Source organism: Mustela lutreola, chromosome 14, assembly GCF_030435805.1.
Source record: "Mustela lutreola isolate mMusLut2 chromosome 14, mMusLut2.pri, whole genome shotgun sequence".
In the NCBI taxonomy this organism is placed as follows: domain Eukaryota; kingdom Metazoa; phylum Chordata; class Mammalia; order Carnivora; family Mustelidae; genus Mustela; species Mustela lutreola.
In genome coordinates, this window is record NC_081303.1 from 5,149,323 (window position 1) to 5,271,218 (window position 121,896).

The 121,896-nt window shown below is 49.3% G+C and overlaps 1 protein-coding gene across 2 annotated transcripts; it reads left to right on the forward strand.

Annotated features, from left to right (window-relative positions):
• Positions 1–45,472: 45,472 nt before the first annotated feature.
• Positions 45,473–113,231, forward strand: CD247 (CD247 molecule). Of its 2 annotated transcripts, none has more exons than XM_059145970.1 (8): positions 45,473–45,697; positions 106,292–106,395; positions 107,543–107,605; positions 108,083–108,163; positions 109,539–109,571; positions 110,532–110,588; positions 111,563–111,604; positions 112,715–113,231. In XM_059145970.1, exons 1-8 carry the CDS (start codon positions 45,589–45,591, stop codon positions 112,778–112,780), a joined length of 555 nt encoding a protein of 184 aa, XP_059001953.1. In that variant the 5' UTR covers positions 45,473–45,588; the 3' UTR covers positions 112,781–113,231. The 2 variants fall into 2 exon arrangements, with proteins under 2 accessions (XP_059001953.1, XP_059001952.1); XM_059145969.1 differs by having other exon boundaries at positions 45,475–45,697; positions 109,536–109,571.
• The last annotated feature ends 8,665 nt before the right edge of the window (positions 113,232–121,896 follow it).

The following is a 121,896-nucleotide window of genomic DNA, read 5'->3' on the forward strand; positions in this document are numbered from 1 at the left end:
GCTAACCAAGCCACTCAGGCATCCCAGTTATAGTTCAAATTTTTTAAAAGATTTTATTTATTTATTTATTTATTTATTTATTTATTTGACAGATCACAAGTAGGCAGAGAGGCAGGCAGAGAGAGAGAGGGGAGGAAGCAGGCTCCCTGCTGAGCAGAGAGCCCAATGGGGGACTCGATCTCAGGACACTGGGATCATGACCTGAGTGGAAGGCAGAGGCTTTAAGCCACTAAGCCACCCAGGTGCCCCTATAGTTCAATTTTTTTAAGTGCCAGCCTTCTTAGGTCATATATCTATCCCTGGATCAGTCACTGTGGCCAAGGAATTACAATGATTGGCGTGGACCTGGGTCAAGTGTTTCCTTTCTAGAGCATAAATGGACAGAGAAGGGTCCCTGAAAAGGGAATGAGGAAGTATTTCTGGAAGAGGAGGCAGACGACGGATTTCCCACAGTCAGGAAGGAACCGGCCCTCACCATGAATCAGGAAACCTAGTCCTCAGGAAGACAGAGAGAAAGAAAGACTACAGAGAGACACTGGCAGAGCAACCCCGCTCCTGGCTTTCCAGTTTCTGGTTCTTGGTCCTATGAGCGGAGCTACACTCTCTATTTGGGGGCTCTGTAAGAATCCTTATCCGTGGAGCAGCTTTTCATGCCTGTTGGCCATCTGGCATTTTGAATCTCTCTGTTTTGTTTGGGAGAGCTCCCCCACCTTGTGGATCTCGATGGGAGCACTGTCAGTGCTGCAAATGCCAAATGCTCGGTTTTCCAGCCTTCCTCGCAGCTAGAATGTAGCAGATGGGTAATGTAGGCTCTGCCAAAGGATAGCCCTGCTCCTGAACTATGGGGTACTGGGACCACAGGCACATTCATTCTGCGAGATGGCCCACCATCTTGCTCGTTCAGTCCAGTCCTGGAGGTGTCAGAGCGTCAGGCAGCAGCGGCCAGTGTCCTGTGGTGTGGCTCTGTGGTCCTCGCACACCCTTCTACACAGGTGTCTACCGAGACCCCACACTGCACCTCCTGTCTTCCTGACTGGATTCAGTATCCTTTTCATAGCTCCTTTTCAGTCTCAGTCAACCAGACTTAGTTTATGCTCCTTGCCACGGGGTGGCTTAAACAAGAGAAATTTGTTTTCTCACAATTCTGGAAGCAAGAAGTCCAAGATCAAGGTGCTGTGAACTTCAGTTTCTGGTGAGCCTCTCTTCCTGGCTTCCAGCCCGGTCCTACCTGCTGTGTTTTTATGGCCTTCCCTCTGTGGAGTCTCTTCCTCTTCTTAGAAGGACACCAGTCCTATCAGATTACAGCTCCGCCCTTAGGAGCTCATTCAACCTTACTTGCCTCCTTAGAGGCCCAATCTCCGAAAGAGTCACATCGGGGGTCACGTCTCCAATATATGAATGGGGGGGGGGGCACAATTCAGTCAATAACAGGTATTTCCCCTATAGTAGAAGAGGTTAATACCGTTGCGCAAGGTCTAAGTAAAACCTTTGTGCTCTCCAGTCTCGATAAGGAGAGAAAGTATGAAATCCTAGAAATGCAAGCTTGCAAAGCACTGGAAAAAACTACGCGGACATAGTCAGACGTAAACAAAAATGGGGAGAACATGTGTGACTGTCCAAAGGTCAGCCCCAAAGCCAGGGGCTGGAGGAGCCAGATCCACCCACTAGAGCTTGGCCAAGCTCTGGCTGAGTCCATGACTGACATACTCTCCCGGACTCTCATCATTCTGAGTCCTCTGTGTAGGTCTTAACTCTTCAGCTGCTTCTGGACTGCGGACAAGAACGCCCTCGTTGAACAAACGTTAGTCAAGCTCTGACCCCTCTTCTCCAGCCAGCCTCCCTTGCCAGCTGAGCCCAGCTTTAGTGTGCAGAGCCTTGGCCCCCAGGGCAGGGATGGGGGGTTTCTCTGTACCTAGTATCCATCATCTCCATTGTCATTCCAGCCAAAACATGGCTTCATTTCTTCAATGACATTACAAATGTTCTTTTTAAGACATGCACATCGCTGGTGGGAGGTAAGTACCCTCAGTGCCCATTTTGTGAAATATCTTTTAATCATCCAGGCACGGAGATTGTGCTACTTTTTTAAAAGGTTTTATTTATTTATTTGACAGAGAGAGAGAGAGAGAGAGAGAGATCACAAATAGGCAGAGCAGCAAGCACAGAAAGAGGGGGAAGCAGGCTCCCGCTGAGCAGAGAGCCCGATGCGGGGCTGAATCCCAGGACCCTGAGGTCATGTCTGGAGCTGAAGGCTGAAGCCCAACCCATGAGCCCCCCAGGTGCTCCAACCCTGTGTTATTATCTCTGCTTTACTGGTGGGGCAAAGTGTTTACCTGGGGCACCATTTCCCACATTGTGATCCACAGAATGGTAATAATAACGCTAAGAGAGAAGGATCATGTAATTAAAAATACTTCTGTGGCCGGATATGCTCGAGGAAGAAGGCAAGGGAGGAACATGTCCATAAGCATAGACTCGGGAATCACACAGACCTGGGTTTGAGGCCAGGCTCTGCCAACACTTAGCCATGCAGTTTGAGCAAGGAATAGCCTTACTTGCTTCACCCATAAAATGGGAGTGATGACACCTGTTTCAGAAGTTTGTTGTGAGCATTAATGTTATGAAGGAATAAAGCTCTCAGCGCAGAAAGTCCTCAGTAAATTCGAGCTCTTACTGACATTGTAGCAGGTTAAGTATTGACATCGAAACCATCTCTTCATTCTTTTTAGGGAGAGATCCATTTCACATAGAAATACACTCAGAGGGGCACTTGGGTGGCTCGGTCGTTAAGCATCTGCTCAGGTCATGATCCCCGGGTCTTGGGATCAAGTCCCTCATCAGACTCCCTGCTTGGTGGGAAGCCTGTTTTTCTCTCTCCCACTCCCCCTGCTTGTGTTCCCTCTCTCGCTGTGTCTCTCTCTGTCAAATAAATAAATAAAATCTTGAAAAAAAACAAATACACCCTGATATACCATTTGGAGAGTGCACAGAGACGAGACTCTGAAGTTATAGGACAGGAGGAGCCAGGACCCAAACCTGGAAAATCAAGTCACAAAAACCAGAGTCTCAGAGCGGGTGGTCCCCAGTAAGTGGCTGGCTGACTTCTCACCCAGGCTGGTTGTGGCCACAGAAACAAGGCCTTCCCTAGAGTTTCTGCCTCTCTCTTTAGGGCATGACTGCACCTTCTTACACATGCACACCTGCACACACTCGCACACACACAACTTTTCAGGGAGAAAGCCACAGCACTGAGTAGAAGTCCTACTTACTAAAGTTTTCTTTTTTCTTCTTCTTCATTCCCTAAATCTTTTCTAAAGGAATATATTTCTATGAAGTTTAAATATTCCCAATAGGATTCATTACCTTTGTAACTAGATTTTTTTTTAAAGATTTTGTTTATTTATTTATTTGACAGACAGAGATCACAAGTAGGCAGAGAGGCAGGCAGAGAGAGAGAGGGGGAAACAGGCTCCCTGCTGAGCAGAAGCCTGATGCAGGGCTCAATCCCAGGACTCTGGGATCATGACCTGAGCCGAAAGCAGAAGCTTAACCCACTGAGCCACCCAGGCGCCCCGATTTTCTTATTTTTAAGAGAAAAAAAAAAAAGACTTTAAAAAAAATGTTCAAGGGCACCTGGGTGGCTCAGTGGGTTAAGCCGCTGCCTTTGGCTCAGGTCATGATCTCAGGGTTCTGGGATCGAGTCCCGCATCGGGCTCTCTGCTCAGCGGGGAGCCGGCTTCCCTCTCTCTCTCTCTGCCTGCCTCTCTGTCTACTTGTGATTTCTCTCTGTCAAATAAATAAATAAATAAATCTTTTAAAAAAAAAAAAATGTTCAAGACAGTCCAGTCATGATAAACCCCAGGAAGCCTCCCCTAAGTTAGGCGCCCCTCAGATGAAGCTCCCAGAATGCCCCTTGTCTACCCATGTTATGGATTGAACTTATCAGGGCATTTGGGTCTCGTGCCTTAGCCAGGCACCAAGCTCCGGGTGTCCAGGGGCCCCGAATTCCTCCCACTCCTATTCCCAGCACCTCCGTGCTTGGCAGGCAGGTGGCGGGGTCCTGCCATGGAGGGGCCTGTGACTAAATTGGGCATCTCCCTAGGAGGAGTCTGGTGATGGAGGGGAGGGGTCCGAAATGCTCCCCCCCACCTTCCTGCAGGACAAGTGCTCAGACAGTACACCTTCCAAGGCCCAGAGCGATGTTCTTATTACATCCCGGAAATCCCCTGGTCGGGGGCTTTTGGGGTGACATCCAGTATGTAAATATGCGGGGTGGGGTCCTGGTGAGCAGCTGTAGCAGTGCCCGATGGGAAAGTTCCACCAGCAGCAGAAGGTGCTTTCATTACTCATTTCAACGGCACACAGCTGTAAGGAATCTGGCGGAGTTCGATTTGGCTGGGGGGAGTACATTTTCCACTCGTGGGCGTCTTGAAAACTTTCACACCCAAAAAAAAGTTTAAAAAAAAAATGGTCATAGTCCAAAACGGAAAGCCAGAAAAAGACAGCAGAGACGCTAGCGCAGTAAATGTAATGGAGAGAGGCCCAGACTTGGCCTCACTCTGGCCCTGCCACTTCCAGGTGTGTGATGGCATGTCAGCCCAAGTGCTTGGGACCCTCCCAGGCAAATGGAGATAGAATGGCTCCTGGAGGCAGAAAAGACTCACTGAGCTGCTGGGTGTGAATACGGGCTGCCAGCCAGGCCATGTGCAAAGGTTAGGCATTATTTGGGGAAAGAGAGGCAGAAGACAGAGGGTGCTTAGGAAAGATAGGAGGGTGAAATCTGGGAAAAGGAACTGATGGAACCAGCCTCCACACCTGCATGCAGAACCTGCAAAAGACCCATGAAGAGAGGAAGAGAGATCAAAAAGAAATAGCTCTTCTAACCATGGTTGGATCGGGGTCAGTAGACCAGGACTAGACTCTACTTGTGTGTGTCCTGGCTATAATAGACTTGAGAATTTTTTTCAGATTAAAAAAAAAAAAAATAGATTTATTGGGGCAGCTGGTTGCTCAGTCGGTTAAGCATCTACCTTCAGCTCAGATTGCGATCCCAAGAGTCCTGGAATCAAGTGCTGTATAGGGCTCCCAACTCAGCTTTCCCTGTCCCTTTGACGCTCCTTGGTGTGTTCTCTCTCTCTCTCTCTCAAATAAATAAATAAAATCTTTTTTTAAAAAAATAGATTTACTATGAATCCTAGAGCAGACTCTCCTGACAAATTTACCCTGGGCTCCTGCCTTCCCTGATTTTAAACTTGGTTTGTTCATGAGTGAGATGAGAAGCCAGAATCTAAACGTGATTCACTTTGTCTACTCTTTGGCAGAATCACTGTGCTTCCTTTCCTGCTGATTTTTTCCTCACATTTATGCACTTTTTTCCTTTCACATTTATGCATTTGAAACATGTATATTGAATGAGCTACACACAACAGGATGCAAGTGAAACCCATGATTTTTTCTTTTTTCTTTGTCCCTTCAATGCCACCATCTGGATTTGCACTTTGCTTGCCCTTTGGGTGAATGCTGAGCAACGCCAAGGATTTTTTAGCCACTTTTAGCCATGAAATAAAGAGGCCCTTTGTCGTGGCCTTTAAAAGACCAGTCCGATGTAATAATCAGTACTCTGCTCCATACAAAGCTTCCTTCTCTGGCTTTTCACTTCAGGCTTGGAAACCCACAGTATAAAGGGGATGGGTATAGACTTCAGCATTTTCACTACGCTGCGGCCCTTGGCAAGCTGCTACTTCTCAACCTCAAGCCTTGGGAAAAGGAGGAGTGGGGGTAGGAGTACTGTTGTTTGTGTCTCTTGCTGTCATAACACATCCTTAGTGCCCTCAGAATCTGGCGAGTTCAAATGCTGACGTTCTTCGAGGGCTGTTCTTGGGAGCGTTGCAGTAAGAAGCCACGGCCACCAGGTGGCACTACATGTCTTTTTCCTTGCCGGAAGAGCCCGCCTGCCCTTTTAACCACCACATAATTTCCATAAGATAAAGCTAAATATACTTGCCCTCTGTTTGAAAACAAAACAAAGGAAAATAAATATCTAAAACCACAAACAGATCAACTTAACTAACATAAACTAAATATAATTTTTAAAAGATACTGACAATGAGTCTTTGCTTGACCAAACTTTAGTCAGGCTCTTAAACCTTCCCCTAGGCCCATCTGTAAATTTCCTTGTAAAACCCAGTTTTAGCAAAAACCCTGCTGAGTCCGTTTAAATGGAGCTTCCCCAAAAGGACTGGGTTTGGAGAACCTCCAGGTCCATGAACACACAGAGGTGCTGAGAAACAGCATGCCTAGAGAGGGCGTTGGAAGCTCGTGCCTTTTCCCCCTGCCTTGTCCTATCTACCTCTTTCACTTGGATGTTTGCCTGTGTTCTTTCTCATTTCCGTTTGTGAATGGTAGGATACCCAACTGGTGTCCAAAGAATTCCTTAAAGGTGTGAAGATTACCCCAATATACATGTTGGAACTGAGTTCAGGAACTCAAAGAATAGTTAAACTTGAATCCAATAAACAATGAATAATGTTTTAGTATAACTATGTCCCATGCAATACTAAAGACATACTTATTGCATGGGACACAAATATTTCATGGAACATATTCATACTAAAAAAATTATTGGATATCTGAAATTCAAATTTAACTAGGCATCCTGTATTTTCACTTGGTAAAACTGGCAACCCAATCCTATTTTTATGGATAAGAAAACTGAACCTTTTAGGAAAATAAGAAACTTGAACAAAGCTAACACCTGGTAAGCAGGGTCACAGAGGAACCCTAGACTCACTGAACCCCATCTCTTCCATTTTATATTGCCCCTTATTGTCCAGGGAGTTATCTTCATCTGCCAGCTGCTTCCATCTCCTGGTAAAATAACCCATCACCATTCCCAGCTTACCAGAAAAGCTTTCCTTCCCCGCAAAGAAGGATTCACTGAAAGGTGAATTCTCATGACTAATGTTCCCAAATCTACCTTCCTTGCTAACATACCTCTTTTGAAAAAAACAGTGAAAACCTCCCTCATGTTTTTCATGTTGTTACTCGCATTTCCATAACTCTTTCAAGGCTACCTCTGTAAACTGAAATTGAAATACAACAATCCATCCATCCATCCATTTCTGGCTTACATTACCTGAAACATAATATAGTCATTTAAACGTAAACACAAAGAGGAAACAAGCTGTAGTGTCATTCACAGGGAGGCATCCTAAGCTTAGCTTTTTGTGGCTCTTGCTCCTACTCATATCTTCCAACATTTCAGTGATAGTACATCCAGCCAGCTTGTCTTACTACAGCATTTACTGCACTGTGATCGGACTATAGCAGGATGGTTACCTCCACAAGGTCAAGGTTAATCTCTGGCACAAAAATTAGATAACAAAGAATGTGTAAAGTAGGTTATCCATGTAAAGTGCCTGAAAGGGTGCCAGGCAAATAGCAAGTGGTCAGTAGATGTGAGCTAATGTCATTCATTTTCAAATGGGGGGGAGGGGTGTATACAACAGTGATGGTCAGAACAGGAAGTGGTCTTGTAATGAATATACCATAAACAATGCAGAAAGATAGAGAAGAAATGATGGTGCCCAAAGGGAAAAAAGTTAGGACTGGGCGAGAATGAAGGAAGTCCACTCACTGGTTTAGTAGCTATGTGCTAAGTGAGCACTATGTGCCAGGCTTGCAGGGCTGGGCTGTCCTGTGAGAGAGGCAGGTCTTCGTAGCGCAGTGTGTTAATTGTGCAATGAGAGAGTGATGCCCAGAAACAAGGGGAACCTGAGACACTCAAGATGGCCAAAAGGGGCCAAGGTGATGTCCTAGTGTGATGCCTCTGCTGCCCCTTCCTGGGGCCATGAGAGCTGGCCAGGCTCAGCTTGGAAAGACTATGCATTCCAGGTAGAAAAGGCAACACTAAATCAAAGCACAGATTTAAAACAGTGAAATGTACACAGGGGAGGTAGAAACAATTCAGTTCTCCTCCTCCTTGGGAAACCGGTGAATTACTGAGCAATCTGTAGTAACTAGGACAGCAGACACTCAACTGTGCTCCCCTGCAGAAGGGAGCCCAAATGGAAGCCATGTGCTAACCACTGAAAATGTTACATGTTGCATCCTGGTTAACTACCCTAAAATCTCTTGTAACCAAAAGAGTTCTAACCAATCTCTGAGGCTTCCCTGTTAATTCTCATAACCATCCAAGCATAGATTTTATTATCCCCATCTTACATAAGAGGAACTTGATCCCTAACGAGATTAAATGGTTTTTCTCAAGGTTACCAGTAACAGGAAGAGTAGGAATTGAACTTTTCAATATCACACATAATTTTATTTCCCCTTCCGTTTCACGTCTTTAAGAAAACACAGCCTTCAAGACCCTGCTTAGATCCCACCTGCCCTGCAAAGCTTTCCCCAACCTCCCAGGACACAGTACAGCCTCTCACAGACCAAGTACTCAGTAACAGTTTGATGACTGGCAATGATAATTAATGATTCTATTGTCTGGCAATTACAGATCTGTGTGGGTAAAAAGCGATGACAGTGGCCTGGACTCAGTAGAGAAGTCATGTAGGAAGAGCTGGCTTTGAGCCAGGTCTTGAACACTGTGGTAGCTATGAACTGGCAAAAGCATGTGGTATACAAAGGAGAGAAGAAACAATTTGTACAAAGGCACAGAATGGAAGTAAAACAAAACTACCTTAGCTATAAATCTCCACACGTCCTGTTGCAGTCAGCCTTTCTCCTACTGAAATAGTTTTTCTAAATAAAATCTTTTCTTTCCACTCTATGTCCAGCTCTGGTTTTTCCTCCAGCAGTGAGAAGTTCAGTCATGTTGAAGGGGATGGTGAACGGTAAATACACACAGAGCATTTTGTGTGTCCATGGAAGCTTCTGTGAACCAGCATCAAGTAGGCCAAGTCTGCGGACTATAACCAAATCATGACTGCTTCTACTTTCTACACACTGTTGTTCTCTTCTCTGTTAGGATCACTCTTTAGATCTATTGATGAATTTTCCACTCCTTTGGATTCTCTGTTATAGGAGAGTGAAAGGCAGAATAACAGCCCCCCAAAAGATGTCCATTCCTAATCTTCAGAACTATGACTATATTAACTTACATGACAAAAAGGACTTTGGATTTTTAAATGGAGGGCTTGTTCTGGATTATTCCAGTGGGTCGTTATCCCAAGGACTCTTATAAAGAGAACACAAGAAAGTAGAGACAGAGAGTGAGGCTGCTGGCTTGGAAGATGGAGGAAGGAGCCTAAGCCAAGGCATGATGGCAGTTTCTAAAAGCTGGAAGATGCAAGGGAGCAGATTCTGTCCTAGAGACTCTAGAAGGAATCCAGCCCTGCTGACACCTTGATTTTAGCCAAATGAAACCCAATTCAGATTTCTGGCCTTCAGAACTATAAGACAGTAGGTATGCATTGTTTTAAACTACTATGTCATAATTTGTCATCAAAGCAATAGGAAATTCATACAACAGGGGTAGTGAGTAGCTAAGGCCATGTACCTCCACAAAGGTCGAATCAAACCTGGGAGATTGGACCTGCCACACCCCTAGTCCCTAAACCTAACCCTAGGTTGCTTTCTGAGGGGTCTGTCTTCAAGAGCTTAGATCTAAAGAGCCAAAGATTGGGGGCACTTGAGGAATACCAGTGATCTCAGCCAGCCCCCCAGAAGGATACCGCTCCATTTGGAACTCTCAAAAACTTTCCGAGTAACAGAAGTCTGCATGCCCACCTCTGCCCTCCCCCCCCCCACATACAGCGGGCCCCTGTACCCAAACCCAGAGCTTGACACTGACCCTGAGCCAGGCCACCCACTCAGCCTCCGGGAAAGATGGAATGAGCGCTGGCAGTCTGGACCTGTCATACCACTAGGTCATAACCTTAACTGTAGGTTCGATTCAGAGGGTTCTGTCCCCAGAGGCCTGGCACACAGCCCTCCAGATTGGGGACACCGGACCCATAGTGGAGGAATCAGACTGCCCCCCAGAAAGAAACAGTGCCATTTGGAACTACAGATAGGATGAACAGAACTCTGCATGCCCAGCTGAACCCACACTAAGTCAACCCCTGGACACCAACCAGAGTCAGACACTCACTCTGACCCATCACCTCAACTCAGCATCTGTAAAACTCTCCAATGTGCCTTTAGATTGTTCCTGCGATGCCTTTAGATTGTTCCTGCGAACGCTTCACTGGGTACCATGAGGTCAATTCCCAGGGGCCATTCTCCAAAGGGCAAGAATTGGGGATACCTGAACAATACCAGAGGACTCAGGCTGCCTCTTAGAAGGAAACTGCCTTTTGGAACACCAGAAAGGATTCAGTGCTGGAGAAATCTTCATGCCCACCTGAGGCTGTCCCCATGATCCGTGGCCCACTGGACACAAACCCAGAGAATGATACTCAACCTTACATTCTCTGTCAACTCAGCCCTCAGTAAGGATCGAAACAGAGTGGCGGTCATGCCTGATACTCCCCTAGACCCTAACCCTACGTCGGGTTTTCAAGGTTCTGTCCCAGAAGCCTGGCACCCACACTCTATAGGTTGGGGACACCTGAGCAATACCAGAGGACTCGCCTGCCACCCAGAAGGAACCCGTGCCCACTGGAACTCTGGAAAGGATTCAGGGTAGGAAAAATCTGCATGTATACCAGGACCTGGACACAAATCTGGACCCTGATACTCCCCTTGACCCATGCTCTCAAACCCACCCCCACCATGAACCTCCCTGATGTACCTTCAGTTTGGTCCTGCCCTGCCCTGCGCCCTAACACTCACAGTCGGTTGGGTTCTGAAAGGTCGGTCCCCGACGGCCTGCCTGTAAAGCCCCAGGGATTTCGGGCACCTGAGCAACACCAGGGGACTCGGGCCGCAACACAGAAGAAAACTGTGCCGTTTCCAACACAGCTTTCAGAGACAAAGCTGGTCCCATCCCAGAAAACCCCCACTTTCATCGATCCCCTGAACACAAACTCTGAGCCTAACCTCCACCTTATCCCTAAACTAACCCTAATCCTAAATCCTAAACCGTAACCTTAACTCCCAGCCTCTAATGCCTAACCCTCACCCCAACCAGAAGCAGCCGCCTGGAGAACGCGGAAAGACGTTTCGGGCCACCGCGCGGGGACACAGCTGAAGCGGGCCTGAGTCTCCCCTGCAAGCTGGAACCCGTGCCGTCTCCGCAGCCCGCTTAGGCTGTGTCCACAGGACGCTGTCCCTGGTCGGGGTCAAACGCACCGAAGCACCGCGTGGGAAGCGGCACACGTGGGAAAGACCCGACGGCCGCGGAGTCCGGGGCGGGGACGGAGCGGATTTGCGCTGCGGCGACAAGGTGACGGCACTCTGGAGTCCCCGCAGAGCAAAGGACTGTCCCAGCCCGTCACAGCCGCAGGAGGACAGGAGACCTCGGGATGGAGGACAGGCCCTCCCAGCTCCCGCTCGCCCACCACGGAGCGGCCACTCGCCCTCGCACGAGGCCTCACGCCAGCAAGAGACGCGCGGGAGGGCTGAACCGGGCCGGGTCTCGCGTGCGGGAAGCGGCGGAGTTGGTTCCCGTGTCCCGCGCCCCCCACAGCCGGGCTCGGACTGCGCCGGCGCGGGCGGGGGCCTCCGCACTGCGGCCGGGGCGCGGGCCGGGGGCGGGGGTGCGGGGAGGGGTCGCCGCCACTCAGCGTCCGTCCGGGGAGCGACCGTCCGTCCCCGACCCGCGTCAGACGCCGCCGCGGGAGAGCCGCCTGCGTCCGGGCCCCGCAGGGGAAGCCGGAGGTTCCCGTCCCACAGGCAGTCGCCGTCCCCGCCGCCGGCGAGGGTCCCCCGTCCCCCGGAGCCCGGCCCGTCGTCCTCCGGGGGACCCGCCTTCCCGGCCGCCGCCTCCTCCGCGAAGTCGCGGTCGCCTCCCGGCTCCCGGCGCGGCCGGCGGGGGGCGTGGCTCGCTCCCCGGACACCGCCCCCCGCCTCCCAGACGCGCCCGCGGCGCCGCGCCCGGAACCGGGGCCGGAGCGTGAGGCGACGAGCGCGCAGCTCACGAAACCCGCGGGTCGCCTCAGTGTCCGCGACGGCCCCGCGTCTCCACGGGCTCGGAGCGACAGTCGCAGAGAACCTCGGAGCGGCCTCGGCCGCAAGAACGAGACACGAGGAGCCCCGAACCCGGGAGGGGACGGAGCTGTCGTCCGACGCCGCGCGACGCTTACGACAGACCCGGAGGGAGACGCGCCGGCGCCGGGAAACACCCGCTGTCCCCACAGCCGTCCCCACAGTCCGCCGTCGCTCCGCACGCCCGGACTCCGGCCCAGCCCTGCGGCGGGTGTGGACGCGGGGGGACCCGCGGGGCCGGGCGGGGGAGCACGAGCCCCGACGCCCGCGGCCGCTCCCGGACCGCAGACCGTCTGAGGAGCCCCAGGAACCGAGTCCGGGGGCGCGGACACAGCCGCGGGGCGGGGGGCGTCCGAGCCCAGAGAGGGGGGACCCCACAGCCCCGCGCCAGCCCCGCGGGAGGCCACGGAAACCCCGGTGTCCGCACCGGCGCGCGCTTCCTCCGTGGGGTCCCGAGACCGCGCACCCCCTCGCCATCCCCGCCCCGGCGGCTTCTCCTCACCTTCTCCTCCCCGGCCGGAGTCCTGTCGGTGTGGACGCGGCCCCACCTCCTCCACAGCGGTCCTGTCGGTGTGGACGTGACCCGACGTCCTCCACAGCGGGTCCTGTCGGTGTGGACGCGGCCCCACCGCCTCCACAGCAGTCCTGTCGGTGTGGACGCGACCCCACGTCCTCCACAGCGGTCCTGTCGGTGTGGATGTGACCCCGTGTCCTCCACAGCGGGTCCTGTTGGTGTGGACGCAGCCCCACATCCCCCGGAAGCCTCAACAGTGGGTCCTGAGGAGACCAGGCTCCTGTTGGTGTGGAAGCGGACCCACAATCCCTCAAAGTCTCCACAGCAGGTCCCGTCAGGGAACATGGGAGAGATCCCATGTCCTCCAGAAGCTTCGACAGCCGGTCCTGAAGAGGCCGGGCTCCTGTCCCAGCTGCGCCTGCGCAGGCCGGGCTCAGGGCGGGACTTGGGGTCCGGTGCCCTCTGCAGGTGGTGGAGGGCAGTGCAGGACTAGGGCAGCTCACCCTTCAGTGGAAGAAGCACCTGCTCCCTCTCGGGGTCCAGCTGAAGTCATTTTATTCTGGAAATTCAAGCTGAATGGAGCCCAATATCCTCCCAGCTCCTCAAAAATAGCTAAGGAACAATGAATTGGAAACAATATGGAATGACAACAGTCCCTGACCCAAAAAGTGGCACCGAACATGACCCTGGGCTCAGACCCACACTCTGATCTCAACTTGGTCTCAAGCCTAGCCCTGACCCCTAATCCTAGCCCCCAGCCCGAACAATGTTCATAAGAACCAAAATGTAGAAACTGCAAATATCCATCAGTTGTGAATGCATAAACAAAGTGTGGTGAAGGGTTTGAATTTGGGTGCAGGTTCAGGTTCCAGTCAGAGTTCTAGATCCTAGATCTAGAACTAGATCTAGATCTAGATCCTAGATCTAGATCTAGATCCTAGATCTAGAACTCTGACTGGATCTGGGTCTAGGATCAGGGTGAAGATTTACAATGAGGGACAAGGGAATGGTTAGGGTTAGGGCATTAGGTTTATGATTTAGGGTTGAAGACTTAGGGCTTAGGGGATAAAGTGCAAGGTCAAATTTGGGGTTTGGGTTCATGCTAGGGTTTGGGTTCATGGTTCAGGGCTTGGATCCAGAGCTCAGGTTCAGAGTCCAGGCTTCGGGTTCCATTTCAGGTTTAAGATTCAGGGTTCCAGTTTGGGCTTTAAAATCAAGTTAGGTTTCAACATTCAAGTTAGGGGTTAAGGTTAGGTTTAGGGATGACACATTTTCTTCAGCTGTTACTATGGACACAAAATTTCTATTTGAAGTTTCTAAATCTGAAATGTATTTTGTCTGGGTGTCAGGAGCTGGTTTGGAATTTAGGGACCCAGTAACCCCCTACTGATAGCATTCGGATCTTAGAGTCTTCCAATCACCCAGAATTTATGTTCTTCTTGCCCCAAACATACCCTTGGCAGAGAAGGGCAGGCTGGTGCCAAAGTTGGTATGATTTCCCAGTGGTAGAGCTGGGAAACCAAATATTGTGGAAATGTTCATGGAAAATGAAATAGGAGACAAATAATTGATTGACTCCTGATTCTTCCACAATAACTGAGTCCAAGTTTCTAACAGAACCTGATAATATGCCCTGGGAAGGCCTATCACACTCATTACCAGTACCAAAATAAGCCTCCCTCCCCTGGTTTAAACTAAGAATCACAGCAGGATAGTTCCTATTTTGTGTCAAAAATAAAATTTTATTATTTGGCTGTTCCAGTTTACAATTTGTGGAAGCACTGACAACATTTTCCATTCTCAAATCCTCATCAACACATGAGTAAAATGCAGGCACTGTTGCAATGCACTGCTCCTTAGAATACCAAGTACAAGAAGGACTTTTAGAAGTAACAACAAATATTGAATATGAAACTCAGAACAAGCACCCTTGATGGGCACTTAATGAAGATCCCTAACCATAAGATCTAACATCTCATCCTACGGAATTCTCCCATAAAAATCATCAATAACAATAGCCTGCTGACCACTGTAACCACCTCACCATTGACCTCTAGGCTTGTAATACACACTCCAGCCACTAGAGACACTTCTCCGCAGCAGAATGGGACTTGCCCACTCCCAGTAGACCAACTCTTAAAGTGAAGCCAAAAAAATCCCACCCCTTGGAAATCCCAGCCATTAGGAGAAAGTCACAGAAGCACACCCAGAACTCAATATAGGACAGACATCTCATGAAGCGGATGTTGCAGATCACCCCCACTCCCACGAAGTAACTCTACAGTGGACTCCAGGTCTGTCCCCTTCCCGGGATCACATGGGACACCGCATTCTTCCAATACTCCATCCTCAGAACAAAACCATAAACTGTTCTTGTCAGTCCTATATGAAGGCTCACAGTGAGCTCTGCAAAAGCCAGACACCTTCTTGAGAGCACTCAGCCTCTCATGCCTCTCCTAGCAGTCAGAGGGCATTGCTTTCCCTGACTTCCACACCAGCTAGAGAACACTTGGAACCGGTCTTGCCAGACTCCGTGCGAAGGCATGTTCTTCATCTGCAAAATGATGAACGGTGAAACACCATAGACTCCCCACACCTTCTTGAACCTAGGTAAATTGGAGGTACAGCTTGGCCAGAGCTATTATCCCCAAGCCCCTAAGCACACACACCCTTCCCTTGTGCACTCCAGACCCGTTTCCATCCACTTTGCTCATTCTCAGCCATTGTCTCTACAGAGCAGTACAGTAGTTCTGAGGTGCTGAGACTGATGTGCTAGGTGCTAAGCCAGCACCTTGGACCCACTTACTATCAGAAATTAATATTCGTTTTAACAGATGTATCCCAGAAGATCTTGCCACCATGGCTATTAGAAAAGTCATTACAACAGAGGTCCTAACAACCTGTGCCAATCTCCATGGCTCCACTCCCTGGCTCCAGGGATTGGCTCATCCGTGGGAATATGACCTGGTCCCAGCCAATGAGGTGGGAGGAAACTTGGGTCTCAGCCTGCAGAGCCAAGCATGGGATGGACTACCCAGACCAGGGGCTTTTCCATCACAACTGCAGAAGTGGCCTAGGCCAGGCCTGTGCCAGTGCCACAGAGGACCCAGGAAGCCAGGTGCTCCATAACATTGCTGAGGGCTGGATTGGACTCGTCCTGAAGCCCATGCATGCTAGATCCTCCACTAACTCAGGAGAACCCTAACGGTGCTCATGGTCTTGGCCTGAACAAGATGACCATCTGTGTGCTATATAACCCACAAGATATACCCACCAGGTAATGTGGACACACTCACCCAAACAATACCCACATGGAATTCAGCCACAGACAAACATCTTGTGGCAAGCTCAAGGCCTACAGAGAAAGGTGAGAGAATTCCTGAGGCCTTAATTGTTGGCCAATCTCACTACCATCTTATTTTCAAATGGAGGGACTGGGGTCAGGCAAGGTAGATCCCGGTGTATTCCCACTATGCCACTGGAAAAGAAGAGCCTTCTCCCCCATCATCCACCATGTTGCACCTCTGGAGTGTGGGGAAACTACCACCCATGGGCCCAATGAGACCTTCACCTGTATTCTCTCAATCCAGCGTGTCTGGCACATGAGTTATGGATGGTCGGTGGCTGCTCTCAGGGCACAATGCCAGAGAGGAGTCGTTGTCAGAGACACCACATGGACTGCAGCACTTGACAGAAAATCTTTACAGAAGACTTCCTAGAAAAGTCTGGGCCAATCTCTGGTCTCAAAGATCCTAGGACCACGTCCCTTCTTTTAGTAGAACGGAGTGCCTTCTGGGTAAAATCTAATTTCTTCACCCCCAGAGGCAAGGACTTCCATCCTTTCAGCCAGAACGCCATCTGCATCCTCTTCTATGTACACCTGGAATGGCACGGCTATGGGTTTGCAGACCAATGGGAATTCAGTGTGGTTTCCATTGTAATGATGCTTAGAAATGGAGGTGTAAGGGTGAACTCGTGAGTGTGAGTGTGTGTTTCCTCTTTGTTAGCCACAGTGTGCAAGGAGAATACAATACAGTAGCATGCCTTCTGTCCCCCAGGAATGGCCACGCAATGTGGTCCCATAATGATCTCAGAAGGAAGCCACCTTCATAGAACAAATTTCATCTGGGAGGACTCTCAAATCCTTTGGCCTGGCCACTATGTTCCACTGAGACTGGGGGCGCACAGAGGGACAGACTCCTCCTGCCCATCAGGGTTCTAAAGGATGCCTGCTGTTCCAGGACAAAAGATCCCAAAACCATTCATCTACCTGTCACCCAGCCAGGCATCTGGGAGAGAGATCTACTCCAAGCAGAAAGGACAGATGTAGAGACAACAAATGACAGCCTTGTGTGACAAGTGCCATGACAGGGGACACTCAGGAGGACTGGGGGTATGCAGGGTCGGCCAGACCGGGAGGCAGGGGGACCAGGAGTGCTCCAGGAGGATGTCATAGGTGTGCCCTTCTGTGGCTGCACGTGTCAGTGTGAGCGGGCATTGGCCCAATGGGAAATGATAGGGCGGGCGAGGGGCTGTGTCCCTAAACTGTCTTCTACAAAGCAAAATCCCATAACGAGATTTCTTTCAGTACAACTTCATTTCACATGCATCTATGAGTCCCTAAAGCTGATTGTGTAGAACATGAAGGACACAGTTTGCCATTTCTTTCAAACCTGAGGTGCCGGGGGCAGAGCGCACTGGATAGTTCATACTCTGCTTTCAGAGGATGATGACTTTTCCCACCTCATCTCCAACCCAAGGACAGAGAGCTAAGACAACAGAGATCTACACTATGAAATGTCGACAGAAATCTGAAAACCCAGGTTCTCCCAGGAGCTAAAGATTCAGCACCAGGGTGACAGAAAGGGGAGGCAGATAGCAAGGAACCAAAAGAATGCATCACGAACATGTGAGCTGGCCCACTTCTCTCCCTGTCAAAAGCAAGCCACGCCTGACCGGAGGGAGTCTCAGCTGCACCTGGTCCCGGTCTGTCTGTTTGCTGCCCTTGAGCAGAGCAGACGATGTGCTGAGCTGGGTGTGGGTGTCAGGGGGAGATGGCCAGCTGGCCACAGATGCTACCTGCTGAGTACCAGTAGGACCAGCTCCTGGTCCTCAGCTAAGATGAAACAGTAACTGTGTTTAGTGACCAATTTCCTAGGACAGAGAATGTGCTCAGTGCTTTGGTGACTATATCCTCTCCCATTTTATTTTTTGAAAACACTATAGGCAGGTAAGATTGGCTTATAAAAAGCTGTCCGTAGTTAATGTCTGCAACTTGACCCTGACCCTAGCCCTAATCTCTAGTTAATATATATTTGATTTAGAATATCGCTCATAAATTAAAGGATGATTTTTAGGAGCTAAGGAATTCAGCAACCAGCCCTCTTCTGTCTTTACCTTGAATCTGGTTAAGTTGCAACTCATTGGGCCACGTGCTATCTGGAGAGTGGCCACACGGGGGCAATGGTGAGTAAGCATTGCCGCAAACCCCAGTACAAAGCCAGTTCTTCCTTCATCCTGCCAAACCTTGTTCATTCAATGTTTACAGATCATTTTATAGATTATGAAAAGTGTGACTTTGTTGATTTAAGAACTAAAGAAATTCTTTCAATCTATTAAAAATAGAATATGTTTTCAAAAATCTCGGAGTTGGCAACAGATGAAGGCTCAGGGGCCTGGGAAAAGGCTATTACTCTTCAATCTATTCAGGTCTACTTAGGAAACAAGGATGACTTCTATCCCACTTCTTTTCAGGAAGAATTTCAGCCAACTAACAGCACGGAATCCACACAAATTAGTGCAGCTCAGAGGAAAACAAAAGGAGAATCAACAGCCTCCAGAAGCAGAGAAACAACCACACCCAGGAAACAAGAAGACAGACCACAGAAGCTCTGCTCAGGCCAATTTGCAGCCTGTAGATCCTCTGGAGCTAGAATGTCCCCAGTGCCCCTGGGAGTTGTGGGTCAGCCAGAGCACACACCCTGATGCTGCACTATTAGAACCCGTGACAAGTCTCCTGGTCCCTGCCTCCACCAGACACCTTTTACCCCTGGCAACTCCAGCCTGCTTCTTGGAACACCCATTCCCCTTTCTGACCCCATCGTTCACTTTTCCCTTCTCTGCCGTAATACGGAGTACATTTAACTACTTCCTATTCTGTCATTTAAACGTTTTTTGTCATGTTTGCTGTGAAACTATACTTTGTATCATCTACTCTGATGTAGAATCACTGGTTGTGTTGCATGACTTAACTGGGGACTCCGAGTGCCCACACATTGTCACGGGGCTAGTGTCCTGGGCAAGGTCCTCACTAAGCTGGCTCAGCTGTTGCCGTGAAAGCCTGATCCAGGCACTGCTGTTTTTGTGCAAGTAAGACCACACAGCCAAAACCTTGGTTTGGGCTCGGATTTGCTCACGGCCCTCAGCCACATCAGATGGCGTGGGGGCAAACACCCATTGATCTTTCCTGGACTCCCAGACTCTCATGGGACTCTTCACAGGGCATACTGTGCAAACAAGGGTCATGTCAGTGCCACAGAAACATCTGACACTGGCTATAGCGAGATTCTGTGACGTCCATAGAGTTGCCAAGCCATAGGCCATCTCAGAGTTTGTCTGCAAAGATATGGTTGGTGGGAAATCCACAGGCTGACAGAGGGTAGAGGAAGATGGAAAAGCTAAGGAAAGAGGGAGTTCTCGTGTCACATCTGGCCCCAGGTGACACAGTGGTGGTCAGCACGACAAGCCCCCCCAAACACCCCCCAGTGCCTTCACAGAACTCACCTTAAGGTTTAAACTGAGCCTCATACATGGGTCATGAGTGCTCTGGTTGGATCAGGGAAGCATGACACAGGACGCAATAAAGACACAGTCTTGACATGTATATTCATGGAGCAAGAGATTTCTCCAAATATATTCTGAAATGGTAAAAAATTCACTGATAAAACATGGATATTTTTGATGAAAAAGAAAGTCATACTTGTTCAATTAATAAATATTTATGGAGTATCTACGTAGTGCAAATGTATAGCCTTAGTCCTACCTGGGAGCTTGCGAAGAGGTGGGATAAAATCACTGGATCAAAGATAGGAAGGAAAGCAGGCTTAGGGCTAAGAGAGCCGTCCTATTCAGAGAGGCCCATTAAGGAAGCCCACTGAGAAATTGCTTTTTAGCCAAGACCAGAAAGACAGAGCCAACAAATCCATCTGTGAGAAGAGTGACAGAGCAACTCTATTTTTAAGTATTTTGACCATAAAACATAAATGTCAAGAAATGTTGTCTTGGGTGTTGCTTTGGAATATTTCGTTCTTCTCCGTAACTGTTTGGGTTACATGCTAACCTTTGATCAATGTAAAACACTCTAAGGAAAGGTCTTATTTAAGCATGGACATTTTATATTAAAAGGCAAATAAATTAACCCTAGCAAACCACTACACCTAACCACTAACCCTAACCCATGACCCTAAACCCTGACCCTAAGCCTCACCCCAACCTTGACCCTAAGTTGGGCTCAGAGGCATCTGTCCCTAGAGATCTGGTGACAAAACCCCAAGGACTGGGGACTGCCAAGCATTCCAGAGGACTCCACCTGCCACTCAGAAGGGAAACATGCCATTTGGAAATCCAGAAAGGCTTCAGAGCAGAAGAAATCTGCATGCCCACCTGAGGCCACCCCCACATTCAGTCCTCAGTCCTTGGGGCTCAGCTCAGCTCTCTGGGAATCTTGCCACACAGCTGACAGATTGAACCTGCCATGATCCTAGGCCCTAACCCTAACCCTAATCCTAGGTTGGCTTTTTAAAAGGACAATTCCCAGAAGCCTGGCTCCAAATCCCTAGGGAATATGACATCTGAGTGGAGCAGAGGGCTCATCCTACAACAAAGTCAGAAATCATGCCTTTTGGAACTGTAGAAAGGATTTAGAGCAGGAGAAATCTGAATGACATCTTGAACCAATCCCTGCTTATTTATACTTTCATACCAGACTGAATGCAAAGCCTGAGCCAATACTCTCCTTAACTCTAGCCCTCAATTCAGATGTCTGTGAAGGTCTCCACACCCAAGCACATCACACCTTCCATGCCCCTGGTACCACCCCATCCTAGATTAAGACATAGGTGTAAACATGAACACACCTTTCTACCAAGAGGACATACAAGCAAGCAAGAGACACACAAAAAAGTGCTCCAGAACAATAGCCATTAGGGAAATACAAATCAAAACCACAATGAGATACCACCTTACCACAGCTGGCATGGCTAAAATTATCAAGGCAGGGAACAACAAATGTTGGCAAGGACATGGTGACGGGGGACACTCTTACACTGCTGGTGGGAGTGTACGCTCATACAGCCACTTTGCCACCTGTTATCAAGTTTCCTCAAGAACTTAAAAAATAGACCTACCCTGGGGCACCTGGGTGGCTCAGTAGGTTAAAGCCTCTGTCTTCAGCTCAGGTCATGATCCCAGGATCCTGGGATAGAGCCCCGCATCGGGCTCTCTGCTCAGCGGGGAGCCTGCTTCCTCCTCTCTCTTTGCCTGCCTCTCTGCTCACTTGTGATCTCTGCCTGTCAAATAAATAAATATAATCTTTAAGAAAAAAAAAAAAAAGACCTACCCTATGACCCAGCAATCACACTACTAGGTATTTACTGCAAAGATACAGATTGAGTGAAAGTTAGTGGCACCTGCCCCCCAATGTTCATTGCAGCATCATCTGCTGTACCCAAACTACGGAAAGAGCCCAGATGTCCACAGACAGATGAATAGATAAAGAAGACGTGCTTCATATCTACAACAGAATATCATTCAGCCATCAGAGAGGATGAAGACTTACCATCCCACCCACCTGGATGGAACTGCAGGGTATTACACGGAGCAAAATAAGTCTATCAGAGAAAGACAATTGGCAATGGGTTCACTCATATGTGAAATAGAAGAAACACCACAGAGGATCAGAGTGGAAAGGAGGGAAAACTGAATGGGAAGTCATCACAGAGGGAGAAAAACCACGAAAGACTCTTCATTACAGAAACAAACTTAGGGTTGCTGGAGGGGAGGTGGATGGGAGATGGGGTAACCGGGTGATGGGCATTAAGGAGGGCACGTAACGCAATGAGCGCTGGATGTTATACACACCTGATCTGTTAGCGAACACTGCACCTGAAACTAATGAGGTACTCTAAATTGGTTTATTGAATTTAAGTTAAACAAAAAGAACTTTAAAAAACACTCCTAAAAACTTGCCTGGAACCACTAAAGATACTGAACATCCAAAGCAATGTTGAGAAGAAAAAGCTGGAGGAGTCACAATTCCAGATTTCAAATTGTAGTACAAAGCTGTCGTCATCCTAACACTATGGTACTGGCACAAAAATATACAAGATAGATGCTCAGATATAAACCCACAATCATGTGGCCAATTAATCTTCCACAAAGCAGGCAGGAATATCAAAAAGGAAAAGGAGTCTCTACAACAAATGGTGTTGGAAAATCTGGACAGCTTCACACAAAAGAATGAAATTACTCTGCTTCCTTACATCATACAGACAAATAAACTCAAAACAGTTTCAAGACCTCAGTGGAAGACTTGAAACCATAAAAATCCTACAAGAGGGCGCAGACAGTAACTTCTTGACATGGACCAAAGCAACATTTTTCTAGACTGTCTCCTGAGGCAAAGGAAATAAAACCAGAAATAAACTACTGGGACTATATCAAAATAAAAAGTCTCCACGCAGCCACAGAATTATGAAGAAGTAATAATAATACTGAAAGGGAGAAGATATTTGCAAATATCCTATGCAATAAAGGGATAGTGTCCAAAATATATAGAATGGATACAACTCAACACCGCCCCCCCAAAAAATAATAATAATCCAGCTAAAAAAATCATCAGGACACATGAACAGACATTTCTCCAAAGAAATACAGATGACCAGTGATCCCATGAAAAGATGTTCACCATCACCCAACCTCAGGAAAACTGAAATCAAAAGCATAGTGAGATAATACCACATACTGTCAGAATGGCTGCCGTCAACAACACAAGGAATAACAGGTGTTGGGAGAATGTGGAAAAAGGGCATTGTTGGTGGAAAAGCAACCTGGTGCAGCCACTCTGGAAAACAGTATGGAGGTTCCTCAAGATGTTAAAAATAGAGCTACCCTAGGATCCAGCAACCACACTACTGGGTATTTACCCAAAGCTTATGAAAACAATAACTCAAAAGGATACACGCACCCCTATGTTTCTTGCAGCATTATTTACAAGATCACAGTATGGAAGCAATCCAAGTATCTGTTGGTAAGGTGATAAATGAATGATAGATTTGTACACATACACACACACACCCACACACCCACAGTGGAATGTTACTCAGCCATAAAAAGAATGAAAACTTGCCATTTGCAGTCACATGAATGGATCTAGAGAGTATCGTCCTAAGTGAAAACTTCAGTCAGAGAAAGACAGTACCATGTGATGTCACCCTTACGTAGAATTGAAGAAACACAAACATACATAAATAAAGGAGAACAAAGAGACAAAACAACACACAGATTCTTAACAATAGAGAACAAACTGTTGGTTACCAAAGGGGAGGTGGATGGAGGGATGAGTGAAATAGATGAAGGGGACTAAGAGTACACTTTTCTTGAGCACGAAGTATAATGTATAGAATTACTGACTCACACTATTGCGCACCCGAAACTCATACAACGCTGCATGTTAACTCGACTGGAATTAAAATAAACAACAAATAAGATTTTTCTTTCAGTAACCTACTTGAAAAAGCTTTGGTACACAATGTTCATGTGCCCTACTTGGGAGTATTTCCTTGACAATAATTATCCACTCTATGCCTCAAATTAAAATTTCACTGAATTCTTCTATTTTACCTGTTAATCCTAGCCTACAGTTACCTGTAATCCTACCCTCTCCGTTCAGGATGCATTCAAGAGAGTGTAAGTAGAGATAGAGGTCACTTAATAATCCAGAAAGTTATTACAGTTTCTGTTTAATATGAGATGGCCAGAGTTTGGGACATGTTTCAGAGCAGCTTTGTTCTCTATCCTGGGTCGCTAATTCAGTGATTACCCCCTGGATTCATTTGGCTAACAGGTTTTCTGCGGACAAGCTTGCTTCCAAGCACATCCATGGAAGACACAAAGGTGGGTGGGCTCCGTGTGGGATAGGAAGAGGATCAAGTACAGACCAGGGTACGATCCCGCCCCGATCCAGGAACTGTCATGGGTGTGGGTATGAAAGGCAGAAGTAACGGGAAACCACCAAGCTCACCAGCTAAAAGCAGGTGGCACAGGTCAAGAGAGCTCGAGGTGTAGGGCATGGAGGCTGCTCTGAGCTGCCTCTGGGAGGGAGTGGGGAGGAATGAGGAAGAGAAACTGCCTGCACCTGGCCCATGCCAGCTGCCCACCGTTCCTGACACACATCAGTCTACACAGCTGACATAGCCTCAGCTCAAGATGGGCTGGCTTGCGTCCCTCAACACTCAGTGAGACAGCTGGCTCCGGGTCAGGGACATGCTGAGGGAGGTGGCAGGGAACGCTGCCCTCTGAGGTCATCGCCTCTTTGAGCAGGCAGCCCTGCAGGATGGCTGAAAACCCACTGAGAGGTTCAAAAGATATGCCATGGATGAACTAAGGCATGGAGAAAGAGAAAACAATATTGGGTTTTTAAGGTCAGAGCTGTCAGCTCAGGAAGGAAGGAGAGCTTCCTTGAGGAGGACTGAGGGGAGGGCAGGCCAGCCTGAAATGGGAGACATGACTTTCCTGATTGCGGACCTGCAGCCCGTTCCAGGGCAAGGCCTCATCCTCACCTCTCAGGCGACTGATGGAAGTGTTCCATCGGGGGACTGACAGAGCGGCCTCTCAAGAAGGCTGTCCTGGCACTGGGTTGCACAAGGCAGAGGATGAGGGCCAGACGGAGGGAGGCAATACCCTGGGGGGCCACGGAGCAAGAGCAGAGGCTCATGGCCATGAAGATGATGGAAAGTAGGAGGCAGCAGCATGGGAGCTGGCTGGCACAAAAGTGCCATGGGCATAGTGCCCACAGCTACAGTGACTGGGTGCCTTCTCTGCCAGGCATGGTTCACTTCAGTGGGCTCCAAACAAGCCCTAACCACAACCCTAGGAAATGTGCACCACCACTGCCCTCCTCTCCCCGTGCTATTGCTAGGAATCATAGCCACCAGATCCTGATCAGTTTTCATGGAAACCGAGCAATGCCTCCCACCACACACTGCCCCTCTCTTGGCAGCCTACTGTGACCCTAGTGCCGGTCCAGAGACTGTTGTCTACCTATCTGCACACAACTCAACAGACAGGAGGGTTTCCCTGAATTCCATGGGTTCTGATGAAACAGATCCACAGGCCTCCCTACCCCACCCACCACCAACCCCCAGTGGGTCACTTGGGACTTCGGCTATTGTCATGAAATTCACCATGCCCCATTTCTGTCACTTCCTACAGAAAGTTGGGATCTGATCCCCCAATTTGCCATACATCCTGGTTGCTGACTTGGGGCCATGCCATGAACGCTCACAGACCCTTTCTGTTAGAGAAGGCCACCCTGAACATCCTACAAAATGTTTCTAAGAAAGTACATGTCCATCAGGACTACAGTGTGAATGGTGGTACACAGGCTGCATGGTGGTGATCAGTAGTTCTAACAAGCGTTGACCACCCCCACGTCCCCGGTCTCATAAAACATTTTTCTGTCTTTCCTTAGAAAATACCCCAGGAAACTAATCTTTAAACTGAATGCTCCCTTCACACTCTGGTTCAAATCTTATCCAACCACAATAGTATGAAAGTAGAAACCAGTCACAAGAAGAAAATGGGACAGTCAAAAATATGTGGAAATTCAACAACATGCTAATAACCAAAAGTCAAAGAAGAAATCAAAAGAAATTTTAAAAGTACCTTGAGACAAATAAAAAAGAGAACTTATGAAAAGCTATGGGATGCAGAAAAAGTAGCTCTATGGGGGAAGTTCATAGAAATTCAGGTCCTCGTCAATCCACCTGAAAGCTCTCCAATAACCAACCAAGCATGGGAAAGAAGTGGAAAAATAAAAATGGGCACCAAATCAGCTGATGTAAGGAAATAACAAAATGGAATGGGGAAATAAATCCAATGGAGACAAAAAAAAAGGCAAAAGATCAATGAAAATACAAACTGTCTTTTTTGGAAAGATAAATAAATAAAACTGATGAACTTTCAGCTAGACTCACCAAAAAAAGAGAGAGGACGCAAATACATGGGGAAAGAAAGATAATTGATTCCTGTCTCACATCAAGATCCTAGAGGAGAACACAGGCAGCAACCTCTTCAACCTTGGACACTGCGACTTCTTGCAAGAGATGTCTCTAAAGGCCAGGGAAACAAAAGCAAAAGTGAACTATTGGGACTTCAACAAGATATAAAGCTTCTGCACAGCAAAGGAAACAATTAACAAAACTAAAAGGCAACCCACAGAATAGGAGAAAATATTTGCAAATTGCATTACAGATAAAGGTCTGGTATCCAAGATCTACAAAGAATTTCTCAAACTCAACAACCAAGAAACAAAGAATCCACTCAAGAAATGGGCAGAAGACAAGAAAAGACACTTCTCCAAAGAAGACATTCAAACAGCCAACAGACCATGAAAAAATGTTGCACATGACTTATCATCAGGGATTTCAAAACAACAATGTGATAACACCTTCCAGCAGTTAGAATGGCTAAAATTAACAAGACAGGAAACAAGTGTTGGTGAGGATGTGGAGAAAGGAGAACACTCTTACACTGTTAGTGGGAATGCAAGCTGGTGCAGTCACTCTGGAAAACAGCATGGAGGTTCCTCAAAGACTTAAAAATAGAGCTGTCCTACGACCATCAATTGCACTCCTGGGTATTTACCACAAAGATACACATGCATGAAAAGAAGGGGAACATGCTCCCCATTGTTCATAGCAGCAATGTCTACAAGAATCAAATTGTGGAAGGAGCTGAGATGTTCTTCAATAAAGGAATGGATAAAGAAGATGTGGTACGTACATACAATAGAATATTCCTCAGCCATCAGAAGGGTTGAATATCCACCATTTGCATTGACATGGATGGAACTGGAGGAGGTGATGTTAAATGAAGTAAGTCAAACAAAGTATGACAATAATCATATGGTTTCACTCATGTGTGGAACATGAGGAAGAGTGTGGAGGACCACAGGGGAAGGGAGGAAAAACTGAATGGGAAGAAATCAGAGAGGGAGACAAACCATGAAAGACTCTTAATCATAGGAAACAAACTGGTAGGCTGGGGGGCAGGGTAATTGGGTGATGGGTATTAAGGAAGGGACATGTGGTGATGATCCCTGGGTGTTATATACAAGTAATGAATCATTGACCATTACATCAAAAACTATACCTTGGCTAACTGAATTTAATTTTTATAAAAATGTGAAAAACTTGAAAAAAGAAAGAAAGATGAGCTATTACAATTAATACCACAAAATACAAAGGATCATTAGAGAGTACTATGAGTATGTAAAGCCAGCACCTTGGACAACTTAAAAGAAATGGATAAGTTCCTAACAACAACCTAGAATGACTGAACCATGAAGGGAAAAAAAATTTTTTTTTTGAACAGATTGATCACTAGTAAAAAGATTGATTCCATAATCAAATCCTCCCAACAAACAAATGCCCAAGACCAGACAGTTTCACTGAGGAGTTCAACCAGAGGGTAGAAGAAGAATTAATACCAACCCTTCTCAAACCATTTTTTTTAAAAAAGGAGAGAAGGGCATACATACATCCAAACTCATTTTATGAAGGCAGTATTACCCTGCTACCAAAACAAGTACGCTACAAGAAAAGGAAAAGCCAATATCCCTCATGAACAGAGATGCAAAATCCTCGACAATTTTCAGCAACTTTAATTCAACAATCCATCAGGAGGATCACACAACACTATCCAGTGGGTCCAGGGATGAAGGATGACTCCACATCTGCACATCCACCAATGGGATACACCACAAACAGAAAAGTGACCACTTTCTACAAGGTAGAAGGTGCAGAGAAGTGAATCCCAGGCTATGTATGAGGAGATAGACTGAGCGGGGAGGTACCCTCTCTCAGCCAGCTACCAGCAAGTACTAGGGGCAGCGGAGCACAAAATCAGAACTTTTAGAAGTCTGCTCTGGTGAGGTATGTCGCTCTGGTGGCCAAGCAGGGTGTGGAACCCTTGATGTGGTCTCAGGATCCTTAGGGTTCCAGAAAGACCAGGGGTGCCTGAGGGCAGCAGAGCTCCCAGGTATTAGAGTGGGGAAGCCGGCTGCAAAGAGTGAGCCCAGGAGTGGGCTCTAAGCTGGAGGTTGCCATAAACTATGATCCATGGCGCAGTCTAGCCACTGCTCTTTGAGAAGGACCCAAGAAGCACAGAACCAAGGAGAGCCCTTTCCTCCCCAGGAGGAACTGTGCAGGAGCACACTCAGGAGTCTGCTGGGTTTGGAGACTCCAAACAGGGTCATGTGCCACAAGTAGAAATGCTCAGTCACAGGCTCAGTGAGCATGGAGTATGGGCAGAGACCAGGGAGACACGAATGATTGGCCGTTTTTCTCTGAGGATGCACTGAGGAGTGGGGCCCCACGCTCTCAGTTCCAGGGACAGAGATTGGGCAGCTGCCATGTTCATGTTCTTCCTCTAACGCTTTGCAGAAAGCCTTCCAGGAACAAAAGCTACAGAGAGCAAACCTGAGCAAAATACTTAGCCTGGCCCTGGCAAGGACGGTGCAATTCTGACTTGGGCAAAGACATTTGAGAATCAACACAATAGGCCCTTCCCCCAGAAGACCAGCAAGAACATCCAGACAAGACCAAATGTACCAATCAATGAGAACTGCAAAATGCCAGCACTAAGGGAATATAGAATTCATTTAGCATATAGCATAAGCATATAGAATTCATGGCTTTTTTTCCCCCCAATGATTCTTTAACCATTCAACTTTAATTTTTAAAATCTTCTTTTTCAATCAACTTTTAAGTGCCTTTCTTCAATCCTTTTTAATTTTCATTTTTACTGTCATAGTCTATCCCTTCATTGTATTTAACGTTATTTTTGTGTATATAGTTAAGTTTTTCTTTCTTTAAAATTTTGGGATGCTATTTCTTCTAACATACCAAAATGTACCCCAAATCTAGGGTATGGCTCTGTTCCAATCACTCACCTGACCGTATACTCATTTCCACCACCATCCCCCTCAGTTTGGGGTCTCTTCTGTTTAGTGTGTATTTCTCTGGGTTCATTGTTGCTTTTTGAGTATTTTTGTTCTCTTATTCATCTGTTCTTCTCTAGACAGAATGACATGATGGAAAAACTCACCTCAAGAAAGAGAACAAGAGGCAGTATTTACTGCCAGGGACTGAATCAATACAGATATTCGTAAGATGTCAGAACAAGAGTTCAGGAAAAAGATTATAAAGATACTACCTGGGTTTGAAAAAAGCATAGAAGACACCAGAAAATCCCTTTCTGGAGAAATAAAAGAACTTAACTCTAACCAAGTTGAAATAAAAAATGGCTACTAATGAGATGCAATCCAAAATGGAGTCTCTAGGGGTGCCTGGGTGGCTCAGTCAGTTAACCATCTGCCTTTGGCTCCAATCATAATCCCAGGGGTCCTGGGATTGAGCCCCACATTGGGTTCCCTGGTCAGCAGGGAGCATGCTTCTTCCTCTTCTGCTCCCTCTGCTGTACTATCTCTTTCTGTCAAATAAATAAATATATGTTTTTAAAAAGTAGGAAGCTCTAACTGCTAAGATAGATGAGGCAGAAGAGAGAACTAGTGATCTAGAAAACCAAATGATGGAGAATAAAGAAGCTGAGAGAAAGAGAGATAAACAACTACTGGATCACAAAAGACTAATTCAAGAAAGAAGTGATGTCATAAGGTGAAACAATATTAGAGTAATTGGGATCTCAGAAGAAGATGAAAGAGAAAGAAAGGCAGAAGGTATATCAGAGCAAATGACAGCAGAGAACTTACCTACTTTGAGGATGGAAACAGGCATCAAAATCCAGAAGGCACAGATAATTCCCTCAAAATCAGTAAAAATGGGTCAACACCCCAACATCTAATAGGAACATCTTTAAAAACTCAGAGACAAAGAGAAAATCCTCAAATCAGCTTGGGACAAGAGGTTGGTAACCTACAAGAGAAAAACATTAGGTTGGCAGACACCTAGCCACAGAGACCTGGCTGGCCAGGTCTATTCAGGGAACCCAACGAGAAAAATAGGCAGCCAAGAATACTTTATGCAGAATATAAGATGCAAGATGGAGGAGGAGTAGCAGACTGAAATGACATCAGGTCCAAGGAGATCAGCTAGATAGTTATTAAACCGTTACAAATACCTACAAACTCAACAGAAGATAGAAGAGAAGAAGAGCAGCAATTCTAGGAACAGAAAATTGACCACTTTCTGGAAGGTAGGACCTACAGAGAAGTGAATCCGAAATGAAGGGAAGATAAACCGTGGGGGGAGGGGCTGGCCCCCAGCAAGTGGTGGAGCAGCTGAGAACAAAATCAGAACTTTTAGAAGTCTGTTCCACTGAGGGACATGGCTTTTAGAAGTCTGTTCCACTGAGGGACATGGCTCCAGAGGCTAAGTGTGGGTGGAGCCCTTGCAGGGACAGTGTGGTCTCAGATCCTGTTGGGTCACAGAAAGACCGGGGGTATCTGAGTGTGGCAGAGCTCCCGGGTATCAGAGCAGGGAAACTAGCTACAGAGACAGAGCCAAGGAGGAGGCTCTCAGCTTGGGGTTGCCATTAACTGTGATCTGAGGCACAGTTGGGCTGCTGCTGTTCCAGCAGGAACCCCACAATTGGCAGAACTTGGGAGACTCACCTTCCTCCTCTGGGAGGAGTGGTGCAGGGGTACATGGCAGGAAACTGCTGGGTTTGCAGACTCAAAATGGGGCCATGCGCCAGAGATAGAAACGCTCAGTCACAGGCTGGGTGAGCTTGGAGTACAGCCAGAGACCAGGGAGATGGAGGGATTGACTTCTTTTTCTAAGGGCACACTGAGAAGTGGGGCTCCAAGCTCTTGGCTCCTATGGGGCTGGAGATTGGGCAGCCACCATTTTCATTCTCATCCTCCACAGCAGTATGGAAAGTGCTCAGGGAACAAAAGTTTTAAGGGCAGACACTAGCAGATTACTTAACCTGGCCCCTGGCAAGGGCAGCGCAATTCCACCTCCAGCAAAGACATTTGACAATTATGGCAACAGGACCCTCCCACAGAAGATCAGCAAGAACATCCAGCCAAGACCAAGTTCACCGATCAATGAGAACTGTGAAACTCCAGAGCTAGGGGAAAGCAACACATAAAATTCATGGCTTTTTCCCCGTGATCCTTTAGTCTTGCAAAGTTAAATTTTTTAATTTTATTTTTTTCTTATTCTATTATTTTAACTTTTCCTCTTTCCTCTTTTAAAGTTTTTTAACTAGTTTATTTTAACATGACCTTTCTTTTAAAAATCTTTTAAAATCATCATTGTTATAGTCAGATTTTAGCCCTTCATGGTATTTAACCTTATTTTTTGTATACATATGTTTTTTTTTTTTAAATGTTGGGATACAATTTCTTCTAATAGACCAAATATACCCTAAATCTAGCACATGGCTTTGTTCTAGTCTCCAGCCTGATCACATTCTCTCCTCTTTATTTTTAGTTTTTCCAACCAACTTATCTTACCAATTCCTTCTTTAGAAATTTTTTAAAATTTTCATCCTTACAGTCATATTCCATCCCTTCATCATGTTTACCCTTCTTGTGTGTGTGTGTGTGTGTGTGTGTGTGTGCGCATTTCTCTTTCTTTCAAAATTTGGAAGGTAGTTTCTTTTGAGAGACCAGAATACACCCAAAATCAAATGGGTGGCTCTGTTCTATTCACCAGATAAATATATATACATACATATGCATATATATATTTTTTTACTTTTTCCCTCCTTTCTTCTCCCCCACCCAAGTTTTGGTTCTCTTCTGATTTGGTTAGCATACATTTTTCTGGGGTCTTTGCCACCCTTTCAGTATTTTATTCTCTCATGCATATATTCTTACCTGAATAAAATGACAAGGTGGAAAAGCTCACCACAAAAGAAGAAGAAGAAGAAGAAGAAGAAGAAGAAGAAGAAGAAGAAGAAGAAGCATTACCAATGGCTAAGGACCTAATCAATACAGACATTGGTCATATATCAGAACTAGAGCTCAGAATGACAATGATCAAGGTGCTAGCTGGGCTTGAAAAAGGTATGGCAGATACTAGAGAAACCTTTTTTGGAGAAATAAAATCCCTTTCTGGAAAAATAAAAGAACAAAAATCTAATGAGGTTGAATTCAAAAAAGCTATTAATGAGGTACAATAAAAAATGGAGGCTCTTACTGCTAGGATAAATGAGGCAGAAGAGAGAATTAGTGATATAGAAGACCAAATGACAGAGACTAAAGAAGCTGAGCAAAAGAGAGACAAACAACTACTAGACAATGAGGGTTGGGGGAGCCAGATGGTGGATATTATGGAGGGCACACATTGCACGGAGCACTGGGTGTGGTAAAAAACAAAGAATTCTGTTACACTGAAAAGAAATTTTAAAAAAATGAAACAATATTAGAATAATTAGGATCCCAGAAGAAGAAAGAGAGAGGGGGCATAAGGTATATTGGAGTGAATTACAGTAGAGAATGTCCCTAAGATGGCAAACGGAACAAGTATCAAAATCCAGGAGACACAGAGAATCCCCCTCAAAATCAATTAAAAATAGGTCCAAATCCCATCATCTAACAGTAAAACTTACAAGTCTTAGTGACAAAGAGAAATTCCTGAAAGAAGATTGGGATAAGAAGTCTGTAACATAGAATAATAGAAATATTAGACTGGCAGCAGACTTATCCACAGAGACCTATCAGGCCAGAAAGAACTGGCATGATATATTCGGAGCACGAAATAAGAAAAATATGCAGCCAAGAATATTATATCCAGCTAGGTTATCATTGAAAATAGAAGGAGAGGTAAAAAGCTTCCAGGACAAAGAAAAACTAAAAGAATTTGCAAACACCAAACCAGCCCTACAGGAAATATTGAAAGGGGGGCCTCTCAGCTAAGAGAGAGTCTTAAAGTAACAGACCAGAAAAGAACAGAGACAATATACAGTAAAAGTCATCTTACAGGCAATACAATGGCCTAAATTCATGTCTTTCAATAGTTACCCTGAATGTAAATGGGCTACACAGCCCAAACAAAAGACACAGGGCATCAGAATGGATTTAAAAACATGACCCAGGACACCTGGGTGGCTCAGTGGGTTGAAGCCTCTGCCTCCAGCTTGGGTGATGATCCCAGGGTCCTGGGATCAAGCCCTGCATATGGGCTCTCTGCTCAGTGGGGAGCCTGCTTCCCTTCCTCTCTCTCTGCCTGCTTCTCTGCCTACTTGTAATCTCTGTAAATGAAAAATATAAATGAAAAAAATATTTTAAAAAAATTAAAAAATTAAAAATAAAAAAAATGACCCATCAATAGGCTGTCTGCAAGAAACTTATTGTAGAATGAAAGACACCTCCAGATTTAAAGTGAGGGGGTAGAAAACCATTTACGCTAATGGACATCAAAAGAAAGCTGGGGTGACAATTCTTATGTTAGATAAATTAGATTTTAAGCCAAAGTCTATAATAAGAGATGAGGAACGATACTCTATCATATTTAAATGGTCTGCCCAGCAAGAAGATCTAACAATTTTAGATATTTATCCCCCTAAAATGGGAGCAACCAGTTATATAAACTAATTAATAACAAAATCAAAGAAATATGTCAACAACAATACAATAACAGTAGGGGACTTTAACACCACTCCCACTGAATTGGACAGATCATCTAAGCAAAAGATCAACAAGGAAACAAAGGCTTTAAATGACACACTGGACCAGAAGGACATCACAGATGTATTCAGAACATTCCACCTCAAAGCAACAATATACACATTCTTCTCTAGCACAAATGGAGCATTCTCCAGAATAGATCACACCCTGGGTCACAAATCAAGTCTCAGTTGCTACCAAAAGATTGGGATCATTCCCTACATATTTTCAGACCATAATGCTCTGAAGCTAGAACTCAGTCACAAGAGGAAAGTAGGAAAGAACTCAAATATGTGGAGGCTAAAGAACATCCTACTAAAGAGAATGAATGGGTCAACTTGGAAATTAAAGAATTGAAAAAATTCATGGAAACAAATGAAAATGAAAATATAACTGTTCAAAATATGTGGGACAGAGCAAAGGCAGTCCTGTGAGGAAAGTATATACAATACAAGTCTTTCCCAAGAAATAAGAAGGCTGGGGCGCCTGGGTGGCTCAGTGGGTTAAAGCCTCTGCCTTCGGCTCAGGTCATGATCTCAGGGTCCTGGGATCGAGCCCCACATCGGGCTCTCTGCTCTGCAGGAAGCCTGCTTCCTCCTCTCTCTCTCTCTCTCTCTCTGCCTGCCTGTCTGCCTACTTGTAATCCCTGTCTGTCAAATAAATAAATAAATAAAGTCTTTAAAAAAAAAAAAAAAGAAAAGAAAAGGAAAGAAATAAGAATGGTCTCAAGTACACAACCTAACCCTACACCTAAAGGAGCTGGAGAAAGAACATCAAAGAAAGCCTAAACCCAGCAGGAGAAGAGAAATCATAAAGATGAGAGCAGAAATTAATGAATAGAAACCAAAGAAACAGTAGAACAAATCATCAAAGATAGGAGCTGGTTCTTTGAAAGAATTAATAAGATTGGTAAACCCCTCACCAGACTTACCAAAAAGAAAAGAGAAAGGACCCAAATTAATAAAATCATGAATGAAAGAAGCAAGGTCACAACCAACACCAAAGAAATACAGTTATAAGAAAATACTATGAGTAATTATACACAGCAAATTTGACAATCTGGAAGAAATGGGTATATTCCTGGAGATATATAAACTACCAAAACTGAACCAGGAAGAAATAGAAAACATGAACAGACCCATGCCCAGTAAGGAGATTGAAGCAGTCATCAAAAATCTCGCAAGAAACAAGAGCCCAGTGTCAGACGGCTTCCCAGGGGAATGCTACCAAACATTTAAAATAGAATTAATACCTAGTCTCCTGAAACTGTTCCAAAAAATAAAGATGGAAGGAAAACTTCCAAACTCATTTTATGAGGCTAGCATTACCTTGATCCCAAAACCAGACAAAGACCCCATCAAAAAGGAGAATTACAAACCAATATCCTTGATGAACACAGATGCGAAAATTCTCACCAAAAAACTAGCTAATAGAATCTAACGGTCCATTAAAAGGATGATTCACCACAACCAAGTGGGATTTATTCCTGGGCTTCAATGTTGGTTCAACATCTGCAAATCAATCAATGTGATACAATACATTAATAAAAGAAAGAATAAGAAACATATAATATCCTCAATAAATGCTGAAAAGGAACTTGACAAAGTTTCATGATCAAAACTCTTCACATTGTAGGCATAGAGGATACATACCTCAATATCATCAAGCCTATCTATGAAAAACCCACAGCAAATACCATTCTCAATGGGGAAAAACTGAGAGCTTTTCCCCTAAGGTCAGAAACACAGCAGGGCTGTCCACTATCACCACTGCTATTCAACATAGTACTAGAAGTCCTAGCCTCAGCAATCAGACAACAAAGAGAAATAAAAGGCACCCGAGTCAGCAAAGAAGAAATCAAACTCTCACTCTATGCAGATGATATGATACCTTATATGGAAAACCCAAAAGACTCCACTCCAAAAGCTAGAACTCATACAGGAATTCAGTAGAGTGTCAGGATATAAAATTAACACACAGAAATAAGTTGCATTTCTATACACCAACAACAAGACAGAAAAAAGAGAAATTAAGGAGTCAGTCCCATTTACAATTGCACCCAAAACCATAAGATACCTAGGAATAAACCTAACCAAAGAGGCAAAGAATCTGTACTCAGAAAACTACAAAGTACTCATGAAAGAAATTGAGGGAGACACAGAGAAATGGAAAAACGTTCCATGCTCATGGATTGGAAGAACAAATATTGTGAAAATGTCTATGCTCCCTAGGGCAATTTACACGTTTAATGCAATCCCTATCAAAACACTATCCATTTTTTTCAAAGAAATGGAACAAATAATCCTAAAATTTATATGGAACCAGAAAAGACCCCAAATAGCCAGAGGAATGTTGAAAAAGAAAACAAAAGTTGGTGGCATCAGAATTGCAGACTTCAAGCTCTATTACAAAGCTGTCATCATCAAGACAGTATGGTACTGGCACAAAAACAGACACATAGATCAATGGAATAGAATAGAGAGCCCAGAAATGGACCCTCGACTCTATGGTCAACTGATCTTTGACAAAGTAGGGAAGAATGTCCAGTGGAAAAAAGACAGTCTCTTCAATAAATGGTGTTGGGAAAATTGGACAGCCACCTGCAGAAAATTGAAACTGGACTATTTTCTTATACCACACACAAAAATAGACTCCAAATGGATGAAAGACCTCAATGTGAGACAGGAATCCATCAACATCCTTGAGGAGAACACGGGAAGCAACCTCTTCAACCTCAGCCATAACAACTTCTTCGTAGAAACACCACCAAAGGCAAGAGAAACAAGGGCAAAAATGAACTATTGGGACTTCATCAAGATCAAAAGCTTTTGCACAGCAAAGGAAACAATCAGCAAAACCAAAAGACAAGTGACAGAATGGGAGAAAATATTCACAAATGGCATATCAGATTAGGGGGTAGTATCCAAAATCTGTAAAGAACTCAACAACCAAAGAACAAATAATCCAATACAGAAATGGACAGAGGACATGAACAGACATTTCTTCAAAGAAGACATCACTCAGTATCAGGGAAATACAAATTGAAACCATAATGAGATACTACCTCACACCAATCAGAATGTCTAAAATCAACCAGGAAATCTGTCAGGAAACGAAAGATTTGGCAAGGACGTGGAGAAAGGGGAACCCTCCTACACTGTTGGTGGGAATGTAAGCTGGTGCAGCCACTCTGGAAAACAGTATGGAGGTTCCTCAAAAAGATGAAAATAGAGCTACCCTATGACCCAGCAATCACATTACTTGGTATTTACTGTGAAGATACAAATGTAGTGATCCGAAGGGGCACATGAACCCAACTGTTTATAGCAGCAATGCTCACAATAGCCAAACTATGGAAAGAAACTAGATGTCCATCAACAAATGAATGGATAAAAGAGATGTGGTATATATATACAATGAAATACTACGCAGCCATCAAAGAAATGAAATCTTACCATTTGCAACAATGTGGTTGGAAGTAGAGGGTATTATGCTGAGTGAAATAAATCAATCAGAGAAAGACAGTTATTATCATATGTTTTCTCTGATATAAGGAATTTGAGAGTCAGGGTGGAGGGTTTGAGGGGTAGGGAAGAAAAAAGTGAAACAAGATGGGATCAAGAGGGAGATAAACCATAAGAGACTCTTAATCTCAAAAAACAAATTGAGGGTTGCTGGGGGGATGTGGGAGGAGGGAGAGGGTGGTTGGGTTATGGACATTGGGGAGGGTCCATTGGGGAGGGTATGTGATAGGGTGAGTGCTGTGAAATGTGTAAGCCTGACGATTCACAGACCTGTACTCTTGAGGCAAATAATGCATTATATGTTAATAAAAATAATTAATAACAAAAGAGAATACTCTATGCAGTTAGGCTGTCCTTGAAAATAGAAGGAGTGATCAAAAGCTTCCAGGACAAACAGAACTCAAACAATTTGTGGTCACCAAATCAGTCTTCCAGGAAATATTGAAAGGACTCCTCTAAGCAAAGAGAGAGCCCAAAAGGAACATAGACCAGAAAGGAACAGAGACCATATACAGTAACAATCACCTTACAGGCAATACAATGGCACTGAAGTCATACCTTCCCAGAGTTATCCTGAATGTAAATGGGCTAAATGACCCAACCAAAAGACACAGGGTATCAGATTGGATAAAAAAGTGAGACCCATCAGATATGCTGTCTGCAAGATTCTTGTTTGAGACCCAAAGACACCTTAAGATTGAAAGTGAGGGGGTGGAAAACAATTGATCATGCTAACAGACATCTAAAGAAAGTTGGGGTGATAATCCTTCTATCAGACAAATTAGATTTTAAACCAAAGAGTGTAATAAGAGATGGGGAAGGACACTCTATCATACGTAAAGGATCTATCCAACAAGATCTAACACTTGTAAATATTTATGCTCCCACCATGGGAGCAGCCTGTTGTAGAAGCCAGTGAATAACAAAATCAAAGAAACACATGGACAATAATACCATAATAGTAGGAACTTTCACACACCCTTCACTGCAATGGACAGATTATCTAAGCAAAGGATCAACAAGGAAATAAGGGCTTTGAATGACACACTGGACCAGGTGGACTTCACAAATATATGCAGAAAATTCCATCACAAAGCAACAGAATACACATTTTTTTCTAGTGCACATGGAACATTTTCCAGAATAGATCACATACTGGGTCACAAATCAGATCTCAGCCAGTACCAAAGGATGGGGACATTCCCTGCTTATTTTCAGACCACAGTGTTTTGAAAATGGAACTCAATTACAAGAGGAAAGTTGGAAAGAACTCAAATACATGGAGGCTAGAGAGCATCCTACTTAAGAATGAATGAGTCAACCAGTCAATTCAAGATGAATTTTTAAGTCATGGAAACAAATGAGAATGAAAACACAACTGTTCAATATCTTTAGGAGGCAGCAAAGGTGGTCCTAAGAGGGAAGTCTATAGCACTATAAGCCTTTCAAAAGGTGTCAAAAAAACAACCTAACCCTATACCTAAAGGAGCTGGAGAAAGAGCAGCATAGAAAGCCTACACCGAGAAGGAGAAGAGAAATAATAAAGATTAGAGGAGAAATCAATGAAGTAGAAACCAAAAGAACAATAGAACACATCAACAAAACTAGGAGTTGGTTCTTTCAAAGAATTAATAAAATTTATATACCCCTGGCCAGACTTCTCCAGAAGAAAAGAGAAAGGACCCAAATCAATAAAATCATGAAGGAAGAAGGAGAGATCACACCCAACACCAAAGAAATACAAGCAATTATAAGAACATATGATGACAAAATAAATTTTTAAAAAATACGGTTTCCAAAGTGTTATAAATCAAAGCACAATAAAATGAAATATGCCTGTAAAAACAAACAAACAAAAGCCATATAATGACAACTCTATGCCAACAAATCAAGCAGTCTTGAAGAAATGGATGCATTCCCAGAAATGTAGAAACAACCAAAACAGAACCAGAAAGAAAAGGAAACCTGAACAGATGCATAATCATCAAGGAAACTGAAGCAGTCATCAAAAAATCCCCCAGGAAACAAGAGCCCAGAGCCAGATGGCTTCCAAGAGGAATTCTACCAAACAGTTAAAGAAGATTTAATACCTATTCTGAAACTTTTCCAGAAAAGTAGAACTGGAAGGAAAACTTCCTAACCTCTTGATGTTGCCAGCATTACCTTGATCTCAAAGCCAGACAAAGACCCCACCCGAATGGAAAATTATGGACTACTATCCCTGATGAATATGAATGTAAAAATTATCACCAACATACTAGCCAATACAGTACATTAAAAGGATGATTCATCACGACCAAATCGAATTAATTCCTGGGCTGCAAGTGTGGTTCGGCCACTGCAAATCAATCAATGTAGCATACTACCTTAATAGAAGAAAGAACAAGAACCAAAGATGCAGATGCAGAAAAAGCATTTAACAAATTACAGAATTCTTTCTTGATCAAAACTCTTCACCATGGAGGGATAGAAGGTACACTCCTCCACATCATAAACACCATCTATGAGATACCCACAGCGAATATCATCCCCAATGGGAAAAAACTGAGAGCTTTTTCCCTTCAGGTCAGGAACACGACAGGGATGCCCATTCTCATCATTATTGTTCAACATAGTACTAGAATTTGTAGCCTCAGCAATTGCACAACAAAAAGTAATAAAAGGCTTCCAAATCAGCAAAGAACAAGGAAAACTCTCACCCTTTGCATATAATAGGATACATTATGTGGAAAACCCCAAAGATTCCACCCCAAAATTTCTAGAAGTCACCCAAGAATTCAATAAAGTGGCAGGATATAAAATCAATGCACAGAAATCACTTGCATTTTCTACACCAACAAAGTGACAGAAGAAAGAGAAATTAAGAAGTCCATCCCATATATAATTGCACCCCAAACCATAAGATACTTGGGAATCCATCTAACCAAAGAAGGATCTGTACTCAAAAACTATAGAATAGTCATGAAAGAAATTGAGGAAGACACAAAGAAATGGAAAAATATTCCATGCTCATGGATTGGAAGAACAAATATTGTGAAAATTTCTAGGTTACCTGGAACATTCTACACATTCAATGCAAACCCTATCAAAATACCACCCACATTTTTCACAAAACTGGAATAAATAAATCCTAAAATTAGTATAGAACGAGAAGAGACCCTGAATAGCCAAAGGGATGTTGAGGAAAAAAAAAAAAAAAAAAAAAGCTGGTGGCAACCCAATTGCAGACTTCAAGCTCTATTACAAAGCTGTAATCAACAAGACAGTATGGTACTGGCACATAAACAGACACATGGATCGATGGAATCAGAAAGAGACCCTCAACTCTATGGTCAACGAATCTTCCTCAAAGCAGGAATGAATATCCAATGGGAAAAAAAGTCAGTCTCTTCAACAAACAGTGTTCAGTGTTCAGGATATTGGACAGCCCCATGCGGAAGAATGAAAATGCACCATTGCCTTACAGCACACACAAAAATAGACTCCAAGTGGATGAAAGACCTAAATGTGAAACAGGAATCCATCGAAATCCTTGAGGAGAACAGAGGCAGCAGCCTTCTTGACCTCAGCCACAGCAACTTCTTCCTAGACACATCTCAAAAGGCAAGGGAAACAAAAGCAAAAATGAACTGTTGGGACTTCATCAAGATAGAAAAGTATTGTACAGCCAAGGAAACAGTCAACAAACCAAAAGACAACCAACAGAATGAGAGAATATATTTGCAAATGACATATCAGATTAAGGGATAGTATCTAAAATCTAGAAAGAAACTTATCAAACCCAAAACCCAAAGAACAAATAATCCAATTAAGAGCTAGGTAGAAGGGGCGCCTGGGTGGCTCAGTGGGTTAAGGTGCTGCCTTCGGCTCCAGGAAGGAGCCGGTTGGGGTGCACGCTGCCTCTGTAGGGGTTCCCCCCAAAACAGAAGCTGAATGTGATGCCCACTTTTTTTACTTTTCTCATAAGAGGGAAATCCTCTTCATGTTTCTTCCTGCTACCGGAGCTGGATAATAATGTAGGTCTTTCAAAAATGCCAGGTGTCTTACCATGAACTTTGAGAAATTGGGGGAGACTTGTCCTTGAAAGCTGCTGAGGGAGTACCTGTTAACCATCCTCCAGACACAAAAATCAGCAGACCAGAGGTCATAGGCACCTTCCTCAGCACGTGGAATAAGGACTCCTCCTACCCCAGAAACCTCCTCCTTCACCTCACTGAGGACAACCCACAAGAGCTCAAAGGTACCTCAATTCCTCCTTTCTCCCATTCCTGATGTCTAACCCATCAGCAAACCCTGTGACCTCCATCTTCAATTGGTACCTGGGATAGGACTAACCACTCCTTCCCAGCCACCTGTCTGGCCCACGCTGGAGCCCATCTCTAGCCTGTGAGTGTCTGGAAAAGCTTCATCATTGACCTCCCTTGCCCATCCTCAACCTTGTGTCATCTGTTCTCGACACTGTAGCCAGGATGGCCCCGTAAAACAGGGTCCCATGGGGACACGGCCCCGCAATGGCTTTCTATCACCTTACTGTCACCTCCCTGATATCATGTCCTAAGTCTTGTCTTGTGGCCATATTGCCTTTGTGCTGCTTCTGGACATACCTGGTAGGCTTCTGCCCCAGGGCCTTTGTATATGCTTTGCCTTCCATTTCGATTGCTTCTGATGTGATATCACCCACTTTCTTTAGATCTTGACTCAAGCATCACCTTCCTGGCGAAGTCCCACCTGGTCCCCATGTGAATAGCAAGCACTATCGCGCCCCCACCTTCAGCACCCCAGTCCCGTCTGCTGCTTTCTACTTCCAGAGCAGTTATCACAGTCACCATCTCGGCAACGGGGAAACGGAAGCCTGCATGGATGGTTTAACCTTGGACTCCCTCCGATTTCCCAGTCAGAGCCCTGGAGGAAAAGGTGACCAGAGCTCTTGCACAGCCAGGAATCTGGAACAATGGGTGCCCCTGCTGCACCCTGAAGGCCATCAGGAAACTGAGCCATAAGAGGAATCCACTTGCACATGAAACCTGGAACCAGACACCTTCCTTGATTCCAGGGGAGTGCATCCCCGTCCTCCTCTTGCCTGATAAGCTCACCTGAGAAAGCTGAGCAGAGAAGCATGCCAGGGTCCATGTCTCCCCCCGGCCAAGGTCCTGGGAAACAGACAGCCCTCCTCCCTGTGACAGACGTCCCGCGTCCTCCTGGGCTGGGGCAGAATGGTGCACCTGCCCTCTTTCCTGGGACATCATCTCAGACCAGCCTTGCCACACAGTTTTCAGGAAGGAACCTGCAGCAGCGGCAGCCACCCAGGTTCGGTCTCAGTCTCACACGTGAGACCCCATGTGGACCGAGAGCTTCAAAGGGACTGGTGTGCCGTGTGCCCTTGGAACCTGATGGCGGGAGCTGAGATGTCAGTTCCAAATGAACACGGGCCTCGTCCATACAGCACAGAGGAGCGGAGGATTTCTCAGGGGTGTGGCTCTGGAAGAAGAGCTTCTGCCGGCGGAGTGCACAGATGCCAGGAGAGGACACCTGTGGTGTCTCATCCAAGGAAGCAAGGGGCACACTGGGCAAGAATCCAGAATGCTGCCTGGTGCTGCTTCCCACCAAGCCCCCTGCTGAGATGAGGGCCTGAGAACCCAACGGGAAGCAAGTTTCCTATCACATCTGCAGCAGGAGGGCTGGGCCCTGCTCCCTGCCCCTGGAGCAAACTGGCCCGTGTGTCCAGAGCGAAGGCCACCGCCACGGCTCACACCTCCCAGCTCTGATCTGACTCCCCTGCCAGGCCCACACCTGCTGACATGGTGACTCCTAAGACCCGGAGACTGCTTTCCTCCCCAGCGCACTGCTGCTCACAGAGAAGCCATCTCCAGCCTCAGAAACATGTTTGTTGTTAGCTCTGGAATTCCCTGGGCTTATCTAACTGGTCCACCCACGGGTTCCTTCCAGAACATTCCTCCAATGCCCTCGGGTTTCGAGCCACGTCAAGCTGACCTTCAGAAGGCAGGAACAGGTCCAATGAGGCAGACCAGCCAGTGACTCGGTGTGGGTGTGCGGGAGACCCGGACCACACCCTCCCTGAACACCCATGCTTCCAAGTCCAGGCTTCAAACCCTCACTCGCTGGCACGGAGCACCACGTCAGCAGGAGCACGGCTCTCAAATCTCGAGTCTCCCATTCCTTCAAATCAGAAACCAAGCTCCAGGCACCGCTCCATTTTCCCTTCAGAGAGATAAGGGAAAGAGGAGAATGAAGCCCTCCGTGGGCACAGCTCACTTCCATCCAAATAGAACTCTGTGTTCTTCTCATCCGGGCAGCCCTACGCTGCCCATACTAGTGAGAGACGCCGCAATTCAGTCCTCGTAGATATATCTGACCTTGTGTTTTTCCTTTTGGTATTTGGATCTCAAAGTCAATGTCTATATTGCTTAAAATAACCAGAATAATAACGACGTGGTCACGTAAAGATCTGGGTCTCCATAACCAGACAGCACAGCTCTGGTTCAGATAAGGATGAAGACACAACCTCTTCCCAGGAAGCAAAGCCCAGACCCTCAGGGATCCTGACACGCCTCACGGGTGATGGGTTCCTTTGCTCCGTGGAGTCGTCCGAGCCCAAAGGATGCAGGCGCCCTCCAGGGTTCATTCTGTTTTCTTCATAAATTCCCCAGGTCAAGTCACAAGGGACTCACTGGGTCAGGTTTCAGAGCCCAGGATGGGCCACCAGGTGAGCAGCAGCCCCCGCCCCACCCCTGCCAGGGAAGGCTGACACTGGGAGCACAAGCCTCCCTCCCAGCTCCTACGGAACCTACCCTCCTTCTCCATTTCTCCCCCTCGCAAAGGGCACTGCACCCGGTTACAGCTGTGCTTTACTTTAAAAAATAATTTCTAGTTTTTTAAAGATTTTATTTATTTATTTGACAGAGAGAGACACAGTGAGAGGGAACACAAGCAGGGGGGGCGGGAGAGGGAGAAGCAGGCTTCCTGCTGAGCAGGGAGCCTGATGTGAGACTCGATCCCAGGACTCTGGGATCATGACCTGAGCCGAAGGCAGATGCTTAAGGACTGAGCCACCCAGGTGCCTCTAAAAAATAATTTCTGATATTAGAAAGTGGTTCACAGAAGAGGAAAACATGAACCCCCACAAGGGATCCTTTGACGATTTCAGAAGCCTGCTTTCCCATTGTTTAATTAAATCAGGAAATAACACACAGATCACCCCTCCCACTAGCAGGTCGGCTTGACCTCCATGATGGAAAGGAGAGCGGGAAACACAAGAGGAACAGAGGTTCGGATGCCCTGTCCTTTCCACCATCTAACTTCTGAAACTTCACCCACACTCCGAAAAAGAAGCCTGAACCAGCGTCTCCGCCTAGCAACGCGGGGAATTCTGAACCGGAGGGATGGAGAGACAGGGACAGACAGAGAGCTCATGTGTGTTGCTGAGGCTGGTGGCACAGAAGAAGGTGCCCAGCCCGCTGTCCACCCGGGCCTCCCCTGTCCTCAGCCAGGAACCTGCTCACAGCTCTGACCTGTCATAACTGTCACACAGGGGACCCACGGCCACCCCTGGAGCCAGCCCTGCCCACACCCTCCTGCAGAATGCACTCAGCTCTCCTCCGGGAACCCTGAGCTCCTGGAACTGCTCTGTCTGTCGAAAGCTCCAGATCTGCCCCCCCCTCCCCCTTCTAAAATGACGGTGGCCCAAGGCTTTCATGAGAAAGGCAAGGAGGCTGCCTCCTGAATGGTCACCACCTACTTTCCTCTTCTGTCATGTTTCTCTGCACTCACCGCTCTCCCCGGGCAAGCTGTCAGTCAAGTACCAACGGAGCATGAATGGGCTCTGAGATCCGAGTCTTTCTTGCAGTTTTCCGAGGCCTCCTCATGCAGGAAGGGCCCAGCGTACCCTATCACAGTGTGTTTGAACCAAAAAAATAAAAAAATAAATTTTGGAAAACCGTGTGGTTCAAATCCAGGCCAAGTTTTGATCTGCAACGTTAGATCTACCCCCAGCAATTTGCTTCACAGGGAAGGACGCAGAGGCCCAGAGACGCTCAGTGACTTTGTCCAGGCCACACAGCGGGTAGGCAGCAGGGAAGGGCACCAGAGCCCAGGGTTCTGTCTCTGTGTTTATCCTGGCTCAGGATCCGGGGCTCTGCCCTCTCACCAGCCTCCAGAAGATATGGAAGTCTAGGGAAATGGCAAATGTCCTCACACAGGCAATGTGAGCTCCTATTGGCCTTGGGACTGACTTCACCAACCAAGACAGGAATCGGATAAACATTTGACAAAAGTTCGACCAGAAAAGGGGAGTAAAACAATCGTTAAGTGAGAGAAAAGGCAAAATTTCAGACCCACACCCGCCCCAAACCCTCAAACCTCCAGAGCTTCCTGCCTGTGAACCGAAAGGGGGAGTGTGAGCTTCTTGGCCCCGCTGGCAGGTGTGAGCCTCTCAAAGCCCCATAGTCCTCCACTTCCTGAGGAGGCAGCGGCAGAACAAAGCCAGCGGGCTCCCCTGCTCTCGCGTCCCGGCCATGGCGGCCACGGCCTCGGCGTCCGGGCACCATCCTGGGGGGAAGGACAAGATGGCGTGGAAGGTGCTGGTTTCTCTGGTCTTGCTGCAGGCACAGCTCCCGGTTACAGGTAAGGCCGACGTATCGATGGCAAGGAGCGTCTAGAAACTCTGTGCATGGGTGTGTGTGTGTTGGGGGGACGTAGCGGAGGGCGAGTGAGGAGCTGGAGCGTCTTTGGTGTCCTGTTCTCCCCACGTCAAGGGGCGGCCGAGCCGGGAGGATCCGGCGGGACCGGCATCGGCTCAGGGCCAGCGGCTTGAACACACCTGCCCCAGGGACAGGTATTTCTAGTCATAAAAGGAGAGAGGAAAGCCCACGGGGGGGGAGGGGCGGGGAGGAAGGGGAAGGCAGGCGACTGAGGCAGGCCCAGGGTGCAGCAAAGGACAGCGAGGATCTCGGCAGGCCCGGCACCTCCTCGCTGGCTCCGTCCCTCAGCCCCTTTCCTTCCTCCCTTTCCAACAGAAGCTCCTCTCGGTGGTCAGCCGGGGTCAGAGCACTGGAGGGGCAGGGACTGAGCAGCGGGGTCAGCGGAGGACGGAAGGGGTCTTCCTCGGGGCGCGTGTCCCCACGCAGCTCTGTCATGGCTGCCCCCACGTCCGTGGCCAAGGGCGGCCCCGCGACACACCCATGGCGGGCTTCGTGACTCACCCACCGCCCCTCACTGCGAGCCGCTCTCCGTCCGTCCGAGGCCAGAAAGCTAGAGATGCTGACAGAATGCAGGCACGGATGAGAGGATGTGACCTGTTCCGTCGCCACTGTGACTACCAGCCAACCCTCGCCTTGTTTTAGCTCATGGGAGCCTGGCTTTTCTAGAACCCTTTCACTCCCAGCGTGTGCCCTAGGCCAGGTAATGCGCAGAACATGTGAAAAGAATGAACAAAACAGACTGTCTCGAGGGGTTGGGCCACGGCACTTTTAGAAGAAACGGGACCACCTGTATTTGAATCTGGGGAAACGGGAAGGGTTGTCACCACGAACGACCTTCCTCCCCCTCGCGGGAGAGCGTTTAGCCACCACCGTGGGAGGGCTGGAGAGGCCGTTGGCGCTTCTGCTCCTGACAGGGAACGTGGCACAGCCTCAGCTTGGTGCCTCAGGGGTTCTGAGGACTAAGCGATCGTGGGGATTTCTGTACGATCGCAGCTTTCTTCTCAGAAAAGCCTTTGTCGGGTATGAGTCACATGGCGCTGTGGGGTGAGGGCTCTCAGCAAGCCTGAGGCAGCCCATCCTGTGTGCAGGGGACAAGACGACCACGACAGCCTGTGAGCTCAGCGAGTTCCAGGGAAGAGTGGACGGCAACAGCCTCAGACCCTGGGCTTCAGGCCACGGAGATATTTCTGCCAAAAAAGGGTTTCCTCACCGGTCCGTTTGTGTTGGCCTTGGGGCCAAGGGCGCAGCCAAGTAGGGTTAGAGGAGAAAAAGAAAGGCTGCTTGGGTGGTGGTGGCTGCCAAGAGTGGCAAACAAAACCCCACCCAGCAGACTGGATGGGGACTGTGCCCATCTCCACAAATGGCGCCCAGGAGGGGAACGTTAGATCGACTGGACTGTTCATCTTTCCATGCCCCTTGCTTTGCTGGGGCGGAGATGGACATTTCAGCGACTCCTAGAGAAGGCTCCTAGATGAACGTTCTTCCAAGTGTCTCGCCCAGATGTGGTGGGGTGAGGGGAGATTTGGGTCTTTAACCGCGAGGGCTGCAAACGGCACCGTGTTGCCTTTGCGACTTCATTTGGCGGAAAGACTGCTGACAGAATCTGAGTTGAGGTCTTCTCTCTGTTCTTGATCAATTAAGTCACCCATCCCCAAACCACCCTCCTTTTTTAAAATCCACTTTTTACTAAGATTTTTCCACTTGCCCTTTATGGAAATGTCCAGATCATGAGGAGCAAAGCAAATAATGACCTAGTCTGTCTACATGAGGAGGTGTCCCTGGGTGAGAGTCTGCCAGGACGGTCCCCGGGGTCTGCGGCTGGAAGCGACAAAGGTGGTGTGCTTAACGGCACAGGCCTAATTTGCCTGCAGTGCCGCCAGCTACTCAGTTCCTATAACTCCCTACCCCACAGTGGCCCAGAACGCACTCCATGGTCTATGTGGCCATTGTCTTGTGAAGCAAGGGCATGCAGCTGTGACACAAAATCTTAGGGACTGTAGACTCCCATGCTCCACTTCTAGGGAGGCAGCTGGATGTGGTAGCAAAAGTAGGTCAATCACAGATGGAATCCCAGTGCCGCCGCTTTCCTAGCTGTGCAACCTTAAGCAAGTTGCTTGACTTCTCTGGGTCTTAGTTTTTCCCCTCTGAAGTAAGGATGACTGTCCTTGTGAAGTTGTGAAGATGGGAAATGAATGTAATGTGCTTGATCCATAGCAGACAGCCAAAACATGGAAATGGTATTAATTATTACCATTATTACATCATGGTTTGTTTTCTTGTTCTCAATATCTAGCAACAGGAAATGGAAACCCATGGTTAGAATTCTTAAATTGCTCTCAACTGTTTTGTAAACAGCACTGGGCATTCTCTCCATCTGTTGAAATCCAACTCATCCCTCCTTCGAGTTCTGAGCATACCCATCTAGCACAGGAACATTGTGGGGCTCTAGCTGAGCGGTGGGCCCAATCGTGAACAAGCATCCAAGCTTTGACAGGTCACGGGACGAGCATTAGAACCGCCATATTTATTTCCTAAGACAATTTGTTCTATTGGGGGTGTTCCCGCGAAGTAAGAACGTGCTCCAAAATATGCAATATAAATGGGGGGAGGGTGCGAGACAAAATCCTCCAGGTCGTCGCTGGTCACGATGGCCACCCGGGTTTGAGGCTGGAAGCTTAGTGTGCTTGCCCAGGGACGGGATTGTTAAATGCAAACTTCTCGTTGCTAAAGTGCTGGGATCTGGGTATGAGGGGAGCTTCTGAGTGATGCAGGACAAAGTTTGCCTCGGTGGTATTTTCACCAACATCCAATCACCTGGCTCTTCTCATCCAGATGCGCTACTTCCGTTTTCTCCCTGGGCATTCCCCACCCTTGCTGGCTCACAGACCACAGCCACAGCTGTGTGAAAGGGGCCCCCGTCCTGGGAAGCTCGTGCTTCGGAACGACCCCCACTGTATGTGTTGAAAATTCTCTTTCTGTTTGCCTTTGTCTTTAAAAAATTAGACTTAACTTTTACTGGATGTTCGTTTTTACTTTCCGGAGTCCCCAGGCATCATGTCTTGTGTTTTATTTAGAAGGGTTAAGGCACTGACTAGGGAAATGTTTTGCATTAGAGAGGTCCAAACGCGGGCTTCGGGAATCTTTCTTCTCCTGAGCCGTGTGTGTACCGATGCCAGCTAATGGATTAAATAAACAGCAGGGATCATTCGACACAGACTTCTTCTCTGCTTGGGCCAACGTTAGCTCTTATTCACGCTGAGCTGATGGTAGATTTAATCAATTTGAGCAAACATTCAGTCAGTTTGGTTAAAAAAATAATCACACCAGTCACTTGACACTTTAGTTGAAATGAATTGTTTAGTCACTGCTTTATTTAGCCATTCCTCCCGGCCTGAAAAACCAGTGTGTTCCCTGAGGGAAGGGAGTCCTTAGCCTTGCTCAGCGAGGTGTCCAGAGCTTAGCACCCTGCCGGGAGTCGAGTCCACGCACAATGAATATTCGTTGAATGAATTCAAAAGTGAATGAATGAAAGGAATCTAGATGTTTCCATTAAATTAAATTAAATTAAATTAACTTTAATGGTTTATTGGCTGGGGAATATACTGGAGTGGCATTATTTGGACGTTTCTTCTAGAGAACTTAGCATTTAAATCTAAACCGAACAAACAAAAAATTAAGCTCGTGGAGGAGACAGGGCAGTGAACAAAATGATTCAAAATGCGTTGCAAGGATGGTTTAAGATAAAACCTGCTGTTATTAAAATTTTTTTATATAAAATTTCCAATGTTTGTTTTGGACCTACGAACAAGATGATTTCATATGATTCAAATAATATTTTATCTCAAAAAATAAATCGATAAGCAAAGAAAAACATTAATTTTTCTGACTTGGTTTAAACCCTAGGGGAAATGCAGAAAACAAACAAGGCTATCAAATGTTGGGAAATGTTGACCAATAAACTTTAAGAAAACTAATTAAGGAGGGGTACCAGCAGAAAAATAATTTTGTGGATTATGGCAAAAATCACAGTATCCAATTGCCTCAAAATATGGAAAGAAGAAACAAGCAGGTCGCCTAACCAGTGTAGTGTGATTTGGTCTCAGTTACTAACTAAATGTTCCAAGTAGCTATCGCTGTTTCCCCCCCTCTTAATTTGAAGTATTTTAATAAAAATATCATAAACCCATTTGTGGAAGTTACACATTGTTTAAATCCATAATCTTATAAGCTAGCCCAGTAACTTTTTGTTTTTACTTCTTTGTGTGCCGTTCCAATATTTCTTATAAGTGTATACATATCTTTATGTAGTTACCATCATAAAAGCATTTCCGTGCACTGTTTTCTGTTAGTAATCCATCATGAACACTTTTTTTTTGCTTATCCCGCACGATTGTTTTTAATTACTATGTAAATTTCCATAGTAAAATTTCCATTTTATGCATCGTATTTTCCTACTTCTTTATTGTTGGACACTTGGGCTGTTTTTAATTTTTGTTATTGTAGCTAATCCTGCAAGAAAATCTTTACTTTCATAGCTCTTAAAATTTCTTTTGAATTCCGTCCTTGGGCTACTTTCTCCAGGACTGACAAGGAAAAGAACTGGTTAACGTAAAAGAACGTTTCACAGGATTCTCGAGGCTTCTGTTGAAAACAATCATGGAGCAAAGAGAATTTTTTCCCAACTCTGATCATCTGCAGTTCTTCTGTAGGTCTTCTCTATAGCACTAACATGAGGAAGGAAAGAGAGGGCCTGGAGGTAGAAAGATCTGGATTCAAGCGGTGGTTCCTTCTCAGCCTTTCACTGAGGGGAGCTGCCGGCCCTCAGAGCCCGTTCTTCCTCTGCAAGATGGCGGTGGTGATGTCTGCCTCCTGCGGGCATGGGGAGCAGAAATAAAACCTCACACAGAAGGTGCTCGAAAAGCAGTAGCCGATATCCTGGGGGCCTGAGTCTCCCAACTTGCAAAAGAGAAAGAACGCGATTTTCCCAACACAATAGCTGGAAACACAAGTAGTAATACTTTTCTTTTTCTTTGTTGCTAAATTGCTGTGCAAACTTGAGCAGAGAGCGCTGTCTGGGCTTTGGCTTCTCATCTATGAGACAAGAAAGGAGAGAGTTGAACACCTCTTTTACCTACAAAATGAACTGCATGTATTCTTGAAATTACAAAGTTTTTTGGTTGGTTTTTTTTTTTTTTTTTAAGATTTTATTTATTTATTTAACAGAGAGAGAGAGAAAGCGCAAGCAGGAGGAACAGCAGGCAGAGTAGGCAGAGGGAGAAGCAGGCTCCCTGCCAAGCAAGGAGCCTGATGTGGGGCTCAAACCCAGGACCCTAAAATCATGACCTGAGCTGAAGGCAGCCGCTTAACCAACTGAGCCACCCAGGTGCCCTGAAATTACAAAATTCTTAAGAACACTTACTGATCAGCCCCCCATCCTCCTGGTATTGGCTCACGGAATTAAGAAACTAAACTTCATGATTCCCTGCAGCTCCAAATGTTTTTTTTTAAATCTGGGCTTCCACCTTATCACGTATTTTTAACTCTCCAGCGGGAGCCTCTGTTGTGAAAAATCCAAGGACGAAATCCAACATTTTCTGGCATGTCCCTTATGCTTGTGCATTGACTGCAGATTTATCGGGGCCCCCCAAGGACTTTGTTGGTAAGAACGGATTAAAAAAGAAAGCAGATTGCTGTCTAAAGCAGCCAAATTTGCAGAGGGGGAAACCTTAGGAGCGTCCACTGTCCCCTCTTCTTACTTGTTATGATTTGTGCTACTCAGCAACCAATTTTCAGGCTCAAGGGGAAAAAAATAAATAGAAAACATTTGAACAAGGACAGGCAGGATCCTTGCCCGCCCAGGCCAGACTGCCGGTCACTTGATGCAGTCAGACCCTTATATTCACAAAGTGCCTTCCTCACTTGGTTCTCATCAAATTCTACGGCAGGTGGCAGATAAAGGAGTAGGATTCTCTTTTCACAAATAAACAAAATTATGCTTAGAAGTCTGACGACTTGCCTAAGAGCAGAACCAGGCCCCAAACACTGTCTCTCTGATCCCTTGTTCAGGGTATGCATTCTCAAATGTTCTGTGCAGCCCAGGTCCTTGCTCGTCAGTTTGCAATGGCATACGCCCAGGGACCGAGCTCTGAAGCTGACTTCTGAAGGTATTACCTTTAGTCAGTACTCACTCCTATTTCCCTCTCAATTTTTGAAGAAATAGTTATTTTGATGCTGAATATCCTCACGTAATATAAATTTTTCTGCTGAGTATGAAATGTTTGGTTGTTAATATGAAATTATGTTTTTCTCTGGAATGCTACTGTAATTCTGAACTCACATTTCCCACAAATCTGGGAAAAATCCATCTTATCTGTTTTTACTCTTTTTTTTTTTTTTAAGATTTTGTTTATTTATTTGACACAGAGAAAGACAGTGAGAGAGGGAACGCAAGCAGGGGGACTGGGAGAGGGAGAAGCAGAATTCCCACTGAGCAGGGAGCCCAATGCGATGCGCTGCTCAAACCCAGGACCCTGGGATCATGACCTGAGCTGAAGGCAGACCCTTAATGACTGAGCCACTCAGGTGCCCCATATCTGTTTTACTCTTAATAAATACATCTATCTGGGAGCTTGTCTTGGGAGGGATGCCCATCCGTGTGCAATCAAGCCGTTTCCATGTGCGCCCTGTCTCCACCACAGCCCTCCCTGTATGTGAAAATGAAATCATAAAGCAAAATTTAAGTAAATGATATCGAGAGGTTTTGATTCTAAGTCACAGACTGTAATTGATCTGCTTGGTAAGAATGTAAGGCTTTGTATGTGTGAGGTTTTCTAAAGCAACAGTGCACCGTTATACACAGACTGAGCTGAGATTTGTGTTTTGTTGTTGTTGTTGTTGTTTGGGTTTTTTGTTTTTGTTTTTACAAGACCCTCCAGGAGTGGGAGGATGGTCTCTGAATGACAAATGTCTGTAATCAGTTTTCAATTATTTTTGCCAGATCGTCCCCTTGAGTCCACTTGCTTGATCTGAGCTCAGGGAGGGCAAACCCTTTTGCTGTTGACTGGCCCAAAACAAACCAAGATAAGAAATCCAAGGCAGGGCACAAAAGTGCATTAAAGAACCAAATATGTGGCTATCTGTTGCCTTCCCAAAGTTGCCTGGGAGGAGGGCCGGGGAGAGGAGCACTCAGGAGATTCTGCAGAACATATATAGGGCACTGGGCTAAGCGTGCGTTTCCTTGGCAAACCTCAGGGTCGGGGAGCACAGCCCAGAATGTAAGCTGCCACCACCATTTAGGAGACGACAAATTCTTCCTTCTCGCTATTACTGTAAATACTAGAGGCTCAGCTGTGTGCTTCTGTGTTTCCCCAGGTCCCCTCCCTGCAATACTGTACTGGTTCTAAGACATAATGTGAATGACGGCCCTGCATTAGAACTGCCCTTTCCGGGGCGCCTGGGTGGCTCAGTGGTTAAGCCGCTGCCTTCGGCTCAGGTCATGATCTCAGGGTCCTGGGATCGAGTCCCGCATCGGGCTCTCTGCTCGGCAGGGAGCCTGCTTCCTCCTCTCTCTCTCTGCCTGCCTCTCTACCTACTTGTGATTTCTCTCTGTCAAATAAATAAATAAAATCTTTAAAAAAAAAAAAAAAAAAAAAAAAAAAAAGAACTGCCCTTTCCTCCTGTGGGCTGAGCGGGATGATGGGACTTGGAGAGAAGAGGTGTTATAGGGGAAAGAACAGAAAAAACAACCTGGGGGGATGGGTGGGGGTGGTAGCCTGTTGCCACAGGAGGCAGCATGGCCAGAGCAACCTGCCCCAGGGAGAAGGCATCTGAGCCAAGGGAATCCACCATGGGGAAGCCTGTCCCCAAGCCCGGTCCTATAGGTGGTGGCTCAGGGTGGGTGCTGGCAAACATCCGTGCCTGTGTGTGTTTACCCAAGTGCTCTGGTGGGGGTGCGGGGGTCTGTGCCTGAGTGCTGTGCATGTGCTGGTATGAGATGCTGTGCTGTACGTGTGTTCTGGTGTGTTCCAGTGCGTGTGTGTGTGTGTGTGTGCGCCCAGTGTTCCTGCACTGCTCTGCCTAGCGCATGCATATGCTGATGGACAGGTCTCGCGTCTGCAGATACGTGTTTTTGTGCACAACAGTGAGTGGTTTTGTGTGTATGGCCTGTGTCTTTAAGAGGTGATAGGCGGCAGCAGGACAGCTCTGAAGAAGGAAGGACAAACATTGGTTGAACTCACAGCTGGCGATCTGGGGAGGTGAACAGTAGGGCTGAGATGTCACATTCTAGGGACTCTGTGCAGAAGGGAGACAAGAAAACTTCTGTGCAAACTAGAAGGTCTAGGATCCTCGAGAGGTGGGGGTGGTCTCCCTAGAGATGCAGAATCTCTTGGCCCCCAACCTCCCCATCTCCCAAGTAAGCCTGCTGTCTTTCTTTTGTTCCTTCATTCCACCTTTCTTCCAGCTCTCTCTACTGAGAATGCTGACTCTACCTCACGGCCACCTGTAGGAATCCTGTCTTCCTCCATACAGTCAAGCCCAGATATGTGTGGCTCACCTGGGCCCACCGTTGACATTGTCATCTGCATTGAGGTGACAAAAGAAGGTGGAAAAGTTGTTGTTCTTAGAACTCAGAATTAAAAATCCAGCACGACTAGTTCCCTATGGTGAGCCTTTCTCATAGTGGAAGCCCAGCACACAAGTAGTTTCAGGAACACTTACCCATCAGCAGAAAATGTTGCGAGCTCCCCAAATTCTCACCAACTCTTTCCACAGCGGCTGTCTTATGAGTTCTGATGAAAATAGTCAAAATGCATGCGATGCTTGTTTCTGCCCTGAGAATAGAACGGCAAGCAACCCAATAAGGTGGTTTCTGATGACCTACTTTGGCCATCAAGGGTTGGTATTGCCAGACTGATAGTTATTGCTAATATCCACTCTTTCAAACCGTCTGGTCAGCTACTGGCTGTATCGGTGAGTGAATATTAACCGAGCACCTCTCATGCACCCCGAGTCAAAAAGTCCTACAGATGGTTGGCCAAGTGCCCCATTGACCAGGCCAGTATCTTGGAGAAGGATGTTGAGTGATTGGGAGCCTATAAGGAAAAGAAAGCTTCCCTGGTCCCATAGGTCACGTTCTCAGGTTTTATGAAAAAGTCTTAATTTGCCGACAGACTTGCTTCTTTACGGTCTGGCCTAATTTTCATCGTTCTGTGAGCCTGTGCTAATTTCCATGCTGAGTTCAGTAGCAAAGGGAGTGTATATCTGGAGATGCCACCCAGGACTGTTTTGAGTTAGGCCAGAGAGCTTCAGAAATTCCCCCTTGGATTTCCTCCGATTAGAGGGAAATCTTTGTCTTTTCTCTCACGTAACTATCAATGCTTCAAAGCTCAGACCTACATAAAATACACAAATGCTTTCTGGACAAAATGAATCTTGTCCGTTTTCTTTGGATTTTAGTGGGAACAATAAAGATTGAGCTACAAAAGGTTGGCAAAGAGGATTATTCTTTTTCTTTCTATTAAGTGGAGAGGCTTCAAAAGAACAGCTCAGAAAGTCAGATAATTGTATCCGCTGCAGCTCGCCCGTCCATCTCCCTGCTGACCTGGTCTGTGAAATCCCCTTCAAAAACTTGGCCAGCTCTCACCTGCCCATTGCAAATGCTGTATTGTTAAATGTCCCCATACATAATTCCGCAAGGGAAGCTGCCATAAAGCAAATTTCTTCTGCTTCGACAGAGCACCTCGTCAAGGATGGCTCTTTGGGGTGAGGGGAGGAGCGCCTCCAATTTTCAAAGCTTTGCGATCTCATCTTAGAAAGGGAGCTACTTGAAAACGAGAAATGGGTTGTGAATAAAGTTATAATCACAAACTTTTACAATCTAAAGGGGACCAGCAGGGAGGATGTGGAAGGGAAGATTTAGAGAACAGGTTTTTTTTTTTTTTTTTTTTTTTTAATCTTCGTGGCTATTTCTTGATTTCATTGGTTTGGGAAAAACACATCCGTTAGCTTCTAGCTGTGGCTGCAAACACAATGTCTCTGACCTGAAGCTGATCTAATCCCTGGTTTGTTTTCAGACCATAGCTTCCTCAGAAAATTCCTGTCAGCCATTTTGAAGAACACAAAATGGCTCCTTTGTGCCAAAGGATGAAGAGAGGATTTGGCTATTTAGACATTTTTAATTTGGAGGTTGAACATTTTTTGGCAGCATTCAAGCCGGGAGTGATTTCAATTTAAAAAGAAGAAGAAGAAGAAAAAGAAATCTAACTTCCAAATTGGCTAATCATCTCAAAGTCAGTACAGAGTGATCACCCAAGGGAGGACCTAGGTCCTCTCTAGGGCATCTCCTTGGTCTTGGATGCTTCTATGGCAAGGTTCCTTCAAACCCCTGGTCTTTGCCCAATGAGTCTGACCTTGTGCCATCACCTATCTCTCCTACCACCTCCAGTCCCTCTCTTGAAGGTTTAAAAAAATCAGAGGGAATGCACAAGTTACACATAATGGGATTTTGAACTGTGCAAATTCAAAATAATGCAATACAAAAAATTAACGCTTCAATTTATGTGCACTATTAAAAATAATGTGCACTTATTATTTATTAATTACACTTATTCCCATGAGAAATCAATTTTGCAAAGTCGCCAAGAATGCAGCTCTCACTTTGTGGAACTACTGTCTTATCAGAAGGGGTTCGTGGTCACATCATGATTAGGTGGGGGTGGGAGTCGGGCTGCTGCCACTGAATTTTACCTGCAGTGACAGGAAGAGGACGTGGAGCCTCTCTGAGAAGACTGTCTATGATCAAAGTGGGGTGGACTGATGTGGTCGAATCACAGGATATCTGAGCTGGGGAGCATAGATATCTTCAAGTTCCACTTCCAGATTTTACCAGGGAGGAAATGCTTGCCCAAGAAACCAGTAAACCAGCTGAATGTCACATAGCAAGCAAGTGGCAGAGCCAGTCCTTGAACCAAAGACTTCTGGATTCTTGCTCTGGCTCTCATGCCTCTGGGCCAGCAGGTTGCCGGGCAGGTTGCCCAGCTGTAAGTAAATGATGCTTCCTGAGCTGGTCACTTGGGTCTTAGGTGCCTAGGAATAGGCACAGCGTGTTGGAATAACAACCACAGAGAGCTCAGGAGGCTGGATGCTATTAGCTCAGCCTGCCCGTGAAGGCTCCGATGGTGGCAAACAGGTCACCTCCATGAGCTGAAAATATACTTGGGAGAGTGTTGTTGAATTGTTTAGTAACGTGAAGATTTATTTTCTGTTTTTTCATTTGTTTTTATTACTTTTATTTTTTTTAAGATTGTATTTATTTATGTGAGAAACAGAGAGAGCACCAGTGGGGGTGATGGGGAGGGGAGGGGGAAGCAGCCTCCCCGCTGAGCAGGGAGCCCAACAGACGCTTAAGGCAGACGCTTAACCGATGAGGCCACCCAGGCACCTCAGGATTTATTTTCTAATTTAACTATTTTTACTTGTTGAATTTTCACTTATTGAATTTTCATAGAATCCATGCTTAATCTTCTTAAAGAGAGACATGCCCAGATTCTCCTTTTGGTTGTTCACCTCCCTAGCATGCGCAGGACTGAGTCCTAGGACTGAGAAGGATTTCCCTTCCAGGGTTTTCTGTGATGTCTTTTCCCCTGGAATCCCCACCCTCCTGCCTTGTACCCCCTTCAGGAGGGAAAGGTAAATGCCTTCGTCTGGATGGCCACTGGCTTCTTCTCTGCTGACATTGTCCAGGACCGTGGTGACCACAAAGACAGTGACCCACTGATGGAAGATTCCTGCCACCAAACCCACCACTCATAGTCGTGGGACATCTGTTAGGTGCATCTAGTTGGGGAGAGAAGGTTAAAGCAAGCGAAAGAAATTCAAGTCATTTTCCTATTAGTGAAGAGAGTGTATTTTAACAATATATTTCATCGTCAGAAACATCAGTGATAGAAAATTCAGAGCACAGCCCTGCCTCGGTTCATCCTGGATATATTTGGGCCTTGAATGTCTGATCACCGTGAGGGAACTCCTGGCTGCTGCACTTGGAGAAATCGCACACTAACTCTCACATTCCAGGGGCTGCTGGATGGGTCGGACTGGTTTAGTAAAGTGACACAAGCGGCAGGGACAGCTAACCTTCCTGGAGAGGAACTCACTTCGTGTGTCGTTCATATATATTAGGTCATCTGATCTTGTGGCACTTTTACCACCGTCCTCATTTTGCAGGGGGGAACTGAGGCAGTGGCGTGCGGCTAGCACATACCAGAGCTGTGCGACCCAGGCAGCCTGCGACCCGCCACGAACCATGTCGTTTCTGGGTGGGGGTAAAGCCCCACATGTCTCATGAACTTCAGCGGGAGTGGGGGCGGGGGTGCTGGGGTTGGTTTGCCACATGGAGAATGGAGTTGAAAAGGACAGATCTGGTGGAACAGAACATCATGTCCCCACCCAAGTGCTCCCAGTAGCCTCCCACTGCAATCCTGGGACCCTCACTCCGCACCCTCGGGGTGAGTCCTGGGGCAGAGAGACTGGGGGCGTCCCCCAAGTTCTTTCCATGATGGCTCAATTTACTTGTTTTGAACACTGATTGCCATTCACCATGACGGGCTCAGTGGGGGGAGGAGAGTCATGTGAACATCCAAGAAAGGCACAGGGGTCTTTGCCATCCGCATCCTGAAATTAGCAAAGACCCTCCCAGCTTAAGACATAAACATTCATTTCCAAGCAAGGTGGCTCTCACGCCCCTGCTGAAATGGGTGCTACAGATGCAGATTACAGGGCTGCTGAGCCAGCGCTGTCCCCTCCCTACCTCCGGAAAATGGAATAAGTATGTCAGAAGGGAGGGTGCCTCCCATCTCGGGAGCACCGGGGTTGCCCTTTAGAAAAACATCGCCAGCACATTCTGCAATCTTGAAATGAGTCTGAACGGTAATTCGAGCACTGGGGCTTGGTCTGCATTTTAGATAGTCCTACTGGCTCCCCGGCCTCCTGGTCCCTGCCTCAGCTCTGACGTGTCAGCTCTGCCGTCGCCGGGGTCTCAACGAGCAGGGGACTTGGCAGCAGCCGTGGCGGGCCCCTCCCGCCTTCTGCGTGGTCTCCTCGGCTGGGGACGGGAGAACACACAGTTGCGTTTCCAGGTCACAGCTGCTGGGGGGCCTCGGCTGGGAGGCCGGGTGGTCCTACTTCTGTTCTGAGTCAAGAAATGCTTCAAAGCTCTTCTCCCTGGGAAGAATCCCTAGGAATTGGTCATTTCTCTCTGTAGCTTTCTTCAGTCGATGAGCATTTGAGAAACTGGGTGAAGGCCCAGCCTTGACTTACAAGGAGAGGGTACATGAATGTGTTCCAGTTAAGAAAAAGTTTTCTTTTTTTTTTTTTTTAAAGATTTTATTTATCTATTTGACAGACAGAGATCACAAGCAGGCAGACAGGCAGAGAGAGGGAGAGGAGGAAGCAGGCTCCCCGCAGAGCAGAGAGCCCGATGCGGGACTCGATCCCAGGACCCTGAGATCATGACCCGAGCCGAAGGCAGCGGCCCAACCCACTGAGCCACCCAGGCGCCCCAAGAAAAAGTTTTCATTCTAGTGAGACCTGTTTGTTGACAACACAGGTGTATGGGTCGGGACTGGGGATGACCTCGATTTTCTCTGCTCTGTGTGTGTGTGTATGTGTGTGTGTGTGTGTGTGTGCGCGCGTGTGAGAGAAAGAGGGGGTCAGAGGTGAGAATTAGGAAGGTATAAGAAGGTATAAGGTATAAGAAGATGTGGTAAAAGGATATTCATGAGGAAAATAATACACTCTCATGGTTCCTTTTCTCTTTTTGTTAGCAACCATTTCTCATTTCATTACAGTGTGTCGCACGGTCTTCCTCCATGGGGGTGGAGCGGACGGTCTCTCGGACTCTTCTCCCCCACCCCTTGGTGCTGCTTAGACCCACCCTTGCAGCCCACCCCATCCCGCAGTCAAGCCGTCCTTCCTCAGCCTCTGAGGCAACTCACTGTCTGTCCACTCCATGGGAGCCTGGGTTCTGATGCCTCATTGCTGGTTTCAAACTCTGCCTTCAGTACTTTCTAGCAGTATGTCTTGGGGACACATAAAGGCTCTCTGGATTTGGCACCCGTCACCTGTGAGATGTGGGTATACTAATATTTACCTCACAGGGGTTTTGTGAGGAACAAACCCAGTAATGCATGAAAAGGGCTGGGCTTGGCGCCCAGGACTGTAGCGTTGGTATACCAGAAAGCCAGCTCATAAGATCATCGCACTGTGCTATCCTTGATTGCTGACTCATGTCGTCACCTGACTCTTGTATTATTAATTAACTTCTCGTGTAGTTATGCTTTGCTTTGCCAATGGAAAGATTTGAGAAGCAGGAATTCTGATATTTATTTCTCTGTGTTCCCTATATGCATTAAGTATTTGCCATGGGGCTCCCTCAGATGAAACCCAGTGGTTAGGCAGTGGTTAGCAAACTTTTTCTCCAAAGGACCGGGTAGTAAACATTTTAGGCTCTATAGGCCATATGGTCTTTTTCACAACTACTCCACTCCGCTGGTGTAGCACAAAAGGGCCCAGGGACCATCTATAAACCAACAAGCATGGTGATGTTCCAGTAAAACTATTTAAAAACATGCAGCCACTCAGATCTGGCCACGGGCCATGCTTTGCCAACCCCTGGTTAAGAGCAATGATCAGAAGTCAAATGCTTGGGTCCAAGCCTACCTTCACTACTACTTGTGCCCCAGTTTCCACCTCTGGGTTTGAGAAGAGACCCCATCAGGAAGTGTCTGCCCACCTCTGCATGTGCTCCTCCCCTAGCACCAGGGAGACACCAGTGGTGGCCTCCTCAGGCACCCACACAGCTGGAGAGGGGGGCCAACTTCAGGGAGCAGCTAGCACAGGTGCCAAGCTTCAAACAAAAATGGCGCCCGCCCTCAAGGCCAATGCCCACTCACTGATGTGAAAGGGAAAACCCGGAGTGATTCGGCCAGCCCGAGCAATAAAGATGTCTGTTCTTCTTCTCTGATTTGCTCTGTTCATGGAGAGTTTAGTCATAGGAGTTTCTATTCTCAGGAACTCATAGCCCATCACAAATGATAGCTCATTAGTTCTCAAAATAATTCTCCTCTGCATCACAGGACTTTACAGGCAAGAAAAGGGAGCAGTTATGAGAAACCATGTGTGTCAGAATCACTACAAGGGCTTTGAGATCATCAGAGGGAAGTTCATTAGTGACACATGTACAGGACACTTCTCTAATTCACAGCAGAAGCTCAAGTTATACGGAAAGTGTGGCATGGGCTCTTCTAAACTTTTTTATAACCTTTGAAATTGTGTTGATTTTGAAAGTGAAAATCCAGCATCCTGTCAGTTAAGGAAAGACAGAATCAGACAAGAATTAAAGAGCAGTGAGAATTTGGCTCAAAGTAGGGAGAACTGCTATAGGACCAATAAAGCATAGAGGGATGTCAAGACTCCGTCACTTGGAAACCAGAAAGCTGTATCATAAATATTGTCTGCCCGATGGTCCTAGCCTTCTTGTAATGGGAGGTACTGTCTTCTCAGATGCAGTAATGTCCTTTGGGACATGATTAAGATAAGTTGAGTTCAGTGCTTCATTTCATGCTATAGAGAGTATCTCTCCAGTGTGGCATAAGAAATAGGAGAATCACCCAAGAGAAACTAACAGAGCCAGCAATCCCGTGAGAAGATAGGATACAGATTATCCACACGCCCATGAAGAGAAGTCTTCCATGTGTGCGTGATCAACTCATGCAAACAATGAGATCATACTTTGTAGTTTTGCCAAGTGCTTTTATTAAATTACTTTGTGAGGAAGCCACAGCTCGCTGGGATCTGCAGGCAGAGCCCCCTCCTACTGGTGGAGAAGCTAAAGCTTAAAGAAGGTGATCTGTTCAAGATCAGTTGTTGGTAGATTAGGAATGTGAAATCCATTCCTCTGGATCCAAACCCAAGATCTCCTCCTACAAGTTGCACATACCTGTTGCCCAGAGGGGTGGTGTGCAGGGGGCCAAGTAACCTTATAGAGGAGAACTCACACTACTAAAATTTGTACACGATCTTCCATTATTACACATATTTTTCATTTTCTGTTCTTTTTCCTCCCAGAGGTTAAATTTTCCACTCTTGGTTTTAAAAATCAAAGAAACACTAAGTAAATTCCATGGACCACTCTTGAGTAAGACAAACTGGGAAAAACACACAATGCCCACTGACTAGCCGAACAGGATATGGACACCCTTGGCCACAGCGAACACAACAAATGCCCAGAAATAAAATAGCTGCTCTTCCTGATATCGAATTAAGCTCCAGTTGCGTCGTATCCCTTTGAATTAAGCGTCTGCAACAGGGTTTCTCAGCTGCTGTGCCATGACATTTGGAGTCAGATGGATCTTTGCTGTGGGGGGCTGTCCTGTGCGTGGTAGGATATTTAGCAGAATCCCGGACCTCTACACACTAGATCCCCGTAGCACCTCCAAGTTGTGACAACCCAAAATGTCTTCAGACATTGCCAATACCGCAGCAGGCAAAATCTGCTCCTGGTGGAGGCCCAGTGACTGAAGAAATAATTTTTGTTTGTAATCACTCAGTAATGGGTTAGGCTATGAGGGACAATCCAATCTAGCCAAAATTCATTTTGGCCTTTAAGTTGACCAGCACAGGAGGCTAACAATCCATTGCTAATCACTTTCCCATCTTTAGTTGAAATGATGACTTCAGGGATGTCCTATGATCATGGCTTTTGGAAAGGCTCTTCCCAAGGGGGAACAGTCAAAAGGTAGGGAAAGCAGTAGCTTGATGCTGGATGTCCACCGTCGGTAAGTGACTCCTTCCTTTTCCACCTGCATTTCCATCTAGATGGTGGGATTGAGGTCAGTTTCACTAGGAAGTGGAAAGAGGAGAGATTTATGAGGCAATCAGCCCCACACTGAAATTCTGGCTTTGGCACTGCCTAACTATGTGACTTTAGGTGAGTAACTCAACCCCTCAAACTATCTTCTCTTTTATAAAATGAAGATAGCTCTACCTACCTTGAAGAGTCCCTGGGTCATAGGGCCTGGATGGAGCTACACACCTAGTAGTAGTGTAATGAATGTTTTCTGTTACTATAAGTTTAAAAAAGCAAACACACACACACAAAACGAATGCCTGAACAGGAAAGTACAAATCCCAAATGGAGCTCCTGAGGTGCATCTCTGCGAATGCCAGAGACCATGGGTGCCTGCGGCTGACCTCTGTGGGTCTCCCAATTACCCTGAAGTCTGCGCCCTCCCTAGCCCCTCAAGGCCCTCTGACCTGGCCTCAGCCAGGGGGACCTGAGCTTTCTAGAATGAAGGATTGTGAAGACACGGATTCCTGTAGAAAGATGCCAAAGCCTTGTTACTTCAACAGCTAATCTGTCTTGGGGCGCAACCAACCAAAATTAGGAGCCACAGTGAGACTGAAGTGTGAACAGATGGGTGGATGGGAAGGCAGCTCTTTGGCAAGGGCTACAGGACAGGCTAGAGCACAGGAGGAATGGCAGAAAGCTGCACAGACCAGGACACCCAAGGCTAAGCTGCTGGCACCTGTCACCCGTCAGCAATAGGGTCTCCATTAGGCACCAAGCAGAAAAGGCCAGGTCCTCAGTAGAATATTGGCCAGGACAGCCCTGGGTAAAATGGTGAAGAAGGATTTTCTGGTCCCATCTCTCTTCCCTTTCTGCATCATAGAACCTCTGCTTGGTAGATGATCTCCTAGGTCCCAATCTCTATCTTGCTGAGAAAGGAGGTGGCTGTCCTGAAGCCGGGGGCAGAGCCTGCAATATGGTGCATGTGAAGTCAGGTCATGGATGGAGATGGGGCTTCTAAGTCTGTTGTGAGGGTGTGATTCTAGATCTGCAACCCGGACCAGCCTCCAGCCCAGGGCTCTGCTATGCCGGGCTCCCTCGCTCAGCCCCATGTCTTGTTTTAGTTCTATGTTCCAAGGTAACAGGTATTCAGAGAGATCAGGATAGTTTCCAAGACAGATACCAGCCACACTTGCTATCTTCTTGTCATTATTTCACGCTTCTCCTAAAAGTAGCAATTTACCACCAAGAACATTTCCCCTGCCCCAGAAGACTAAAGAAAATTAGAAATAAGCAAAACATGACCTGGAAGTCAGCTGGGTCACTGTTTATTCTTATTTAAAAGTGGTTGGATTTAATTTTCTGCTTTTAGAACCAAAAGCACACACACTTTAAAGGAAAATATTTTTCGCATTTTTAGTGTTCACAAGGTCAAAGTATACTTCCTGTGGAAAGCTCGGAAAATACAGAAAAGAACAAAGCAAAAACAAAAATCGTTTTTTACAAATTTGCCACTGAGACTCATTAGTATGTCCATGACTGTCCTTCGAGGTCTGAATACAGGCATTAAGTTTCGTAACTGTTTTTCACTGAGCAATAAATCATGGCCATCGTTCCCTGCTGTTAAATATTTCTCTCCATCAATTTTAGTGCCTAGAGAGTGTCACATTTTATTCTGCCACCGCCTATTGTCAGGCATTTAGATGGCTTCCCATTTTGACACATTATGAACAGCACCGCTGCGGGCACTGCCATGCATTTATTGGTGTCCCCGCTTGGGGTTATTTCCTTGGACTAATCCCTTGGCAGTGGAAATGCCCCTGCTCTTAGGGGTCCACCTCTTGGGACTTCGTGGGCCCAACTTCATTCCCCATCTTCTTTGGGAAGCTTCCTCGACTCCATGACCGAGGTCTCACGGGAGACACGGTACACGCCACACCCCACCTGGCGGCTCCCAAAGCATGGAGCTGATGACCGTTGGTGGTCATGGTGGTCATGGTGGTCATGGTGGTCAAGACCAAGCATTGTATCGGTCCTCCCAGGCATTTATGACGGTGACCGAGGACCACAGGCATACAGCACTCTGGGGCAAAGGCCACTCTGAGGAAGTGCAGAGAGGTCATTTAGAAACAGTCCCCCACATCTCGACTTTCCAACCAGCTCAGTCCCTGTTTAGACTCTTACCTTGCCTGGTAGTATCCCTGGTTGTGCTTTTTCTTCCTCCCACTCTGGGTCCACCTCTCAGCCCCACTCAGGAAGCCCTGCGTGTCCTCTGGCCTGGTTAATTTCTCTCTTAGCCCAGCACCTCCAGCTGCCACCTCCCAGACCCCTTCTTCCTCCTCCCTGCCTTACTCCACGGAGAAAGACAGACCTTCCCTCCTTTGGGATGCAAAACCCCAAAAGGAGGCAAACCCTTATGAACCTCAGGATTCGGTGGTGAGCTATTGCATTGAGGCAGCTTCTTAGCCAGGTGGACCCCAAGGCTGGGGTGGGAGGGGGTGGGGGAGGCGCACAGGGCTCCTGTGGTCCTGCTTCCGCACATGCAGGCCCAGCTGGGCGCAGCAGTCAGTGAGTGGGAGGTGACTTCAAGGCCATCAAGTCCAAGCTCTCTTCCCAGCATAGCTATCACTCAATGGAGCCTTGGGTGGGTGGAAATCTCGATGGTTAGAAATACTTTGGTAATGACCAACTCACGACCTGTTGACTTTCTGCCTTATTCCATAATTCTTGCCATGTAAGATCCAAGCAAAAGCCACCGTTAATGCCATCTTCCCTTTCAGCATGATCACTCCAGCAGCCGGGCTGGAATTTACTGACGAGAGATGAGGACGGAAGTACTACTTAAATAGTGTCATTTGTTCCACAAGCATTTATTGAGCTCCTCTGTACCAAACATGAAACTAAGTGATGCGGACACGCCAGGGAGCAAACTGTCCTCCCTCCCGTAGGTCTGTATCACGACGGCCCCCACTTCTATCCTGTAATGAGCCCGTAGCCAGTGTTGAGCTCCAGGCCGGACACACCCCATCCAATGGCAACTGCGCCTCTCAAAACCCTGTGAAGTAAAAGCCCCTGGGATCCCCATTTTACAGATGGAGAAACTTGGGCTCAGAGAGCCCATGCAGCCAGCAACTAGCCAACCGGGATCTTAGTGGGGACTATTCCACTCCGAGCCTGCCATCCTAGCCCTTATGGCTGGAAACTTTTTCTCAGGCTGGACTTTGCAAGTGTCTCTAAAACAGCATGAGAAGTCCACCGAGCTCATTCAGGGCCCCTGGGCCCCAGTCCTCCTCTCCCTCCCGCTGTGTCTGAATGGAGGGTCCCGCACACTATGCAGGGACCCAAGAACCGAGCGGGCAAGCTGTTCCCCTTCTCTGAACCCGACTTCTTTGCTCTAGGATAAGGCCCTGGAATGGGTCTCTAATCCTTTTTCTAGCCCCAGAATCCGAAGAGTACAGGATCTGATATGATCATTGCCTTGCCCCTCGCATTTGATTTTTGATGAGACTTTCACACCCAACACCCATTGCGTTAAGAAACATTTCCCTCTGCCTGGAGATACAAAATGCAGGGCAAAGCTCCTGTCCTCTGAGGACCATGTGATTCATGATCTTTTTTTTTTTTTTTTTAAGATTTTTATTTATTTATTTGACAGAGATCACAAGTAGGCAGAGAGGCAGGCAGAAGGAGAGGAGGAAGCAGGCTCCCCGCTGAGCAGAGAGCCCGATGCGGGACTCGATCCCAGGACCCTGGGATCATGACCTGAGCCGAAGGCAGGGGCTTTAACCCACTGAGCCACCCAGGCACCCTGTGATTCATGATCTTATCTGGTCCTTATATAACAATCCAGGGAAGTGGGCAAAACAGAGCCACAGTGCAAGATAGAACTAGGACCACGCCAGAGCCCAGCACACCTGTGAGTGCTGCTTTCCCGCTACGCCTCCCGCCTATTTGCTTCTCCGACCCTCCAGCTTGAGAAGGGGGGAGCGGGATGAGGAAAGGACTTCCGGATCCCGGGGGGTGAACCGCAGCCCCGTGCGCTGTCTGATGTTTCCTTCAGCCAATCCAACAGTCTCTAGCATATTCCAAGTACAGTACCTGGCCATTGCCCACGCAGGAGGAGAACATCTGGCTCTTTCAGAAAAGATAAAATCAATCCCGGGGACGCCTGGGTGGCTCAGTGGGTCAAACTTCTCCCCACTCCCTGCTGGCACCGCTTCCGCCAGACCTACTGCCCTAAGGGGGAAATGGGAATAGGAATCTGTGGAAGGGAATAAGGAAAGGAAGGAAGAGAATTTGCAAAAACAAAAAACAAAAAACAAAAAAAAATACAGTAACTCGATGACAAGTCTGAGCTCTGAAGGCAGACGGGCCCGTTCCAATCTCTGCTCTGCCGCGCTCCAGCTGCGTGACCTTGGACAACTGACCTATCCTCTCTAAACCTTAGCATGTCTGTCTGTGAAATGGGCACAATAACAGCTATCTCACATGACTGCTGTGATGCAACCCACGGTGCCCTTGACCCTGAGAGAGGGCTCAACCAAGTAACAGCTGTTTCTCGTGCTTGAACAGGAGGGTGGAGGGGAGGCAGGCAAGGTTCGAGGGGGACAGTGGAATCATTTCCACCTGCCCAGGAGGGGAATGATGTGTATGGACTCCCAAACATCCCCCCAACTCCTTCCTTCGCGCCGCCGGTAGACCTGGGGCACCCCGGGAATGCAGCCTTCTGTAACTTCGGGGCACTCTTCTCAGTGCTGACACCCTCCCGGGCATCCCTGGACACCCACCCACCGGAGGGGTCCCTTTGACATGGATCTGACAGGTTTCTCACCTCCTACTAGGGGAGCCTGTTAGCTCAAGCAGGAGCGTTGGGAGAACAGGGTGTCCCCCACCCGGGGCTCACCCTGGCTGGGAGGTTGTTTGTGATTTGAAACCGAAGACAACAGCCTACGCTGGAGAGGAAAATTCCCCTCCTTGTTAGGAAGAGGCTTCACAGACCTCACCAACATGTTGTTTTCTCTTTTTTTTTCTCTCTCTCTCTGTGCGCACATAAGCTTCGAAGTTTTGTAAGCTATTGCTTACTTTTTTTCTCTGAAAGCAGTGGAAAATGTGGGACCCACAACAGTAAGTGATGACCAACTGGGGAATAATAAAGTCACAGAGAGAGGCAAGGTCTCCACTTTACCTGGCGCTGCAAGGGTTAAACCTTTCCGTGCACGGCAAGCAGCCCGCCTGGACTCCTAACCTCGCTCACCACCTTCCCTCCCAAATGCACGTCCTGAGCTTGGGGAGTACTCCCAAGACAGCCCTCACGCCTAACACAATTGTAATAGCAAAGAGCAAACTATAATTTTAACGTCCCCCTCCCGTGTTTTTATTGTGGTAAAAAAGCACACGGAAGTTACCACCTTGATCACGTTCAAGTGTGCGCTCCGTGGCACCAAGCACGTGTATAAGGCTGTGCAACCACCATCACCACCCAGCTTCCGAGCTCTTTTCATCTTGCAAAACTGAAGCTCTGTGCTGGCCCCCTCCCCGGCCCCGGGCGACCACCCCTCCACCTTCCGCCTCGATGAATTGGACTCCTCTGGGTACCTCTGCAAGTGCAAATACAAAACACGGGTCCTTGTGCACCTGGCTGATTTCACTTCGCGGAATGTCCTGTCCCTTCGATCATCCACACCATCGCCTGGGTCCCTTTAGGGCTGGGTCATCTGCGCCTGCGCCAGTGGCCCGTGTTGGCTTAGCCATGCATTCGGTGGAAGGGTGGCTTTGGGCCGCCTTTGGGCGAGCGTGACTCTCGCGATCGGGAACACAGGCGTGCAATGACCTGTTCTGGCCTCTGCTCCCAGTGCCCCTGGGTGTGTCCCTGGAGGAAGAATTGCTGGGTCCTGAGAGGGTCTGTGTTTAGAGGGAGCCCCACACTGTGTTCTGGGGTCCCACATGCTCGCCAAGGCCTGGCCTTGTCTGTTGATAATAAACAGACAAAAATCCATTGGGATAGAGGGCGAGAGGGCGAAAAGTCATTCAAAAGGAAGAAAGGGCCATGCAAAGATTTCAGAAGTTATAGGTATAGCACGACATATGCTATTTCAGATGTAACAAAGTAATTTCACAAAGTAATGATTTTTTTTAAAGATTTTATTTATTTATTTGACAGACAGAGATCACAAGTAGGCAGAGAGGCAGAAAGAGAGAGAGGGGGACGCAGGCTCCCTGCCAAGCAGAGCCCAATGCAGGGCTCGATCCCAGGACCCTGGGATCAAGACCTGAGCTGAAGGCAGAGGCTTTAACCCACTGAGCCACCCAGACGCCCCTCACAAAGTAATGATTTTGGCGCGCGCATCAGAATCTCGTAACTGATAATATATCAAGTTCTTTCAGAGATGCGGCAAGGAGAGGGAACAGAATGGGAGGAGAAGCTGTGGGGAAACGCGGGGGACGTGAAGGAAGAGGCTCTGAGGGGGGCATTGGAATCCTGTCCGCCTCCCCCTGCAGGTCCTGTGTGCCTGTATCTGCCTGAGGGACGTTGATGGCTTCCTACAGTGTGTCTCTGGGCCGGGAGGGACACAAGAATGGGCAAGCCGCTTTCTTGACTTGGGCTGGAAGGTCAGGAAGGTCCGGGAAGGGTGGAGACGGGGCCAGTGGCCGCTGACCGGGCTCTGCCTCCCCTCAGGGCCCGGCTGCCCCGTACCTCCTCACAGCAGCAGGTCCAAGGCCTGGAGAGCCTGCGTTCAGTCTCCTGGTTCATGCACTTCAAAAGCGACTGAAGAAACTGGTGCATCCCAGTTCTTTCCTGAGGGGGTGGGGAAAGCGGGGGTGGCGGGCACCCGGGGTTCCCACCGACAAAGCCCTGCTCCCCCACTGCTGGGCTCGGACCCTCTGAAATGCAACAGGCGGGAACCCCAGGGCCTCTCTCCCCGGGCCCAGTCACAACCCAGGCCCCTGTAGCTTGTCTCTCTGGGTTTGCCTTCCTGCGTCTCTGCGGTGCGGTTCTGGGCAAACAGCCTGAGTTTGCGTCTCTCATCCCTGAGTTGGGGGTGGGGGGGGTCACACTTCCGTGGAATTCCACAACCAAACCAGACGCACAGAAGGAAAGTGAACGGAGCCGAGGGTCACCCGCTCACAGGCAGCCAGGAGAGGTTTCAGTAACCCTCTGTGCATACACAAAAGCCCGTGATAACATGTCAGCCCATTTGAATCCACATTTTCAAAGACGAAGTGGAACCTCTTTTCTTTTGGTTACTGGTGAGCTAATTTAGCATCATGGATGTTTGAAACTGGCGTCCAGGAACACAAAATCCGCCCCTATACACACAGAGTCTGGGGGGACAGTCCTTCTAGGAACTTCCTTCAGGTCTTTCATTTGAATTCTGCAGTGACACATCCCTCTTGGGAAAAAGCCTGCCCTGGATTTTTATTAGTCTTTTGTAGGCTGTGGGGTGCAAAACCCTGTGGCGTCCATGCTGTGCTCCTCAGCCCTGCCTTTTGATGTGCCTCTCCCTGAGGTGGCGGAGGGAGCCCCTGCCCTTGGCCCAAGGACCGCTGCTCCTGCAGGGGATGCTCAGACCCATCGTCTTCTCACTTTCCTGAGTCTTTATTAAGAGCCACTCAAACTTCAGGAATGTAGCCTAAAAACATGGATGCACAGGCAGAAAGGGAAATTTTTATTTGCCCCATCAGACAGTGGCTTTCCCCCCTAATTTTAAGATAAGTCTTAATTTTATGTCATCTTTAGCCTTTGCTGGGACACATGGTAACATGGCCGTATTCTGGTTCCCACTTTACAAAGCTTTCTCATCGGCTCCTCTCCTTTGTGCCTAATCATAAACCCTTGGAAAGAATGATTGTCGTTCCCATCTGGCAGGTGGAAAAACTGAGGTTTGGGGAGGCTGAGTGAGTGCCTCAAGGGAATGCAGCTAGAAAGTAATACTGTGGGACCAGGACCTGCATCTTTTAACTCTCAGCCCAGCGCTCCCTCCAGTCAGCCTTGCTGCCTGGTCACAAAAAGCCCCTCAACGCGGTATTATTGGAAGAATGGTGCGTCAGACCCTCACCAGAGAGACCAGTGACCAGTTCGGTCAGTATGGGCAAGGGGGGTGATCAGTCCGAGCTCTGGACAAAAGCACCAGGCTAAGGCTGCCGGTGGGTCCTGGCAGCAGCCCGTGCCCCCTGCGGTGCCGTGCCTGGGCCTGCCCTCCGCAGGGATCCCGGTGTCTACCGCACACGAAGGCAGAGGCCCTGAATCGGTGGTCAGAGTCTTTCCCCGGCTAGGAGGGGGCGATTCTGTGCTGACCCTCTGAGCAGGCAGCCGGTCCCACAAGCCAGAGAGAGAGGATGTGGTAGCAGACACTGGCCTCCTTAGCGTGGGAACAGCTGCGTGCCATCGGCAGCGAGACTGTTGAGCTGCTCGCCCTCCCTCGAGTGGAGTGGAGTTCTGGACGGTGCAGGGGCAGGGCCCGCGGGCATCCGGGCCCTGGTCCCGGTTCTGCCGCTGACCCCAACGCACCCCACTCCTATTTTCCAGTTTACAAGGTATTTTCACAGCAGCAATCTCTTTCGACGCCACCGCCGGCCTCTAGGGTCAGAGCACCCTTGTTCTGCTCTGAGGCTCAGAGAGGGTCAGTGACTTGCCTGTGGGTCCACAGCACTTCTGCCTCCAAGACCAGGGCTCCTGCCCTCTCCCCAAGCTGCCTCTCGCCAGCTGTGGTGTCCTGTGTCCCTTCTGAATTGATTTCTCATATGAAAAATGAGGGGGCTGGTGTAAGAACCAAACCAGTTTCTTGATTTTGCTGTGATGAAAACATGTTTTCTTTCTACCAACTTTTCCATGTTGCTCGTTTCTTTGGCTTGGCAATACTTCTGCCGCTGTCTCCTAGGAGCAGCAGAGGGGGACCATCTGCCCTCGGAGCGTGAGGGTGTGTCCTTGAAGGGCCCGGAGGGGCAGTGTGTATTGGGGGGGAGTTTTCTGGAAGGCGCCAACAACAAATTGTACCCCTCCCCACCCCAGCCCTCAGGTTACTTCCTTTTTGGTTAATGACCTGGTTGTTCAACCTCAGCTTCTTTCCTCACTCCCACCCCCACCCCCACCCCCACCCTACGGCGGGTCTGGTCTCCAGGGTTCAGCCCAAGGGAGGCAGAAAGCAAAATCCATATGATGGGGAATAGTTAAGATGAGCCAAACTCACCAAAAGGGGGTTGGGGACTTGGGACTGAAGGAGTGTTTCCTGAGCTCTGCCCTTCATGTCCCCCGCCCCGGCCCCAGGGTCACCAGGAAACCCTGCCTGGCAGGCCTCTCCTCCTCTGTGCCAGGCAGCCCTGCAGCTGCCAAGAGACGGACAGACAGGGCGCAGGTCCCCAGGGCCTGCGGGGAGGCAGGAGAGGCGACTGTGCTCACAGACCACTTCCTTGAGCCTCCGGAGTGCATGCCTGGCCCGAGATCCAGCTGCCGTCACTACTGCTCTGTCCGCCCTGCTGCTGCTGCTGCTGGCTGCGGGGCTGCCACCCTGCAAGGTCAGGTGTGGGCATCCTCACGGTGCTGGCCAGCCGCAGCTCTGCCCAGGCCAGGGTGTCCTGGCACCAGCCAGCCCCGGGCCTGCCTCATGACCACCCAGCGGCAAAGGTGGGGCCTGCCTGGGGGACCAGCCCTCCGAATGCTCCAGAGCCCCCACCCCCGGGGCCTCCACCCGAGCCAGGAAGGGGGCTGTGGGGAGGCCGGCCAGCTGTCCCTGGGACTGAGGGGGAGCTGTGGGATCCTCTGTGATCCACGGCAGCCCGTGAGGAAGTGGGGAAACCGGCCGCGCACGGTGGGCCGGCAGCATCTGTCTGGCGATTGGAGGTGAAGGAATCCGTCTCCCAAAGGCCAAGCTGCTCCCAGAGAAATAAGGAGAGGACAGAACGGGGCCACTGGCCTCTGTGCCAGAGCACAAGGAATGAGAAGGAGGAGAGCTGTGGCCGCTGAAGCGGGGCCCGTGTCGCCCCACCCCTGACGGCACGTTCTAAACTCTGCCTCGACGGTCAGCTGCCGGCCGGGCCACCGCCCAGCAGAGCTGGCCCCGAAGGCCCCACCTCACACGCAGGGCAGGACAGCGAGCCACTTGCTGGGGGTGCCCTGGAGCGGGGGCTCTGCTCGGAGAGACCTCCTGCTGTCCCGGGAGCCAGCCCGGGGGGCGAACCGTGTCTCCAGACAGGAAAAGGCTGAGGCTGAGGTGACTCTGGGGCTGGAGGGGAGAGGCAACCGCTCTCCTGTTTGGGCTTCACGTCCCCAACTCAGAGCCGAGGAGCCCTGCTATAAAGCGTGTGCCCATGGGACACTCTCCCATGGTCCCTGTCAGTGTCGTCGTCCTCATGGCAGGGCACGTGATGCCCTTCCCACCCCCAGCCGGCCTCCGGAGGCAGCCGCTCTACTGCACGGCACCGAACAGCTCCTTCACCTCCTGACTGGGGCCTGGGGCCGGGGACGCAGCCTCCCTGAGCCCCCGCCTCCCAGCTGCGCCCAGGGCCCGTGTCCCTGAGCAGTCTCGGAGGGTTAAGTGGGACTAACATCTGGAACCAGGGCTGGGAACCCAGCTCCCTCAGGGGGATAAACTAGCCCGAATGTGTCAAGGGCACGAGGATACCCAAGGTTGGTGAAAAGGCAGAGTGGGAGCCGGCGGGCGGCCGTGTGCAGGGTCTAAGCCCCAAATCCCTGAGAGGGGCTCGATTTTCTGCACTGGGCGCTGTGCTTTATAAGCTCAAGGTACCGGAAGGTTAGCTGCTCTGTGGGCCCAGCTGTGGGGTTCCTGGATCACATTAAGCAGTTCAGGAAGGGCCCAAACCAGGAGCTGGAAAAGGGCTCGCTCAGACCTCTCCCTCCCTACACTATAGTTCCTCACATGCCCTTGAAGCAAGCCTGGGCTCTGTCCTAATGGACTGTGGCCGCATGTTCAGGATAACCCCCCCCCACCCCCACCTCCCCTACTCAGGCTGGGGCAGCTCCAGGCTCTCTTCCACAGGAGGAGATACGAGGCCCTGAGGACAGGAGTGAAAGTCATTCCAGGTCCTCCCAAGTGCTCAGAGACCCGAGGCCCAGGCCTCCCTGGGCGGCCGCCTCTGTGGCTGCTGGGTTTCCTCCATTGTCTGATGTCAGCCGCGTGGTGCTCTTCAAGGTCAGCACCTGGCCTGGCCACCAGAGGCTTCGCTTCTGGGGAGGGTGACAGATGGGAGAGCGACGTAGGCGGAGGCAGGAAGGGGCTTGTGCTTGAGAGACACTGGGAGAGGAGGGAGGCTCACGCAACCCCAGCCCCCCGGAGGCAAGGTGAGATTCAAAACAAACTCTCCAGGACCCCAAAGTCTGAGCTCGACTCTACGCGTGGCCTCTTGGCTGTCCGTGGCCGGGTCTCAGCCACCTTCTTTTCTTACCATTAGTATCTGCAGGATCTCAACATTTTGTGAGCACGAAGGAGAATGTACAGGTTCTGAAAGGATCCAAAGGTGAGAAGGACATGTCCTTTTGACCTCTTCATCCCAGAACGGTGGGGGACAGGGCTGTCCCTAGCTGGGCAGGGAGAGGCCCAGAGCTGCTCTGGGACTTTCCACCAGACTGAGGGGTTCCTGCTGTGGGAGTTCAGACGGTGGAGTGTCCTACGAGCAGTTGTCCGGTAGGGGATGAGCCAGTCCCCAGGAAGTCTTGGTTGAGAGGCAGGGAATGGAGGGGGCCGGTTGCTTAAGCAGGGAGCACACCCGGCCACCGGCACCGACAGGCACCTTGGCAGAAGGCCCGAAACCCAGCTCCCCCGAGGCCTGGGGTCCTTCTCAGCCCCAGCCCACCTGCCCTGGTCCCTGGTAACACAAGTTCGAGTAGGAACTCCTGACACCCTCACGGGACTAAACAAAGCGAGGATCCCGCCATCCTCACTGCTTTCCCAGGAGACGCTGGGACGAGGGTCCCGTTTGGAACGTGGCTCCGCCTGGAGTACAGATACCAATCAACCCAGCAAGTTCCTTCTCAAGCTGGGGGTGGGGGAGGGCTCCGCACTAAATTGCGTTGGAACTGAGCGCATCTATCCTCCAGAACTGCACGGGTTTGAAAAGAAAGAAGACATCCGCCCGAGAGGATCAGAGCAGTAATTCTGGATTGTTCCTTCAACCCCCACCCGACAAGGATGGCACTAATGTGTGTGTTCCCCTCGTGCTTACGAAATTCCACTCTTACCCTACTTCCAAATTTCTCCCCCATCAAGAAAGATTTGGGGAAGCAAAGGAGAGAACAGGATTTTAGTATGGGCATAGCTTTGACACAATTAAAAAAAAAAATTTTTTTAAGATTTTATTTACTTGACAGACAGAGATCACAAGTAGGCAGAGAGGCAGGCAGAGAGAGAGGGAGAAGCCGACTCCTTGCTGAGCAGAGAGCCTGATGCAGGGCTCGATCCCAGGGGTCATGACCTGAGCCAAAGGCAGAGGCCCTAACCCACTGAGCCACCCAGGCGCCCTTGTTTTAATTTTTTTAATAGAGCAAGTTGTTTTCAAGTTTTATATTCTATTCTACATAGCAATTTTCTTGCAAGACGTCCTTTCGGTTGTGGTTGAGAACCAGTAATACACAAGACGCCGAGTTCCAGGCAACACTGTAGTGGTCCCGTCTGTCAGCCTGAGTGTTGCCTTCAGAGTCACATAAATCTTACCCGTGAAAACAAGCTAGAAGTTAGAGTCACAAGACAAAAATTCCCAAGAACGCCAAGAAATCATAGCCTATTACAAACCAAATGAATTATTTACAACCAAATGATTTCTAAATCAAACGTATAAAAACATTACATCGTTTTATAGTGAAATAGCTGTATATTTTATGTGGAATGTGCCTTCCCGTTTGATTTAAGGTGGGGTGGCTCAAAGAGGTAAAAGATCTAAAATTTGGTCCTATCCAAGCCATCCTTTAAAATAAATCTTTATTTTCTTTAAAATCACCAGAAAGGGTGTCCGGAGTCACCCCTGTTCACCTGCCTCAGAGCCCACAGTCTGAGGTGCCCTACACGGAGCTCTGGGAGCCGAGAGAGGCCTCATGGTGGCTCCTTGGCTGGTTGAGACAGACAGGCCTGTGGGGGGACGGGGGGGTGACCTCTGGGAGGGGGCACCAGGAGCACTCACAGCTGCCAAGCTCTTCTCTGTGTGGTGAACGCGAGCATCCCCTCTTTTTCCAGCCTGATGAACACTCCTCTGCTGCCTTTGCACTTCCCAAGCTGCTTTCTTCTGTGCGCATCCACTGAGAACTTTCTGGTCCCTCTCCATGGGGCACGTGCTGAGGAGCTCTACCCTGGTCAGAGGAGAGCGGACTCTGGGGCAGGACTATGTCTTAACCGCAGGGCTACCCTGACACATCGCCTTCCATCTGCGGGCCCACTGCCTTCTCAGAGCCGGGTCTGCCCAGATGGGTCCTGGCCTCTGCTGACCCTGCGGACATGGGAGACAAAAGAGACATAGAAAATGTGCCTCCACACTCAAGAAGCTTACCCTACATGGGGAGGCAAGACTTGGGTCAGGAAGCAGCAAAGAACACGGGCGTGAGGGTTTGGTGTAGGAAAGGAGCCGCTCTGTGCACCTGGTAAAGTGACCTTGGCTGATGGGTGGGACCTGCTGGGGCCTCGGGGGCAGTTGAGGCATGGACAGGGCAGGGGTGAGGGAGGCCCCACGGAGGCAGCCCTGGCCAAGTGGACAGGGAACGTAAGCGGAAAGTTGTGTGACCAGAGTGTGAGAGGCTGAAGCTGCACAGTGAGGAGGCTTTGCCACGTGACGCAAAGACAAACCGGAACTCTGAGGTGGTTTGTCTGAAGGTGGGGGCTACGGCCACCGTCAGGCTGCACGGTGCGGCGGACGGAGGAGGATGTCATGTGATGTAATTGCCACCGTCTTGTGGTCACGGAAGCACGGTCATGGTGACTAGAGCCGCAGGCCTCTGGGGGCCTTTGAGCTAAGGCAGACTGGCCTTTTCTTTTGATTTCTTTTTGGTTTTTATTCCAGTTAATGTCCCCTTCCATGTTCAAAGTCATGCACATTTAATTTGGACATTTTTAAAAGAACAGAAAAGAGGAAAGACGCGAACAAGCCGTCCCCCCCATCCCGCTCTGCGGGGCAGCGGCCGCTGTCACCTGTCCCCTTCCAGTCTTTAGGCGTATGCACTGGCGTCTTTGCGGGCTTGGGATTAAGCTAAGTAATCCACCTGACCAGGACCCATATAGACGTGGATATTTTTAGTGAGGGGGCAGTTTAGTGACCAGGATCTCACTACCTTCTTAAGCATATTATTATCCCTTTCCAAAACAGGGCACTAAAAATGGGGCTTTTTCACGTATGAAGAAGGACTGGTTACCTAGAAGGTGTGCAGCATTCAAAAATGTAAGAAATTTAAATCACCCATAACCCTCCTGTCCAGAAATCACCTAATCTTGTGTGGTATTTTCTTCTTCATTTTTTAAAAAAGATTTTATTTATTTGAGAGAGAGAGCGAGCGTGTGTGTGACAGAGACAGAGTGAGGACGTGCACAGGTGAGGGGAGAGGGAGAAGCAGGCTCCCCTCCGAGCAGGGAGCCCGACACGAGGCTCGACCCCAGGATCTTGAGATCATGACTCGAGCCGAAGGCAGATGTCTAACCAAATGAGCCACCTAGATGCCCCTGTGGTATTTTCTTCTAATATTCATCCAAAACAGTGTGTACTTTAAAAACAAAACTGGTGGGATGCCTGGGTGGCTCAGTCAGTTGAGCGTCTGCCTTTGGCTCAGGTCACAATTCCAGGGTCCCAGGATCTAGCCCCACATCGGGCTCCCTGCTCAGTGGGGAGGCTGCTTCTCCCTTTTCTGCTCCCCCTGCTTGTGCTCGATCGCTCTCTCTTTTTCTGTTAAATACATAAATAAAATCTTTTAAAAAATGAAAACAAAGCAAAACAAAAAAAACCTGGAATCACACCACTTACATTTTGTATCATGCTGTCTTCATTTATCCTGTGATAGAAGTTTCCAATTTCTGACTGTTGTGGACATTATACTAACCTAACTCTGGTTACTTAGTAGGAGTTGGGCCATTTGATACATTTCACATACATCAACTCATGTTACAACAACCCTGGGCATGGGGCACTTGGGTGGCTCAGTGGGTTAAGCCTCAGCCTTTAGCTCTGGTTGTGATCTCAGGGTCCTGGGATCGAGCCCCACATTGGGCTCCCTGCTCCGCGGGAAGCCTGCTTCTCCCTCGCCTGCTTCCCCTGCTTGTGTCCCCCCCCCCCCATGTATGTGTCAAATAAATAAATAAGATCTTAAAAAAAAAAAAGATTTTATTTGTTTATCTGACAGGGCAGAGAGAAAGCAAGCACAAGCAGGGAGAGTAGCAGGCACAGGCAGACACCCAACCCGCTAAGCCCACCAGGCACCCTGCACCTGATCTTTGAACCAAGAAGTCATCAGCAGTCACAAGAGCCGGTTTGGAAGAGTCTGAGTGGGTGGGACCAGCCCGTAAGGAAGATCTTCAGGGAAACTGCTGGAACCCCACATAGGGCACATCTACTGGGGCCCTCCCCCCCACCCCCGGGGCCTGTTAAAGAAAGAGGAAGCTAGCTTCATTTGCAGTCACCGGCACTGATCATTCGAGGTAGGGGTCAGGGCAGGCCCCAGGTAAAACCGCCAAGGTCACGGGCTTTCATCCTCAATACCTGGTCTGACGGGTCCTATTTCTCAGGGTCCTGATACAGGAGGGGAGGACTCTAGTCAACAATCCCATATTAAGGCATTCGCGGTGCTCCCTGCGCCACCTCTCATGGTAATTTCTATTTTTTTTTTAAAGATTTTATTTATTTATTTGACAGAGAGAAATCACAAGTAGATGGAGAGGCAGGCAGAGAGAGAGAGAGGGAAGCAGGCTCCCTGCTGAGCAGAGCGCCTGATGCGGGACTCAATCCCAGGACCCTGAGATCATGACCTGAGCCGAAGGCAGAGGCTTAACCCACTGAGCCACCCAGGCGCCCAGGGTAAATTCTATTTTAACAGAGACCTCTTAGACACCCATAGGCCTCAGTCTGAAGCTATTTCCAGAGCAGGGGTTCCCCGTTGTCCCTCCACTTCCAACAGGGTGACAAACGCTCTCGGCGCAGTAAGAGCAAAGACTGCAACCAAAAGGGCACATTTTACGTCTCTTCTTGGCTGTCCCCACTGGGGGAGAGGAGGGCCACGGCCGGGCGCCGCTCCAGGGGTTTGCAAGAATTAACTAAGTGCGCTGCTGCGTCATCCGTCATCCGAAGCCCTTGGAATCCAACCGCCAATCAGCCCTGAGTGCAGGGGAGCCCTCGTTGTCCCTGCGAGTTGTTACTTCTGGCTGGAGAGCCTCACAGGCGTTCTGCCCTTTTATTCTCGTGACGGCCCTGCACGTTCCGTTTATTGCTCCCGTTTCACAGATAAGGAAAGGAATTGAGAGCAAGTGATTGCTGAGCAGGGCCCGTCTCTCCGAGAGGATGGTCCCTCTGGCTCGGCAGGGCAGGGCAGGGCAGAGTGAGCTGCAGGGAAGGGAGCGGCGGGGCAGGGGCGCAGGAGAAGCCCAGACCCTGCCTCCACCCTCCGCAGCTCATTAGAATCTCCGAGAACCTGCGGCTGCTGCAGTGACCCTCGAGGCCTCACTTCTAACCAACTCTTGACTTCTGAAGGAGCAAGAGAGCGACTCCTTCTGTTTTAAATGTGTGTAAAAGCAGGGAAAACCATAAAATCGACACCACGTTTACGTTTCAAGGTGTATCTCTAAAAAATAGGGACCTTTTTAAAAACATAAGCGCAATACCATCATCCTTATACAACGTACACTGATTCCTTAATATCGTCAAACCCTGCTCCGTGTTTACACTTCTCCCACTAGCTCTCTTTTTTTGTAAACGTTTCCATTGGTTTGAATTAGGAGCCAACTGGCTTGGGTGTTGCTTAGTCTCTCTCGTACTGAGAGCTCCTCACCCCTTCCCTTCCTTGAGCCGTATGTGCTGAGGAAGCCAGGTTGCTTGAATCACCCTGGTCACATTCCCTTCCCCCCACCCGTGGTGTCCTGAGCCCTGTGCCTCGGGCTGAGGTCCGGATGCTGGTCTAGAGGTCTGGCTACATTCCAATCTGATGATGGAGGGAGAGCGCTTCAGTGTGTGTTCATTGGGAAGCTCAGGCTGTCCCGGGGTCTTGCTTTGGGTGATGCTAGGACCACGGATGGTCACTGTCCAGAGCAGCTATTTCAGTGGGGGTCAGCTCTTCTTTCATATACTTGAAATATCTGGAATATTGTTATAAAGACATACTATTTGCTGCTCCTGATAAACAGCCAGGGTAAATGCTTGGTTCCTTCCCCTATGTACAGTGACTGGTTATCGTTAGATGACATGACAGATGTAATGCTTGTGCTTTGGGTCCACATAATCCTGGGAAGGAGGAAGATGGGCATGCGGGAGTGCTGTGGGCTGGTCCCCGTTGACTTGAGAGTAACAGGTGCACAGAGTTCATTCCACCATTCTGCTTTAATGTATGTTTGGTATAGTTTATAACAAAAAGGAGGCTTTTGGTTTGGGGGGGGTTGGTTTTGGGGGGTTTTGGTGTTTTTTTGTTTTTGTTGTTGTTGTTGTTGTTTTGTTTTGTTTTTTCAGTAAAAAAGTAAGGAATGGTTGCGTTCCCTGGCATCCTCCAAAGGCGAGCCATAAATGTGTCAGTTTCTTTTAGCGTCAGGACGTCTGTACGCACGTTAGCCTACTTACGTGTCTTGATCTTGTAGTTGTCTCTTACTGACATTTCACAGACTCTGTCACTGCCAATGGGACCCTCATCAAGGTGGCTCCTAGAAGTTTCTTTTGACATCAGTGCGGTAGTCCCTGACGGTGCCCTTGCTTACAATATGACAAGAGTCCGCTTGTCCATGTACGTTTCCTACAAGGACCTGGGACATTTTTCCAAGGTAGAGCTGCTATCTCTCGCTAAGCGTCTTTCTTGTGCCTGGTCGCTGTTACCTAAAAAGATCTCTCTGAGATCTAGTTACATTCTATAGACAGGAGCAGACTTTTCCTCCCCACACACCCAGCAAGGGTGCCTCTGCCACCCTCCACCCCACAGCCACTGCCTCCCACCCCCACCCAAGCAGGTGTCTCAGCACGTTGACTGTGCTGGTAGGTGGGTGGAGGGAAAGGAGATTAAAATCTAACTTTAAAGGCTCAGGCAGTAACTTGCTTGAGGCTGTCTCCCCCTGGGGGGGGGGGGGGAGCTCCGCCCCCAGACTCAGAACCCAGGAGAAGGCAAGGAGGGCAGTGAAGGGTATTCAGTATTCGCTGTCTCCATTGATCTCTATTTAGGCAGACTTATCTTGCAAGCAAAATCAGAGAGAAACATTCAAGGAGAGGTAGCGGGGTACCTTGGGTTCTCATAGCTTAATTTCACTTGCTGGGGTGGGGCTAGAGGGGTTTGCACAGTAGGCAGAGCCCCCCAACCCCCACCAAGACAAGTGTAAGATGAAAAGGGCACAGAAGACCAAAGGCGTATGGGCCAAGAACAGTCTTCAGCTCTGTGAGGCACCAGCAAGAAGGAGAAAGGACGTACTTGTTACCTCCAAGGACGCAGCTAGACTCTGGGGAGGCTGGTAAGAATGAAAACCACCCAGGAACGGAGCAAGGGGCTGCTACACAGAGCAGGGAGTGGCCCTCCACCGCGAGAGTCCGCAAAGTCTGGTCAGTCTCTAGTCAGGAATGTTTGGGTAGTGGGGTGGGGGTGGGGGTTCCACTGTGGCCACTGGGCACGGGCTCACAGAGAGAACGTGAATTTGCACATGGCAGAGGAGAAGAGGCCCAGGGCTGACTGGTGGACACACCAGCTGTGTGAACTCAGTCTGCCTAGTTCCTTCCTTATTATTGTTTTTTTTTACAATGGAGATCATAATCATGCCTCATCCTCAAGGCTGCCGTGGGGGTGAGGGAGTCAGGGAGCTGGGCAGTCCTGTGAGCCGCTGGGTGTGAGTATGGCTAAGTGAGTCTCACATCTCTTCTCTGACCCTGAGAGCCAGGTAAGAAACAACCACACCTGTTTTCAAAAACAGTGTCCAGAAGCCCTATTGGTGAGGCAGATTGAGATAAAGCACAGATGCTCCCAGACGCAGGACAGAGACCAGGCAGAAAGGTTCCCTCTCCAAGACATGAAGTCACTAGGCCACGGAACCACCACGCCAGACAAGCAGGGGGGCTTGATCGGACACGAGATAGGCAGCCGTGCAGTACAGTCAGCATTTCCTACGGAGGTCTCTGTACCTTTGAGTTTTCTTTCTTGCAAGAAACTGGTAAGTTAAATAAGCTGCAGAGGGACCCGAATTTAGTGTTGGCAAAATCCGAACAAAAGTAGTATGACACCATGCCTGACCTGGCTATACGAAAATGACCTCACCTATGTTGTCATTGTCCCCTTGAGAAAACCCACAACTGTGCCTTGTTAATTTTGCTGCATTTAAATAGAAAAAGTCAATTCTGTTGGACTTGCTTTCCCGATGTGCTCACACTGTGTGTGTCAGTGTAGACAAACACATTTAGCAACAGATATAATCCATCAACCTGGGCTGCCGCCAAAGACATTGCTTAATTTTTCATTGTGAATGTTTTTCGGAACATCACTGAAAACAGTACCTTCAAGAACATATAAGTGAATATACATTTGATCTCAAAATGAGGAAATATTTTCTAAGCAGATAAGTAAAAGCAAAATATTTGACTAGGGTTAAATTTCTATTTTTATGTGTCAGAGACACCAGGTGAAAGGTAGATGACAAAGTGGGACAATACTCACAAAACATACGATGCGAAAAGTAATGCGATTTTAGAAATCACTTCTTAAGAAGGCACATCCAAAAAAAAGAGTAATATGCAAAGGTCATTGCCACACAATTCATAAAACAGTAAACAGATATGGTGAAGAAAATACACACAAAAATGCTCAACATCCCTAATAATCTAGGAAATGCAGATTTTTAAACTAGATTTGGTTTTATATATACTGTGTAGGTCATTTCGGGTTTTATTGAATGATAATACACAGCATTGGCAAGCGTAAATGAATTAGAGTCTCTCAAGAATTGCTGAGTGAACGCTAGCCCTGTCTTTCTGGAAAGTAATCCAGCCCTAAGCTGAAAGAGTCTCAAAAATATTTATTCCCTTCAGTTGCACATTTCCGTGTGTCTTCATTTATTTCTTAAGAAATAATCAGATGGATAAAAGTATCTATGTTCAAGGATATTTATTGCAACACTGTAATACTCAAAAATCAATAATAACCCATATTGTCACAATATGGGGGGTGTGCTAAGTAATTATACATAACGATACCTAAAAACAGTCCCAAAATAGGTAGTCCTAAGTAAAAAACAGATAACAAAAGCCCTAAGGATACAGTCCCAATCTTGAAAAAGAAAAATTCGAATAAACATTGGAGGAAAATACAGCAAAATGTTAGCAGAGATTGTGTTTGGGGGGTTGGGGGTAATTTTAACTTTCTCATTCATGCTCTGGTTTGGGGCCAGCATGTTAAATGGACTCAGTCCCACAAAATGCATCAATCTCACTTGCCAAACTTTCTACAAGATTTATTTCAAAACCAGATCAAATTTTTCTGTTTTAGGAACTCCTGTTTTTGATTGCAGCTTGCTTCTTTTCTGTACGTGGGACTGTAGTTCTTCCTCCCACTGCTTGGAAGGAAAGTCAACACTGTATTTCCCTATTCCCTTCATCTACAACCCATCAGCTAGCTGGAGGACTTCTCCCTAGGAGCGACGGGTTCATTGGGAACAGAGGTGTTCCGCCCTGTAGATGGGCTGGTTACAATTTAGCAGAAGGCAGGTCTGGCAATGGCAGTGGAAAGAGAAAAACGAGCTTGCCTAGCCTCAGTTTCCCTTCTTGGAAGGAAGGTGGCCAGGGTGGGAAGACCAGTCCCTCCCCAGGACTAGGCCGGGGGATGTGGGCTCAGAGTGTAAGTCGCTGCGCTGAACCACAGGCAGGCGTCTCCAGCAGTCCTGTCGGGCTACTGGAGGCTGACTTGGAGGAGCCTTCCCATTAAACTGATTGATGTCCTCCCCGTGTCTAGGAGAGGTGTTTTGGCTCCGTGTCAGAGCCCCCATCAGACAGGCCTGTGCTATGAGAGGTTTGAAAAATGGCTTGGATGAAAAAATTGACTCTGTTCAATAATAAATTATAATGATGCTTTGTATTTATAGAGTATCCTTCAACTGAGGGAGCTCCACATTCTTTATGGATATGAACTCACCTTTCTCACAATGGAGAAAAGATAATTTTGTCAATTCAATATTTGTGTATCCTTTTTTTTCCCTTTACTTGGGCGGGGGTGGGGGGAAGGATGCTATTACAGGGGTGTTTTCTTTTATTAATTTGGAAGTGATAAATCTTCCTTTCACTTTTTTTCCCCACTAGAAATCTCTTCTTATTGAATATCACATAAGAAATTAAAAATGAATAGTGATGTCTAAAATGTGTGTATATGCATTTATATGTCTATGTGGATATAGTATCTATATAAATATTTAATTTTTATGGTCCAAGCCTTCTCCCTCTGTTTTCATGAGCTAGAATTTATTAGCTACTGAACAGTGGGGCTGTTATTATTTGCTTTTGCACCTAAATGATTTAAAAGTCAATTACGAATTGGCTAAGGGGATTGGAGGATTGTGGCGTGTAATATGGTTCTGCAACTTCGATTTGTTACCAAATGTCTGAAATGAGCAAGTGTCCACAGTGGGAAATAGCCCACAGACGTACCATAAGGATATTAAACCAACCAGACAGAGGCCCTAGGTCACCGGGATGAGAGCAAGCCTGCTGGTGTTCATCGGAGTGGGTTAGGGGTGGGGGCAGACGGTGTTGGGGGATGGATAGGCAGCCACATAAATCTGAGAATAAAGCAGAGCCCCAGGAATGGCCAGAACAATGAATGAAAACTAAGGAAGTCCAAGGAGAACGAGTCACAACAGCCAGCCCGCAGCACTGAGATCTGTGCTCTACACCCCTAATGACAATCAGAGCATGCACCAGCCTCCTCCAAGGCTGTCCCCGGGAGGGAGCGTAAACCTTTACTGCCTTTCCTATTTATCTGCAAAGTGCTGAGGCAGAGAAGCGGGCGGGATGCCTGTAATAACCCAATACAACAGAATTATTTCTCCAACAGAAAATTCCCCTCTAGAATTCCAGTCTCTGAACATTCCAAATGGGAGATGGGAGGTTTCAGGTGCTTTAAAAAAAAAAAAGTAGAAAATAGCAAGGCACAATTCATGCCCTGGGCCCTCCACTGGGGAGCTTTGTGACTTTGTGACTCTGTTTGTACAAAGGGCCGCTGAAAAATCAGATTATTTTTTACCGAGGAATTAGCCAGGAGCAAATGGTGAATCTTCATTAACAAGCTTGGAGTCCACAATAAATGTTTAAAAGTGAGAGTACAGCACAGTGAGCTTCCATGATAGATCTTTGGATGTCTTTGGGTTCTGGGCTAGAAGCTCAAAAGAATAAAGTACATTTGGGACAAGAGACAGGACTTCCAATGCCTTTTCCCATTAACTGGCTAATCAGGGGCGCTCCAACCGGTGGGGCTCGCGCTACCTGATTGTATCACTCAGCTGGCTTCTCAACAGTCCTCACCCCTGAACGCTGAAATTGCTGCTTGTCATACATTGTATACATTGTCAAGTGCGTATATATACACACGTATGCGTACATTGCATATGTTGTCAAGGGCGTCTATATACACTTGTGCGTACATTGTATATGTTGTCAAGTGTGTATATATATACGTATACATACATTATATACATTGTCAAATGCATACACATACACACCCATGTATGTGTATACCTGTACCTATACATATACATGTATACATATATGTACACATATACATAGAAGCACACTTTTTCCCCTCATAAATGAAATTAAAATTTATTTTCAGCATTCAAGTGACTCTTAAAACTGGGGGGAAAAGTTGGGGTTAAAAGGTCAGGGCAAGGGAAATAATTTTTCTTTAGATTGTCAATTTCCCCAAAAATGTTAGTGTAAATTTCCCCAAAAACATTAGTCCCCAATTATAATATTTTTTAAAACCCCAACCAAAGTAATACAATCTAAAGATAGACTCAGATGTAATACACAAAACCGTCTGGCACCAGTAGTCCAAAGACAAACTGACTTTTTTTTTCCCCTAAAGGGGGTCAGAGGGCAAACAGCCAGACAAGTGTGCAAGGGAGAGGGTTCTTTTCGTGGTTCATTCGTCTGCTATGAGGTGCTCCTAAGCACGGTGATGGGTACCAGTCATGAGGTCTGCACTGAGCCCCAAACTCCAAAGCAGCAACCAAGCCCCCAGGGAAGTTAATTAAGTTTGAGTCTCAGGCTAGTTGATGCCAGGATAAATCTAACGTGTTGTCAGCGGGCTAAGCCAGAGCTCCAGCGAGAAAATTTCTATGTAGTAAATATCACTTAAATTCCTCTCAAAGTTGGAGCTGGTGTCAAAGTCCAAAAAAGCAATATTCCCTGGCAACTGCTGCCGGGAGTGTGTTTGTGCCTGGCCATGTATCATCGGAGCACTCGAATTAGCAAAGAAGAGAGATAGCGAGTTAATATCCCCCAGCTGACTCGGCTCCAAGAACCGCTTTCACTGTAGCCGGAGAAATATGGAGGGGGCTGGCCCGGTCCTCGGTGACCTCCAAATGACTAGACGCTCAGAATTTTCTGGCAGCCGGGGCTAGATAAATAATTCCTGCTGTGAAATAAATAAACTCCCTGAAATATTTCAGGGAAACCACTGCTTTGGCTGTCAGTCTCTCCCGGCTGCAAGGAGCTGAGGAAGCGGCCCAGGTGAGGCGTGAAGACAGGTGGGGAAGCTGCCTGCTGCTTCCCGGTGCACCGCGACCCTGGGGAGGTAGGCCAGGTGAGGCGGCGAGAGCTTCCAGAACTCTGAATGTGAGGCTTGTAAACATGATCCAGGTCTGGGCAGGTCTTTGGAAGGGAAGGAAGCAGGGAAAGAGGGGGAGGGAGGAAGAGGATAGACAGAGCGAGAGTGAGCTGGGAGAAGAGAGAGACAGGAAACTGTGAAATCAATAAAAGAGGAAATCTTGATGGGGAGAGACTGGGAGGAAAAGAGGGACAGGAGGAGAAAGGGAAGGAGTAAAAAGATGAATGAATGCTAGAAGCTCAGAGCAAAGGGCACTTTTTTTTTTTTTTTAATGGAGGACACACTGCAGGTAAACATTACATCAGTAACTGTGTATCTCTTGCTTTTTCTCTTTGCTTTTTGGGCATTCACTTGACAATTTTTGCCTTTAAAGCAGAGACGATCAAAGTTGTGGGTTAGCCCTGTCCCTGTTTCCAGGTGTTTCTGAGGTACAACGGCCACAGGCAGAATTCTCCCCGGTTTCCCACCTTCCTGCTCCGCACCTTTCTGCTTTCAGAAAGTGGGGGGGGGGGGGAGGTGGGGAGAAAGACCTCAAGGTCCTGGGGCGCCTCCCGGCTTCAGAGCTGCTCTCAGCCTAAAGCAGGAGGGAGCCAGTCCTGCCTGGGGGTGGGGTGGGGAATGGGACCCCTGGAGAGGCTCAGAACTGAAACCTCACTCCTCCTCCCCAGAAGAAAATCAGGGATGCTCAGAGGAACCAACACACAACTCACGGCAGGGAGGCAGCCTCTGTCTGTGCAGTTAAGTGCTTTAAAAAAGCCCGTCAGAAATGCGGGCTGGGAGACAAATCAGCCACCTTCAATGCATCACAAATTGGGAAGCGGAAACACTGGGGCTCCGTGCTGGGCTCCACAGCAACCCCGGGGGTGATTTTGTTCCAGAAGAGTGGCATCTGCTTGTGGGGAAAATTTCAGCTTCTTATTTCCATTTGTAATTTAAGCTTATCAAAGGAAGGGAACTTAAAAACAGTTTTATTATTGCCCAATAAAGAGGTGCTTGCTGCTGCCACGATCGGCACATTCTGGAGAAAAACAGTGTGCGGCTGAACCCATGACGCTCAAGTCTCTTTTTGAGGCAGTTATTAAAAGGCGTCCTGCTAGCTGGAGTCAGGATCTCAGGGTGTTTTGTTGTCTCACGGAATGAGGAGGCCCTCTCCCGGGAACTGTGCTTCTGAAGCCAGCAAACAAAACGTTAAAGACAAAGCTTTTTTTCCGCCGCTTCCCTGACCACCCCCCTTTACAGTTGTAGGACACAGTATTTCCAGAAAAAGAAAACTTATTTAGCCAAAATGAATGGATGGTATTGATTCAGGCCATAGGTTGGCATTCTCCTTAATTTAATAATCTGAAGAAATAAGTTGATGTAGATTCCGATCAAATTCCAACAATTCGTTTCCATGAGGTCTATTTTTTTAAGTTGAAAAGTTGGATTTTGTTCAAAAAAAAAAGAAAAGGACCCTTTGAATTCGATGTTCAACCAATACATTAGCACAAATTTAGTTCCCGCTCGCACTAAATTGGAGGCCGGCCTGCAGGATCAAGAGGAAAGAGTGCGAGTTGGAGGTCCCGGATTCGACATAGCCCGGCAGATGCCCTCCATGGAAACGCCTTTCATTTGTGTGTGTGTGTGTGTGAATTAGCGTATGTGGGTTACCCTCCCTTTCGCCCTTCTCCTTTGAAAACAAGAAAATGATGACTTTTTCAGGGCTCGGCTTCCAGACGGGGAGGGCTCCGAGTATTTGAAGTCCGCCAGGAGGCAGGAGCGAGCGCTGCTAATTGGCTACATCCCGGGGCGCTCCTCTGAAGGGCGGCCAGTGTGACCGCGGGTTTCCGAGTTCGCTGTCTGCACCTGGCTTGGCTGGGGGGTGAGAAAGGCTTGCTGGCCCGGGTCATAGGTCACGTCCAGACTGGACTGCCATTCCCTCTGCTGCGTGTGCGGCGTGACCTTGAACCTAAGCTCGGCAGGCCGGCAGCCGAGCGGCGCACAGCCCGGGGACGGGTGACTCGCTGTCTCCAGAAAGCTCCATCCAGCAGAAGCAACAGGCCCCAGGTCCTTAAGGCCCAGGCTTGGGGGCAACATGTCAGTCCAGGCCGTCCGAGGTGACAGGCCTTGATGCCACTTCCGGAAGGGACCGGGTGTGAACGAGGAGGGGTCGGGAGAGGAGAGGATGAGAGAGAAAGAAAAGTCTGGTACGGGAGAGGCAGGGAGGGCTGCGGAGAGAAGACAATAAGAGAAAGCTAGAGGGAGGAAGACAGGACCGCGCCAGAGGGAAGCAGAGGGACGCGAGCAGGGAGGGGAGAGTGTTCCAGCGCTGGGAGACTCCGTCTGCTCCTTCGGCCAGCGGGTCACCTTCCGACCCTGCAGAGAGAACCTTGGTCAGGAAATGCCCCCAGGGCCGCCTTGCTGCGAGTGGGTCTGGAGCTGACCGCCCTCTGCACGGGCCCCTCAGTTCTCGCCCAGCTTGGCCCTGGCCCAAAAGGCTTGCTCACCTACTTTTCTACTGTCCTGAGAGGCAGGACAAGCCTGTAGCCGACCCTCCTCCCCGGGCCCTCCTGTGATCAGACTCACTCACTCACACACGCAGAGACTCCCAGGCCCCAGGTGAGGGTGCCCACAGCACACCAGCTTTGTCCGCATTCCTGCCGGCTGCAAAGGCTCTGTGGGCCTAGCAGCATGGCCAGACCTGGCGCAGGGCACACTCTGGCCTCTTCCTCCATCACGGGGACAGGGCTGTAGTTTGGAGGGGTCCCATGTTGCCAGAGCAAACCCAGACCTCAGCTTGGTCCTTGCACTGGCATGTGAGCAGGGACTGTCAGGTCCTGAGCGGGACGAGGAGATGTGCTCCCATTGGCTTCCTGGGCTCCGCACCGGCTCAGGCCTGCTTGGCCGGCGGAGCCCCGGGGGACTTGGACCGCGCTAAGTGCCCACTCCCTACCTCCTGCTGGTGTTGGAGTGAAGAGCGCCCAGTGATGCAGCGAGTCACTGACCTGAAGTGTGGCCAAGGATGAAGAGGGGTGGTGAAGAGAGGCATCAAAAATGGACTTTTACTATTTTCTCTTATTTCCTAATCTTATATCTTTAATGTATTGTAGGACTTGGACAATAGGGAAAGGCATAAAGAGATCGAAATCAGCCACAATTTCACAAACCAGAGATGACAACGCTGCTGACACTTTGCTGTAGTTCTTCCAGTTGCTTTTCTAGAGGAATATCCGAATCTGTGTCTATACCCGTAATCTCGAAGTTGAGTCGAATAGGAATGACGAGAGGGTCCTGCAGGTGTCACCGTCAGCTCTGTTCCCTGGTGGTCCTGGGGAGATGTCCTAAGGACTGGACTATGAGGAAACGGAGAGAGCAAGAGGGGAGGTGACAGGCCCAAGGCTCACCCCATCCTATCTCCCCTCCCAGAAGGGGGAAGGCCCAGGGCCCTGTTTGAAGGCCCCAGGGTGAACTCCCCCCTGGGAGAGGCTGTCAGCCCACCACCGCCCACATCCCCCAGCACCTCCCCAGCTGCAGGGGCGGCTGGCTTTGTGGGGCCTTTGATCCATGCAAACGAAGTACGTCACAGGCGAGCGCTCGTGGGGCGTGGGCTGCTGGGCACACGGAGGGTTGCCAAACAGACAATCACACTCCAGGAAAGCCTTCCCACTCTTGCAGGGCTTCCGTGCAGCAGCGGCCCTGCCGTCTCACCAGAGACCCACAGAGGAGACTTGGAAAAGCGGGCAGCCCTTCTCCGGGCTCGGGCCCTCAGCATAGACCCAGAGGAGCTCAGAAACAGTTTGTCCCAGGCTGCGAGGCCAGTCAGCCGCCCAGCCGGGGGAGAAAGTGGTCTTGCTCTGGTTTCTGCCTGCATACAGGGCCGGATTCCTCAATATCAAAGACAGAAAGCTGTTAGTCTTAACCTTATTTCTTCTTGTCAGACTTTTGGAGGGATTAGGGAGAAAGAGCTGAACACACAGGGATGAGGGAGGCAGCCCGCTCCGGGCTCAGCCTCAGTGTAGGATTCAAGTAAAATCTACCAGACTTTATCATTTATTCATTCAACAAACCCTTGTAATTATCTCCTTTATGCTGGTGCAAGCCAAGGACTGGAAAGTCAAAGAAGAATGAAATCTATGCCAGATGTTATGGAGTTTAATTTTTAATGGAGACAGACCCGTCGTTGAGTAATTAGTGAAATGTGTCTGAAAAGTCAGAAATATTGCCATTTTAAATAGTACTTATCTTTAAACAGAACATTAACTACATTTTCCAATAATATGCTCAATATGATTTTCTTCAACCCCCTAGACACCTTATCAGAAAGTCCTTCTAAGTCTAAAGCGATGAGTCCCATTGTTAATGTGAAAAAGGACAAGAAATATACTACCGCCTGGAAACATAGAAAAACTTCTGTAATCCCTGTAACTTTTTCTTTCACGAGGTTAACGATTGGATCCCTTTCCTTCATTTAGAAATACTTCTGAAAGCTGAACCGGTGTCTGAAAGTTGAAGGAAAACATATTGAATGTATTATTTGAAAATGTAACTTATATTCTGTTTAATAGTGAATTTCACCCATGACTAATAGGATAGAAGCAGGTACCACTGAAGGGAGATCGGTTCTGCCCGAAGCAAGCAGAGAAGTTTTCCCAGTGGGGGGTAACCCCTGAGGGGGGGCCTTGAATGATGAGTAAAAGTTTGCCAAGCTGGAGACAAGTACACAGGTGTACTGGAAGGTGGGGGAGGTGCTGGCTCTTCCAGAAGGCTGGCAGCCCTTCTCCGGGTGATCCTTGGCTGCCCTGTGTTCAGGTGTCAGCAAAATGCTGCCTGGCGTGGCAGAGTGTCTGCTCACCTGGGGTCCGCCCATGAGAAAACTCCCTGCCCACCTTACTCCCTCCAGGGCTCAGGGCTCAGGAGGTGCAAACTCCCCATCTCTCTCGCTCGCAGAGGGACAGTAGGGAAAGTAGACAGCATGTCTGCGAGGCTGACACTTTGTGATGGCTCCTCATTATGAAATTTTAAGTCATTTTCTTCCTGATGACTAGCTTGAGCACTGATCACAGAGCCACAGAGATTGTTCAATTCATACCTTCATTTCAGAGGCAAGGAAACCAGAGTGAAGTAACTTCCCTAAGGACACACGCACTTTGGGTGATAGCATTAGCCAAGGTGACTAGAAAAATGGGCTCTCAGACGTCTTCCAACTCACAGATTCTTGGACGGGTAAGGGGCAAAATTCATTCATGTTATTGCATTGATGACCACTACTTAGTCAGTCAACCAATCGTCGTCTTAGTTACCCAAGCGATTTCGTAATTACTGAGTCTGGCAATGCCTACCACTGGGCTTCCTACAGCAGCAGAAACAAAAGAACTAGAAGCCATGGTCTTTGGCCTTGAGCAACCTGTGATCTAGTTGAGCAGGAAAGAACCCATTAGAAGCAATGAGGGTAACAAATGAAGTGCTCTTCCCACTAAAAATAACTGGTGCAAGTTGGTGTGGGCTGGAGCTCTGGTGGGAGGAAGCCAGGGGTGAAGGTGACGGCTGAGAAAGGCTTGGAGAGGATGACCTGTGGGCAGGGAAAGGTGGCACCGGGATGGAGGGCCCTGGGCAACGTTTGGGAAAACTCAAGCGCTCGTTTGCAGGTCAGACTGTGCCCATTCCCACACTCAGGCACATCCCACCTTCTGGGCTTGGTGGCTCATTCTGCTCTTTCTCCGCCCAGGATAAATCAGTGCCCAGATGCCAGCTCCATTTTGGCTGCAACATTTCTTGGTTCTTCCTTTCTTTGTTGGTATGTTTGGAAATTGGACTTGTTCTCTGTCACCAACTAACCCTGGGAGAGGGACTCAAGCAGGCAATGGGGGGGCTCACCCCATGAACACAGTCCTCAGGAAAGCTCAGAGTCCCTGAAGGCCCAGAGCAGCTTGTGGCTCCCTTCCCGGAGCACAGAACACCACCCGCAGCAAGCTGAGGCATCATGAGACCCCCAGCCCAGCTCCTGGACCTGCCCAGGCCCGCACCTCACACCACGAGCCGCCCCCAGTCTCCCAAAACCAGGTGGCCATGAGGTCTTTTCGGCGGGGCCCCCAGGAAGCTGGTCCTCAGCAAACACCTGGCTGTGAAGAAGGCAGGGCAGAAGGAGAAAAAGAAATCCCAGGACGGTCCTCGTCGGTGTGTTTTAAACACGGCGAGGCGATGAGATGACACATTGGCGTGAATAAATGTGGGGGCATGAAGCGTGGATCGGGACGTGGAAGTCTGGCTCCCTCGGGGGTCTCTCTGACAAAAGCGAGGGAGCTTGTGCGCGTCGGCCCACATGTGGTCCCTCTGATTGCCCAGAGAGGTCTGGGCCGCCCTCCCTCAGAGAGCAGTCGGGGGGGGGGGGGGGGAGCAGATGCAGGTGCAGAATCTTCCAGATCCAAACAGCCCAGAGAGCAGGGGTCCCCAAAGCACGGCGCGCACGAGAACGTGGGGGAGCAGGTTACAGCCCTGACCCCCACACCCATGCCCAGGGGCTCTTAATTCAGGGGCTTGGGGTGATCCTGACACGGCCCCAGACCCAACTGGGGAGCGCGGGTGAGGACGTGGTAGCAAGCCAAGAGGGGCCGAGAAACCGTCTTTGCCCAGGAACTAGCTCGACTGACTTCGGTCTTCCTAAGTCAAAACTCTGCATCTGTGTTTCCCTAAAGACTTCGTCGTGCGACGGGGCAGCTCGGGTCAGAGGCAGAACACGCCGCCGTCGGGAACCGCGTGGCCCCGGCCTCGCCCGCGCGCCTCCTCTCCTCGCTGCAGCCGGGGCGGGACAGCCACGCCGGACCCGGGCAGCCCCGCGAGCCCCCTCCGAGCTCCGCCGCGGGGCCGACCCGTCGCACCTGCCGCGGGGGGTGCGGGGCGCCAGGAAAGCCCGGAAACTGATGCCGGTGGGGCTCCATGGGAGAGTCGCCGTCGCCGCCCAGAGTGGCAGCTTGACGACATGCGGAGTCCCCGTGGGAGAGCAGAGACCCCCGCGCTTCCTCCCTGCTCCGAGGCATGTTGGGAGGGGGGGAGGTCTCGCGCCTGCAGGTCGGGCACCAGCGCGGACCCGTGTGGGCATTCGCCGGGGTAACCCGGGCCAGGCCTTGCCCCGACGGCCGACCCCACCCCAGGCCGACCCCCGCCTCGCAGGGGAGCCCCCCGGAGCGCTCTCCGACGCCTGGGAACCAGCCCCGCACCCCGCCCCCGCCGCGCCGAGAGCTCCCGCGCAGGGGGCTGGGGCGGTGCGGCCCGGGGGACGGGACCGCAAGTGGGGGCGGGCGCCGCAGTGCGAGCAGCGGAGACGGGAGATCACGGGCGATAACCCCGGCCCTGGATGGCAGCTCGACAGGAAACCTCGAGGAGGAGCCGGGGCGGGCAGGAGGGGCGGGGCCGCTGCTCGCCGTAACCGCACGGCTGGGGGGGGGGGGGGCGGGGAGCCCGGCCGCGTGCGGAGGAAGCGCCCCGCGCCCCTTCCCGCGTCCCGGGCTTTCTCTCCCTCTAGCCCAAGGCTGTTATTTAGGAATTGGGTTGGGGACTTCGGGGCTGGGGTCTAGCGCGCGCCCGGCTTCGGGGGTGGCTGGAGCGCAGAGGCCGAGCGCGCCCGGGGGGCCTCGGCCGCGGGTGGGGACAGCGCGTGCGAGCGCGGCCGCCTCCGAGAAGCCGCCGGAGCCCCTCGTTCTCTTCTTCCGCTTTCCGCGAGGGGCTCCGCCGCCGCGGGACACTGGCCACCCCCGGGAGGGCCAGGCTCGCCTCTGAAATCCCAGGGGGCTGTCAACTCCGTCCCCGGAGGTCTCTGTGTCTCGTTTAGAATCCAAGTCGCATTTCCTCCGACCCCGACCTCCGGGAAGCTTGGCGCAGTGGGAAGCTGCCCCCGGCCGCCTCCTGCGCTTGCGGCCGGCCTGCCGCAGTGTCCCGCAGAGCGGGAGGCGCAGGGTCCCCCACAGAGCGGGACAAGGGGTGGCCCGGGGCTCAGGAAGCCCCCCGGCTGAAGGGGGCCTCAGGCAAGCAGGTTTCTGCTCCGGGTGCAGCGGGAGCCCTGGGGTCGTGCCTTCGGGGGCCTGGGGCCTGCAGAACAGCTCCGGGGGACTGGTGCGGCTGCAGGTACAGGCCGCGCCCCAGCCCCAGGCCGCGACCCCAGCCCCGGGCTCCCTTCCACCTCGCGCCTTACTTCGGTTGCCCAGCCCGCTCGGCCCGCTCTGGTTGTCCAGAAACCCTCTCGGCCTCCTGCATGGCCGCTCCCCGAGGGAGGGCCGGGTGCTCTGGCCGGAGCTGTGTTCGTCTCCCTTGAGGGTCAGACCGGACCGGTGCTCGGGTGGGTGATGGGGCAGGGAGGGCGGGACTTGGCCTCTCATGCCTGCTTCTGCAGGGAATAACAGCACCAGTAATAGTCGGGCTGTCTGCCAGCAGTGATTGTTTTCGTGCTCATACAGCAATGGAACTGTATCCCCCCAACACCATTATAGTGACAATTTCTATATATTGGAGATATTTCCAAACCTCAGTAAGTCATCACCAGAAATGCACTGAGCTACGGCCTAGTTGAGGGTGCTTTGCTGGATAGAAGGGCCCCTGTGCCTCCAGTCTGTCCCACCCTAGAACTGTCCACACACGCTCAGTGTGACTGAAGTGTTCACGTCATTCATGGAAATTAAGTAAACTTCTCCCGACCTCCCGCTTTCCCGGCTCCTCTTGAATTGAGTGGGAGAACATTTTTTGTGTATGTAGCCATCCAGCTGTGGATGTCAGTATCAATAGTGATATAGACCTACATAAATAAACATTTCTATTGTGGTAAAGTATACAAAAATATAATTTTGCCATTATAGTCATTTTTAGGTGTGCAATTCAGTGGCATAAAGTTGTTGTGCAATCATGTTTACCACTCTCCATTTCTAGAATTTTTTCACCATCCCAAACAAAAACTCTAACCAGATAGGGATTTCCATATTATTATACATACACAGCCTATATATCTTTTCCTTTTCATATATAAATATTATGCATACCATTCTAGAGCTGGCTTTTGTCACCTAATTATCTTGGAGAGCTTTCCATAGCTGCAGATACAGAACTGTCTGTTGTATTTTTGGTTTCTTAAGTTGCTACATATCAATACACCAGCATTTACTAATTAGGTGCCCAGCTGGTGGATGTTTATGTTGTTTCCTTTTTTCTTTTTTTGCTTCCGCAGATAATTATGTAATAAACATCTGTGCATGTATGTGTGTGTGTGTGTTTATGCACATGTACCATGAAGATTTAATCTGCAGAATAAATTAAAGTCTCAGAGAAATGGCAAAATTGGGCCGCCTGGGTGGCTCAGTCGGTCAAATGTCTGCCTTCAGCTCAGGTCATGATCCCTCAGTCCTGGGGTTGAGTTCCACATCAGATTCTCTTGCTCAGCAGGGAGTCCACGTCTCCCTCTCCTGCTCCCTCTGCTTATGCTTATGCGCGCTCTCTCTCTCTCTCTGTCAAGTAAATAAAATCTTTAAAAAAAAAATAAAGAAAAAAGAAATGGCAAAATCGTGCGTGGAATTTTGACATGAAGGAGTTTAATAGATTTAAGTAATGCTAATGTTCAAGGGCGTGATGTGGGGGCTGTGTGCTGTGTGGGGAAGAATACAGGCTTGGCAAGACCTGGTCTGTCATCCAGGCTCTGCTACATAAGCACCTCAGGACCTCCCTGACCTTCCGTGTCTTTATCTGTAAAGTGGAACAAAGAAGATTGGCCCAGATCAACCAGTCACGTTGGCTCAGGACCCACCCAAGGTCATCATTTTAACCCAATTACCTCTGTGAAGGCCTCTCTGGAAATACAGTCACATCCTGTGGCACTAAGTGTTAGGACTTCAACATCTGCATTTGGGGGGTGGGGACACAATTCAGCCCTTCACAAAGGGCTCGGTGATGAATATGTGTTCCTGAATGATAAAAGAGCACAAGGATGAAGGGATTTGCATCGTTCAGTAGAAATCAACCACTTACTGTGTGCAAACCAGAGCTCCGCTTGTGGGGCAAGGGCAGGAAGAGATGAAGATTACAATATTCAGGTGAATGCGAACAGACTATAGATGGTCGTTCTAGGGCAGTCCGCATCCTGGTGGCAGAGCCTGGATTTTAGGCCTGTCCTACAAGCCTGCCTGGGTAAAGGCAACCATGAACCAGATTTAGTCCAATTGGCTAATTTTTTCTTTTAAATTTTATTCACATTCTTGAAATTACGAAAACAATGTGCATTTGTTATAAACATGGAAAACCCTGCAGTTGCTCCCCATCTCATTCAGAGTAAAGTCCACTGGCCAAGAGGGTCCTAACTAGTGCCGCAACCTTCTTACCCTCTGACCGCATCTTCTAGCACGCTCCCTCTTTCATGCCACCCTGGCCATGTCTACTTCCTTACTGTTCAGAGACACCAGATCTACCACAGGACCTTTGCACTGTCTCTTCCTCTGCCAAAGGGGGTGCTTCCTTCACATATTCTTACAACTGAGGCCTTCTGATTCTGTGAACAGGGGTCCCTCTCTCTGTCCTTTTGTACTTTCAGGAGTGAGTAACCAGCGGGGAGGCTGAGGGTCTTTTTATATAAGATTTCAACAGTTTTGTTTTTCCTCCTCTAAAGACTGTCTGTTTATATCTTGCTGATTTTTCTCTTGGATGAGTTGTCTTAACTTTCGTTTTTCGAAATTTTGTTGATTGAATTCTAAACCCGTAGAAAGCTTTAGGAATGAAGCTGTTCATCACAGAGTCCTCTACAGTGGTGAAAAAGTGAAAACAAACCACCTCCAATGCAGAAATAGTAAGTAACTACTACTGGAGGAATTGTTGTGCAACCATTAAAAAGGCAATTCAGTAGACCTGTGAAGTAGCAGGAAACATGAAAAATAGATATGTGAAGTAACATGAAAATATAATGTTAAATTATAATACTAACAGGAAAAAATAGGGAAAAAATTTTCAGGGAAAACGTTTTTGCGTAGAATAATTATCATGTATAAATAATGAACACCTTGGAAGGTAATCTGCCATCCGGGGAAGAGTGGTTGTGTTTAAATTAAGGGTGATTCTGATTATCTTGTACTTTCCTGCACTTTCATAATGAGTTGATTTACTTGAAAATGAAAAGTGATTGTAGATAAATTTTAAAAACTATTGCACGAATCATAACAAATGTAATGAAAGTCATAAGTAATACAAACAGGGAAATATTCTTCCAGAATCCCCTTACTTCTAAGAAATCAAACAACTCCCGCCCCCCCCCCCCCCCCCCGTGCCTTGGAATCCCTTGCCTGTGGGGTTATAAAATCTGTAGGTAGTGAGGAGCGGACATTCACTTCACAATGAAATCCAGCGTCTGAGGGGCAGGGGGCTTGCGGGGACTGTGCCAAAGTCAAGCGAGTAGCAAGAAGCTATGTGGTACCAATATGTTACGCAAACTCATTCTGCAGATCAAGGCTGGCTCCGGATTGGTCAGCCTCTAAGGCACCGGCCCACACAGCCGCACATCTAGCAGCCGCCTTCTGCCCCTGTTAACGCTGAAGGCCTCGCGGTGTCCGGCTGCCTCAAAGAAAGAAAGCCAAGTGTGGGGTCAGAAACACGCCTGCTAATGGGGTGGGGTGTGAGTCTCAGAGAAGGTACGAGTCCGTCCACAGCCTTGAAGGGAACCCGTCTCCCTGGCCCTGAGGACCAGGAAGGGCCCAAGGTCAGTACGTGGTCCAAATGGTGGGCGAGATGGTATCTGGACTACAGCTCTAGACAGGCCTGAGCTCAACCCCAGACCTCGACCTTTGGCATGTCGTGAACCCCTCTGAGCCTCGTTGTAAAGTCACCGTTACTGTCAGGACTGAGTGAGAAAGCTCCCAGCTGCTTCAACCAGTGGTGGTTGTCACTGCTCAGGGTGTCTATCTTTCCTACAGCGGTGAAAGTTAGTTGCTCCATGAATGGGAGCAAACCCCTCGCAGGGGAGGTCTGGCTGCCTCTGGGGCTGTGGTCAATGAGCTGGGCACCACCCCCAGCACAGGCACCCCCAGACTGCTGCCACAGCCTTCCTGAACACACATGACTTCCTGTTTTCTAAATTCTCAGCCTGCAATGTCATCTCCAGCCGGGTCGGGCCCTGGGGGTGAGGCTAGGCTGCAGCAGGGCCTGGGGCTCAAGGTTCAGGCTGCAGGAGGCTGGGTCAGGCGGCTCGGAACCCGGCTGATCTTACCTGCACTGTGGTCTTTATGAGGAATATTGGTGCCACAAGTGCCTTTGTACTGAGAGCTTACCCGGTGAGGTAGCTGTGACATGATTCCGTTAGTGACACAGATGCGCCAGAGCCAAGACTTGTGCTCAAGCCCTCTACCTTTGAAGGACTGGTTTTTGCTGTGGTGCCCAAGTGTTTCCTATTGAGGGGGAGACCAGCTGGACACGGGTGAGATTTCAAAGGCTGCCTTATAGGAGCGGGACAGTCTGTGCTCTTTGGGCTTCTGAAAGCAGAGCTAGGACCAAAGCTGTTTTTGAACAACTCTGAAAATGTGAGCTCTCCACCAGTGACTGCTGCGTGGTGAGCGCCCTGTCACCCAGGGTGTTCAAGCAGAGGCTGAGGGTATCAGAGGAGAAATGCCTACAGAAGGTGGGAGGCCTCCTGGAGAACTTGAATTCCAGAAGCGCCAGGATAAAGTGGAAAGACAAGGAAGGGAATTCACGTCAGACGCACGTGGGAACTTTCCTGCTTCATCTTCCTTGTCCGCAGGATAGAGTCGGTAGTAATTCTGCCCATGCGCTAAAGAGCTGTTCTGAGGATTCAATCAGAATCCAATCAGAATTCAATCAGAACATGAGGGTAAGTCTACACTGAGTGCAGGTGAGAGTTACGTTGTTATGCTTTCCCGAGGCCAGGAGAGCTCAGAAACGACCCCCTGTCTTGAGCTTCCGAGCACTTCATAGATCTTTGTTTGATTTTATCCTCATACACTTGAAAGGCGGGTGTCTTCATGGTGAGCAGGGGAGCCGAGCAGGTTCTGTCCCCCGCCGTGGCAGGAGTGAGAGGTAGGGAGGCCTGGTCCACTCCTGCGGCTGCTTGGCCCTACAAGGCCTCTGTGGTAGCGGAGAAGACCCCTGAGACCGTGGCTCAGCGCCCCTTATCTCCGTGCACCTGCATAACTACCCCACAGGTCAGTCTTCCCAGCCCTCTGGCAGGTGCGGGAACTGAAGTTCAGAGAGGTCAGGAAAGCAACCCCCCAACACAGAGCCAGGAGGAGGCCGATTCAGCACTGGAATCTTCGTCTTTCTGGCTCCAAGGCCTATGATCTTTCCTCTTCTCACGTGGCCTCGTGGGGAGGGGAAATAAGCAAGTGAAACCAAAATGTATCACTTGTGCTTTCCAGGGCTTGCTGGGGCGAGGGCACCAGACACGAAACGCCCCTAAGCTGCTGGGACCACCTGCGAAAACCTGGCAAACAGGTGTGTGAGTTCAGGGCTAGGTGAGAAGTCTGGGTCCTGCACGCACAGGTGAGGCCCTCGCCCCGCCCCACCCCCAGGCAGAGAGGCAGGAAAAGTCCCAGGAACCCCACCCAGCTCTGAGGAAGTTACTTTTCTCCTCCGGTCTCGGTTATACCCGAGTGGCGTAGGCCCCATAAGAGAGCCCTGGCGACATTCTGCATCTCACAGAATCGAGCTCCATCAGGCACAGGAAGCAATTTTAAAAGTACAGATTGGCGGCCGCCTGGGTGGCTCAGTTGCTTAGGCCACTGTCTGGGCTCAGGTCATGATCCCTGAGTCCTGGAACCGTGTCCCGCATGGGGCTCCCAGTTCCACAGGGGTCTGCTTCTCCCTCTGACCTTCTCCCCTCTCATGCTCTCTCTCAAATAAATAAAATCTTTTAAAAAATATACAAATTGGGGTTCAAGTGCGAGGGACCCTTACCAGTTGGAAGAGGAGCTGGCAGTCCCTCTGCTCCCAAACGGGGTCGGGGAGGGGGGAGGGAGAGGAAGTTGGCAGGGGGGCGGCCAGCAGGAGTGTGTGCTCTCAGCTTTCTCGTGGCCAAGCCAGGCGGACTGAGACCTGCTTTTCCTGTTCTCAGAAGCTCATGGTCCGACTGGGACACAATACAATTCAAACATACCTCATCCAAAGAAATGAGACTCTGTAAGGGCAAGTGCCTCCTCCAGGCTGCCCTCTGCCCCCCCCACCCCCCCCCCCCGCAATATTCCTGTGAATGGTCAGTGCCAGGAAACTTCCTGAACTGGCAGCTTTTGTAGAGACAACAGGGTGTAGAGAGCCGGCTGGGCTCGCGCTCACTAATGAGACTCATAACGTTTTTAGATGCCGTGGGCTGTGGGTACAGAGACTCTGTGATCCCTCTCCGTTGCCATGGAGTCTCCTCTGGGCGTCTCACGTAGCCTGTTCCAGGTACCGTGGGGCAGGCGGACTCCGGCTTATTGGGCTTCAAGTAAAAAACATTGTGGCACAACGGGTGGGGGTCTTCAGAGCAGGAAGGTGCTCCCTGAGCTTCCATGAAGCAGGGTGGGGTGGGGGGGTCATCGGGGGGTGGGCAGCATCTGGGGCTGGGTGGGGACTGGAGGCCAGAGCCCAGGGTACATCGTGCACTCACTGCACGTGGCCACGGGAAGACTGTGCGTGTCAGGGCAGGAGCCTGAGACAACACCGGGTCATCGAGGCGCTTGTCCGGGACGTGGTTTCCGTCGCACTGGGCGTGAGCAGGAGATGGGACTCTAAGGAAGGCTGTTCATGCAGGATCCTGAGCCTGAGGCCCGCCCCCGCCCCCCACTAGGACCATGTGCTGGGGAGGGAGGCCCTCCCTCTACTGAGACCCCTCACCCTGCCCCCCTTCCCCAAGACTGTGCAGGCTAACGTCCTGGCCATGGGGACCTGGGGTGGCATAAAGGTTTTCCCTCCAGGTGAGATCAGCAGGTTTCATATCCTACCAGCAGGATATGAAGAGCACTGTGAAGAGAAGGAAAACTCTGCAGATGGTGACTGACAACGTCCCACATGCTGGCCGCCCACCACAGTCCTGTGCATGCATCCCAGGGTCAGCTCTGTTGGAGGGGAGGGACGAGCGTCGGGCTTCCCACTTCAGCCGGGCCCTGGCGGTGCTGAGCTACACCATGTTGGTGATGGGGATTGTCGTAAGCATCTGGGCAGTAACCTCCTGGCCGTGAACAAGGTCAGGCTCCGGGCCAGGCTCCCCCTCTCGCCCCCACCTCCCCCAGCGTTCTAATCCTGTGTCCAGTACTGGGACTACGTGAGTGAGCAAGGCGGTCTCTTCCAAGGCTTTGGCTTGTTTTTCTGCCAGGTGTCCTCGTGCTTGTGTTTTACCCAGAATACCTAGAATCCCCTAAAACCTCACTGCCCGCCATCAGCCTGGCCCCCAGGCAGCCTGATCATCTGGGAGCTTGCCTAACTAACACCTAGATGTGCTCCCCACGTCTGCAGCCCACCTGGACTTCAGTTTCCACATTTGCCGTATGTCTGTCCAGGCGCAAGGGTCTGGCGTGCGGGTCCCCCGTTAGGCCTGGAAAATAGGGTCTCCTTATTTTCCAGATTTGCTGAGTGTGTCTTGGGCAGGGGGCCAGAGAATGGCCTGTGGAGGTCCGGGTTCGATGGAAAAAAGGCTCAGGGGGTCAGATCGTACCCCAGCTCTCCTGCTTTGCAAATAGGGCTTGTCGCCTTCCCCCTGGTGGCCATCACGTCTGGGCCTGCGCTGGGAGGCTATTGTTAGGTTGTCAACACAACTCTGATAGGAAGGCAGCATTTGCTAAATGGGAAATCATGTGACTGCTCAGAATACCTCCCCCTCATCAAATGCCCCCCAGTTTAACGGTGAGGGCAGGATCTGGTTAGCCGTGCGGCTTCGAACACCCAGAAGTTAGACACATCAGCGTCTCTCGTCCTACCTAGTTGAAAAGTTCTTTATGAAATTTGACCCTTTCTTGCTAAAAAAAAAAAAAAAAAAAGAAAGAAAGAAAGAAAAAGAAAAACGTGTTGGTGATGATTTGGGGTTGGGGGGACAATTAGGGTGACAACAACAGCTGACCTGGAGCCCTCGTGACGCGTGGGGTTGGGCGCCTGCAGTCCTCCCTACCGCCTAGTGAGGCACAGTGTTAGCTCCATCTTCCAGATGAGGGAACTGAGCTTAAGGAAGTCGAGGAGCGCACAGTTGGGAATTTCACAGAAAACACAGCATATAAGGACTGAGGCCTTCATTTCATTCTCCACGCCGGTCTGTGAGACGTGACTTTCTTGTAGGGTATGTGTGTGCGAGGCTGCACCTATGTGATGCTGCCCCTTCCCAAATCTCAACCCTGGAGACCCCCTGGCCGAGGCTCCAGCCAAGAACTAGTCAATGAGAAGCAGGGGGAGATGGGGGCGGGCAGCCACGACAGAGAGTCTGAGCAAGACCCTCAGTCCGTTTCTGGGCCCTTGCTCAGACCCTGGTTTCTCCTGGGTGCTGTGGGCCTGGGGCAGAGGCCAGGAATCGTGAGAGAAAACAATCGTAGCTGTAGAGAAAAGCAGCCACCATCCCCCAGGTGAAATACTCACCTTCCTTCGCGACCGGATGTCATGAGGATTGGAGAAGGTGTGCGAGGGGCTCAGGGAAGGGGCAAACAGCTCTCTGCCCTGGCGATGAGGGTGCAGGGAAGAAGCTGGAACCAGGGAGCCAGTGTCTCTGCCTCATGCCTTTGAGGGGGCGTCCTAGAAAACTCTCTGCTGTTTGAGGGAAGCCCCTCAACCCAGTGGAAGCTATGGCCTTAGCCCCACGAAGGCAGGGACTCAGAAGACCTTACCCACCTCTTGGATGTCACTGTTCTTCTGGAAGAAATGGACAAAAACATCTACCAATATATTTTTTTATTTTATTTTCACCACACCCTTAAGGTAGATCTGATTACCAACCATTTTACAGATGAAGAGACTGAGGCCCAGAGAGGTGAGGTGACTTGTCCAAGACCACACAGCTACTTGGCGGCAAGGGAGGGGCTAGAATCCAGCTCCAGGGCTCCTTCTCTTCCAGCATTCCCTGGCACTGAGCAGGTGCCCAAGAAGTAGTTAATCAGTTACCGCATTGAATCAGGTCCTGGGTCCCTGTGGAACTTCCGTGTGACCACTGCCTTCCGCAGGCCCATGGCTCCCAGCACAAGCATAGCTGGCTTGGGTGGATGGCGGATCCCTACCCCAGGAAATATGTTGCGGTTAATATCCTCTCCTCCGCCAAACCACACACAGCCGACTTGTCATGGGCCATAAAATCATGTTGCTCTTTAAAGAGAAAGAAAGAAAACCTGTCCCTGTTACTTATCTCTGGGGGAGGTAACCAGTCTCCTCCCGCACCGCACTGGCTCTGCACAACATGAAGAAATATTTCTTCTCATTTGTTCTAAATTTACTGTCCAGTAATTTTTCTGTCCTCATTTTATGTGACAGGCAGCTGAGCGATTTTCTCCCAGCCTTTTTTCTGAATCTCAACCACCCCAATAAATTGCTGCTGACACCTCTTCTCCATTCCTAAAAGAAAAAAAATCACCCCAGCGTCGGTGGCCTTTCTCGGGGCGGGGGTGGGGGGTGGGGTGGTGGTGGCCTGCCTCCCAGGGGGTTTGGACCCTTACCTGTGGTCAGTGGGGGTCCTGTGGCTCTGCCTCAGGGCCCCAGGGCAGGCCAACTTTGCATCTTTGCTGAAAACCCAGGAAATCTAATGAACGGCTCCCAGGCATCCTGTGCTCAAAGCTCAGCCACTGGTCTCCAGCCCTCCAGCCCGGACAGCCTAGGAGGAGGGGAAGCTCGGAATCTGGGAGTTATGCGTGTGAGGTGCTTTGGGAGGGTTGGAATCAGCTATTGAATCTCCAGGGGCGAAGGTGGGGGGATAAGTCTCACCACTGAGGGAAGGGGGCCAGCTAGCAATGGGAGCTGGGAGAGGAGGGAGCTCGAAGTGGGTGGGAAAGTCCTGGGGAGCTCAAAGTGCAGCAGAAGAGGCGGTGTGGGGGAGGCATGGGGCAGCTGGGCCTAGGCTGGTGGCCGGAAGCTTACAAAGAGATCAGCCACCAGGGCCCCAAGAGGTCCTGAATCAGGGTGGGAGTAGAAGGTTTGAGATTGGGATTCAGGGGCATTGGAGGTGGATCCCGGGGGCAGCCTGGGATCACCTGCTCCCATAGGGCAGGTGGGGGGGGGGGGTAGATGCCCAAGGGCTGCTCCTGGAGAAGGGTGGGCAGAGCGGGGCCCAGGGCAGGAAAGTGATGCGAGTCCCTGCCAGAGTCCTGGGCTCAGCCTCTGGCTTGCTGCTGGCTAGGGGGAGTCCTCTGTGTTTCTATGCGGGGCTGTTGGGAGGATCTGGTAAGTTATTCCATTAGAGGGGTGTCTGGCACATAGTAAACACTGAAGAAACGTTAGTTCTCACCCTTTTTAGTGGAAGAGGCCACTGATAGAGGGTGAATACTTTGCCCTGAGTCAACCCACGGACGCGCGGCCTCCACTCCCACAGCCGCGGCGGAGGGCTGCAGGTGGCCACCAGGGGGCACCCTGGCCTTGGGAGACGCCGCCACTGCGGGCCCCCGCCGCGTTCGCGGGCTCGCTCGGCGGAGGCCGGTGCTAGGACGGTTTGCAGGCTGAGCTGCGGCACACATCCCCAGCAGGAAGGACAGTCTAAAGTCCACGCCTTCTCACTCGCAGTGCCCTGAGCTTTCAAACAAACACGCTCCGATTTAACCAGAACATTTACCATACGGCCTTCCCCGCTCCCTTTGCACAGTAATGCCAGCACCCGCTAGATGTGCACTGCCGGTTTGACAAGGGTTAATATGGCTGTGAGGACTCGGGGTTCATCTGCAAACTGGGCTGGAGCAAGCTAGATGGAGTTCTGAGCTACATTTTGTAGGATGCGTCAGACTTTACCAGATGGCAGGGTTGCAGGGACAGAGAGGGAGAGAATATGTAGAGGGAACAGTGCATGCAAAGGCACAGAGGCAGAGTCTGGAAGAGCAAAGTGTGTCCCAGGGATTTTAAGTGCGGGAGGGGAGGGAAGGGGCAGGGACAGATGAAGCTGAGCCCATGGGGCTGAGACCAGTAAGCAGGGAGACTGCCAGGTTCAGGCGGGGAGAGGCTCCCCAAATACACCTTTGTCTATGGCTCAGGAGACCCCTTGGGACCCAGCCCCACACCCTCACCGCCCTGAGCGGGAGACCCTGCTCAGCGCCTGGCACTGAGGAAACTGCAAGTCAAGGGGGGAGAGTTAACCCAAATTCTCACAGTCCTAATTACTGATATTATTCAAACATCAAGTCCTGTTCTCTGCCTGCGAGTGGGCCTTAGGGAGCTACATACCCTAATTCAGGTGGGGTCATTCATCCAGACATGGGCATTTTATCAGGGCATGGTTCATGGGGGAGGTCGCGCACACAGCTGGGCTCCAGTGGGCCCAAGGCACCATCCTGTGTGCACTGGGCAGCTTCACCTTCCACCTAGTTTCTGTTTCTTTCCAGTCTTCCCAGGACCTGAGGCCCCACCAAGCATCACGTCTGGCTGTTAGCGGAGGCTGGGTTTTCCCCAGAGCTGGTCCAAGGGTACGGGAGGAAAGTTGTGGTTAGAAGGGGTAGAGAATGGATCTCGTTGCCCCACTTGCCAGGATTTCCTGGCCTAGTCAGTCCTGGGGCCACCTTGAGATGGTGGGCACGTGTGCTGTCACCCTGGGCCTGGCTGATCAGTCTTATCTCTTGGCACAGGGGCACAGAGCTTCGGCCTGCTGGACCCCAAACTGTGCTACCTGCTGGATGGAATCCTCCTCATCTATGGTGTCATTATCACTGCCCTGTTCCTGAGAGCAAAGGTGGGTACCATGGGCCTTGGGGAGAAGGCGTGGGCTCCCCTGCTTGGTGCATGTTCAGAAGGGCCTTAGTGTTGGCAAGTCTCAAGCACGGTTAGGGCCTGGAGCTTGGTGTCCATGGCAAAGCAGGGAGCAGTCAAGGTTGCAGTTTGGGTGGTGGGGGAAGGGGGCGGGGTGGTGTCTGCCACAGCCCTGCGGTGGCGTGGGGGGCGAGTGGGAAGCTGGGCATCCTCCTGAGGAGCCATACAGATGAGCAAACATCAGAGCATCCCAGGGCAGGGCTACTGCTAGCAGGAAAAGGGCTTATGTCTCAGACAACCGAGAGCCGGAGGTGGGGCACCCACGTGTGTTCCCAGGCTCTGCTGACCCACCGCTGATGGAGGTGGAAGCAACCTGTCCCTCGGGGTCCCTGTGAGTGCATGTGAGGGGGGCCCAGAGCATGGGTTTTCAGCTGGTGCCTACAGAGCCTGGATTTCTTGAAAGGGCTGGACTGGTGTGCCGCGGTGCCCGCAGCGGGTGGGACGTAACTCAGTCCCTGCAACCACTTGGGTCCTCGCGCCTACTGCCCTTTAGGACGGCAGACTTCGGCAAGTCTTCATTTGTAGAAGAGTCTTACCTACTCATTTTCTTTTTAAAATTGTGAGCAGTGGGGGGGGGGGGGGCGCCTAGGGCGCCTGGGTGGCTCAGTGGGTTGAGCCGCTGCCTTCAGCTCAGGTCATGGTCTCAGGGTCCTGGGATCGAGCCCCGCATCGGGCTCTCTGCTCGGCAGGGGGCCTGCTTCCCTCTCTCTCTCTGCCTGCCTCTCTGCCTGCTTGTGATCTCTGTCTGTCAAGTAAATAAATAAAATCTTAAAAAACAAAAATAAAAGTGTGAGCACAGCTGTCCTAGAAGGCCTTTCGGGGGGCTTCCAGGGCTGTGCCCCCGTAGGATCTCGCCGTTTCTCTCCCTCGGGGGGGCGGGAACAGCACCGAGGGCGAGGCTCAAGGACACTAAGCTGGAGCGACGCGGCGATGCACGAGGTCGCAAGAGAGTGGGGGCCCCGTGCAGCCACCGCCCACCTTGGAGTCGCCCGTGGGGGGGGCATGGGGGGCAGCACCGCGCAGCAACCAGGCGGGGAGCGGGGCTCTAACCCGGCCACCCTCTCTCCCAGTTCCAGTTCTGCGGGAGAGCGGCCGCCCCCGAGGCCCCGCAGGGCCCCAACCAGCTCTACAACGTAAGTCCGCCTTGTCCCACCCCCCGGGTTTTCTAGTCCGCGGCACAGGAACCGTCGGGGCCACGCGGGGGCTGCGAGCCTGCGCGTCCTGCAGCCGATGCGCGGCGCCCCGCTCGGAGCCCCCCAACCCTCCTGTCCGTGGCTGGCGGGGCCCCTGCAGGCGGGGAGGGGGTCAGTCGGCCTCCAGGGTAGCGGGGAGCAGATTCCCTCTCCCTGTGCAGTGGACCTGGGTCGGATCCGTTCACACACGCACACGCGCGCACACACACACGCACCACACGCACACGAGCCAGGGTGCTGCATGTTCTCGGAGATGCCCTGTGAGAGGCTGGTCCCCAGCTGGTCCCCAGCTTTCACCCAGACCGCAGTCCCTGCTCCTTTCTGTGAGAGCCGCCACCCAGAGGGGACTCCCCGTCCAGGGGTCCAGTCCTCCTGAGGGTGTCGTTCCTGGGTCTGAGGCTTTCCTGTCTGTTGTAGGAGCTCAATTTAAGAGGAAGAGAGGAGTATGAGGTTTTGGACAAGAGACGAGGCCTGGACCCTGAGACGGGAGGAAAACAGGTAGGGTATTCCTCTGTCTGCCTGTGAGTGTGAGTGAGTGTGAGTGTGCCAGCGGGCGTGCTGAGGACAGACAGGAGAGGCCTCCACTCTATCAGCACAGTCCGTCCTAACACGCTAGGGGCCTGGGGCCCCAGGACAGCCAGAGCCCCAGCTGCTTCCACCCCCTCCTCTTCCTTCCCGGGACTCCATTCGGCATCACGAGGGACCTCCCACACGGGAACATGGCACTTGGCCCTTGCAACCAAGCACCACCCACCTCCCCTTAACCTGCTTGGCCACCCTGAGATGCAGGACCCCAAAAGGACAGATCTGGTGGAGAGGTCCATGCAGGAAGGGCCCAAGGCCATTGGACATGGAATTCTGGGCACCAGGTATCCCTTGGAGCAAGGTCCGGCTCCAGGCTCCTAGTGGCTCTGTTCTCTTGCCTGTGAACTCTGCACCCTGGGGGGAGGGGAGGCTGAATGAGGCCAGGGCAGGGTCCTCTTATAAACAGGGTTCAGGGGGGCCTGGGCAGCTCAGGCAGTTAAGCATCTGACTTTGGTTCAGGTCATGATCTCGGGGTCCTGGGATGGAGCCCGTAGTTGGGGTCCCCAGTAAGCGGGGAGTCTGCTCCTCCCTCTCCCTCCCCCTCTGCCCTTCCCCCACTCATGTTCTCTCCACCTCTCTCAATTAAATAAATAAAACCTTAAAAAAAAAAAAAAAAAGCAGGGTTCAGCCCCAAAGCCCAGGCTGCCCAGGTTTTAGGACACTGCTGCTGACAGTGCCCCGCGGCCCTTGATGTTTCTGGCCACTCCTGTCCCCCCAGCCCCGCCCTGTGCTGGGCATGTTGTTGCTAGAGCCAACAGGCGGGGAGGAGACACTGGCAGTTTTCTTGGTCCCTGCCGTCCAGCCTCAGCTCGCCTCTCCTCTTTTTACTTAGATGAGGAGGGGTGAAGGGGGGGTTGGGGGTCACTAGGGCTTGCTGGGCAGTGACTGGCCCTGCTCTAAGTGAGGGTACTTGGCACCTTTTGTTTGAAGCCAGTTGTGACATGTTTGGCACTGTGTCTGCAAGGGGACACGAGAAACCCCCGAGGCCAACCCTGAACAAGACTGGGCTGAGGAGGCCCTCAGGGCTAGGGGGGGGTGGTGGTGGTAGTGGTGGTTGTGAAGCCAGTGTGCCCGGGAGCGCGTGCGTGTGTGCTAAGAAGTAGGAGCCTCAGTAGAGCTGTGAGGGTAGGGGTGGCGGGGGCAGGGCTGTAGGAGGGAGCAGGGCCGGGGACGGGGGGCAGGCAGGGGTGGCCCAGGGTACAAGGAGGTGGCAGGAAGGGGGCTACTACTGTCCTGGCCTGGAGCCCCATCTCTCCACCCCTAACCTGCCCCTCATCTTTCCCAGCAGAGGAAGAGGAATCCTCAGGAAGTCGTGTACAATGTGAGTACAGGTGGACGTTGGAGGGAGGCTCTGGGTGGAGGCACTGCTCCCTGCCCTGTGTCTTTGTCTCACTTGACCTTCACCTTCCTGTGCCACGGGACTCACCTGCTTGCTGCCTGCAGGGACTGGATGTTCAAAGGGCACCCCCTTCCTTTGCCTTCTCCCCTCCCATACCTGGATCTGCTGGTGGTGGTGCTGGGGGGCAGCAAGGTCGGGCTGGGCAAGAAGCGGGGGGGGGGGGGGGGGCAAGCCCCTCGGAGGGGCTTCTGCTCCCAGAGGCCAGAGTCTGTTCCTGAGTGTCACCTCTTGTTGGAAGGTCAGCTCGCCACCTGGGTGTGGATCTGATTGTGGTTTTCAGGCTGTTGATCTGGGGCTGCCCTGAAGGGGACAGTTGCAGGTAACCTCCTGGGAGGAGAGGCACCTCTTCGTCCTTCCTGCATATGGGGGAGGCACGGCCCATGGCCTTGGACATATAAAGAGACACGTAGCTCAAATAGATGGTGCTGGCGACTCCGGGTGAGCCCTTACACTGTCCCCGTTCACGTGCTTCGGCTAGAACTCCACATTTCATCTTCAAATCTAGGTTGAGCTTCTCAGTTCAGTGCAAAAGGGCTGGCCGCTCAGAGAATGTCCCAAAGGGGGTGCCTGGTGGCTCAGATGGTTAAGTGTCTGCCTTCCGCTTGGGTCGTGATGCCAGGGCCCGGGGGTCCCGGGACTCAGTTCCACGTCGGGCTCCCTGCTCAGCGGGGAGCCTGATTCTCCCACTGCCTGCTGAGAAGAATGTTCCCAAAGGTGAGGAGCTGGCTGTGGCCAGAGAGGCTTGTGAGAATAAGGACCGGAGCTTTGACTGTGGGAGCTCCCTGCCAGGTAGGAAGCTGAGAGGCTTCCTCTTGTGCAGAAGCCCACTGTTTTCTGCACTAGTTAGTAAATTCAGTGTCCCACGCCCTCTGCTTTTTCCAGGCGCTGCAGAAAGACAAGATGGCGGAGGCCTACAGTGAGATTGGGATAAAAGGCGAGGTGAGTGCTGATTCCCAAGGTTTGGCTCAGGGTGGAGAGGCCCCCAGGGAGGGAGGGAGTCCCTCCTCACCTTCCAGAGGTCCCTGCTGTAGGCCTCCGTCCGAGTATCACCAACAGAATGCCTTGTGGTAGCTGTCAGGAGCAAGGCGTAACCCAGCTCTTCCCCACTCAACAGCACCTAAAGGCAGTGGGGGAAGGTGATGTTCTTTCAGGAACCAAGTCTAGATCCCAAGGTGCACTAAGCTTGTAAAGAGCAAGGCGAATCTGTCACCATCAGTAATCACCAAGTGCTTACTGTGTGCCACGCTGGGTTCAGAACTTAGGACTCTGGGACTCAGGGCAAAATGAAAACGCAGGGCCCCTTATTTCTAAAAGATTAAGAATTTCTGAATGATGAGAGCGGAGTGCTGACCCCTCCCGAGTAGGTGCTGCGTAGGTCACGTGTCCCCAAAGCAGGTCTGGTCAGTGCTTTACCAGGTAGGTGGTCTCACGTGATCCCCACAATAACCCAGCGAGAAATGTGTGCCCTGCAAGGCACGGGAGGTGAAACGACTTGCCCGAGGTCGCTTAGCTAGTAACTAGGGGAGCCCAGCTGTGAGGGGACTCTGCAGCCAGAGCTGTTCCCATTGCGTAGTTGTCACTCCCAGTGAGCACTGAAGCGTAGCCAGGAACTCTGCGAGTGGCAGGGACGCCCATTTATTCCAAGCGTCAGGCAACATGGCCAGCTCCCATGCAGCCCGGATTCTAGGACTCTGATGTCTCTGAGCACGTGAGTGGGGACCAGCAAACCTGGGCCCCATTGAAGCCAGTCCTCACCTTACCTGCCGAGTGAGGTCTGACCAGTCGCCTGACCCTTCTCCCCACTGCCTGCGAAACAGTCAGTCACCTCTGACTCTCTGGGGGCCCTGAGAGTTGGGGCCTGAGTAGGAGGCTGCTGATGATTGACTGTCTGCTCATTTGGTTCCTTCTCACAGAACCAGCGTCGGAGAGGGAAGGGGCATGATGGCCTTTACCAGGTAAGCTGCCTCTGGTCTGTGCCGCGGGCACCCCCTTCCTGCCTGGTGCTGTCTAATCAGGGGCAAGTCTAGACTCCCCTCTTTCGTTTGTTTGGTGACACCCAGCTCTGGCCATCAGCTGGCCAGGGCAAAAACCACAGGTCCCAATTCACGTCTCAGTGCCACATCTGCCCGGAAGGCCCTGGGGCATGGCTGAGATTCAGCCATCCAAGCATATGACTTGGTTCCAACTAGGAGACCATGGGAGGCACCGGCCACAGAAAAGCAGCAGCTGCCCAGAGGGCTGATGTAGGCAGAAGACACCTGCCTCTTCCCCCACTGCTCTGGGCCCTTGAAAGAAGCCTTGCTCTGCCTTGTATCCTCAGACCTAATAAGATGGCTGGATGGGTGGGAAAACTGAAGGGGGAAAAAAATAAAGAGAAATAATAACCTTAAAAAGAAGATGTTACAGTCGGGTGCCTGGTTTATGTAAATCAGTGTGAAAAATTATGCAAACCAAGGATACCCAGCCTACTTCTCTAAAATATAATCCCCATCAGGTTCTTATTTGGCTACTTCTGGCTCCCCTGGGCTCTTCAGAGCTTGCTCGAGTGACTCCAACGTGTCAGACCACCCAGCTTGCCTGAGTTTAGAATGATGTCAAAGGGCCCTCAGAATCTTCCTGAGTGTGGCAGCTTTGATCTGTCTTCTGGACCAGGGAGAGCTGTTCCAGTGAGATTGGGACCAGCTTGCCTGCCCCCCCCCCCGCCCCCGACAAAGAACATAAATGTAGTAGGGTGACATGGGAAGGAGGCTGGGGGGAGAGGGCTGAGGTCAGGGGGCCACTCTCTCCCCGTGACAAGTCCTGGCTTCCTGGAGGCCCAGGTATGAGGGACAGCAAACTCTCTGGAGCAAACTTGATTCCAGCTCAGAGTTCAGGGATGGGGGTGCTCCCCTTCCTCTTGGGTCCAACAGAAAGTTCTTCTAGGCCCAAGCACAGGGCAGAGAGTGCGTCTCTCCTGCAGCCCTCTGGGAGGCACGAGGGGCTCCTTCTCCTCGTTGACCTCTAGGTAGGTTTGTGCCCATGCGGAACTCCTGACCCATTTTTCTTTTCTGATTTGCTTTCACCAGGGGCTTAGCACGGCCACCAAGGACACCTATGACGCCCTCCACATGCAGAGCCTGCCTCCTCGCTAACGGCACTAACCACAAGCCAGACCCGTGGACGCCCAGATTGTTAAGGACACAGGATAAAGCATTTATAACCCAGTTCACGCCCAGTTCACCTCCAAAGTATTCCCTCTTAAGAACTGGATGCTTTGCATTGTTAACATTTGGACATATCCAAATCGGAAACCATCATCCCTGGACTCCGGAGGGCAGAGTGCTCCTGCCCATCCTTAGGAGTCCGTTGTGAGGGTGGCGCGTTTTGGGGGTTTCTGCGGGGGCGTGTCTTCCGGTGCATTGGACACTGGGGACGGGCCCCTCTCCGGGAGGCCCCGGGCTCCTCCTCACGGCCGTGTTCTGTCCATGTATTGTCAAGTCCCCAGAGAAACCCCAAATGTTAGCACATATCCCAGTAGCCTTTATTGTTCCCTCGGGATTGGAGTGGCTTTGCTCCTGCTGTAAATTTGGCTTCTGTCGTCAACCTGTGCCTTCATTTCAAGGTCATTTGTCACTGGGGCAAAGGGGCTGTTGTGTCTCCCCGTGAAAGGCCTGGGCGCAGGGGGAGAGGACGGGTGGGGGGCGCGCGTTCGAGCTGGCTGAGGTAGGGGAGCGGGGCAGCGGCGACGGAGGCTCGGCGAGAGCAGGGCGGGCTGCGGGGCAGAGAGGACGGGGCCCCCCTCAATCAAGCGTCATCCCTCTTTACCGAAACAGCATTTGTGGGCCGCGCACTCGGGGCCGGACGACGATGAAGAAGCCCCGCACGCCCTCACGGAGCTCTCAGCCTCCCGCGGGGGCCGTGAGCTGTGAACGGCCGGCCTCAAGGCACATGGTCTGTGCCACTGCGGAGTGCGAAGGGCGGGGCGAGGGAAGGGGGTGCGCACACCCCTCCCAGGCACCCGTTCCCTTCCCAGCGTCCCTGTGAAGGCTCCACAGGCGGCACAGCGCCCCGCACCCCTGCAGAAACCGGAAGGCTGCGGCAGGCGGGAGTCGCCTCGGCCGGCTTCCGGGGTCGCCTGCGCCGCCTGCTGGGATCGCCGCGGCCGGCTTCCGGCTTCCGGGGTCAGCGGCGCCGGCTTCCGGGCTCGCCTGGGCGGGCGTCCGGGAGCGCTGCCGCGTGAGGTGTCGTGTGTGACGCTCCGCTCGGCCGGTTGTCATTTAGCCGGCGTGCTAAAGCCCCGCTTACTTTCCGCACAGTAAACGCGCGGGCGAAGATGCCGCTTTCGCCCCGAGCTGTGTTTCCGCCGCCCGGCAGGTAACGGGGATGCCCGTGATTCCGTCTGGGGCGGCCCAGCCGGTGCCCTTGCCTTGGGGCGAAACTGCCGACTCCCAGCGAGCGCGGTGGCTGCTTGGACCCTGCGTGCAGGGACCGGGAGTGCTGCCCTCCGGGCCGGTGGCCGTGTCTCCGGGACGAGCGGGCGTCAGGCCGGGCCAGGCCTGGAAGGGGCCGGGGAAGCCGCCGGGACCGCGGGGCTCCCAGCCCCGTGGTCAGCTTGGGGACGACGGGCACGTGGCAGAGGGAGGCCCCGGAGCAGCCACGGTCAGCAGAGTGGGGGTGTGGGGGTTGCAAACGGCCGCTGACGCCTCCGCACAAACCCTCTGTCTGCGGGATTTGGGGAGGGCTGGAGGATGACCGAGGTCCCTTTGGGTCAGGTTCTCTCTAAATGTAAAAGCGGTAAAAGCGGCCCCAACTCGTCAAGCTGCCAATTAACACTGGGTAGACTTCGAAATCAAAAACCCAAGGTCACGGCTGTTAAAAGCCCAGAGCCTTTGGGATTCCGGCGGGAGCGACTCGCATCTCAGCGAGGCGTGCATGTAACACCCCAGGAAGAGACGGCGCTCCATGTGAAACCTGACCTCGTGGGGGGAACTCAATTCCGTTCAACAAATATTTACCCTGCACCGGCCTGTTTCTGTGCCCAGCACTTTGCAAGCTCCCTGCGAGGACACAGAAGAGCCACCGCAGAGCTGGATTCCAGCCACATCGCGGAAAGAGCAGCATCGTCCCGCCGGTCATGACACCCAGGGGCTGGGGAAGTGGAGCGGGTTTCATGGGAGGATGGCTTCTGAGGACAGCTGGCCCTAATTAGGCGACCTGGTCACCAGGCAATGGAATGGGAAAATGATAAGGAGTGGCTTCAGCTGCCTGGATTCCAAGACAACAGATGGCCCCTTTTGGGTTACTACTTTTCTGTCTTCTCACTGGGCTTTTTAAAATCTGAGGTTGAGTTCATCTGTTAGTCAAAATGAGTAAGCCTCAGGCCTAGTCAAGGTCCACTAAGTTATCTGCAGGCCACATGACCCGTACTGTTGGCTTGAAAATAAGAGTTTGACCCAATTCCATCAAGAAACTGACTCAAGAGGCAGGGAGGAAAGCTGGCAACCAGGTGTGGGTGCTGTGGCTGACCTGGGTGGGTGGGTGAGGACACGTACTGGACCACATGCAAGACAGACAGCTGGGCATGAGATGAGCACGCGCCAGGGGAGCGAAGCAGGGGCCAAGACAAGGTGTCCCTGGCGCCGCCCAGCTCCTGCCCTTCCTCCAGTCTGGCAGTCTTCTTTCCAAAGCACAGCTGGATCCTTTTCATCCCAGGAAGTTCTTGATCATAAAAGATGGGCCATCAACATACTTTAATTTACAAACAAAAAACATTCTTGGGGTGCCTGTGTGGCTCAGTCATTAAGCGTCTGCCTTCGGTGTAGGTCATGATCCTTAGGCCCCTGGTTTACAAACACAATAGTCACTGAAGGCCAGGTGTGGCAGGTATGAAAAGGGGAGGTGATCCATTCAAGCTAACAGGATAGCTCCGAAGGGGACTCAGGGCCTGGACATTTGCTTCTAGCCGTTTAGCTGTCAATCTTGTTCTGTCTGAGTAACTCATGCATTTTTGTGACCTGGCCCTGGATAATTCTGTGAACCTATGACTCAGGCCTAACTACAAATGTATGTCCTACAACTCAAAGCCCTCGTTTCTGGAGAAGAAAAGGCAACAGTAAGAGTAGACATCATTCACTTCGTCTTACAGGTGATTCAGCTCGACAGATGACAACCAGGAGTGGGTTAAAATATAACCACATTAAAAAACAATTAACATATGATGTATTATTTGCTTCAGAGGTAGAGGTCTGTAAATCATCAGTCTTACACAATTCAGAACACCATAACACATAACCTCCTCAGTGTCCATCACCCAACCACCCTATCCCTCCCCCCACAACCCCCAGCAGCCCTCTGTTTGTTTCCTGAGATTAAGAGTCTCTTATGGTTGGTCTCCCTCCCTGGTCCCATCTTGTTTCATTTTTTCCCTCCCTACCCCCCACAACCCCCCACCCTGCCTCTCAAATTCCTTATATCATAGAGATCGAATGATAATTATCTTTCTCTGATTGACTTATTTCGCTTAGCATAATACCCTCTAGTTCCATCCATGTTGTTGCAAATGGCAAGATGTCGGGGTTTTTGATGGCTGCATAGTATTCCATTACACACACACACACACACACACACACACACATAGCCTCTTTATCCATTCATCTGTGGATGGATATCTAGGTTTAGTTAGGCTATTGTGGACATTGCTGCTATAAACATTCGGGTGCACGTGCCCCTTCAGATCCCTACGTTTGTTATCTTTAGGGTAAATACCCAGTACTGTGATTGCTGGGTCATAGGGTAGCTTTATTTTCAACTTTTTGAGGAACCTCCATTATGTTTTCCAGAGTGGTTGCACCAGCTTGCATTCCCACCAACAGTGTAGGAGGGTTCCCCTTTCTCCACATCCTCGCCAACATCTGTTGTTTCCTGACTTGTTAATTTTAGCCATTCTGACTGGTGTGAGGTGGTATCTCACTGTGGTCTTGATTTGTATTTCTCTGATGCTGAGTGATTTTGAGCTCTTTTTCATGGGCCATTTGGATGTCTTTTTTGGTGAAATGTCTGTTCATGTCTTCTGCGTATTTCTTTTTTTTTTTTTTTTTAAAGATTTTATTTATTTATTTGACAGACAGAGACCACAAGTAAGCAGAGAGGCAGGCAGAGAGAGAGGAGGAAGCAGGCTCCCTGCTGAGCAGAGAACCCGATGTGGGGCTCGATCCCAGGATGCTGGGATCATGACCCGAGCCGAAGGCAGAGGCTTTAACCCACTGAGCCACCCAGGCGCCCCCTTCTGCGTATTTCTTAGCTGGATTATTCTTTGGGTGTTGAGTTTGATAAGTTCTTTATAGATTTTGGATACTAGGCCATATCTGATAAGTCATTTGCAAATATATTTTCGCATTCTGTCACTTCTCTTTTGGTTTTGCTGTGCAGAAGTTTTTGATCTTATGAAATCCCAATAGTTCATTTTTGCCCTTGCTTCCCTTGCCTTTGACGATGTTTCTAGGAAGAAATTGCTGTGGCTGAGGTCAAAGAGGTGCTGCCTGTGTTCTTCTCAAGGATGTTGATGGATTCCTGTCTCACTTTGAGGTCTTTCATCCATTTTGAGTCTTGTTTTTGTGTGCGGAGTAAGGAAATGGTCGTTTCATTCTTCTACATGTGGCTGTCCAATTTTCCCAACAACATTTGAAGAGACTTTTTTCCATTGGACATTCTTTCCTGCTTTGTCAAAAATTAGTTGACCATAGAGTTGAGGGACTATTTCTGGGCTCTCTACTTTGTTCCATTGATCTATGTGTCTGTTTTTGTGCCAGTACCATACTGTCTTGATGATGACAGCTTTGTAATAGAGCTTGAAGTCTGGAATTCTGATGCCTACTTTTGTTTTCCTTTTCAACATTCCTCTGGCTATTCAGGGTCTTTTCTGTTTCCATATAAATTTTAGGATTATTTGTTCCATTTCTTTGAAAAAAATTGATGGTCTTTTGATAGGGATTGCATTAAATGTGTAGACTGCGTTAGGTAGCATAGACATTTTCACAATATTTGTTCTTCCAATCCATAAGAATGGAACGTTTTTACATTTCTTTGTGTCTTCCTCAGTTTCATTCATGAGTACTTTATAGTTTTTTGAGTACAGATTCTTTGCCTCTTGGTTAGGTTTATTCCAAGGTATCTTATGCTTTTGGATGCAGTTGAAAATGGGGTCAACTCTGTAATTTATTTCTTCTGTCTTGTTGGTGTATAGAAATGCAACTGATTTCTGTGCATTGATTTTATATCCTGATACTTTATTGAATTCCTGTGTGAGTTCTAGCAGTTTTGGAGTAGAGTCTTTTGGGTTTTCCATGTGAAGAATCGTATCATCTGCAAAGAGTGATAGTTTGACTTCTTTGCTGATTTGGATGCCTTTTATTTCTTTTTGTTGTCTGATTGCTGAGGCTAGGACTTCTAGTACTATGTTGAGTAGCAGTGGTGATAGTGGACAGCCCTGCTGTGTTCCTGACCTTAGGGGAAAGCTCTCAGTTTTCCCCCATTGAGAATGATATTCGCTGTGGATTTTTCACAGATGGCTTTGATGATATTAAGGTATATACCCTCTATCCCTACACTGTGAAGAGTTTTGATCAAGAAAGGATGCTGTGCTTTGTCAAATGCTTTTTCATCATCTATTGATAGTATCATATGGTTCTTGTGCTTTCTGTTATTAATGTATTGTATCACATCGATTGATTTGCGGATGTTGAACCAACCTTGTGGCCCTGGAATATATCCCAGTTGGTTGTGGTAAATCATCTGTTTAATGAACTATTGGTTCCTACTGGCTAGTATTTTGGTGAGAATTTTTGCATCCATGTTCATCAAGGATATTGGTCTGTAATTCTCCTTTTTCGTGGGGTTATTGTCTGGTGTTGGGATCAAGGTAATGCTGGCCTCATAAAATGAGTTTGGAAGTTTTCCTTCTATTTCTATTTTTTTGAAAAGTTTCAGGAGACTAGGTATTACTTCTTTAAATGTTTGGTAGAATTCCCATGGGAAGCCATCTGGCCCTGGGCTCTTGTTTGTTGGGAGATTTTTGATGATCTCCTTAATGGTGATGCATCTGTTCAGGTTTTCTGTTTCTTTCTGGTTCAGTTTTGGTAGTTTATGTCTCTAAGAATGCATCCATTTCTTCCAGATTGTCAGATTTGCTGGCGTATAGTTGCTCATAATATGTTCTTATAATTGTTTGTATTTCTTTGGTGTTGGTTTTGATACCTCTTCTTTCATTCATGATTTTATTAATTTGGGTCCTCTCTCTCTCTTTTTGATAAGTCTGGCCAGGGGTTTATAAATCTTATTAATTCTTTCAAGGAACCAGCTCCTAGTTTTGTTGGTTTGTTCTACTGTTCTTTTGGATTCTATTTCATTGATTTCTGCTTTCATCTTTATGATTTTCTCTTCTCCTGCTGGGTTTAGGCTTTCTTTGCTGTTCTCTCTCAAGCTCCTTTAGGTGTAGGGTTAGGTTGTGTACTTGAGACCTTTCTTATTCATGTATTGCCATATATTTTCCTCTCAGGTCCGCTTTTGCTGTGTTCCAAAGATTTTGAACACCTGTGTTTTCATTTTCATTTATTTCCATGAATTTTCTTAATTCTTCTTTAATTTCCTGGTTGACCCATTCATTCTTTAGTAGGATGCTCTTTAGCCTTCGTGTATTTGATTTCCTCTTTCCTCTTGTGCTTGAGTTCTAGTTTCAAGGCATTGTGGTCTGAAAATATGTAGGGAATGATCCCAGCCTTTGGGGTATTGATTTGTGACCCAGGATGTGGACTCTAGAGAAGAATGTGTGTTCTGTTGCTTTGGGATGTAATGTTCTAAATATATTTGTGATGTCCATCTGGTCCAGTGTGTTATGTGCAACCTTTTTTTTTTTTTTTTTTCTTGTTGATCTTTTGCTTAGATGATTTGTCCATTTCACTGAGGGGAGTGTTAATATTGTTATTGTATTATTGTCGATGTGTTTCTTGGATTTTTTTTAAAATTTAATTTTATTTTTTCAGTGTTCCCAGATTCATGATTTATGCATCACACCCACTGCACCATGCAAAACGTGCCCTCCTTAATACCCACCACCAGGCTCACCTAATCCCCCCCATTCCCTTCCCCTCCAAAACCCCCAGGTTTTTTTTTGTCAGAGTCAGTCACTCATGGTTCATCTCCCCCTCCAATTTCCCCCAATTCACTTTTCCTTTCCTTTTCCTAAGGTCCTCCATGTTATTCCTTATGCTCCACAAGTAAGTGAAACCATATAATTGACTCTCTCTGCTTGACTTTTTTCACTCAGCATAATCTCCTCCAGTCCCGTCCATGTTGATACAAAAGTTGGGTATTCATCCTTTCTGGTGGAGGCGTAATATTCTATTCTATGTATGGACCATATCTTCTTTACCCATTTGTGTGTTGAAGGGCATCTTGGCTCTTTCCAGTTTGGCGATTGTGGACATTGCTGCTATGAACGTTGGGGTACAGGTAGCACATCTTTTCAATACCTTTGTATCTTTGGGTTAAATACCCAGTAGTGCAATTACACAGTCATAGGGTAGCTCTATTTTTAATTTTTTTGAGGAATCTCCACACTGTTTTCCAAAGTGGCTGCACCAACTTGCATTCCCACCAGCAGTGTAAGATGGTTTCCCTTTCTCCACATCGTCTCCAACACTTGTTGTTTACTGTCTTGTTAATTTTGTGCATTCTACCTGGTGAATGGTGGTATTTCAGTGTGGTTTGGATTTGAATCTTCCTGATGGCTAATGATGATGATCATTTTTTTTCATGTACCTGTTAGCCATTTGTGTGTCTTCTTTGGAGAAGTGTCTGTTCATGTCTTCTGCCCATTTTTTGATGTGATTATCTGTTTTTAGAGGTCTGAGTTTGAGGAGTTCTTTATAGATCTTGGCTATCAGCCCTTTGTCTATAGTGTCATTTGAGAATATCTTCTCGCATTCCATATGTTGCCTCTGTTTTGTTGACTTTTTACTTTGCTGTGCAGAAGCTTTTGATCTTGATGAAGTTCCAAAAGTTCATTCTCACTTTTGTTTCCTTTGCCTTTAGAGACATGTCTTGAAAGAATTTGCTGTGGCTGATGTTGAAGAGGTTACTGCCTATGTTCTCCTCTAGGATTTTGACAGATTCCTACGTCATGTTGAGGTCTTTTATCCATTTCAAGTTTATCTTTGTGTATGGTATAAGAGAATGGTTCTTCTATACATAGCTATCCAATTTTCCCAGCACCATTTATTGAAGAGGCTGTCTTTTTTCCACTGGATAATTTTTCCTGCTTTGGTGAAGATTATTTGACCTGCAGGTCCATATCTGGGCTCTCTAATCTGTTCCATTGATCCCTGTGTCTGTCTGTGTGCCAGTACCATGCTGTCTTGGTGATCACAGCTTTGTAGTAAATTGCTAGGACTTCTAGCACTATGTTGAACAACACTGGTGAGAGTGGGCATCTTTGTCGTGTTCCTGATCTCAAAGGGAAGGCTGTCAACTTTTCCCCATTGAGAATGATACTCGTTGTGGGTTTTCATAGATAGACTTTATGAAGTTGAGAAATGTTCCTTCTATCCCTATACTTTGAAGCATTTTAATCAGGAATGGATGCTGTATTTTGTCAAATGCTTTTTCTGAATCAGTTGAGAGGACCATGTGGTTCTTCTCTCTCTTCTTATTAATTTGTTCTATCACATTGATTGATTTGCGAATGTTGAACCACCCTTGCATCCCAGGGATAAATCCCACATGGTCATGGTGGATAATCTTTTTAATGTACTGTTGGATCCTATTAGATAGGATCTGTTGAGAATCTTAGCATCCATATTCATCAAGCGTATTGGTCTGAAATCCTCCTTTTGATGGAGTCTTTGCCAGGTTTGGGGATCAGGGTAATGCTGGCTTCATAGAAAGAGTCTGGAAGTTTTCCTATTTTTTGAAACAGCTTCGGGAGAATAGGAATTATTTCTTCTTGGTATGTTTGGTAGAATTCCCCAGGAAATCTATCAGGTCCTGGGCTGCTAATTTTTTGGGAGGTTTTTGATCACTGCTTCAATCTTGTTACTAGATATTGGTCTGTTCAGGTTTCAATTTCTTCCTATTTCAATCTTGGAAGTTTATAGGATTCCAGGAATGCATCCATTTCTTCTAGGTTGCTTAACTTATTGGCATATAACTGTTGATAATAATTTCTGATGATTGTTTTCCTTTCCTTGGTGTTAGTTGTGATCTCTCCCCTTTC

Excerpts from the sequence above, each read along its gene's own strand:
- CD247 (XM_059145969.1), top strand. The coding sequence starts at position 45,589 with ATGGCGGCCACGGCCTCGGCGTCCGGGCACCATCCTGGGGGGAAGGAC. Across the intron at positions 107,606-108,082 it reads GCCCCAACCAGCTCTACAAC|GAGCTCAATTTAAGAGGAAG; the intron begins GTAAGTCCGCCT and ends TGTCTGTTGTAG. Across the intron at positions 109,572-110,531 it reads CTCAGGAAGTCGTGTACAAT|GCGCTGCAGAAAGACAAGAT; the intron begins GTGAGTACAGGT and ends TGCTTTTTCCAG.